The sequence below is a fragment of the Eschrichtius robustus genome, chromosome 9 (genome assembly GCF_028021215.1).
Source record: "Eschrichtius robustus isolate mEscRob2 chromosome 9, mEscRob2.pri, whole genome shotgun sequence".
Classification (NCBI taxonomy): Eukaryota; Metazoa; Chordata; class Mammalia; order Artiodactyla; family Eschrichtiidae; genus Eschrichtius; species Eschrichtius robustus.
The window spans coordinates 76,698,653-76,842,831 of record NC_090832.1 but is presented as its reverse complement, the minus strand read 5'-3'; positions in this window follow the sequence as shown (position 1 = coordinate 76,842,831).

The following is a 144,179-nucleotide window of genomic DNA, read 5'->3' as shown; positions in this document are numbered from 1 at the left end:
CAGGAGGTTAAAGGTGCTGATTCTCCAAGGAGGGAGATTGCTAGGAAAGCGGCTGGAATGGCGAACCCGAGCACAAGGAGATGAGAAATGAGGTGCGTTTTAGAAACCTTTCCCGATCACACGGTGTACCATCTTCTGGGTTTCTCATGCATGTTTCCGATGTAGGAAGGTGCCCTTGAACCTGGAGATTTGGGACCCATGGGATGGGTACGACGCAGTATTACTTTAAAGGGTCTGCGTTTGCTCACCCAGCCTCACCAAACCTCTCAGCCCCAGGAGTGTCCACCCTTATGTCTGAATCAGCTGTGGGTCTAGATATGGTCAATCCAGGTGGCATCACAGCCCCTGAACGAATTTTGTAAGAATTTCTCTCTCTTTCACTGTCTTTGCTTCACGGGTGTTTAAAAGTAATTGATTTTTATAATGGGGTTTAGGTGCTTTTCACTGCTGTGTGTATGCCGCTTTACACCCACTTGAGTCACTTACAGAGAGATATCAACACATAGGTTTTAAGATTCTTACTAGTCAGATATATTCTTGGGCGGTGAATAGGGGGTGCTGAGTCCCGTTCACTGAGCAAGGAGTAGGTCTTGTCTATTACATATTGAGTTTATGGAACGGTATCTGAACTAATTTGAAACCCTTGTTTTATGCATCACCCCACCTCACCTTTCCCGTTAAGCAGCCATAGCGTGTTTTCTAAACGTGTGACTCTCTTCTGTTTTGTAATTCAGTTCAAGTGTAGCGTTTTTTACATTCCCTCTATAAGTGATATCTTATGATAAGTGTCTTTTTCTGTGTGACTTATTTCACGTAGAATCGTCGTACCTAAATCCACTCATCATGCTGCTACGAGCCTTATGACGTAGATTTCATGGCTGAGTGATATTCCATTGTACATAAGGACCACAACTTTTTTATCCATTTTTCTCTTTCCTGGGATATTTAAGGTGTAACGAAGTAGAGGTTCTTGTCAACAGAGCAGCCCTAAACTTTGGGGTGCCTGTGTCTTGCTGATTTTTAGTTTTCCCAATTTATACGCCCACGAGTGGAAGTGCCCTATGCTCTCTAAGCTGAGTATTTTAGATGTTTCAAGACACACCGTACACCTCTCCAGATTTGCTGTTGCCAATTTACATCCCGCCCATCAGCGTAGCAAGGTTCCCGTTTCTCCATAGCCTGTCCTGCATTTCTGGTTTTGACACTTTATTCAGCATGGCCCTTTTGACCGATGGGAAGCGAGACATCTTTGTAGCGCTGATTTGCCTTTGCAGGTTGCTTGGTTGGCCAAAAAGGGCGTATGCGTTTTTTCCTGAATATATTCAGGAAAAAACGCATACGCCCTTTTTGGCCAAGGGCATCATTGTCGAGGTTTTGCCGCTTTTCCTGTGCTTTAAAGGCGATTCGTATCTCCCTCCTGAAACCTGTTTCCTGCAATTCTGCCTTGCTTCCAAATCCTCTTCGTTGCCTTCCCTCAATATATTTGTGGACGAGAGTTATCATTTATAACTCTGCAGGTTTGTGAATTGCAGTGCCCCTGAGCTCCATTTTTCAACTCGCTTTCTTGGGAGCTGGCCGCAAAAGCGCAGGATTGCTTCAGGCCCTATTCTCCTTCCGGGCGGCAGGCTGAGCCTGTGGTTAATTCTTCTTCCTGATGGGAAAATAGAGTGAGCTGTGCCTGTCCCAAGACCTAGAGCTAGTCTCTCATTGGTTCCCCCTCTTCCCGTTCCTCCTCAGGACAAATTGCAACCTGTACGGAACAGGAGGTTAAAGGTGCTGATTCTCCAAGGAGGGAGATTGCTAGGAAAGCGGCTGGAATGGCGAACCCGAGCACAAGGAGATGAGAAATGAGGTGCGTTTTAGAAACTTTTCCCGATCACACGGTGTACCATCTTCTGGGTTTCTCATGCATGTTTTTGATGTAGGATGATGCCTTTGAACCTGGAGATTTGGGACCCATGGGATGGGTACCACGCAGTATTACTTTAAAGGGTCTGCGTTTGCTCACCCAACCTCACCAAACCTCTAAGCCCCCAAAGGGGTCCACCCTTATGTCTCAATCAGCTGTGGGTATAGATATGGTCAATCCAGGTGGCATCACAGCCCCTGAACGAATTTTGTAAGAATTTCTCTCTCTTTCACTGTCTTTGCTTCACGGGTTTTTAAAAGTAATTGATTTTTATAATGGGGTTTAGCTGCTTTTCACTGCTGTGTTTATGCCGCTTTACACCCACTTGAGTCACTTACAGAGAGATATCAACACATAGGTTTTAAGATTCTTACTAGTCAGATATATTCTTGGGCGGTGAATAGGGGGTGCTGAGTCCCGTTCACTGAGCAAGGAGTAGGTCTTGTCTATTACATATTGGGTTTATGGAACGGTATCTGAGCTAATTTGAAACCCTTGTTTTATGCATCACCCCACCTCACTTTTCCGTTAAGCAGCCATAGTGTGTTTTCTAAACGTGTGACTCTCTTCTGTTTTGTAATTCAGTTCAAGTGTAGCGGTTTTTACATTCCCTCTATAAGTGATATCTTATGATAAGTGTCTTTTTCTGTGTGACTGATTTCACGTAGAATCGTCGTACCTAAATCCACTCATCATGCTGCTACGAGCCTTATGACGTAGATTTCATGGCTGAGTGATATTCCATTGTACATAAGGACCACAACCTCTTTATCCATTTTTCTTTTTCCTGGGATATTTAAGGTGAAACGAAGTGGAGGTTCTTGTCAACAGAGCAGCCCTAAACTTTGGGGTGCCTGTGTCTTGCTGATTCTTAGTTTTCCCAATTTGTACGCCCATGAGTGGAAGTGCCTTATGCTCTCTAAGCTGAGTTTTTTAGATGTTTCAAGACACACCGTACACCTCTCCAGAGTGGCTGTGGGCAATTTACATCCCGCCCATCAGCGTAGCAAGGCTCCCGTTTCTCCATGGCCTGTCCTGCATTTCTGGTTTTGACACTTTATTCAGCATGGCCCTTTTGACCGATGGGAAGCGAGACTTCTTTGTAGCGCTGATTTGCCTTTGCAGGTTGCTTGGTTGGCCAAAAAGGGCGTATGCGTTTTTTCCTGAATATATTCAGGAAAAAACGCATACGCCCTTTTTGGCCAAGGGCATCATTGTCGAGGTTTTGCCGCTTTTCCTGTGCTTTAAAGGCGATTCGAATCTCCCTCCTGAAATCTGTTTCCTGCAATTCTGCCTTGCTTTCAAATCCTCTTCGTTGCCTTCCCTCAATATATTTGTGGACGAGAGTTATCATTTATAACTCTGCAGGTTTGTGAATTGCAGTGCCCCTGAGCTCCATTTTTCAACTCGCTTTCTTGGGAGCTGGCCGCAAAAGCGCAGGATTGCTTCAGGCCCTATTCGGCTTCCGGCTGGCAGGCTGAGCCTGTGGTTAATTCTTCTTCCTGATGGGAAAATAGACTGAGCTGTGCCTGTCCCAAGACCTAGAGCTAGTCTCTCATTGGTTCCCCCTCTTCCCGTTCCTCCTCAGGACAAATAGCAACCTGTACGGAACAGGAGGTTAAAGGTGCTGATTCTCCAAGGAGGGAGATTGCTAGGAAAGCGGCTGGAATGGCGAACCCGAGCACAAGGAGATGAGAAATGAGGTGCGTTTTAGAAAACTTTCCCGATCACACGGTGTACCATCTTCTGGGTTTCTCATGCATGTTTTCGATGTAGGAAGGTGCCCTTGAACCTGGAGATTTGGGACCCATGGGATGGGTACCACGCAGTATTACTTTAAAGGGTCTGCGTTTGCTCACCCAACCCCACCAAACATCTCAGCCCCAGGAGTGTCCACCCTTATGTCTCAATCAGCTGTGGGTCTAGATATGGTCAACCCAGGTGGCATCACAGCCCCTGAACGAATTTTGTAAGAATTTCTCTCTCTTTCACTGTCTTTGTTTCACGGGTTTTTAAAAGTAAGTGATTTTTATAATGGGGTTTAGCTGCTTTTCAGAGCTGTGTTTATGCCGCTTTACACCCACTTGCCTCACTTACAGAGAGATATCAACACATAGGTTTCAAGATTCTTACTAGTCAGATATATTCTTGGGCGGTGAATAGGGGGTGCTGAGTCCCGTTCACTGAGCAAGGAGTAGGTCTTGTCTATTACATATTGGGTTTATGGAACGGTATCTGAGCTAATTTGAAACCCTGGTTTTATGCATCACCCCAACTCACCTTTCCCGTTAAGCAGCCATAGTGTGTTTTCTAAACGTGTGACTCTCTTCTGTTTTGTAATTCAGTTCAAGTGTAGCGGTTTTTACATTCCCTCTATAAGTGATATCTTATGATAAGTGTCTTTTTCTGTGTGACTGATTTCACGTAGAATCGTCGTACCTAAATCCACTCATCATGCTGCTACGAGCCATATGACGTAGATTTCATGGCTGAGTGATATTCCATTGTACATAAGGACCACAACTTCTTTATCCATTTTTCTCTTTCCTGCGATATTTAAGGTGTAACGAAGTGGAGGTTCTTGTCAACAGAGCAGCCCTAAACTTTGGGGTGCCTGTGTCTTGCTGATTTTTAGTTTTCCCAATTTATACGCCCACGAGTGGAAGTGCCCTATGCTCTCTAAGCTGAGTTTTTTAGATGTTTCAAGACACACCGTACACCTCTCCAGAGTGGCTGTTGGCAATTTACATCCCGCCCATCAGCGTAGCAAGGCTCCCGTTTCTCCATGGCCTGTCCTGCATTTCTGGTTTTGACACTTTATTCAGCATGGCCCTTTTGACTAATGGGAAGCGAGACATCTTTGTAGCGCTGATTTGCCTTTGCAGGTTGCTTGGTTGGCCAAAAATGGGGTATGCGTTTTTTCCTGAATATATTCAGGAAAAACGCATACGCCCTTTTTGGCCAAGGACATCATTGTCGAGGTTTTGCCGCTTTTCCTGTGCTTTAAAGGCGATTCGAATCTCCCTCCTGAAACCTGTTTCCTGCAATTCTGCCTTGCTTTCAAATCCTCTTCGTTGCCTTCCCACAGTATATTTGTGGACGAGAGTTATCATTTATAACTCTGCAGGTTTGTGAATTGCAGTGCCCCTGAGCTCCATTTTTCAACTCGCTTTCTTGGGAGCTGGCCGCAAAAGCGCAGGATTGCTTCAGGCCCTATTCTCCTTCCGGGCGGCAGGCTGAGCCTGTGGTTAATTCTTCTTCCTGATGGGAAAATAGAGTGAGCTGTGCCTGTCCCAAGACCTAGAGCTAGTCTCTCATTGGTTCCCCCTCTTCCCTTTCCTCCTCAGGACAAATTGCAACCTGTACGGAACAGGAGGTTAAAGGTGCTGATTCTCCAAGGAGGGAGATTGCTAGGAAAGCGGCTGGAATGGCGAACCCGAGCACAAGGAGATGAGAAATGAGGTGCGTTTTAGAAACCTTTGCCGATCACACGGTGTACCATCTTCTGGGTTTCTCATGCATGTTTTCGATGTAGGAAGGTGCCCTTGAACCTGGAGATTTGGGACCCATGGGATGGGTACCACGCAGTATTACTTTAAAGGGTCTGCGTTTGCTCACCCAACCCCACCAAACATCTCAGCCCCAGGAGTGTCCACCCTTATGTCTCAATCAGCTGTGGGTCTAGATATGGTCAACCCAGGTGGCATCACAGCCCCTGAACGAATTTTGTAAGAATTTCTCTCTCTTTCACTGTCTTTGTTTCACGGGTTTTTAAAAGTAAGTGATTTTTATAATGGGGTTTAGCTGCTTTTCAGAGCTGTGTTTATGCCGCTTTACACCCACTTGCCTCACTTACAGAGAGATATCAACACATAGGTTTCAAGATTCTTACTAGTCAGATATATTCTTGCGCGGTGAATAGGGGGTGCTGAGTCCCGTTCACTGAGCAAGGAGTAGGTCTTGTCTATTACATATTGGGTTTATGGAACGGTATCTGAGCTAATTTGAAACCCTGGTTTTATGCATCACCCCAACTCACCTTTCCCGTTAAGCAGCCATAGTGTGTTTTCTAAACGTGTGACTCTCTTCTGTTTTGTAATTCAGTTCAAGTGTAGCGGTTTTTACATTCCCTCTATAAGTGATATCTTATGATAAGTGTCTTTTTCTGTGTGACTTATTTCACGTAGAATCGTCGTACCTAAATCCACTCATCATGCTGCTACGAGCCATATGACGTAGATTTCATGGCTGAGTGATATTCCATTGTACATAAGGACCACAACTTCTTTATCCATTTTTCTCTTTCCTGCGATATTTAAGGTGTAACGAAGTGGAGGTTCTTGTCAACAGAGCAGCCCTAAACTTTGGGGTGCCTGTGTCTTGCTGATTTTTAGTTTTCCCAATTTATACGCCCACGAGTGGAAGTGCCCTATGCTCTCTAAGCTGAGTTTTTTAGATGTTTCAAGACACACCGTACACCTCTCCAGAGTGGCTGTTGGCAATTTACATCCCGCCCATCAGCGTAGCAAGGCTCCCGTTTCTCCATGGCCTGTCCTGCATTTCTGGTTTTGACACTTTATTCAGCATGGCCCTTTTGACTAATGGGAAGCGAGACATCTTTGTAGCGCTGATTTGCCTTTGCAGGTTGCTTGGTTGGCCAAAAATGGGGTATGCGTTTTTTCCTGAATATATTCAGGAAAAACGCATACGCCCTTTTTGGCCAAGGACATCATTGTCGAGGTTTTGCCGCTTTTCCTGTGCTTTAAAGGCGATTCGAATCTCCCTCCTGAAACCTGTTTCCTGCAATTCTGCCTTGCTTTCAAATCCTCTTCGTTGCCTTCCCACAGTATATTTGTGGACGAGAGTTATCATTTATAACTCTGCAGGTTTGTGAATTGCAGTGGCCCTGAGCTCCATTTTTCAACTCGCTTTCTTGGGAGCTGGCCGCAAAAGCGCAGGATTGCTTCAGGCCCTATTCTCCTTCCGGGCGGCAGGCTGAGCCTGTGGTTAATTCTTCTTCCTGATGGGAAAATAGAGTGAGCTGTGCCTGTCCCAAGACCTAGAGCTAGTCTCTCATTGGTTCCCCCTCTTCCCTTTCCTCCTCAGGACAAATTGCAACCTGTACGGAACAGGAGGTTAAAGGTGCTGATTCTCCAAGGAGGGAGATTGCTAGGAAAGCGGCTGGAATGGCGAACCCGAGCACAAGGAGATGAGAAATGAGGTGCGTTTTAGAAACCTTTGCCGATCACACGGTGTACCATCTTCTGGGTTTCTCATGCATGTTTTCGATGTAGGAAGGTGCCCTTGAACCTGGAGATTTGGGACCCATGGGATGGGTACCACGCAGTATTACTTTAAAGGGTCTGTGTTTGCTCACCCAACCTCACGAAACCTCTCAGCCCCAAAAGTGTCCACCCTTATGTCTCAATCAGCTGTGGGTCTAGATATGGTCAATCCAGGTGGCATCACAGCCCCTGAACGAATTTTATAAGTATTTCTCTCTCTTTCACTGTCTTTGTTTCACGGGTTTTTAAAAGTAATTGATTTTTATAATGGGGTTTAGCTGCTTTTCAGAGCCGTGTGTATGCCGCTTTACACCCACTTGCCTCACTTACAGAGAGATATCAACACATACGTTTCAAGATTCTTACTAGACAGATATATTCTTGGGCGGTGAATAGGTGGTGTTGAGTCCCGTTCACTGAGCAAGGAGTAGGTCTTGTCTATTACATATTGGGTTTATGGAACGGTATCTGAGCTAATTTGAAACCTTTGTTTTATGCATCACCCCACCTCACCTTTCCCGTTAAGCAGCCATAGTGTGTTTTCTAAACGTGTGACTCTCTTCTGTTTTGTAATTCAGTTCAAGTGTAGCGGTTTTTACATTCCCTCTATAAGTGATATCTTATGATAAGTGTCTTTTTCTGTGTGACTTATTTCACGTAGAATCGTCGTACCTAAATCCACTCATCATGCTGCTACGAGCCTTATGACGTAGATTTCATGGCTGAGTGATATTCCATTGTACATAAGGACCACAACTTCTTTATCCATTTTTCTCTTTCCTGGGATATTTAAGGTGTAACGAAGTGGAGGTTCTTGTCAACAGAGCAGCCCTAAACATTGGGGTGCCTGTGTCTTGCTGATTTTCAGTTTTCCCAATTTATACGCCCACGAGTGGAAGTGCCCTATGCTCTCTAAGCTGAGTTTTTTAGATGTTTCAAGACACACCGTACACCTCTCCAGAGTGGCTGTTGGCAATTTACATCCCGCCCATCAGCGTAGCAAGGTTCCCGTATCTCCATGGCCTGTCCTGCATTTCTGGTTTTGACCCTTTATTCAGCATGGCCCTTTTGACCGATGGGAAGCGAGACTTCTTTGTAGCACTGATTTGCCTTTGCAGGTTGATTGGTTGGCCAAAAAGAGTGTATGCGTTTTTTCCTGAATATATTCAGGAAAAAACGCATACGCCCTTTTTGGCCAAGGGCATCATTGTCGAGGTTTTGCCGCTTTCCCTGTGCTTTAAAGGCGATTCGAATCTGCCTCCTGAAATCTGTTTCCTGCAATTCTGCCTTGCTTTCAAATCCTCTTCGTTGCCTTCCCTCAATATATTTGTGGACGAGAGTTATTATTTATAACTCTGCAGGTTTGTGAATTGCAGTGCCCCTTAGCTCCATTTTTCAACTCGCTTTCTTGGGAGCTGGCCGCAAAAGCGCAGGATTGCTTCAGGCCCTATTTTGGTTCCGGGCGGCAGGCTGAGCCTGTGGTTAATTCTTCTTCCTGATGGGAAAATAGTGTGAGATGTGCCTGTCCCAAGACCTAGAGCTAGTCTCTCATTGATTCCCCCTCTTCCCGTTCCTCCTCAGGACAAATTGCAACCTGTACGGAACAGGAGGTTAAAGGTGCTGATTCTCCAAGGAGGGAGATTGCTAGGAAAGCGGCTGGAATGGCGAACCCGAGCACAAGGAGATGAGAAATGAGGTGCGTTTTAGAAACCTTTCCCGATCACACGGTGTACCATCTTCTGGGTTTCTCATGCATGTTTTCGATGTAGGAAGGTGCCCTTGAACCTGGAGATTTGGGACCCATGGGATGGGTACGACGCAGTATTACTTTAAAGGGTCTGCGTTTGCTCACCCAACCTCACCAAACCTCTCAGCCCCAGGAGTGTCCACCCTTATGTCTGAATCAGCTGTGGGTCTAGATATGGTCAATCCAGGTGGCATCACAGCCCCTGAACGAATTTTGTAAGAATTTCTCTCTCTTTCACTGTCTTTGCTTCACGGGGTTTTAAAAGTAATTGATTTTTATAATGGGGTTTAGTTGCTTTTCACTGCTGTGTGTATGCCGCTTTACACCCACTTGAGTCACTTACAGAGAGATATCAACACATAGGTTTTAAGATTCTTACTAGTCAGATATATTCTTGGGCGGTGAATAGGGGGTGCTGAGTCCCGTTCACTGAGCAAGGAGTAGGTCTTGTCTATTACATATTGAGTTTATGGAACGGTATCTGAACTAATTTGAAACCCTTGTTTTATGCATCACCCCACCTCACCTTTCCCGTTAAGCAGCCATAGCGTGTTTTCTAAACGTGTGACTCTCTTCTGTTTTGTAATTCAGTTCAAGTGTAGCGGTTTTTACATTCCCTCTATAAGTGATATCTTATGATAAGTGTCTTTTTCTGTGTGACTTATTTCACGTAGAATCGTCGTACCTAAATCCACTCACCATGCTGCTACGAGCCTTATGACGTAGATTTCATGGCTGAGTGATATTCCATTGTACATAAGGACCACAACCTCTTTATCCATTTTTCTTTTTCCTGGGATATTTAAGGTGAAACGAAGTGGAGGTTCTTGTCAACAGAGCAGCCCTAAACTTTGGGGTGCCTGTGTCTTGCTGATTCTTAGTTTTCCCAATTTGTACGCCCATGAGTGGAAGTGCCTTATGCTCTCTAAGCTGAGTTTTTTAGATGTTTCAAGACACACCGTACACCTCTCCAGAGTGGCTGTGGGCAATTTACATCCCGCCCATCAGCGTAGCAAGGCTCCCGTTTCTCCATGGCCTGTCCTGCATTTCTGGTTTTGACACTTTATTCAGCATGGCCCTTTTGACCGATGGGAAGCGAGACTTCTTTGTAGCGCTGATTTGCCTTTGCAGGTTGCTTGGTTGGCCAAAAAGGGCGTATGCGTTTTTTCCTGAATATATTCAGGAAAAAACGCATACGCCCTTTTTGGCCAAGGGCATCATTGTCGAGGTTTTGCCGCTTTTCCTGTGCTTTAAAGGCGATTCGAATCTCCCTCCTGAAATCTGTTTCCTGCAATTCTGCCTTGCTTTCAAATCCTCTTCGTTGCCTTCCCTCAATATATTTGTGGACGAGAGTTATCATTTATAACTCTGCAGGTTTGTGAATTCCAGTGCCCCTGAGCTCCATTTTTCAACTCGCTTTCTTGGGAGCTGGGCGCAAAAGCGCAGGATTGCTTCAGGCCCTATTCGGCTTCCGGCTGGCAGGCTGAGCCTGTGGTTAATTCTTCTTCCTGATGGGAAAATAGACTGAGCTGTGCCTGTCCCAAGACCTAGAGCTAGTCTCTCATTGGTTCCCCCTCTTCCCGTTCCTCCTCAGGACAAATAGCAACCTGTACGGAACAGGAGGTTAAAGGTGCTGATTCTCCAAGGAGGGAGATTGCTAGGAAAGTGGCTGGAATGGCGAACCCGAGCACAAGGAGATGAGAAATGAGGTGCGTTTTAGAAACCTTTGCCGATCACACGGTGTACCATCTTCTGGGTTTCTCATGCATGTTTTCGATGTAGGAAGGTGCCCTTGAACCTGGAGATTTGGGACCCATGGGATGGGTACCACGCAGTATTACTTTAAAGGGTCTGCGTTTGCTCACCCAACCCCACCAAACATTTCAGCCCCAGGAGTGTCCACCCTTATGTCTGAATCAGCTGTGGGTCTAGATATGGTCAATCCAGGTGGCATCACAGCCCCTGAACGAATTTTGTAAGAATTTCTCTCTCTTTCACTGTCTTTGCTTCACGGGGTTTTAAAAGTAATTGATTTTTATAATGGGGTTTAGTTGCTTTTCACTGCTGTGTGTATGCCGCTTTACACCCACTTGAGTCACTTACAGAGAGATATCAACACATAGGTTTTAAGATTCTTACTAGTCAGATATATTCTTGGGCGGTGAATAGGGGGTGCTGAGTCCCGTTCACTGAGCAAGGAGTAGGTCTTGTCTATTACATATTGAGTTTATGGAACGGTATCTGAACTAATTTGAAACCCTTGTTTTATGCATCACCCCACCTCACCTTTCCCGTTAAGCAGCCATAGCGTGTTTTCTAAACGTGTGACTCTCTTCTGTTTTGTAATTCAGTTCAAGTGTAGCGGTTTTTACATTCCCTCTATAAGTGATATCTTATGATAAGTGTCTTTTTCTGTGTGACTTATTTCACGTAGAATCGTCGTACCTAAATCCACTCACCATGCTGCTACGAGCCTTATGACGTAGATTTCATGGCTGAGTGATATTCCATTGTACATAAGGACCACAACCTCTTTATCCATTTTTCTTTTTCCTGCGATATTTAAGGTGAAACGAAGTGGAGGTTCTTGTCAACAGAGCAGCCCTAAACTTTGGGGTGCCTGTGTCTTGCTGATTCTTAGTTTTCCCAATTTGTACGCCCATGAGTGGAAGTGCCTTATGCTCTCTAAGCTGAGTTTTTTAGATGTTTCAAGACACACCGTACACCTCTCCAGAGTGGCTGTGGGCAATTTACATCCCGCCCATCAGCGTAGCAAGGCTCCCGTTTCTCCATGGCCTGTCCTGCATTTCTGGTTTTGACACTTTATTCAGCATGGCCCTTTTGACCGATGGGAAGCGAGACTTCTTTGTAGCGCTGATTTGCCTTTGCAGGTTGCTTGGTTGGCCAAAAAGGGCGTATGCGTTTTTTCCTGAATATATTCAGGAAAAAACGCATACGCCCTTTTTGGCCAAGGGCATCATTGTCGAGGTTTTGCCGCTTTTCCTGTGCTTTAAAGGCGATTCGAATCTCCCTCCTGAAATCTGTTTCCTGCAATTCTGCCTTGCTTTCAAATCCTCTTCGTTGCCTTCCCTCAATATATTTGTGGACGAGAGTTATCATTTATAACTCTGCAGGTTTGTGAATTCCAGTGCCCCTGAGCTCCATTTTTCAACTCGCTTTCTTGGGAGCTGGGCGCAAAAGCGCAGGATTGCTTCAGGCCCTATTCGGCTTCCGGCTGGCAGGCTGAGCCTGTGGTTAATTCTTCTTCCTGATGGGAAAATAGACTGAGCTGTGCCTGTCCCAAGACCTAGAGCTAGTCTCTCATTGGTTCCCCCTCTTCCCGTTCCTCCTCAGGACAAATAGCAACCTGTACGGAACAGGAGGTTAAAGGTGCTGATTCTCCAAGGAGGGAGATTGCTAGGAAAGTGGCTGGAATGGCGAACCCGAGCACAAGGAGATGAGAAATGAGGTGCGTTTTAGAAACCTTTCCCGATCACACGGTGTACCATCTTCTGGGTTTCTCATGCATGTTTTCGATGTAGGAAGGTGCCCTTGAACCTGGAGATTTGGGACCCATGGGATGGGTACCACGCAGTATTACTTTAAAGGGTCTGCGTTTGCTCACCCAACCCCACCAAACATTTCAGCCCCAGGAGTGTCCACCCTTATGTCTCAATCAGCTGTGGGTCTAGATATGGTCAACCCAGGTGGCATCACAGCCCCTGAACGAATTTTGTAAGAATTTCTCTCTCTTTCACTGTCTTTGTTTCACGGGTTTTTAAAAGTAAGTGATTTTTATAATGGGGTTTAGCTGCTTTTCAGAGCTGTGTGTATGCCGCTTTACACCCACTTGCCTCACTTACAGAGAGATATCAACACATAGGTTTCAAGATTCTTACTAGTCAGATATATTCTTGCGCGGTGAATAGGGGGTGCTGAGTCCCGTTCACTGAGCAAGGAGTAGGTCTTGTCTATTACATATTGGGTTTATGGAACGGTATCTGAGCTAATTTGAAACCCTGGTTTTATGCATCACCCCAACTCACCTTTCCCGTTAAGCAGCCATAGTGTGTTTTCTAAACGTGTGACTCTCTTCTGTTTTGTAATTCAGTTCAAGTGTAGCGGTTTTTACATTCCCTCTATAAGTGATATCTTATGATAAGTGTCTTTTTCTGTGTGACTTATTTCACGTAGAATCGTCGTACCTAAATCCACTCATCATGCTGCTACGAGCCTTATGACGTAGATTTCATGGCTGAGTGATATTCCATTGTACATAAGGACCACAACTTCTTTATCCATTTTTCTCTTTCCTGGGATATTTAAGGTGTAACGAAGTAGAGGTTCTTGTCAACAGAGCAGCCCTAAACTTTGGGGTGCCTGTGTCTTGCTGATTTTTAGTTTTCCCAATTTATACGCCCACGAGTGGAAGTGCCCTATGCTCTCTAAGCTGAGTTTTTTAGATGTTTCAAGACACACCGTACACCTCTCCAGAGTGGCTGTTGGCAATTTACATCCCGCCCATCAGCGTAGCAAGGCTCCCGTTTCTCCATGGCCTGTCCTGCATTTCTGGTTTTGACACTTTATTCAGCATGGCCCTTTTGACTAATGGGAAGCGAGACATCTTTGTAGCGCTGATTTGCCTTTGCAGGTTGCTTGGTTGGCCAAAAATGGGGTATGCGTTTTTTCCTGAATATATTCAGGAAAAACGCATACGCCCTTTTTGGCCAAGGACATCATTGTCGAGGTTTTGCCGCTTTTCCTGTGCTTTAAAGGCGATTCGAATCTCCCTCCTGAAACCTGTTTCCTGCAATTCTGCCTTGCTTTCAAATCCTCTTCGTTGCCTTCCCACAGTATATTTGTGGACGAGAGTTATCATTTATAACTCTGCAGGTTTGTGAATTGCAGTGCCCCTGAGCTCCATTTTTCAACTCGCTTTCTTGGGAGCTGGCCGCAAAAGCGCAGGATTGCTTCAGGCCCTATTCTCCTTCCGGGCGGCAGGCTGAGCCTGTGGTTAATTCTTCTTCCTGATGGGAAAATAGAGTGAGCTGTGCCTGTCCCAAGACCTAGAGCTAGTCTCTCATTGGTTCCCCCTCTTCCCTTTCCTCCTCAGGACAAATTGCAACCTGTACGGAACAGGAGGTTAAAGGTGCTGATTCTCCAAGGAGGGAGATTGCTAGGAAAGCGGCTGGAATGGCGAACCCGAGCACAAGGAGATGAGAAATGAGGTGCGTTTTAGAAACCTTTGCCGATCACACGGTGTACCATCTTCTGGGTTTCTCATGCATGTTTTCGATGTAGGAAGGTGCCCTTGAACCTGGAGATTTGGGACCCATGGGATGGGTACCACGCAGTATTACTTTAAAGGGTCTGCGTTTGCTCACCCAACCTCACGAAACCTCTCAGCCCCAAAAGTGTCCACCCTTATGTCTCAATCAGCTGTGGGTCTAGATATGGTCAATCCAGGTGGCATCACAGCCCCTGAACGAATTTTATAAGTATTTCTCTCTCTTTCACTGTCTTTGTTTCACGGGTTTTTAAAAGTAATTGATTTTTATAATGGGGTTTAGCTGCTTTTCAGAGCCGTGTGTATGCCGCTTTACACCCACTTGCCTCACTTACAGAGAGATATCAACACATACGTTTCAAGATTCTTACTAGACAGATATATTCTTGGGCGGTGAATAGGTGGTGTTGAGTCCCGTTCACTGAGCAAGGAGTAGGTCTTGTCTATTACATATTGGGTTTATGGAACGGTATCTGAGCTAATTTGAAACCTTTGTTTTATGCATCACCCCACCTCACCTTTCCCGTTAAGCAGCCATAGTGTGTTTTCTAAACGTGTGACTCTCTTCTGTTTTGTAATTCAGTTCAAGTGTAGCGGTTTTTACATTCCCTCTATAAGTGATATCTTATGATAAGTGTCTTTTTCTGTGTGACTTATTTCACGTAGAATCGTCATACCTAAATCCACTCATCATGCTGCTACGAGCCTTATGACGTAGATTTCATGGCTGAGTGATATTCCATTGTACATAAGGACCACAACTTCTTTATCCATTTTTCTCTTTCCTGGGATATTTAAGGTGTAACGAAGTGGAGGTTCTTGTCAACAGAGCAGCCCTAAACATTGGGGTGCCTGTGTCTTGCTGATTTTCAGTTTTCCCAATTTATACGCCCACGAGTGGAAGTGCCCTATGCTCTCTAAGCTGAGTTTTTTAGATGTTTCAAGACACACCGTACACCTCTCCAGAGTGGCTGTTGGCAATTTACATCCCGCCCATCAGCGTAGCAAGGTTCCCGTATCTCCATGGCCTGTCCTGCATTTCTGGTTTTGACCCTTTATTCAGCATGGCCCTTTTGACCGATGGGAAGCGAGACTTCTTTGTAGCACTGATTTGCCTTTGCAGGTTGATTGGTTGGCCAAAAAGAGTGTATGCGTTTTTTCCTGAATATATTCAGGAAAAAACGCATACGCCCTTTTTGGCCAAGGGCATCATTGTCGAGGTTTTGCCGCTTTCCCTGTGCTTTAAAGGCGATTCGAATCTGCCTCCTGAAATCTGTTTCCTGCAATTCTGCCTTGCTTTCAAATCCTCTTCGTTGCCTTCCCTCAATATATTTGTGGACGAGAGTTATTATTTATAACTCTGCAGGTTTGTGAATTGCAGTGCCCCTTAGCTCCATTTTTCAACTCGCTTTCTTGGGAGCTGGCCGCAAAAGCGCAGGATTGCTTCAGGCCCTATTTTGGTTCCGGGCGGCAGGCTGAGCCTGTGGTTAATTCTTCTTCCTGATGGGAAAATAGTGTGAGATGTGCCTGTCCCAAGACCTAGAGCTAGTCTCTCATTGGTTCCCCCTCTTCCCGTTCCTCCTCAGGACAAATTGCAACCTGTACGGAACAGGAGGTTAAAGGTGCTGATTCTCCAAGGAGGGAGATTGCTAGGAAAGCGGCTGGAATGGCGAACCCGAGCACAAGGAGATGAGAAATGAGGTGCGTTTTAGAAACCTTTCCCGATCACACGGTGTACCATCTTCTGGGTTTCTCATGCATGTTTTCGATGTAGGAAGGTGCCCTTGAACCTGGAGATTTGGGACCCATGGGATGGGTACGACGCAGTATTACTTTAAAGGGTCTGCGTTTGCTCACCCAACCTCACCAAACCTCTCAGCCCCAGGAGTGTCCACCCTTATGTCTGAATCAGCTGTGGGTCTAGATATGGTCAATCCAGGTGGCATCACAGCCCCTGAACGAATTTTGTAAGAATTTCTCTCTCTTTCACTGTCTTTGCTTCACGGGTTTTTAAAAGTAATTGATTTTTATAATGGGGTTTAGTTGCTTTTCACTGCTGTGTGTATGCCGCTTTACACCCACTTGAGTCACTTACAGAGAGATATCAACACATAGGTTTTAAGATTCTTACTAGTCAGATATATTCTTGGGCGGTGAATAGGGGGTGCTGAGTCCCGTTCACTGAGCAAGGAGTAGGTCTTGTCTATTACATATTGAGTTTATGGAACGGTATCTGAACTAATTTGAAACCCTTGTTTTATGCATCACCCCACCTCACCTTTCCCGTTAAGCAGCCATAACGTGTTTTCTAAACGTGTGACTCTCTTCTGTTTTGTAATTCAGTTCAAGTGTAGCGGTTTTTACATTCCCTCTATAAGTGATATCTTATGATAAGTGTCTTTTTCTGTGTGACTTATTTCACGTAGAATTGTCGTACCTAAATCCACTCACCATGCTGCTACGAGCCTTATGACGTAGATTTCATGGCTGAGTGATATTCCATTGTACATAAGGACCACAACTTCTTTATCCATTTTTCTCTTTCCTGGGATATTTAAGGTGTAACGAAGTAGAGGTTCTTGTCAACAGAGCAGCCCTAAACTTTGGGGTGCCTGTGTCTTGCTGATTTTTAGTTTTCCCAATTTATACACCCACGAGTGGAAGTGCCCTATGCTCTCTAAGCTGAGTATTTTAGATGTTTCAACACACACCGTACACCTCTCCAGATTTGCTGTTGCCAATTTACATCCCGCCCATCAGCGTAGCAAGGTTCCCGTTTCTCCATAGCCTGTCCTGCATTTCTGGTTTTGACACTTTATTCAGCATGGCCCTTTTGACCGATGGGAAGCGAGACATCTTTGTAGCGCTGATTTGCCTTTGCAGGTTGCTTGGTTGGCCAAAAAGGGCGTATGCGTTTTTTCCTGAATATATTCAGGAAAAAACGCATACGCCCTTTTTGGCCAAGGGCATCATTGTTGAGGTTTTGCTGCTTTTCCTGTGCTTTAAAGGCGATTCGAATCTCCCTCCTGAAACCTGTTTCCTGCAATTCTGCCTTGCTTCCAAATCCTCTTCGTTGCCTTCCCTCAATATATTTGTGGACGAGAGTTATCATTTATAACTCTGCAAGTTTGTGAATTGCAGTGCCCCTGAGCTCCATTTTTCAACTCGCTTTCTTTGGAGCTGGCCGCAAAAGCGCAGGATTGCTTCAGGCCCTATTCTCCTTCCGGGCGGCAGGCTGAGCCTGTGGTTAATTCTTCTTCCTGATGGGAAAATAGAGTGAGCTGTGCCTGTCCCAAGACCTAGAGCTAGTCTCTCATTGGTTCCCCCTCTTCCCGTTCCTCCTCAGGACAAATTGCAACCTGTACGGAACAGGAGGTTAAAGGTGCTGATTCTCCAAGGAGGGAGATTGCTAGGGAAGCGGCTGGAATGGCGAACCCGAGCACAAGGAGATGAGAAATGAGGTGCGTTTTAGAAAGCTTTCCCGATCACACGGTGTACCATCTTCTGGGTTTCTCATGCATGTTTTCGATGTAGGAAGGTGCCCTTGAACCTGGAGATTTGGGACCCATGGGATGGGTACCACGCAGTATTACTTTAAAGGGTCTGCGTTTGCTCACCCAACCTCACGAAACCTCTCAGCCCCAAAAGTGTCCACCCTTATGTCTCAATCAGCTGTGGGTCTAGATATGGTCAATCCAGGTGGCATCACAGCCCCTGAACGAATTTTATAAGTATTTCTCTCTCTTTCACTGTCTTTGTTTCACGGGTTTTTAAAAGTAATTGCTTTTTATAATGGGGTTTAGCTGCTTTTCAGAGCCGTGTGTATGCCGCTTTACACCCACTTGCCTCACTTACAGAGAGATATCAACACATACGTTTCAAGATTCTTACTAGACAGATATATTCTTGGGCGGTGAATAGGTGGTGTTGAGTCCCGTTCACTGAGCAAGGAGTAGGTCTTGTCTATTACATATTGGGTTTATGGAACGGTGTCTGAGCTAATTTGAAACCTTTGTTTTATGCATCACCCCACCTCACCTTTCCCGTTAAGCAGCCATAGTGTGTTTTCTAAACGTGTGACTCTCTTCTGTTTTGTAATTCAGTTCAAGTGTAGCGGTTTTTACATTCCCTCTATAAGTGATATCTTATGATAAGTGTCTTTTTCTGTGTGACTTATTTCACGTAGAATCTTCATACCTAAATCCACTCATCATGCTGCTACGAGCCTTATGACGTAGATTTCATGGCTGAGTGATATTCCATTGTACATAAGGACCACAACTTCTTTATCCATTTTTCTCTTTCCTGGGATATTTAAGGTGTAACGAAGTGGAGGTTCTTGTCAACAGAGCAGCCCTAAACATTGGGGTGCCTGTGTCTTGCTGATTTTCAGTTTTCCCAATTTATACGCCCACGAGTGGAAGTGCCCTATGCTCTCTAAGCTGAGTTTTTTAGATGTTTCAAGACACACCGTACACCTCTCCAGAGTGGCTGTTGGCAATTTACATCCCGCCCATCAGCGTAGCAAGGTTCCCGTATCTCCATGGCCTGTCCTGCATTTCTGGTTTTGACCCTTTATTCAGCATGGCCCTTTTGACCGATGGGAAGCGAGACTTCTTTGTAGCACTGATTTGCCTTTGCAGGTTGATTGGTTGGCCAAAAAGAGTGTATGCGTTTTTTCCTGAATATATTCAGGAAAAAACGCATACGCCCTTTTTGGCCAAGGGCATCATTGTCGAGGTTTTGCCGCTTTCCCTGTGCTTTAAAGGCGATTCGAATCTGCCTCCTGAAATCTGTTTCCTGCAATTCTGCCTTGCTTTCAAATCCTCTTCGTTGCCTTCCCTCAATATATTTGTGGACGAGAGTTATTATTTATAACTCTGCAGGTTTGTGAATTGCAGTGCCCCTTAGCTCCATTTTTCAACTCGCTTTCTTGGGAGCTGGCCGCAAAAGCGCAGGATTGCTTCAGGCCCTATTTTGGTTCCGGGCGGCAGGCTGAGCCTGTGGTTAATTCTTCTTCCTGATGGGAAAATAGTGTGAGATGTGCCTGTCCCAAGACCTAGAGCTAGTCTCTCATTGGTTCCCCCTCTTCCCGTTCCTCCTCAGGACAAATTGCAACCTGTACGGAACAGGAGGTTAAAGGTGCTGATTCTCCAAGGAGGGAGATTGCTAGGAAAGCGGCTGGAATGGCGAACCCGAGCACAAGGAGATGAGAAATGAGGTGCGTTTTAGAAACCTTTCCCGATCACACGGTGTACCATCTTCTGGGTTTCTCATGCATGTTTTCGATGTAGGAAGGTGCCCTTGAACCTGGAGATTTGGGACCCATGGGATGGGTACGACGCAGTATTACTTTAAAGGGTCTGCGTTTGCTCACCCAACCTCACCAAACCTCTCAGCCCCAGGAGTGTCCACCCTTATGTCTGAATCAGCTGTGGGTCTAGATATGGTCAATCCAGGTGGCATCACAGCCCCTGAACGAATTTTGTAAGAATTTCTCTCTCTTTCACTGTCTTTGCTTCACGGGTTTTTAAAAGTAATTGATTTTTATAATGGGGTTTAGTTGCTTTTCACTGCTGTGTGTATGCCGCTTTACACCCACTTGAGTCACTTACAGAGAGATATCAACACATAGGTTTTAAGATTCTTACTAGTCAGATATATTCTTGGGCGGTGAATAGGGGGTGCTGAGTCCCGTTCACTGAGCAAGGAGTAGGTCTTGTCTATTACATATTGAGTTTATGGAACGGTATCTGAACTAATTTGAAACCCTTGTTTTATGCATCACCCCACCTCACCTTTCCCGTTAAGCAGCCATAACGTGTTTTCTAAACGTGTGACTCTCTTCTGTTTTGTAATTCAGTTCAAGTGTAGCGGTTTTTACATTCCCTCTATAAGTGATATCTTATGATAAGTGTCTTTTTCTGTGTGACTTATTTCACGTAGAATTGTCGTACCTAAATCCACTCACCATGCTGCTACGAGCCTTATGACGTAGATTTCATGGCTGAGTGATATTCCATTGTACATAAGGACCACAACTTCTTTATCCATTTTTCTCTTTCCTGGGATATTTAAGGTGTAACGAAGTAGAGGTTCTTGTCAACAGAGCAGCCCTAAACTTTGGGGTGCCTGTGTCTTGCTGATTTTTAGTTTTCCCAATTTATACACCCACGAGTGGAAGTGCCCTATGCTCTCTAAGCTGAGTATTTTAGATGTTTCAACACACACCGTACACCTCTCCAGATTTGCTGTTGCCAATTTACATCCCGCCCATCAGCGTAGCAAGGTTCCCGTTTCTCCATAGCCTGTCCTGCATTTCTGGTTTTGACACTTTATTCAGCATGGCCCTTTTGACCGATGGGAAGCGAGACATCTTTGTAGCGCTGATTTGCCTTTGCAGGTTGCTTGGTTGGCCAAAAAGGGCGTATGCGTTTTTTCCTGAATATATTCAGGAAAAAACGCATACGCCCTTTTTGGCCAAGGGCATCATTGTTGAGGTTTTGCTGCTTTTCCTGTGCTTTAAAGGCGATTCGAATCTCCCTCCTGAAACCTGTTTCCTGCAATTCTGCCTTGCTTCCAAATCCTCTTCGTTGCCTTCCCTCAATATATTTGTGGACGAGAGTTATCATTTATAACTCTGCAGGTTTGTGAATTGCAGTGCCCCTGAGCTCCATTTTTCAACTCGCTTTCTTGGGAGCTGGCCGCAAAAGCGCAGGATTGCTTCAGGCCCTATTCTCCTTCCGGGCGGCAGGCTGAGCCTGTGGTTAATTCTTCTTCCTGATGGGAAAATAGAGTGAGCTGTGCCTGTCCCAAGACCTAGAGCTAGTCTCTCATTGGTTCCCCCTCTTCCCGTTCCTCCTCAGGACAAATTGCAACCTGTACGGAACAGGAGGTTAAAGGTGCTGATTCTCCAAGGAGGGAGATTGCTAGGGAAGCGGCTGGAATGGCGAACCCGAGCACAAGGAGATGAGAAATGAGGTGCGTTTTAGAAACCTTTCCCGATCACACGGTGTACCATCTTCTGGGTTTCTCATGCATGTTTTTGATGTAGGATGATGCCTTTGAACCTGGAGATTTGGGACCCATGGGATGGGTACCACGCAGTATTACTTTAAAGGGTCTGCGTTTTCTCACCCAACCTCACCAAAACTCTAAGCCCCCAAAGGGGTCCACCCTTATGTCTCAATCAGCTGTGGGTATAGATATGGTCAATCCAGTTGGCATCACAGCCCCTGAACGAATTTTGTAAGAATTTCTCTCTCTTTCACTGTCTTTGCTTCACGGGTTTTTAAAAGTAATTGATTTTTATAATGGGGTTTAGCTGCTTTTCACTGCTGTGTTTATGCCGCTTTACACCGACTTGAGTCACTTACAGAGAGATATCAACACATAGGTTTTAAGATTCTTTCTAGTCAGATATATTCTTGGGCGGTGAATAGGGGGTGCTGAGTCCCGTTCACTGAGCAAGGAGTAGGTCTTGTCTATTACATATTGGGTTTATGGAACGGTATCTGAGCTAATTTGAAATCCTTTTTTTATGCATCACCCCACCTCACTTTTCCGTTAAGCAGCCATAGTGTGTTTTCTAAACGTGTGACTCTCTTCTGTTTTGTAATTCAGTTCAAGTGTAGCGGTTTTTACATTCCCTCTATAAGTGATATCTTATGATAAGTGTCTTTTTCTGTGTGACTTATTTCACGTAGAATCGTCATACCTAAATCCACTCATCATGCTGCTACGAGCCTTATGACGTAGATTTCATGGCTGAGTGATATTCCATTGTACATAAGGACCACAACTTCTTTATCCATTTTTCCCTTTCCTGGGATATTTAAGGTGTAACGAAGTGGAGGTTCTTGTCAACAGAGCAGCCCTAAATATTGGGGTGCCTGTGTCTTGCTGATTTTCAGTTTTCCCAATTTATACGCCCACGAGTGGAAGTGCCCTATGCTCTCTAAGCTGAGTTTTTTAGATGTTTCAAGACACACCGTACACCTCTCCAGAGTGGCTGTTGGCAATTTACATCCCGCCCATCAGCGTAGCAAGGTTCCCGTATCTCCATGGCCTGTCCTGCATTTCTGGTTTTGACACTTTATTCAGCATGGCCCTTTTGACCGATGGGAAGCGAGACTTCTTTGTAGCGCTGATTTGCCTTTCCAGGTTGCTTGGTTGGCCAAAAAGGGCGTATGCGTTTTTTCCTGAATATATTCAGGAAAAAACTCATACGCCCTTTTTGGCCAAGGGCATCATTGTCGAGGTTTTGCCGCTTTCCCTGTGCTTGAAAGGCGATTCAAATCTGCCTCCTGAAATCTGTTTCCGGCAATTCTGCCTTGCTTTCAAATCCTCTTCGTTGCCTTCCCTCAATATATTTGTGGACGAGAGTTATTATTTATAACTCTGCAGGTTTGTGAATTGCAGTGCCCCTTAGCTCCATTTTTCAACTCGCTTTCTTGGGAGCTGGCCGCAAAAGCGCAGAATTGCTTCAGGCCCTATTTTGGTTCCGGGCGCCAGGCTGAGCCTGTGGTTAATTCTTCTTCCTGATGGGAAAATAGTGTGAGCTGTGCCTGTCCCAAGACTTAGAGCTAGTCTCTCATTGGTTCCCCCTCTTCCCGTTCCTCCTCAGGACAAATTGCAACCTGTACGGAACAGGAGGTTAAAGGTGCTGATTCTCCAAGGAGGGAGATTGCTAGGAAAGCGGCTGGAATGGCGAACCCGAGCACTAGGAGATGAGAAATGAGGTGCGTTTTAGAAACCTTTCCCGATCACACGGTGTACCATCTTCTGGGTTTCTCATGCATGTTTTCGATGTAGGAAGGTGCCCTTGAACCTGGAGATTTGGGACCCATGGGATGGGTACGACGCAGTATTACTTTAAAGGGTCTGCGTTTGCTCACCCAACCTCACCAAACCTCTCAGCCCCAGGAGTGTCCACCCTTATGTCTGAATCAGCTGTGGGTCTAGATATGGTCAATCCAGGTGGCATCACAGCCCCTGAACGAATTTTGTAAGAATTTCTCTCTCTTTCACTGTCTTTGCTTCACGGGTGTTTAAAAGTAATTGATTTTTATAATGGGGTTTAGGTGCTTTTCACTGCTGTGTGTATGCCGCTTTACACCCACTTGAGTCACTTACAGAGAGATATCAACACATAGGTTTTAAGATTCTTACTAGTCAGATATATTCTTGGGCGGTGAATAGGGGGTGCTGAGTCCCGTTCACTGAGCAAGGAGTAGGTCTTGTCTATTACATATTGAGTTTATGGAACGGTATCTGAACTAATTTGAAACCCTTGTTTTATGCATCACCCCACCTCACCTTTCTCGTTAAGCAGCCATAGCGTGTTTTCTAAACGTTTGACTCTCTTCTGTTTTGTAATTCAGTTCAAGTGTAGCGGTTTTTACATTCCCTCTATAAGTGATATCTTATGATAAGTGTCTTTTTCTGTGTGACTTATTTCACGTAGAATCGTCGTACCTAAATCCACTCATCATGCTGCTACGAGCCTTATGACGTAGATTTCATGGCTGAGTGATATTCCATTGTACATACGGACCACAACTTCTTTATCCATTTTTCTCTTTCCTGGGATATTTAAGGTGTAACGAAGTAGAGGTTCTTGTCAACAGAGCAGCCCTAAACTTTGGGGTGCCTGTGTCTTGCTGATTTTTAGTTTTCCCAATTTATACGCCCACGAGTGGAAGTGCCCTATGCTCTCTAAGCTGAGTATTTTAGATGTTTCAACACACACCGTACACCTCTCCAGATTTGCTGTTGCCAATTTACATCCCGCCCATCAGCGTAGCAAGGTTCCCGTTTCTCCATAGCCTGTCCTGCATTTCTGGTTTTGACACTTTATTCAGCATGGCCCTTTTGACCGATGGGAAGCGAGACATCTTTGTAGCGCTGATTTGCCTTTGCAGGTTGCTTGGTTGGCCAAAAAGGGCGTATGCGTTTTTTCCTGAATATATTCAGGAAAAAACGCATACGCCCTTTTTGGCCAAGGGCATCATTGTCGAGGTTTTGCCGCTTTTCCTGTGCTTTAAAGGCGATTCGTATCTCCCTCCTGAAACCTGTTTCCTGCAATTCTGCCTTGCTTCCAAATCCTCTTCGTTGCCTTCCCTCAATATATTTGTGGACGAGAGTTATCATTTATAACTCTGCAGGTTTGTGAATTGCAGTGCCCCTGAGCTCCATTTTTCAACTCGCTTTCTTGGGAGCTGGCCGCAAAAGCGCAGGATTGCTTCAGGCCCTATTCTCCTTCCGGGCGGCAGGCTGAGCCTGTGGTTAATTCTTCTTCCTGATGGGAAAATAGAGTGAGCTGTGCCTGTCCCAAGACCTAGAGCTAGTCTCTCATTGGTTCCCCCTCTTCCCGTTCCTCCTCAGGACAAATTGCAACCTGTACGGAACAGGAGGTTAAAGGTGCTGATTCTCCAAGGAGGGAGATTGCTAGGAAAGCGGCTGGAATGGCGAACCCGAGCACAAGGAGATGAGAAATGAGGTGCGTTTTAGAAACCTTTCCCGATCACACGGTGTACCATCTTCTGGGTTTCTCATGCATGTTTTTGATGTAGGATGATGCCTTTGAACCTGGAGATTTGGGACCCATGGGATGGGTACCACGCAGTATTACTTTAAAGGGTCTGCGTTTGCTCACCCAACCTCACCAAAACTCTAAGCCCCCAAAGGGGTCCACCCTTATGTCTCAATCAGCTGTGGGTATAGATATGGTCAATCCAGGTGGCATCACAGCCCCTGAACGAATTTTGTAAGAATTTCTCTCTCTTTCACTGTCTTTGCTTCACGGGTTTTTAAAAGTAATTGATTTTTATAATGGGGTTTAGCTGCTCTTCAGAGCTGTGTGTATGCCGCTTTACACCCACTTGCCTCACTTACAGAGAGATATCAACACATAGGTTTTAAGTTTCTTACTAGTCAGATATATTCTTGGGCGGTGAATAGGTGGTGCTGAGTCCCGTTCACTGAGCAAGGAGTAGGTCTTGTCTATTACATATTGGGTTTATGGAACGGTATCTGAGCTAATTTGAAACCCTGGTTTTATGCATCACCCCACCTCACTTTTCCCGTTAAGCAGCCATAGTGCGTTTTCTAAACGTGTGACTCTCTTCTGTTTTGTATTTCAGTTCAAGTGTAGCGGTTTTTACATTCCCTCTATAAGTGATATCTTATGATAAGTGTCTTTTTCTGTGTGACTTATTTCACGTAGAATCGTCGTACCTAAATCCACTCATCATGCTGCTACGAGCCTTATGACGTAGATTTCATGGCTGAGTGATATTCCATTGTACATAAGGACCACAACCTCTTTATCCATTTTTCTTTTTCCTGGGATATTTAAGGTGAAACGAAGTGGAGGTTCTTGTCAACAGAGCAGCCCTAAACTTTGGGGTGCCTGTGTCTTGCTGATTCTTAGTTTTCCCAATTTGTACGCCCATGAGTGGAAGTGCCTTATGCTCTCTAAGCTGAGTTTTTTAGATGTTTCAAGACACACCGTACACCTCTCCAGAGTGGCTGTGGGCAATTTACATCCCGCCCATCAGCGTAGCAAGGCTCCCGTTTCTCCATGGCCTGTCCTGCCTTTCTGGTTTTGACACTTTATTCAGCATGGCCCTTTTGACCGATGGGAAGCGAGACTTCTTTGTAGCGCTGATTTGCCTTTGCAGGTTGCTTGGTTGGCCAAAAAGGGCGTATGCGTTTTTTCCTGAATATATTCAGGAAAAAACGCATACGCCCTTTTTGGCCAAGGGCATCATTGTCGAGGTTTTGCCGCTTTTCCTGTGCTTTAAAGGCGATTCGAATCTCCCTCCTGAAATCTGTTTCCTGCAATTCTGCCTTGCTTTCAAATCCTCTTCGTTGCCTTCCCTCAATATATTTGTGGACGAGAGTTATCATTTATAACTCTGCAGGTTTGTGAATTGCAGTGCCCCTGAGCTCCATTTTTCAACTCGCTTTCTTGGGAGCTGGCCGCAAAAGCGCAGGATTGCTTCAGGCCCTATTCTGCTTCCGGGCGGCAGGCTGAGCCTGTGGTTAATTCTTCTTCCTGATGGGAAAATAGAGTGAGCTGTGCCTGTCCCAAGACCTAGAGCTAGTCTCTCATTGGTTCCCCCTCTTCCCGTTCCTCCTCAGGACAAATTGCAACCTGTACGGAACAGGAGGTTAAAGGTGCTGATTCTCCAAGGAGGGAGATTGCTAGGAAAGCGGCTGGAATGGCGAACCTGAGCACAAGGAGATGAGAAATGAGGTGCGTTTTAGAAACCTTTCCCGATCACACGGTGTACCATCTTCTGGGTTTCTCATGCATGTTTTCGATGTAGGAAGGTGCCCTTGAACCTGGAGATTTGGGACCCATGGGATGGGTACCACGCAGTATTACTTTAAAGGGTCTGCGTTTGCTCACCCAACCCCACCAAACCTCTCAGCCCCAGGAGTGTCCACCCTTATGTCTCAATCAGCTGTGGGTCTAGATATGGTCAACCCAGGTGGCATCACAGCCCCTGAACGAATTTTGTAAGAATTTCTCTCTCTTTCACTGTCTTTGTTTCACGGGTTTTTAAAAGTAATTGATTTTTATAATGGGGTTTAGCTGCTTTTCAGAGCTGTGTGTATGCCGCTTTACACCCACTTGCCTCACTTACAGAGAGATATCAACACATAGGTTTTAAGTTTCTTACTAGTCAGATATATTCTTGGGCGGTGAATAGGTGGTGCTGAGTCCCGTTCACTGAGCAAGGAGTAGGTCTTGTCTATTACATATTGGGTTTATGGAACGGTATCTGAGCTAATTTGAAACCCTGGTTTTATGCATCACCCCAACTCACCTTTCCCGTTAAGCAGCCATACTGTGTTTTCTAAACGTCTGACTCTCTTCTGTTTTGTAATTCAGTTCAAGTGTAGCGGTTTTTACATTCCCTCTATAAGTGATATCTTATGATAAGTGTCTTTTTCTGTGTGACTGATTTCACGTAGAATCGTCGTACCTAAATCCACTCATCATGCTGCTACAAGCCTTATGACGTAGATTTCATGGCTGAGTGATATTCCATTGTACATAAGGAACACAACTTCTTTATCCATTTTTCTCTTTCCTGGGATATTTAAGGTGTAACGAAGTGGAGGTTGTTGTCAACAGAACAGCCCTAAAATTTGGGGTGCCTGTGTCTTGCTGATTTTTAGTTTTCCCCATTTATACGCCCACGAGTGGAAGTGCCCTATGCTCTCTAAGCTGAGTTTTTTAGATGTTTCAAGACACACCGTACACCTCTCCAGAGTGGCTGTTGGCAATTTACATCCCGCCCATCAGCGTAGCAAGGCTCCCGTTTCTCCATGGCCTGTCCTGCATTTCTGCTTTTGAAACTTTATTCAGCATGGCCCTTTTGACCGATGGGAAGCGAGACTTCTTTGTAGCGCTGATTTGCCTTTGCAGGTTGCTTGGTTGGCCAAAAAGGGCGTATGCGTTTTTTCCTGAATATATTCAGGAAAAAACGCATACGCCCTTTTTGGCCAAGGGCATCATTGTCGAGGTTTGCCCGCTTTTCCTGTGCTTTAAAGGCGATTCGAATCTCCCTCCTGAAACCTGTTTCCTGCAATTCTGCCTTGCTTTCAAATCCTCTTCGTTGCCATCCCACAGTATATTTGTGGACGAGAGTTATCATTTATAACTCTGCAGGTTTGTGAATTGCAGTGCCCCTGAGCTCCATTTTTCAACTCGCTTTCTTGGGAGCTGGCCTCAAAAGCGCAGGATTGCTTCAGGTCCTATTCGGCTTCCGCCTGGCAGGCTGAGCCTGTGGTTAATTCTTCTTCCTGATGGGAAAATAGACTGAGCTGTGCCTGTCCCAAAACTTAGAGCTAGTCTCTCATTGGTTCCCCCTCTTCCCGTTCCTCCTCAGGACAAATAGCAACCTGTACGGAACAGAAGGTTAAAGGTGCTGATTCTCCAAGGAGGGAGATTGCTAGGAAAGCGGCTGGAATGGCGAACCCGAGCACAAGGAGATGAGAAATGAGGTGCGTTTTAGAAACCTTTCCCGATCACACGGTGTACCATCTTCTGGGTTTCTCATGCATGTTTTCGATGTAGGAAGGTGCCCTTGAACCTGGAGATTTGGGACCCATGGGATGGGTACCACGCAGTATTACTTTAAAGGGTCTGCGTTTGCTCACCCAACCTCACCAAACCTCTCAGCCCCAGGAGTGTCCACCCTTATGTCTCAATCAGCTGTGGGTCTAGATATGGTCAACCCAGGTGGCATCACAGCCCCTGAACGAATTTTGTAAGAATTTCTCTCTCTTTCACTGTCTTTGCTTCACGGGTTTTTAAAAGTAATTGATTTTTATAATGGGGTTTAGCTGCTTTTCAGAGCTGTGTGTATGCCGCTTTACACCCACTTGCCTCACTTACAGAGAGATATCAACACATAGGTTTTAAGTTTCTTACTAGTCAGATATATTCTTGGGCGGTGAATAGGGGGTGCTGAGTCCCGTTCACTGAGCAAGGGGTAGGTCTTGTCTATTACATATTGGGTTTATGGAACGGTATCTGAGCTAATTTGAAACCCTGGTTTTATGCATCACCCCAACTTACCTTTCCCGTTAAGCAGCCATAGTGTGTTTTCTAAACGTGTGACTCTCTTCTGTTTTGTAATTCATTTCAAGTGTAACGGTTTTTACATTCCCTCTATAAGTGATATCTTATGATAAGTGTCTTTTTCTGTGTGACTGATTTCACGTAGAATCGTCGTACCTAAATCCACTCATCATGCTGCTAAGAGCCTTATGACGTAGATTTCATGGCAGAGTGATATTCCATTGTACATAAGGACCACAACTTCTTTATCCATTTTTCTCTTTCCTGGGATATTTAAGGTGTAACGAAGTGGAGGTTGTTGTCAACAGAGCAGCCCTAAACTTTGGGGTGCCTGTGTCTTGCTGATTTTTAGTTTTCCCAATTTATACGCCCACGAGTGGAAGTGCCCTATGCTCTCTAAGCTGAGTTTTTTAGATGTTTCAAGACACACCGTACACCTCTCCAGAGTGGCTGTTGGCAATTTACATCCCGCCCATCAGCGTAGCAAGGCTCCCGTTTCTCCATGGCCTGTCCTGCATTTCTGGTTTTGACACTTTATTCAGCATGGCCCTTTTGACCGATGGGAAGCGAGACTTCTTTGTAGCGCTGATTTGCCTTTGCAGGTTGCTTGGTTGGCCAAAAAGGGCGTATGCATTTTTTCCTGAATATATTCAGGAAAAACGCATACGCCCTTTTTGGCCAAGGGCATCATTGTCGAGGTTTTGCCGCTTTTCCTGTGCTTTAAAGGCGATTCGAATCTCCCTCCTGAAACCTGTTTCCTGCAATTCTGCCTTGCTTTCAAATCCTCTTCGTTGCCTTCCCACAGTATATTTGTGGACGAGAGTTATCATTTATAACTCTGCAGGTTTGTGAATTGCAGTGCCACTGAGGTCCATTTTTCAACTCGCTTTCTTGGGAGCTGGCCGCAAAAGCTCAGAATTGCTTCAGGCCCTATTCGGCTTCCGGCTGGCAGGCTGAGCCTGTGGTTAATTCTTCTTCCTAATGGGAAAATAGAGTGAGCTGTGCCTGTCCCAAGACCTAGAGCTAGTCTCTCATTGGTTCCCCCTCTTCCCGTTCCTCCTCAGGACAAATTGCAACCTGTACGGAACAGGAGGTTAAAGGTGCTGATTCTCCAAGGAGGGAGATTGCTAGGAAAGTGGCTGGAATGGCGAACCCGAGCACAAGGAGATGAGAAATGAGGTGCGTTTTAGAAACCTTTCCCGATCACACGGTGTACCATCTTCTGGGTTTCTCATGCATGTTTTCGATGTAGGAAGGTGCCCTTGAACCTGGAGATTTGGGACCCATGGGATGGGTACCACGCAGTATTACTTTAAAGGGTCTGCGTTTGCTCACCCAACCTCACCAAACCTCTCAGCCCCAGGAGTGTCCACCCTTATGTCTCAATCAGCTCTGGGTCTAGATATGGTCAACCCAGGTGGCATCACAGCCCCTGAACGAATTTTGTAAGAATTTCTCTCTCTTTCACTGTCTTTGCTTCACGGGTTTTTAAAAGTAATTGATTTTTATAATGGGGTTTAGCTGCTTTTCAGAGCTGTGTTTATGCCGCTTTACACGCACTTGCCTCACTTACAGAGAGATATCAACACATAAGTTTTAAGATTCTTACTAGTCAGATATATTCTTGGGCGGTGAATAGGTGGTGTTGAGTCCCGTTCCCTGAGCAAGGAGTAGGTCTTGTCTATTACATATTTGGTTTATGGAACGGTATCTGAGCTAATTTGAAACCCTGGTTTTATGCATCACCCCAACTCACCTTTCCCGTTAAGCAGCCATAGTGTGTTTTCTAAACGTGTGACTCTCTTCTGTTTTGTAATTCAGTTCAAGTGTAGCGGTTTTTACATTCCCTCTATAAGTGATATCTTATGATAAGTGTCTTTTTCTGTGTGACTGATTTCACGTAGAATCGTCGTACCTAAATCCACTCATCATGCTGCTACGAGCCTTATGACGTAGATTTCATGGCTGAGTGATATTCCATTGTACATAAGGACCACAACTTCTTTATCCATTTTTCTCTTTCCTGGGATATTTAAGGTGTAACGAAGTGGAGGTTGTTGTCAACAGAGCAGCCCTAAACTTTGGGGTGCCTGCGTCTTGCTGATTTTTAGTTTTCCCAATTTGTACGACCATGAGTGGAAGTGCCTTATGCTCTCTAAGCTGAGTTTTTTAGATGTTTCAAGACACACCGTATACCTCTCCAGAGTGGCTGTGGGCAATTTACATCCCGCCCAGCAGCGTAGCAAGGCTCCCGTTTCTCCATGGCCTGTCCTGCATTTCTGGTTTTGACACTTTATTCAGCATGGCCCTTTTGACCGATGGGAAGCGAGACTTCTTTGTAGCGCTGATTTGCCTTTGCAGGTTGCTTGGTTGGCCAAAAAGGGCGTATGCGTTTTTTCCTGAATATATGCAGGAAAAAACGCATACGCCCTTTTTGGCCAAGGGCATCATTGTCGAGGTTTTGCCGCTTTTCCTGTGCTTTAAAGGCGATTCGAATCTCCCTCCTGAAATCTGTTTCCTGCAATTCTGCCTTGCTTTCAAATCCTCTTCGTTGCCTTCCCTCAATATATTTGTGGACGAGTGTTATCATTTATAACTCTGCAGGTTTGTGAATTGCAGTGCCCCTGAGCTCCATTTTTCAACTCGCTTTCTTGGGAGCTGGCCGCAAAAGCGCAGGATTGCTTCAGGCCCTATTTTGGTTCCGGGCGGCAGGCTGAGCCTGTGGTTAATTCTTCTTCCTGATGGGAAAATAGAGTGAGCTGTGCCTGTCCCAAGACCTAGAGCTAGTCTCTCATTGGTTCCCCCTCTTCCCGTTCCTCCTCAGGACAAATTGCAACCTGTACGGAACAGGAGGTTAAAGGTGCTGATTCTCCAAGGAGGGAGATTGCTAGGAAAGCGGCTGGAATGGCGAACCCGAGCACAAGGAGATGAGAAATGAGTTGCGTTTTAGAAACCTTTCCCGATCACACGGTGTACCATCTTCTGGGTTTCTCATGCATGTTTTCGATGTAGGAAGGTGCCCTTGAACCTGGAGATTTGGGACCCATGGGATGGGTACCACGCAGTATTACTTTAAAGGGTCTGCGTTTGCTCACCCAACCTCACCAAACCTCTCAGCCCCAGGAGTGTCCACCCTTATGTCTCAATCAGCTGTGGGTCTAGATATGGTCAACCCAGGTGGCATCACAGCCCCTGAACGAATTTTGTAAGAATTTCTCTCTCTTTCACTGTCTTTGCTTCACGGGTTTTTAAAAGTAATTGATTTTTATAATGGGGTTTAGCTGCTTTTCAGAGCTGTGTGTATGCCGCTTTACACCCACTTGCCTCACTTACAGAGAGATATCAACACATAGGTTTTAAGATTCTTACTAGTCAGATATATTCTTGGGCGGTGAATAGGTGGTGTTGAGTCCCGTTCACTGAGCAAGGAGTAGGTCTTGTCTATTACATATTGGGTTTATGGAACGGTATCTGAGCTAATTTGAAACCCTGGTTTTATGCATCACCCCAACTCACCTTTCCCGTTAAGCAGCCATAGTGTGTTTTCTAAACGTGTGACTCTCTTCTGTTTTGTAATTCAGTTCAAGTGTAGCGGTTTTTACATTCCCTCTATAAGTGATATCTTATGATAAGTGTCTTTTTCTGTGTGACTGATTTCACGTAGAATCGTCGTACCTAAATCCACTCATCATGCTGCTACGAGCCTTATGACGTAGATTTCATGGCTGAGTGATATTCCATTGTACATAAGGACCACAACTTCTTTATCCATTTTTCTCTTTCCTGGGATATTTAAGGTGTAACGAAGTGGAGGTTGTTGTCAACAGAGCAGCCCTAAACTTTGGGGTGCCTGTGTCTTGCTGATTTTTAGTTTTCCCAATTTATACGCCCACGAGTGGAAGTGCCCTATGCTCTCTAAGCTGAGTTTTTTAGATGTTTCAAGACACACCGTACACCTCTCCAGAGTGGCTGTTGGCAATTTACATCCCGCCCATCAGCGTAGCAAGGCTCCCGTTTCTCCATGGCCTGTCCTGCATTTCTTCTTTTGACACTTTATTCAGCATGGCCCTTTTGACCGATGGGAAGCGAGACTTCTTTGTAGCGCTGATTTGCCTTTGCAGGTTGCTTGGTTGGCCAAAAAGGACGTATGCGTTTTTTCCTGAATATATTCAGGAAAAAACGCATACGCCCTTTTTGGCCAAGGGCATCATTGTCGAGGTTTGCCCGCTTTTCCTGTGCTTTAAAGGCGATTCGAATCTCCCTCCTGAAACCTGTTTCCTGCAATTCTGCCTTGCTTTCAAATCCTCTTCGTTGCCATCCCACAGTATATTTGTGGACGAGAGTTATCATTTATAACTCTGCACGTTTGTGAATTGCAGTGCCCCTGAGCTCCATTTTTCAACTCGCTTTCTTGGGAGCTGGCCTCAAAAGCGCAGGATTGCTTCAGGCCCTATTCGGCTTCCGGCTGGCAGGCTGAGCCTGTGGTTAATTCTTCTTCCTGATGGGAAAATAGACTGAGCTGTGCCTGTCCCAAGACCTAGAGCTAGTCTCTCATTGGTTCCCCCTCTTCCCGTTCCTCCTCAGGACAAATAGCAACGTGTACGGAACAGGAGGTTAAAGGTGCTGATTCTCCAAGGAGGGAGATTGCTAGGAAAGCGGCTGGAATGGCGAACCCGAGCACAAGGAGATGAGAAATGAGGTGCGTTTTAGAAACCTTTCCCGATCACACGGTGTACCATCTTCTGGGTTTCTCATGCATGTTTTCGATGTAGGAAGGTGCCCTTGAACCTGGAGATTTGGGACCCATGGGATGGGTACCACGCAGTATTACTTTAAAGGGTCTGCGTTTGCTCACCCAACCTCACCAAACCTCTCAGCCCCAGGAGTGTCCACCCTTATGTCTCAATCAGCTGTGGGTCTAGATATGGTCAACCCAGGTGTCATCACAGCCCCTGAACGAATTTTGTAAGAATTTCTCTCTCTTTCACTGTCTTTGCTTCACGGGTTTTTAAAAGTAATTGATTTTTATAATGGGGTTCAGCTGCTCTTCAGAGCTGTGTGTATGCCGCTTTACACCCACTTGCCTCACTTACAGAGAGATATCAACACATAGGTTTTAAGTTTCTTACTAGTCAGATATATTCTTGGGCGGTGAATAGGTGGTGCTGAGTCCCGTTCACTGAGCAAGGAGTAGGTCTTGTCTATTACATATTGGGTTTATGGAACGGTATCTGAGCTAATTTGAAACCCTGGTTTTATGCATCACCCCAACTCACCTTTCCCGTTAAGCAGCCATACTGTGTTTTCTAAACGTGTGACTCTCTTCTGTTTTGTAATTCAGTTCAAGTGTAGCGGTTTTTACATTCCCTCTATAAGTGATATCTTATGATAAGTGTCTTTTTCTGTGTGACTGATTTCACGTAGAATTGTCGTACCTAAATCCACTCATCATGCTGCTAAGAGCCTTATGACGTAGATTTCATGGCTGAGTGATATTCCATTGTACATAAGGACCACAACTTCTTTATCCATTTTTCTCTTTCCTGGGATATTTAAGGTGTAACGAAGTGGAGGTTGTTGTCAACAGAGCAGCCCAAACTTTGGGGTGCCTGTGTCTTGCTGATTTTTAGTTTTCCCAATTTATAGGCCCACGAGTGGAAGTGCCCTATGCTCTCTAAGCTGAGTTTTTTAGATGTTTCAAGACACACCGTACACCTCTCCAGAGTGGCTGTTGGCAATTTACATCCCGCCCATCAGCGTAGCAAGGCTCCCGTTTCTCCATGGCCTGTCCTGCATTTCTGCTTTTGACACTTTATTCAGCATGGCCCTTTTGACCGATGGGAAGCGAGACTTCTTTGTAGCGCTGATTTGCCTTTGCAGGTTGCTTGGTTGGCCAAAAAGGGCGTATGCGTTTTTTCCTGAATATATTCAGGAAAAACGAATACGCCCTTTTTGGCCAAGGGCATCATTGTCGAGGTTTTGCCGCTTTTCCTGTGCATTAAAGGCGATTCGAATCTCCCTCCTGAAACCTGTTTCCTGCAATTCTGCTTTGCTTTCAAATCCTCTTCGTTGCCTTCCCACAGTATATTTGTGGACGAGAGTTATCATTTATAACTCTGCAGGTTTGTGAATTGCAGTGCCCCTGAGCTCCATTTTTCAACTCGCTTTCTTGGGAGCTGGCCGCAAAAGCGCAGGATTGCTTCAGGTCCTATTCTCCTTCCGGGCGGCAGGCTGAGCCTGTGGTTAATTCTTCTTCCTGATGGGAAAATAGAGTGACCTGTGCCTGTCCCAAGACCTAGAGCTAGTCTCTCATTGGTTCCCCCTCTTCCCGTTCCTCCTCAGGACAAATTGCAACCTGTACGGAACAGGAGGTTAACGGTGCTGATTCTCCAAGGAGGGAGATTGCTAGGAAAGCGGCTGGAATGGCGAACCCGAGCACAAGGAGATGAGAAATGAGCTGCGTTTTAGAAACCTTTCCCGATCACACGGTGTACCATCTTCTGGGTTTCTCATGCATGTTTTCGATGTAGGAAGGTGCCCTTGAACCTGGAGATTTGGGACCCATGGGATGGGTACCACGCAGTATTACTTTAAAGGGTCTGCGTTTGCTCACCCAACCTCACCAAACCTCTCAGCCCCAGGAGTGTCCACCCTTATGTCTCAATCAGCTGTGGGTCTAGATATGGTCAACCCAGGTGGCATCAAAGCCCCTGAACTAATTTTGTAAGAATTTCTCTCTCTTTCACTGTCTTTGCTTCACGGGTTTTTAAAAGTAATTGATTTTTATAATGGGGTTTAGCTGCTTTTCAGAGCTGTGTGTATGCCGCTTTACACCCACTTGCCTCACTTACAGAGAGATATCAACACATAGGTTTTAAGATTCTTACTAGTCAGATATATTCTTGGGCGGTGAATAGGTGGTGTTGAGTCCCGTTCACTGAGCAAGGAGTAGGTCTTGTCTATTACATATTGGGTTTATGGAACGGTATCTGAGCTAATTTGAAACCCTGGTTTTATGCATCACCCCAACTCACCTTTCCCGTTAAGCAGCCATAGTGTGTTTTCTAAACGTGTGACTCTCTTCTGTTTTGTAATTCAGTTCAAGTGTAGCGGTTTTTACATTCCCTCTATAAGTGATATCTTATGATAAGTGTCTTTTTCTGTGTGACTGATTTCACGTAGAATCGTCGTACCTAAATCCACTCATCATGCTGCTACGAGCCTTATGACGTAGATTTCATGGCTGAGTGATATTCCATTGTACATAAGGACCACAACTTCTTTATCCATTTTTCTCTTTCCTGGGATATTTAAGGTGTAACGAAGTGGAGGTTGTTGTCAACAGAGCAGCCCTAAACTTTGGGGTGCCTGTGTCTTGCTGATTTTTAGTTTTCCCAATTTATACGCCCACGAGTGGAAGTGCCCTATGCTCTCTAAGCTGAGTTTTTTAGATGTTTCAAGACACACCGTACACCTCTCCAGAGTGGCTGTTGGCAATTTACATCCCGCCCATCAGCGTAGCAAGGCTCCCGTTTCTCCATGGCCTGTCCTGCATTTCTGCTTTTGACACTTTATTCAGCATGGCCCTTTTGACCGATGGGAAGCGAGACTTCTTTGTAGCGCTGATTTGCCTTTGCAGGTTGCTTGGTTGGCCAAAAAGGGCGTATGCGTTTTTTCCTGAATATATTCAGGAAAAAACGCATACGCCCTTTTTGGCCAAGGGCATCATTGTCGAGGTTTGCCCGCTTTTCCTGTGCTTTAAAGGCGATTCGAATCTCCCTCCTGAAACCTGTTTCCTGCAATTCTGCCTTGCTTTCAAATCCTCTTCGTTGCCATCCCACAGTATATTTGTGGACGAGAGTTATCATTTATAACTCTGCAGGTTTGTGAATTGCAGTGCCCCTGAGCTCCATTTTTCAACTCGCTTTCTTGGGAGCTGGCCTCAAAAGCGCAGGATTGCTTCAGGCCCTATTCGGCTTCCGGCTGGCAGGCTGAGCCTGTGGTTAATTCTTCTTCCTGATGGGAAAATAGACTGAGCTGTGCCTGTCCCAAGACCTAGAGCTAGTCTCTCATTGGTTCCCCCTCTTCCCGTTCCTCCTCAGGACAAATTGCAACCTGTACGGAACAGGAGGTTAAAGGTGCTGATTCTCCAAGGAGGGAGATTGCTAGGAAAGCGGCTGGAATGGCGAACCCGAGCACAAGGAGATGAGAAATGAGGTGCGTTTTAGAAACCTTTCCCGATCACACGGTGTACCATCTTCTGGGTTTCTCATGCATGTTTTCGATGTAGGAAGGTGCCCTTGAACCTGGAGATTTGGGACCCATGGGATGGGTACCACGCAGTATTACTTTAAAGGGTCTGCGTTTGCTCACCCAACCTCACCAAACCTCTCAGCCCCAGGAGTGTCCACCCTTATGTCTCAATCAGCTGTGGGTCTAGATATGGTCAACCCAGGTGGCATCACAGCCCCTGAACGAATTTTGTAGGAATTTCTCTCTCTTTCACTGTCTTTGCTTCACGGGTTTTTAAAAGTAATTGATTTTTATAATGGGGTTTAGCTGCTCTTCACAGCTGTGTGTATGCCGCTTTACACCCACTTGCCTCACTTACAGAGAGATATCAACACATAGGTTTTAAGTTTCTTACTAGTCAGATATATTCTTGGGCGGTGAATAGGTGGTGCTGAGTCCCGTTCACTGAGCAAGGAGTAGGTCTTGTCTATTACATATTGGGTTTATGGAACGGTATCTGAGCTAATTTGAAACCCTGGTTTTATGCATCACCCCAACTCACCTTTCCCGTTAAGCAGCCATACTGTGTTTTCTAAACGTGTGACTCTCTTCTGTTTTGTAATTCAGTTCAAGTGTAGCGGTTTTTACATTCCCTCTATAAGTGATATCTTATGATAAGTGTCTTTTTCTGTGTGACTGATTTCACGTAGAATCGTCGTACCTAAATCCACTCATCATGCTGCTACGAGCCTTATGACGTAGATTTCATGGCTGAGTGATATTCCATTGTACATAAGGACCACAACTTCTTTATCCATTTTTCTCTTTCCTGGGATATTTAAGGTGTAACGAAGTGGAGGTTGTTGTCAACAGAGCAGCCCTAAACTTTGGGGTGCCTGTGTCTTGCTGATTTTTAGTTTTCCCAATTTATACGCCCACGAGTGGAAGTGCCCTATGCTCTCTAAGCTGAGTTTTTTAGATGTTTCAAGACACACCGTACACCTCTCCAGAGTGGCTGTTGGCAATTTACATCCCGCCCATCAGCGTAGCAAGGCTCCCGTTTCTCCATGGCCTGTCCTGCATTTCTGCTTTTGACACTTTATTCAGCATGGCCCTTTTGACCGATGGGAAGCGAGACTTCTTTGTAGCGCTGATTTGCCTTTGCAGGTTGCTTGGTTGGCCAAAAAGGGCGTATGCGTTTTTTCCTGAATATATTCAGGAAAAAACGCATACGCCCTTTTTGGCCAAGGGCATCATTGTCGAGGTTTGCCCGCTTTTCCTGTGCTTTAAAGGCGATTCGAATCTCCCTCCTGAAACCTGTTTCCTGCAATTCTGCCTTGCTTTCAAATCCTCTTCGTTGCCATCCCACAGTATATTTGTGGACGAGAGTTATCATTTATAACTCTGCAGGTTTGTGAATTGCAGTGCCCCTGAGCTCCATTTTTCAACTCGCTTTCTTGGGAGCTGGCCTCAAAAGCGCAGGATTGCTTCAGGCCCTATTCGGCTTCCGGCAGGCAGGCTGAGCCTGTGGTTAATTCTTCTTCCTGATGGGAAAATAGACTGAGCTGTGCCTGTCCCAAGACCTAGAGCTAGTCTCTCATTGGTTCCCCCTCTTCCCGTTCCTCCTCAGGACAAATAGCAACCTGTACGGAACAGGAGGTTAAAGGTGCTGATTCTCCAAGGAGGGAGATTGCTAGGAAAGCGGCTGGAATGGCGAACCCGAGCACAAGGAGATGAGAAATGAGGTGCGTTTTAGAAACCTTTCCCGATCACACGGTGTACCATCTTCTGGGTTTCTCATGCATGTTTTCGATGTAGGAAGGTGCCCTTGAACCTGGAGATTTGGGACCCATGGGATGGGTACCACGCAGTATTACTTTAAAGGGTCTGCGTTTGCTCACCCAACCTCACCAAACCTCTCAGCCCCAGGAGTGTCCACCCTTATGTCTCAATCAGCTGTGGGTCTAGATATGGTTAAACCAGGTGTCATCACAGCCCCTGAACGAATTTTGTAAGAATTTCTCTCTCTTTCACTGTCTTTGCTTCACGGGTTTTTAAAAGTAATTGATTTTTATAATGGGGTTCAGCTGCTCTTCAGAGCTGTGTGTATGCCGCTTTACACCCACTTGCCTCACTTACAGAGAGATATCAAAACATAGGTTTTAAGATTCTTACTAGTCAGATATATTCTTGGGCGGTGAATAGGGGGTGCTGAGTCCCGTTCACTGAGCAAGGAGTAGGTCTTGTCTATTACATATTGGGTTTATGGAACGGTATCTGAGCTAATTTGAAACCCTGGTTTTATGCATCACCCCAACTCACCTTTCCCTTTAAGCAGCCATACTGTGTTTTCTAAACGTGTGACTCTCTTCTGTTTTGTAATTCAGTTCAAGTGTAGCGGTTTTTACATTCCCTCTATAAGTGATATCTTATGATAAGTGTCTTTTTCTGTGTGACTTATTTCACGTAGAATCGTCATACCTAAATCCACTCATCATGCTGCTACGAGCCTTATGACGTAGATTTCATGGCTGAGTGATATTCCATTGTACATAAGGACCACAACTTCTTTATCCATTTTTCTTTTTCCTGGGATATTTAAGGTGTAACGAAGTGGAGGTTGTTGTCAACAGAGCAGCCCTAAACTTTGGGGTGCCTGTGTCTTGCTGATTTTTAGTTTTCCCAATTTGTACGTCCATGAGTGGAAGTGCCTTATGCTCTCTAAGCTGAGTTTTTTAGATGTTTCAAGACACACCGTACACCTCTCGAGAGTGGCTGTGGGCAATTTACATCCCGCCCATCAGCGTAGCAAGGCTCCCGTTTCTCCATGGCCTGTCCTGCATTTCTGGTTTTGACACTTTATTCAGCATGGCCCTTTTGACCAATGGGAAGCGAGACTTCTTTGTAGCGCTGATTTGCCTTTGCAGGTTGCTTGGTTGGCCAAAAAGGGCGTATGCGTTTTTTCCTGAATATATGCAGGAAAAAACGCATACGCCCTTTTTGGCCAAGGGCATCATTGTCGAGGTTTTGCCGCTTTTCCTGTGCTTTAAAGGCGATTCGAATCTCCCTCCTGAAATCTGTTTCCTGCAATTCTGCCTTGCTTTCAAATCCTCTTCGTTGCCTTCCCTCAATATATTTGTGGACGAGTGTTATCATTTATAACTCTGCAGGTTTGTGAATTGCAGTGCCCCTGAGCTCCATTTTTCAACTCGCTTTCTTGGGAGCTGGCCGCAAAAGCGCAGGATTGCTTCAGGCCCTATTTTGGTTCCGGGCGGCAGGCTGAGCCTGTGGTTAATTCTTCTTCCTGATGGGAAAATAGAGTGAGCTGTGCCTGTCCCAAGACCTACAGCTAGTCTCTCATTGGTTCCCCCTCTTCCCGTTCCTCCTCAGGACAAATTGCAACCTGTACGGAACAGGAGGTTAAAGGTGCTGATTCTCCAAGGAGGGAGATTGCTAGGAAAGCGGCTGGAATGGCGAACCCGAGCACAAGGAGATGAGAAATGAGGTGCGTTTTAGAAACCTTTCCCGATCACACGGTGTACCATCTTCTGGGTTTCTCATGCATGTTTTCGATGTAGGAAGGTGCCCTTGAACCTGGAGATTTGGGACCCATGGGATGGGTACCACGCAGTATTACTTTAAAGGGTCTGCGTTTGCTCACCCAACCTCACCAAACCTCTCAGCCCCAGGAGTGTCCACCCTTATGTCTCAATCAGCTGTGGGTCTAGATATGGTCAACCCAGGTGGCATCACAGCCCCTGAACGAATTTTGTAAGAATTTCTCTCTCTTTCACTGTCTTTGCTTCACGGGTTTTTAAAAGTAATTGATTTTTATAATGGGGTTTAGCTGCTTTTCAGAGCTGTGTGTATGCCGCTTTACACCCACTTGCCTCACTTACAGAGAGATATCAACACATAGGTTTTAAGATTCTTACTAGTCAGATATATTCTTGGGCGGTGAATAGGTGGTGTTGAGTCCCGTTCACTGAGCAAGGAGTAGGTCTTGTCTATTACATATTGGGTTTATGGAACGGTATCTGAGCTAATTTGAAACCCTGGTTTTATGCATCACCCCAACTCACCTTTCCCGTTAAGCAGCCATAGTGTGTTTTCTAAACGTGTGACTCTCTTCTGTTTTGTAATTCAGTTCAAGTGTAGCGGTTTTTACATTCCCTCTATAAGTGATATCTTATGATATGTGTCTTTTTCTGTGTGACTGATTTCACGTAGAATCGTCGTACCTAAATCCACTCATCATGCTGCTACGAGCCTTATGACGTAGATTTCATGGCTGAGTGATATTCCATTGTACATAAGGACCACAACTTCTTTATCCATTTTTCTCTTTCCTGGGATATTTAAGGTGTAACGAAGTGGAGGTTGTTGTCAACAGAGCAGCCCTAAACTTTGGGGTGCCTGTGTCTTGCTGATTTTTAGTTTTCCCAATTTATACGCCCACGAGTGGAAGTGCCCTATGCTCTCTAAGCTGAGTTTTTTAGATGTTTCAAGACACACCGTACACCTCTCCAGAGTGGCTGTTGGCAATTTACATCCCGCCCATCAGCGTAGCAAGGCTCCCGTTTCTCCATGGCCTGTCCTGCATTTCTGCTTTTGACACTTTATTCAGCATGGCCCTTTTGACCGATGGGAAGCGAGACTTCTTTGTAGCGCTGATTTGCCTTTGCAGGTTGCTTGGTTGGCCAAAAAGGACGTATGCGTTTTTTCCTGAATATATTCAGGAAAAAACGCATACGCCCTTTTTGGCCAAGGGCATCATTGTCGAGGTTTGCCCGCTTTTCCTGTGCTTTAAAGGCGATTCGAATCTCCCTCCTGAAACCTGTTTCCTGCAATTCTGCCTTGCTTTCAAATCCTCTTCGTTGCCATCCCACAGTATATTTGTGGACGAGAGTTATCATTTATAACTCTGCACGTTTGTGAATTGCAGTGCCCCTGAGCTCCATTTTTCAACTCGCTTTCTTGGGAGCTGGCCTCAAAAGCGCAGGATTGCTTCAGGCCCTATTCGGCTTCCGGCTGGCAGGCTGAGCCTGTGGTTAATTCTTCTTCCTGATGGGAAAATAGACTGAGCTGTGCCTGTCCCAAGACCTAGAGCTAGTCTCTCATTGGTTCCCCCTCTTCCCGTTCCTCCTCAGGACAAATAGCAACCTGTACGGAACAGGAGGTTAAAGGTGCTGATTCTCCAAGGAGGGAGATTGCTAGGAAAGCGGCTGGAATGGCGAACCCGAGCACAAGGAGATGAGAAATGAGGTGCGTTTTAGAAACCTTTCCCGATCACACGGTGTACCATCTTCTGGGTTTCTCATGCATGTTTTCGATGTAGGAAGGTGCCCTTGAACCTGGAGATTTGGGACCCATGGGATGGGTACCACGCAGTATTACTTTAAAGGGTCTGCGTTTGCTCACCCAACCTCACCAAACCTCTCAGCCCCAGGAGTGTCCACCCTTATGTCTCAATCAGCTGTGGGTCTAGATATGGTCAACCCAGGTGTCATCACAGCCCCTGAACGAATTTTGTAAGAATTTCTCTCTCTTTCACTGTCTTTGCTTCACGGGTTTTTAAAAGTAATTGATTTTTATAATGGGGTTCAGCTGCTCTTCAGAGCTGTGTGTATGCCGCTTTACACCCACTTGCCTCACTTACAGAGAGATATCAACACATAGGTTTTAAGTTTCTTACTAGTCAGATATATTCTTGGGCGGTGAATAGGTGGTGCTGAGTCCCGTTCACTGAGCAAGGAGTAGGTCTTGTCTATTACATATTGGGTTTATGGAACGGTATCTGAGCTAATTTGAAACCCTGGTTTTATGCATCACCCCAACTCACCTTTCCCGTTAAGCAGCCATACTGTGTTTTCTAAACGTGTGACTCTCTTCTGTTTTGTAATTCAGTTCAAGTGTAGCGGTTTTTACATTCCCTCTATAAGTGATATCTTATGATAAGTGTCTTTTTCTGTGTGACTGATTTCACGTAGAATTGTCGTACCTAAATCCACTCATCATGCTGCTAAGAGCCTTATGACGTAGATTTCATGGCTGAGTGATATTCCATTGTACATAAGGACCACAACTTCTTTATCCATTTTTCTCTTTCCTGGGATATTTAAGGTGTAACGAAGTGGAGGTTGTTGTCAACAGAGCAGCCCAAACTTTGGGGTGCCTGTGTCTTGCTGATTTTTAGTTTTCCCAATTTATAGGCCCACGAGTGGAAGTGCCCTATGCTCTCTAAGCTGAGTTTTTTAGATGTTTCAAGACACACCGTACACCTCTCCAGAGTGGCTGTTGGCAATTTACATCCCGCCCATCAGCGTAGCAAGGCTCCCGTTTCTCCATGGCCTGTCCTGCATTTCTGCTTTTGACACTTTATTCAGCATGGCCCTTTTGACCGATGGGAAGCGAGACTTCTTTGTAGCGCTGATTTGCCTTTGCAGGTTGCTTGGTTGGCCAAAAAGGGCGTATGCGTTTTTTCCTGAATATATTCAGGAAAAAACGCATACGCCCTTTTTGGCCAAGGGCATCATTGTCGAGGTTTTGCCGCTTTTCCTGTGCATTAAAGGCGATTCGAATCTCCCTCCTGAAACCTGTTTCCTGCAATTCTGCTTTGCTTTCAAATCCTCTTCGTTGCCTTCCCACAGTATATTTGTGGACGAGAGTTATCATTTATAACTCTGCAGGTTTGTGAATTGCAGTGCCCCTGAGCTCCATTTTTCAACTCGCTTTCTTGGGAGCTGGCCGCAAAAGCGCAGGATTGCTTCAGGTCCTATTCTCCTTCCGGCGGCAGGCTGAGCCTGTGGTTAATTCTTCTTCCTGATGGGAAAATAGAGTGACCTGTGCCTGTCCCAAGACCTAGAGCTAGTCTCTCATTGGTTCCCCCTCTTCCCGTTCCTCCTCAGGACAAATTGCAACCTGTACGGAACAGGAGGTTAAAGGTGCTGATTCTCCAAGGAGGGAGATTGCTAGGAAAGCGGCTGGAATGGCGAACCCGAGCACAAGGAGATGAGAAATGAGGTGCGTTTTAGAAACCTTTCCCGATCACACGGTGTACCATCTTCTGGGTTTCTCATGCATGTTTTCGATGTAGGAAGGTGCCCTTGAACCTGGAGATTTGGGACCCATGGGATGGGTACCACGCAGTATTACTTTAAAGGGTCTGCGTTTGCTCACCCAACCTCACCAAACCTCTCAGCCCCAGGAGTGTCCACCCTTATGTCTCAATCAGCTGTGGGTCTAGATATGGTCAACCCAGGTGGCATCACAGCCCCTGAACGAATTTTGTAAGAATTTCTCTCTCTTTCACTGTCTTTGCTTCACGGGTTTTTAAAAGTAATTGATTTTTATAATGGGGTTTAGCTGCTTTTCAGAGCTGTGTGTATGCCGCTTTACACCCACTTGCCTCACTTACAGAGAGATATCAACACATAGGTTTTAAGATTCTTACTAGTCAGATATATTCTTGGGCGGTGAATAGGTGGTGTTGAGTCCCGTTCACTGAGCAAGGAGTAGGTCTTGTCTATTACATATTGGGTTTATGGAACGGTATCTGAGCTAATTTGAAACCCTGGTTTTATGCATCACCCCAACTCACCTTTCCCGTTAAGCAGCCATAGTGTGTTTTCTAAACGTGTGACTCTCTTCTGTTTTGTAATTCAGTTCAAGTGTAGCGGTTTTTACATTCCCTCTATAAGTGATATCTTATGATAAGTGTCTTTTTCTGTGTGACTGATTTCACGTAGAATCGTCGTACCTAAATCCACTCATCATGCTGCTACGAGCCTTATGACGTAGATTTCATGGCTGAGTGATATTCCATTGTACATAAGGACCACAACTTCTTTATCCATTTTTCTCTTTCCTGGGATATTTAAGGTGTAACGAAGTGGAGGTTCTTGTCAACAGAGCAGCCCTAAACTTTGGGGTGCCTGTGTCTTGCTGATTTTTAGTTTTCCCAATTTGTACGACCATGAGTGGAAGTGCCTTATGCTCTCTAAGCTGAGTTTTTTAGATGTTTCAAGACACACCGTACACCTCTCCAGAGTGGCTGTGGGCAATTTACATCCCGCCCATCAGCGTAGCAAGGCTCCCGTTTCTCCATGGCCTGTCCTGCATTTCTGGTTTTGACACTTTATTCAGCATGGCCCTTTTGACCGATGGGAAGCGAGACTTCTTTGTAGCGCTGATTTGCCTTTGCAGGTTGCTTGGTTGGCCAAAAAGGGCGTATGCGTTTTTTCCTGAATATATGCAGGAAAAAACGCATACGCCCTTTTTGGCCAAGGGCATCATTGTCGAGGTTTTGCCGCTTTTCCTGTGCTTTAAAGGCGATTCGAATCTCCCTCCTGAAATCTGTTTCCTGCAATTCTGCCTTGCTTTCAAATCCTCTTCGTTGCCATCCCTCAATATATTTGTGGACGAGTGTTATCATTTATAACTCTGCAGGTTTGTGAATTGCAGTGCCCCTGAGCTCCATTTTTCAACTCGCTTTATTGGGAGCTGGCCGCAAAAGCGCAGGATTGCTTCAGGCCCTATTTTGGTTCCGGGCGGCAGGCTGAGCCTGTGGTTAATTCTTCTTCCTGATGGGAAAATAGAGTGAGCTGTGCCTGTCCCAGGACCTAGAGCTAGTCTCTCATTGGTTCCCCCTCTTCCCGTTCCTCCTCAGGACAAATTGCAACCTGTACGGAACAGGAGGTTAAAGGTGCTGATTCTCCAAGGAGGGAGATTGCTAGGAAAGCGGCTGGAATGGCGAACCCGAGCACAAGGAGATGAGAAATGAGCTGCGTTTTAGAAACCTTTCCCGATCACACGGTGTACCATCTTCTGGGTTTCTCATGCATGTTTTCGATGTAGGAAGGTGCCCTTGAACCTGGAGATTTGGGACCCATGGGATGGGTACCACGCAGTATTACTTTAAAGGGTCTGCGTTTGCTCACCCAACCTCACCAAACCTCTCAGCCCCAGGAGTGTCCACCCTTATGTCTCAATCAGCTGTGGGTCTAGATATGGTCAACCCAGGTGGCATCACAGCCCCTGAACGAATTTTGTAAGAATTTCTCTCTCTTTCACTGTCTTTGCTTCACGGGTTTTTAAAAGTAATTGATTTTTATAATGGGGTTTAGCTGCTTTTCAGAGCTGTGTGTATGCCGCTTTACACCCACTTGCCTCACTTACAGAGAGATATCAACACATAGGTTTTAAGATTCTTACTAGTCAGATATATTCTTGGGCGGTGAATAGGTGGTGTTGAGTCCCGTTCACTGAGCAAGGAGTAGGTCTTGTCTATTACATATTGGGTTTATGGAACGGTATCTGAGCTAATTTGAAACCCTGGTTTTATGCATCACCCCAACTCACCTTTCCCGTTAAGCAGCCATAGTGTGTTTTCTAAACGTGTGACTCTCTTCTGTTTTGTAATTCAGTTCAAGTGTAGCGGTTTTTACATTCCCTCTATAAGTGATATCTTATGATAAGTGTCTTTTTCTGTGTGACTGATTTCACGTAGAATCGTCGTACCTAAATCCACTCATCATGCTGCTACGAGCCTTATGACGTAGATTTCATGGCTGAGTGATATTCCATTGTACATAAGGACCACAACTTCTTTATCCATTTTTCTCTTTCCTGGGATATTTAAGGTGTAGCGAAGTGGAGGTTGTTGTCAACAGAGCAGCCCTAAACTTTGGGGTGCCTGTGTCTTGCTGATTTTTAGTTTTCCCAATTTATACGCCCACGAGTGGAAGTGCCCTATGCTCTCTAAGCTGAGTTTTTTAGATGTTTCAAGACACACCGTACACCTCTCCAGAGTGGCTGTTGGCAATTTACATCCCGCCCATCAGCGTAGCAAGGCTCCCGTTTCTCCATGGCCTGTCCTGCATTTCTGCTTTTGACACTTTATTCAGCATGGCCCTTTTGACCGATGGGAAGCGAGACTTCTTTGTAGCGCTGATTTGCCTTTGCAGGTTGCTTGGTTGGCCAAAAAGGGCGTATGCGTTTTTTCCTGAATATATTCAGGAAAAAACGCATACGCCCTTTTTGGCCAAGGGCATCATTGTCGAGGTTTGCCCGCTTTTCCTGTGCTTTAAAGGCGATTCGAATCTCCCTCCTGAAACCTGTTTCCTGCAATTCTGCCTTGCTTTCAAATCCTCTTCGTTGCCATCCCACAGTATATTTGTGGACGAGAGTTATCATTTATAACTCTGCAGGTTTGTGAATTGCAGTGCCCCTGAGCTCCATTTTTCAACTCGCTTTCTTGGGAGCTGGCCTCAAAAGCGCAGGATTGCTTCAGGCCCTATTCGGCTTCCGGCTGGCAGGCTGAGCCTGTGGTTAATTCTTCTTCCTGATGGGAAAATAGACTGAGCTGTGCCTGTCCCAAGACCTAGAGCTAGTCTCTCATTGGTTCCCCCTCTTCCCGTTCCTCCTCAGGACAAATAGCAACCTGTACGGAACAGGAGGTTAAAGGTGCTGATTCTCCAAGGAGGGAGATTGCTGGGAAAGCGGCTGGAATGGCGAACCCCAGCACAAGGAGATGAGAAATGAGGTGCGTTTTAGAAACCTTTCCCGATCACACGGTGTACCATCTTCTGGGTTTCTCATGCATGTTTTCGATGTAGGAAGGTGCCCTTGAACCTGGAGATTTGGGATCCATGGGATGGGTACCACGCAGTATTACTTTAAAGGGTCTGCGTTTGCTCACCCAACCTCACCAAACCTCTCAGCCCCAGGAGTGTCCACCCTTATGTCTCAATCAGCTGTGGGTCTAGATATGGTCAACCCAGGTGGCATCACAGCCCCTGAATGAATTTTGTAGGAATTTCTCTCTCTTTCACTGTCTTTGCTTCACGGGTTTTTAAAAGTAATTGATTTTTATAATGGGGTTTAGCTGCTCTTCACAGCTGTGTGTATGCCGCTTTACACCCACTTGCCTCACTTACAGAGAGATATCAACACATAGGTTTTAAGTTTCTTACTAGTCAGATATATTCTTGGGCGGTGAATAGGTGGTGTTGAGTCCCGTTCACTGAGCAAGGAGTAGGTCTTGTCTATTACATATTGGGTTTATGGAACGGTATCTGAGCTAATTTGAAACCCTGGTTTTATGCATCACCCCAACTACCTTTCCCGTTAAGCAGCCATACTGTGTTTTCTAAACGTGTGACTCTCTTCTGTTTTGTAATTCAGTTCAAGTGTAGCGGTTTTTACATTCCCTCTATAAGTGATATCTTATGATAAGTGTCTTTTTCTGTGTGACTGATTTCACGTAGAATCGTCGTACCTAAATCCACTCATCATGCTGCTACGAGCCTTATGACGTAGATTTCATGGCTGAGTGATATTCCATTGTACATAAGGACCACAACTTCTTTATCCATTTTTCTCTTTCCTGGGATATTTAAGGTGTAACGAAGTGGAGGTTGTTGTCAACATAGCAGCCCTAAACTATGGGGTGCCTGTGTCTTGCTGATTTTTAGTTTTCCCAATTTATACGCCCACGAGTGGAAGTGCCCTATGCTCTCTAAGCTGAGTTTTTTAGATGTTTCAAGACACACCGTACACCTCTCCAGAGTGGCTGTTGGCAATTTACATCCCGCCCATCAGCGTAGCAAGGCTCCCGTTTCTCCATGGCCTGTCCTGCATTTCTGCTTTTGACACTTTATTCAGCATGGCCCTTTTGACCGATGGGAAGCGAGACTTCTTTGTAGCGCTGATTTGCCTTTGCAGGTTGCTTGGTTGGCCAAAAAGGGCGTATGCGTTTTTTCCTGAATATATTCAGGAAAAAACGCATACGCCCTTTTTGGCCAAGGGCATCATTGTCGAGGTTTGCCCGCTTTTCCTGTGCTTTAAAGGCGATTCGAATCTCCCTCCTGAAACCTGTTTCCTGCAATTCTGCCTTGCTTTCAAATCCTCTTCGTTGCCATCCCACAGTATATTTGTGGACGAGAGTTATCATTTATAACTCTGCACGTTTGTGAATTGCAGTGCCCCTGAGCTCCATTTTTCAACTCGCTTTCTTGGGAGCTGGCCTCAAAAGCGCAGGATTGCTTCAGGCCCTATTCGGCTTCCGGCTGGCAGGCTGAGCCTGTGGTTAATTCTTCTTCCTGATGGGAAAATAAACTGAGCTGTGCCTGTCCCAAGACCTAGAGCTAGTCTCTCATTGGTTCCCCCTCTTCCCGTTCCTCCTCACGACAAATAGCAACCTGTACGGAACAGGAGGTTAAAGGTGCTGATTCTCCAAGGAGGGAGATTGCTAGGAAAGCGGCTGGAATGGCGAACCCGAGCACAAGGAGATGAGAAATGAGGTGCGTTTTAGAAACCTTTCCCGATCACACGGTGTACCATCTTCTGGGTTTCTCATGCATGTTTTCGATGTAGGAAGGTGCCCTTGAACCTGGAGATTTGGGACCCATGGGATGGGTACCACGCAGTATTACTTTAAAGGGTCTGCGTTTGCTCACCCAACCTCACCAAACCTCTCAGCCCCAGGAGTGTCCACCCTTATGTCTCAATCAGCTGTGGGTCTAGATATGGTCAACCCAGGTGGCATCACAGCCCCTGAACGAATTTTGTAAGAATTTCTCTCTCTTTCACTGACTTTGCTTCACGGGTTTTTAAAAGTAATTGATTTTTATAATGGGGTTTAGCTGCTCTTCAGAGCTGTGTGTATGCCGCTTTACACGCACTTGCCTCACTTACAGAGAGATATCAACACATAGGTTTTAAGATTCTTACTAGTCAGATATATTCTTGGGCGGTGAATAGGTGGTGTTGAGTCCCGTTCACTGAGCAAGGAGTAGGTCTTGTCTATTACATATTGGGTTTATGGAACCGTATCTGAGCTAATTTGAAACCCTGGTTTTATGCATCACCCCAACTTACCTTTCCCGTTAAGCAGCCATAGTGTGTTTTCTAAACGTGTGACTCTCTTCTGTTTTGTAATTCAGTTCAAGTGTAGCGGTTTTTACATTCCCTCTATAAGTGATATCGTATGATAAGTGTCTTTTTCTGTGTGACTTATTTCACGTAGAATCGTCGTACCTAAATCCACTCATCATGCTGCTACGGGCCTTATGACGTAGATTTCATGGCTGAGTGATATTCCATTGTACATAAGGACCACAACTTCTTTATCCATTTTTCTCTTTCCTGGGATATTTAAGGTGTAACGAAGTGGAGGTTGTTGTCAAAAGAGCAGCCCTAAACTTTGGGGTGCCTGTGTCTTGCTGATTTTTAGTTTTCCCAATTTATACGCCCACGAGTTGAAGTGCCCTATGCTCTCTAAGCTGAGTTTTTTAGATGTTTCAAGACACACCGTACACCTCTCCAGAGTGGCTGTTGGCAATTTACATCCCGCCCATCAGCGTAGCAAGGCTCCCGTTTCTCCATGGCCTGTCCTGCATTTCTGGTTTTGACACTTTATTCAGCATGGCCCTTTTGACCGATGGGAAGCGAGACTTCTTTGTAGCGCTGATTTGCCTTTGCAGGTTGCTTGGTTGGCCAAAAAGGGCGTATGCGTTTTTTCCTGAATATATTCAGGAAAAAACGCATACGCCCTTTTTGGCCAAGGGCATCATTGTCGAGGTTTGCCCGCTTTTCCTGTGCTTTAAAGGCGATTCGAATCTCCCTCCTGAAACCTGTTTCCTGCAATTCTGCCTTGCTTTCAAATCCTCTTCGTTGCCATCCCACAGTATATTTGTGGACGAGAGTTATCATTTATAACTCTGCAGGTTTGTGAATTGCAGTGCCCCTGAGCTCCATTTTTCACCTCGCTTTCTTGGGAGCTGGCCTCAAAAGCGCAGGATTGCTTCAGGCCCTATTCGGCTTCTGGCTGGCAGGCTGAGCCTGTGGTGAATTCTTCTTCCTGATGGGAAAATAGACTGAGCTCTGCCTGTCCCAAGACCTAGAGCTAGTCTCTCATTGGTTCCCCCTCTTCCCGTTCCTCCTCAGGACAAATTGCAACCTGTACGGAACAGGAGGTTAAAGGTGATGATTCTCCAAGGAGGGAGATTGCTAGGAAAGCGGCTGGAATGGCGAACCCGAGCACAAGGAGATGAGAAATGAGGTGCGTTTTAGAAACCTTTCCCGATCACACGGTGTACCATCTTCTGGGTTTCTCATGCATGTTTTCGATGTAGGAAGGTGCCCTTGAACCTGGAGATTTGGGACCCATGGGATGGGTACCACGCAGTATTACTTTAAAGGGTCTGCGTTTGCTCACCCAACCTCACCAAACCTCTCAGCCCCAGGAGTGTCCACCCTTATGTCTCAATCAGCTGTGGTTCTAGATATGGTCAACCCAGGTGGCATCACAGCCCCTGAACGAATTTTGTAAGAATTTCTCTCTCTTTCACTGTCTTTGCTTCACGGGTTTTTAAAAGTAGTTGATTTTTATAATGGGGTTTAGCTGCTTTTCAGAGCTGTGTGTATGCCGCTTTACACCCACTTGCCTCACTTACAGAGAGATATCAACACATAGGTTTTAAGATTCTTACTAGTCAGATATATTCTTGGGCGGTGAATAGGTGGTGTTGAGTCCCGTTCACTGAGCAAGGAGTAGGTCTTGTCTATTACATATTGGGTTTATGGAACGGTATCTGAGCTAATTTGAAACCCTGGTTTTATGCATCACCACAACTCACCTTTCCCGTTTAAGCAGCCATAGTGTGTTTTCTAAACGTGTGACTCTCTTCTGTTTTGTAATTCAGTTCAAGTGTAGCGGTTTTTACATTCACTCTATAAGTGATATCTTATGATAAGTGTCTTTTTCTGTGTGACTTATTTCACGTAGAATCGTCGTACCTAAATCCACTCATCATGCTGCTACGAGCCTTATGACGTAGATTTCATGGCTGAGTGATATTCCATTGTACATAAGGACCACAACTTCTTTATCCATTCTTCTCTTTCCTGGGATATTTAAGGTGTAACGAAGTGGAGGTTCTTGTCAACAGAGCAGCCCTAAACTTTGGGGTGCCTGTGTCTTGCTGATTTTTAGTTTTCCCAGTTTATAGGCCCACGAGTGGAAGTGCCTTATGCTCTCTAAGCTGAGTTTTTTAGATGTTTCAAGACACACCGTACACCTCTCCAGAGTGGCTGTTGGCAATTTACATCCCGCCCATCTGCGTAGCAAGGCTCCCGTTTCTCCATGGCCTGTCCTGCATTTCTGCTTTTGACACTTTATTCAGCATGGCCCTTTTGACCGATGGGAAGCGAGACTTCTTTGTAGCGCTGATTTGCCTTTGCAGGTTGCTTGGTTGGCCAAAAAGGGCGTATGCGTTTTTTCCTGAATATATTCAGGAAAAAACGCATACGCCCTTTTTGGCCAAGGGCATCATTGTCGAGGTTTGCCCGCTTTTCCTGTGCTTTAAAGGCGATTCGAATCTCCCTCCTGAAACCTGTTTCCTGCAATTCTGCCTTGCTTTCAAATCCTCTTCGTTGCCATCCCACAGTATATTTGTGGACGAGAGTTATCATTTATAACTCTGCAGGTTTGTGAATTGCAGTGCCCCTGAGCTCCATTTTTCAACTCGCTTTCTTGGGAGCTGGCCTCAAAAGCGCAGGACTGCTTCAGGCCCTATTCGGCTTCCGGCTGGCAGGCTGAGCCTGTGGTTAATTCTTCTTCCTGATGGGAAAATAGACTGAGCTGTGCCTGTCCCAAGACCTAGAGCTAGTCTCTCATTGGTTCCCCCTCTTCCCGTTCCTCCTCAGGACAAATAGCAACCTGTACGGAACAGGAGGTTAAAGGTGCTGATTCTCCAAGGAGGGAGATTGCTAGGAAAGCGGCTGGAATGGCGAACCCGAGCACAAGGAGATGAGAAATGAGGTGCGTTTTAGAAACCTTTCCCGATCACACGGTGTACCATCTTCTGGGTTTCTCATGCATGTTTTCGATGTAGGAAGGTGCCCTTGAACCTGGAGATTTGGGACCCATGGGATGGGTACCACGCAGTATTACTTTAAAGGGTCTGCGTTTGCTCACCCAACCTCACCAAACCTCTCAGCCCCAGGAGTGTCCACCCTTATGTCTCAATCAGCTGTGGGTCTAGATATGGTCAACCCAGGTGGCATCACAGCCCCTGAACGAATTTTGTAAGAATTTCTCTCTCTTTCACTCTCTTTGCTTCACGGGTTTTTAAAAGTAATTGATTTTTATAATGGGGTTTAGCTGCTCTTCAGAGCTGTGTGTATGCCGCTTTACACCCACTTGCCTCACTTACAGAGAGATATCAACACATAGGTTTTAAGTTTCTTACTAGTCAGATATATTCTTGGGCGGTGAATAGGTGGTGCTGAGTCCCGTTCACTGAGCAAGGAGTAGGTCTTGTCTATTACATATTGGGTTTATGGAACGGTATCTGAGCTAATTTGAAACCCTGGTTTTATGCATCACCCCAACTTACCTTTCCCGTTAAGCAGCCATAGTGTGTTTTCTAAACATGTGACTCTCTTCTGTTTTGTAATTCAGTTCAAGTGTAGCGGTTTTTACATTCCCTCTATAAGTGATATCTTATGATAAGTGTCTTTTTCTGTGTGAATGATTTCACGTAGAATCGTCGTACCTAAATCCACTCATCATGCTGCTAAGAGCCTTATGACGTAGATTTCATGTCAGAGTGATATTCCATTGTACATAAGGACCACAACTTCTTTATCCATTTTTCTCTTTCCTGGGATATTTAAGGTGTAACGAAGTGGAGGTTCTTGTCAACAGAGCAGCCCTAAACTTTGGGGTGCCTGTGTCTTGCTGATTTTTAGTTTTCCCAATTTATACGCCCACGAGTGGAAGTGCCCTATGCTCTCTAAGCTGAGTTTTTTAGATGTTTCAAGACACACCGTACACCTCTCCAGAGTGGCTGTTGGCAATTTACATCCCGCCCATCAGCGTAGCAAGGTTCCCGTTTCTCCATGGCCTGTCCTGCATTTCTGCTTTTGACACTTTATTCAGCATGGCCCTTTTGACCGATGGGAAGCGAGACTTCTTTGTAGCGCTGATTTGCCTTTGCAGGTTGCTTGGTTGGCCAAAAAGGGCGTATGCGTTTTTTCCTGAATATATTCAGGAAAAAACGCATACGCCCTTTTTGGCCAAGGGCATCATTGTCGAGGTTTGCCCGCTTTTCCTGTGCTTTAAAGGCGATTCGAATCTCCCTCCTGAAACCTGTTTCCTGCAATTCTGCCTTGCTTTCAAATCCTCTTCGTTGCCATCCCACAGTATATTTGTGGACGAGAGTTATCATTTATAACTCTGCAGGTTTGTGAATTGCAGTGCCCCTGAGCTCCATTTTTCAACTCGCTTTCTTGGGAGCTGGCCTCAAAAGCGCAGGATTGCTTCAGGCCCTATTCGGCTTCCGGCTGGCAGGCTGAGCCTGTGGTTAATTCTTCTTCCTGATGGGAAAATAGACTGAGCTGTGCCTGTCCCAAGACCTAGAGCTAGTCTCTCATTGGTTCCCCCTCTTCCCGTTCCTCCTCAGGACAAATAGCAACCTGTACGGAACAGGAGGTTAAAGGTGCTGATTCTCCAAGGAGGGAGATTGCTAGGAAAGCGGCTGGAATGGCGAACCCGAGCACAAGGAGATGAGAAATGAGGTGCGTTTTAGAAACCTTTCCCGATCACACGGTGTACCATCTTCTGGGTTTCTCATGCATGTTTTCGATGTAGGAAGGTGCCCTTGAACCTGGAGATTTGGGACCCATGGGATGGGTACCACGCAGTATTACTTTAAAGGGTCTGCGTTTGCTCACCCAACCTCACCAAACCTCTCAGCCCCAGGAGTGTCCACCCTTATGTCTCAATCAGCTGTGGGTCTAGATATGGTCAACCCAGGTGGCATCACAGCCCCTGAACGAATTTTGTAAGAATTTCTCTCTCTTTCACTGTCTTTGCTTCACGGGTTTTTAAAAGTAATTGATTTTTATAATGGGGTTTAGCTGCTCTTCAGAGCTGTGTGTATGCCGCTTTACACCCACTTGCCTCACTTACAGAGAGATATCAACACATAGGTTTTAAGTTTCTTACTAGTCAGATATATTCTTGGGCGGTGAATAGGTGGTGCTGAGTCCCGTTCACTGAGCAAGGAGTAGGTCTTGTCTATTACATATTGGGTTTATGGAACGGTATCTGAGCTAATTTGAAACCCTGGTTTTATGCATCACCCCAACTCACCTTTCCCGTTAAGCAGCCATACTGTGTTTTCTAAACGTGTGACTCTCTTCTGTTTTGTAATTCAGTTCAAGTGTAGCGGTTTTTACATTCCCGCTATAAGTGATATCTTATGATAAGTGTCTTTTTCTGTGTGACTGATTTCACGTAGAATCGTCGTACCTAAATCCACTCATCATGCTGCTAAGAGCCTTATGACGTAGATTTCATGGCTGAGTGATATTCCATTGTACATAAGGACCACAACTTCTTTATCCATTTTTCTCTTTCCTGGGATATTTAAGGTGTAACGAAGTGGAGGTTGTTGTCAACAGAGCAGCCCTAAACTTTGGGGTGCCTGTGTCTTGCTGATTTTTAGTTTTCCCAATTTATAGGCCCACGAGTGGAAGTGCCCTATGCTCTCTAAGCTGAGTTTTTTAGATGTTTCAAGACACACCGTACACCTCTCCAGAGTGGCTGTTGGCAATTTACATCCCGCCCATCAGCGTAGCAAGGCTCCCGTTTCTCCATGGCCTGTCCTGCATTTCTGGTTTTGACACTTCATTCAGCATGGCCCTTTTGACCGATGGGAAGCGAGACTTCTTTGTAGCGCTGATTTGCCTTTGCATGTTGCTTGGTTGGCCAAAAAGGGCGTATGCGTTTTTTCCTGAATATATTCAGGAAAAACGAATACGCCCTTTTTGGCCAAGGGCATCATTGTCGAGGTTTTGCCACTTTTCCTGTGCATTAAAGGCGATTCGAATCTCCCTCCTGAAACCTGTTTCCTGCAATTCTGCCTTGCTTTCAAATCCTCTTCGTTGCCTTCCCACAGTATATTTGTGGACGAGAGTTATCATTTATAACTCTGCAGGTTTGTGAATTGCAGTGACCCTGAGCTCCATTTTTCAACTCGCTTTCTTGGGAGCTGGCCGCAAAAGCGCAGGATTGCTTCAGGCCCTATTCTCCTTCCGGGCGGCAGGCTGAGCCTGTGGTTAATTCTTCTTCCTGATGGGAAAATAGAGTGAGCTGTGCCTGTCCCAAGACCTAGAGCTAGTCTCTCATTGGTTCCCCCTCTTCCCGTTCCTCCTCAGGACAATTTGCAACCTGTACGGAACAGGAGGTTAAAGGTGCTGATTCTCCAAGGAGGGAGATTGCTATGAAAGCGGCTGGAATGGCGAACCCGAGCACAAGGAGATGAGAAATGAGGTGCGTTTTAGAAACCTTTCCCGATCACACGGTGTACCATCTTCTGGGTTTCTCATGCATGTTTTCGATGTAAGAAGGTGCCCTTGAACCTGGAGATTTGGGACCCATGGGATGGGTACCACGCAGTATTACTTTAAAGGGTCTGCGTTTGCTCACCCAACCTCACCAAACCTCTCAGCCCCAGGAGTGTCCACCCTTATGTCTCAATCAGCTGTGGGTCTAGATATGGTCAACCCAGGTGGCATCACAGCCCCTGAACGAATTTTGTAAGAATTTCTCTCTCTTTCACTGTCTTTGCTTCACGGGTTTTTAAAAGTAATTGATTTTTATAATGGGATTTAGCTGCTTTTCAGAGCTGTGTGTATGCCGCTTTACACCCACTTGCCTCACTTACAGAGAGATATCAACAGATAGGTTTTAAGATTCTTACTAGTCAGATATATTCTTGGGCGGTGAATAGGTGGTGTTGAGTCCCGTTCACTGAGCAAGGAGTAGGTCTTGTCTATTACATATTGGGTTTATGGAACGGTATCTGAGCTAATTTGAAACCCTGGTTTTATGCATCACCCCAACTCACCTTTCCCGTTAAGCAGCCATAGTGTGTTTTCTAAACGTGTGACTCTCTTCTGTTTTGTAATTCATTTCAAGTGTAACGGTTTTTACATTCCCTCTATAAGTGATATCTTATGATAAGTGTCTTTTTCTGTGTGACTGATTTCACGTAGATTCGTCGTACCTAAATCCACTCATCATGCTGCTAAGAGCCTTATGACGTAGATTTCATGGCTGCGTGATATTACATTGTACATAAGGACCACAACTTCTTTATCCATTTTTCTCTTTCCTGGGATATTTAAGGTGTAACGAAGTGGGGGTTGTTGTCAACAGAGCAGCCCTAAACTTTGGGGTGCCTGTGTCTTGCTGATTTTTAGTTTTCCCAATTTATACGCCCACGAGTGGAAGTGCCCTATGCTCTCTAAGCTGAGTTTTTTAGATGTTTCAAGACACACCGTACACCTCTCCAGAGTGGCTGTTGGCAATTTACATCCCGCCCATCAGCGTAGCAAGGCTCCCGTTTCTCCATGGCCTGTCCTGCATTTCTGGTTTTGACACTTCATTCAGCATGGCCCTTTTGACCGATGGGAAGCGAGACTTCTTTGTAGGGCTGATTTGCCTTTGCAGGTTGCTTGGTTGGCCAAAAAGGGCGTATGCATTTTTTCCTGAATATATTCAGGAAAAACGCATACGCCCTTTTTGGCCAAGGGCATCATTGTCGAGGTTTTGCCACTTTTCCTGTGCATTAAAGGCGATTCGAATCTCCCTCCTGAAACCTGTTTCCTGCAATTCTGCCTTGCTTTCAAATCCTCTTCGTTGCCTTCCCACAGTATATTTGTGGACGAGAGTTATCATTTATAACTCTGCAGGTTTGTGAATTGCAGTGCCCCTGAGCTCCATTTTTCAACTCGCTTTCTTGGGAGCTGGCCGCAAAAGCGTAGGATTGCTTCAGGCCATATTCTCCTTCCGGGCGGCAGGCTGAGCCTGTGGTTAATTCTTCTTCCTGATGGGAAAATAGAGTGAGCTGTGCCTGTCCCAAGACCTAGAGCTAGTCTCTCATTGGTTCCCTCTCTTCCCGTTCCTCCTCAGGACAAATAGCAACCTGTACGGAACAGGAGGTTAAAGGTGCTGATTCTCCAAGGAGGAAGATTGCTAGGAAAGCGGCTGGAATGGCGAACCCGAGCACAAGGAGATGAGAAATGAGGTGCGTTTTAGAAACCTTTCCCGATCACACGGTGTACCATCTTCTGGGTTTCTCATGCATGTTTTCGATGTAGGAAGGTGCCCTTGAACCTGGAGATTTGGGACCCATGGGATGGGTACCACGCAGTATTACTTTAAAGGGTCTGCGTTTGCTCACCCAACCTCACCAAACCTCTCAGCCCCAGGAGTGTCCACCCTTATGTCTCAATCAGCTGTGGGTCTAGATATGGTCAACCCAGGTGGCATCACATCCCCTGAACGAATTTTGTAAGAATTTCTCTCTCTTTCACTGTCTTTGCTTCACGGGTTTTTAAAAGTAATTAATTTTTATAATGGGGTTTAGCTGCTTTTCAGAGCTGTGTGTATGCCGCTTTACACCCACTTGCCTCACTTACAGAGAGATATCAACACATAGGTTTTAAGATTCTTACTAGTCAGATATATTCTTGGGCGGTGAATAGGTGGTGTTGAGTCCCGTTCACTGAGCAAGGAGTAGGTCTTGTCTATTACATATTGGGTTTATGGAACGGTATCTGAGCTAATTTGAAACCCTGGTTTTATTCATCACCACAACTCACCTTTCCCGTTTAAGCAGCCATAGTGTGTTTTCTAAACGTGTGACTCTCTTCTCTTTTGTAATTCAGTTCAAGTGTAGCGGTTTTTACATTCACTCTATAAGTGATATCTTATGATAAGTGTCTTTTTCTGTGTGACTTATTTCACGTAGAATCGTCGTACCTAAATCCACTCATCATGCTGCTACGAGCCTTATGACGTAGATTTCTAGGCTGAGTGATATTCCATTGTACATAAGGACCACAACTTCTTTATCCATTTTTCTCTTTCCTGCGATATTTAAGGTGTAACGAAGTGGAGGTTCTTGTCAACAGAGCAGCCCTAAACTTTGGGGTGCCTGTGTCTTGCTGATTTTTAGTTTTCCCAATTTATAGGCCCACGAGTGGAAGTGCCTTATGCTGTCTAAGCTGAGTTTTTTAGATGTTTCAAGACACACCGTACACCTCTCCAGAGTGGCTGTTGGCAATTTACATCCCGCCCATCAGCGTAGCAAGGCTCCCGTTTCTCCATGGCCTGTCCTGCATTTCTGGTTTTGACACTTTATTCAGCATGGCCCTTTTGACCGATGGGAAGCGAGACTTCTTTGTAGCGCTGATTTGCCTTTGCAGGTTGCTTGGTTGGCCAAAAAGGGCGTATGCGTTTTTTCCTGAATATATTCAGGAAAAAACGCATACGCCCTTTTTGGCCAAGGGCATCATTGTCGAGGTTTGCCCGCTTTTCCTGTGCTTTAAAGGCGATTCGAATCTCCCTCCTGAAACCTGTTTCCTGCAATTCTGCCTTGCTTTCAAATCCTCTTCGTTGCCATCCCACAGTATATTTGTGGACGAGAGTTATCATTTATAACTCTGCAGGTTTGTGAATTGCAGTGCCCCTGAGCTCCATTTTTCATCTCGCTTTCTTGGGAGCTGGCCTCAAAAGCGCAGGATTGCTTCAGGCCCTATTCGGCTTCCGGCTGGCAGGCTGAGCCTGTGGTTAATTCTTCTTCCTGATGGGAAAATAGACTGAGCTGTGCCTGTCCCAAGACCTAGAGCTAGTCTCTCATTGGTTCCCCCTCTTCCCGTTCCTCCTCACGACAAATAGCAACCTGTACGGAACAGGAGGTTAAAGGTGCTGATTCTCCAAGGAGGGAGATTGCTAGGAAAGCGGCTGGAATGGCGAACCCGAGCACAAGGAGATGAGAAATGAGGTGCGTTTTAGAAACCTTTCCCGATCACACGGTGTACCATCTTCTGGGTTTCTCATGCATGTTTTCGATGTAGGAAGGTGCCCTTGAACCTGGAGATTTGGGACCCATGGGATGGGTACCACGCAGTATTACTTTAAAGGGTCTGCGTTTGCTCACCCAACCTCACCAAACCTCTCAGCCCCAGGAGTGTCCACCCTTATGTCTCAATCAGCTGTGGGTCTAGATATGGTCAACCCAGGTGGCATCACAGCCCCTGAACGAATTTTGTAAGAATTTCTCTCTCTTTCACTGTCTTTGCTTCACGGGTTTTTAAAAGTAATTGATTTTTATAATGGGGTTTAGCTGCTTTTCAGAGCTGTGTGTATGCCGCTTTACACCCACTTGCCTCACTTACAGAGAGATATCAACATATAGGTTTTAAGATTCTTACTAGTCAGATATATTCTTGGGCGGTGAATAGGTGGTGTTGAGTCCCGTTCACTGAGCAAGGAGTAGGTCTTGTCTATTACATATTGGGTTTATGGAACGGTATCTGAGCTAATTTGAAACCCTGGTTTTATGCATCACCCCAACTCACCTTTCCCGTTAAGCAGCCATAGTGTGTTTTCTAAACGTGTGACTCTCTTCTGTTTTGTAATTCATTTCAAGTGTAACGGTTTTTACATTCCCTCTATAAGTGATATCTTATGATAAGTGTCTTTTTCTGTGTGACTGATTTCACGTAGATTCGTCGTACCTAAATCCACTCATCATGCTGCTAAGAGCCTTATGACGTAGATTTCATGGCTGCGTGATATTACATTGTACATAAGGACCACAACTTCTTTATCCATTTTTCTCTTTCCTGGGATATTTAAGATGTAACGAAGTGGGGGTTGTTGTCAACAGAGCAGCCCTAAACTTTGGGGTGCCTGTGTCTTGCTGATTTTTAGTTTTCCCAATTTATACGCCCACGAGTGGAAGTGCCCTATGCTCTCTAAGCTGAGTTTTTTAGATGTTTCAAGACACACCGTACACCTCTCCAGAGTGGCTGTTGGCAATTTACATCCCGCCCATCAGCGTAGCAAGGCTCCCGTTTCTCCATGGCCTGTCCTGCATTTCTGGTTTTGACACTTCATTCAGCATGGCCCTTTTGACCGATGGGAAGCGAGACTTCTTTGTAGCGCTGATTTGCCTTTGCAGGTTGCTTGGTTGGCCAAAAAGGGCGTATGCATTTTTTCCTGAATATATTCAGGAAAAACGCATACGCCCTTTTTGGCCAAGGGCATCATTGTCGAGGTTTTGCCACTTTTCCTGTGCATTAAAGGCGATTCGAATCTCCCTCCTGAAACCTGTTTCCTGCAATTCTGCCTTGCTTTCAAATCCTCTTCGTTGCCTTCCCACAGTATATTTGTGGACGAGAGTTATCATTTATAACTCTGCAGGTTTGTGAATTGCAGTGCCCCTGAGCTCCATTTTTCAACTCGCTTTCTTGGGAGCTGGCCGCAAAAGCGTAGGATTGCTTCAGGCCATATTCTCCTTCCGGGCGGCAGGCTGAGCCTGTGGTTAATTCTTCTTACTGATGGGAAAATAGAGTGAGCTGTGCCTGTCCCAAGACCTAGAGCTAGTCTCTCATTGGTTCCCTCTCTTCCCGTTCCTCCTCAGGACAAATAGCAACCTGTACGGAACAGGAGGTTAAAGGTGCTGATTCTCCAAGGAGGAAGATTGCTAGGAAAGCGGCTGGAATGGCGAACCCGAGCACAAGGAGATGAGAAATGAGGTGCGTTTTAGAAACCTTTCCCGATCACACGGTGTACCATCTTCTGGGTTTCTCATGCATGTTTTCGATGTAGGAAGGTGCCCTTGAACCTGGAGATTTGGGACCCATGGGATGGGTACCACGCAGTATTACTTTAAAGGGTCTGCGTTTGCTCACCCAACCTCACCAAACCTCTCAGCCCCAGGAGTGTCCACCCTTATGTCTCAATCAGCTGTGGGTCTAGATATGGTCAACCCAGGTGGCATCACATCCCCTGAACGAATTTTGTAAGAATTTCTCTCTCTTTCACTGTCTTTGCTTCACGGGTTTTTAAAAGTAATTGATTTTTATAATGGGGTTTAGCTGCTTTTCAGAGCTGTGTGTATGCCGCTTTACACCCACTTGCCTCACTTACAGAGAGATATCAACACATAGGTTTTAAGATTCTTACTAGTCAGATATATTCTTGGGCGGTGAATAGGTGGTGTTGAGTCCCGTTCACTGAGCAAGGAGTAGGTCTTGTCTATTACATATTGGGTTTATGGAACGGTATCTGAGCTAATTTGAAACCCTGGTTTTATTCATCACCACAACTCACCTTTCCCGTTTAAGCAGCCATAGTGTGTTTTCTAAACGTGTGACTCTCTTCTCTTTTGTAATTCAGTTCAAGTGTAGCGGTTTTTACATTCACTCTATAAGTGATATCTTATGATAAGTGTCTTTTTCTGTGTGACTTATTTCACGTAGAATCGTCGTACCTAAATCCACTCATCATGCTGCTACGAGCCTTATGACGTAGATTTCTAGGCTGAGTGATATTCCATTGTACATAAGGACCACAACTTCTTTATCCATTTTTCTCTTTCCTGCGATATTTAAGGTGTAACGAAGTGGAGGTTCTTGTCAACAGAGCAGCCCTAAACTTTGGGGTGCCTGTGTCTTGCTGATTTTTAGTTTTCCCAATTTATAGGCCCACGAGTGGAAGTGCCTTATGCTGTCTAAGCTGAGTTTTTTAGATGTTTCAAGACACACCGTACACCTCTCCAGAGTGGCTGTTGGCAATTTACATCCCGCCCATCAGCGTAGCAAGGCTCCCGTTTCTCCATGGCCTGTCCTGCATTTCTGCTTTTGACACTTTATTCAGCATGGCCCTTTTGACCGATGGGAAGCGAGACTTCTTTGTAGCGCTGATTTGCCTTTGCAGGTTGCTTGGTTGGCCAAAAAGGGCGTATGCGTTTTTTCCTGAATATATTCAGGAAAAAACGCATACGCCCTTTTTGGCCAAGGGCATCATTGTCGAGGTTTGCCCGCTTTTCCTGTGCTTTAAAGGCGATTCGAATCTCCCTCCTGAAACCTGTTTCCTGCAATTCTGCCTTGCTTTCAAATCCTCTTCGTTGCCATCCCACAGTATATTTGTGGACGAGAGTTATCATTTATAACTCTGCAGGTTTGTGAATTGCAGTGCCCCTGAGCTCCATTTTTCAACTCGCTTTCTTGGGAGCTGGCCTCAAAAGCGCAGGATTGCTTCAGGCCCTATTCGGCTTCCGGCTGGCAGGCTGAGCCTGTGGTTAATTCTTCTTCCTGATGGGAAAATAGACTGAGCTGTGCCTGTCCCAAGACCTAGAGCTAGTCTCTCATTGGTTCCCCCTCTTCCCGTTCCTCCTCACGACAAATAGCAACCTGTACGGAACAGGAGGTTAAAGGTGCTGATTCTCCAAGGAGGGAGATTGCTAGGAAAGCGGCTGGAATGGCGAACCCGAGCACAAGGAGATGAGAAATGAGGTGCGTTTTAGAAACCTTTCCCGATCACACGGTGTACCATCTTCTGGGTTTCTCATGCATGTTTTCGATGTAGGAAGGTGCCCTTGAACCTGGAGATTTGGGACCCATGGGATGGGTACCACGCAGTATTACTTTAAAGGGTCTGCGTTTGCTCACCCAACCTCACCAAACCTCTCAGCCCCAGGAGTGTCCACCCTTATGTCTCAATCAGCTGTGGGTCTAGATATGGTCAACCCAGGTGGCATCACAGCCCCTGAACGAATTTTGTAAGAATTTCTCTCTCTTTCACTGTCTTTGCTTCACGGGTTTTTAAAAGTAATTGATTTTTATAATGGGGTTTAGCTGCTTTTCAGAGCTGTGTGTATGCCGCTTTACACCCACTTGCCTCACTTACAGAGAGATATCAACATATAGGTTTTAAGATTCTTACTAGTCAGATATATTCTTGGGCGGTGAATAGGTGGTGTTGAGTCCCGTTCACTGAGCAAGGAGTAGGTCTTGTCTATTACATATTGGGTTTATGGAACGGTATCTGAGCTAATTTGAAACCCTGGTTTTATGCATCACCCCAACTCACCTTTCCCGTTAAGCAGCCATAGTGTGTTTTCTAAACGTGTGACTCTCTTCTGTTTTGTAATTCATTTCAAGTGTAACGGTTTTTACATTCCCTCTATAAGTGATATCTTATGATAAGTGTCTTTTTCTGTGTGACTGATTTCACGTAGATTCGTCGTACCTAAATCCACTCATCATGCTGCTAAGAGCCTTATGACGTAGATTTCATGGCTGCGTGATATTACATTGTACATAAGGACCACAACTTCTTTATCCATTTTTCTCTTTCCTGGGATATTTAAGGTGTAACGAAGTGGGGGTTGTTGTCAACAGAGCAGCCCTAAACTTTGGGGTGCCTGTGTCTTGCTGATTTTTAGTTTTCCCAATTTATACGCCCACGAGTGGCAGTGCCCTATGCTCTCTAAGCTGAGTTTTTTAGATGTTTCAAGACACACCGTACACCTCTCCAGAGTGGCTGTTGGCAATTTACATCCCGCCCATCAGCGTAGCAAGGCTCCCGTTTCTCCATGGCCTGTCCTGCATTTCTGGTTTTGACACTTCATTCAGCATGGCCCTTTTGACCGATGGGAAGCGAGACTTCTTTGTAGCACTGATTTGCCTTTGCAGGTTGCTTGGTTGGCCAAAAAGGGCGTATGCATTTTTTCCTGAATATATTCAGGAAAAACGCATACGCCCTTTTTGGCCAAGGGCATCATTGTCGAGGTTTTGCCACTTTTCCTGTGCATTAAAGGCGATTCGAATCTCCCTCCTGAAACCTGTTTCCTGCAATTCTGCCTTGCTTTCAAATCCTCTTCGTTGCCTTCCCACAGTATATTTGTGGACGAGAGTTATCATTTATAACTCTGCAGGTTTGTGAATTGCAGTGCCCCTGAGCTCCATTTTTCAACTCGCTTTCTTGGGAGCTGGCCGCAAAAGCGTAGGATTGCTTCAGGCCATATTCTCCTTCCGGGCGGCAGGCTGAGCCTGTGGTTAATTCTTCTTACTGATGGGAAAATAGAGTGAGCTGTGCCTGTCCCAAGACCTAGAGCTAGTCTCTCATTGGTTCCCTCTCTTCCCGTTCCTCCTCAGGACAAATAGCAACCTGTACGGAACAGGAGGTTAAAGGTGCTGATTCTCCAAGGAGGAAGATTGCTAGGAAAGCGGCTGGAATGGCGAACCCGAGCACAAGGAGATGAGAAATGAGGTGCGTTTTAGAAACCTTTCCCGATCACACGGTGTACCATCTTCTGGGTTTCTCATGCATGTTTTCGATGTAGGAAGGTGCCCTTGAACCTGGAGATTTGGGACCCATGGGATGGGTACCACGCAGTATTACTTTAAAGGGTCTGCGTTTGCTCACCCAACCTCACCAAACCTCTCAGCCCCAGGAGTGTCCACCCTTATGTCTCAATCAGCTGTGGGTCTAGATATGGTCAACCCAGGTGGCATCACATCCCCTGAACGAATTTTGTAAGAATTTCTCTCTCTTTCACTGTCTTTGCTTCACGGGTTTTTAAAAGTAATTGATTTTTATAATGGGGTTTAGCTGCTTTTCAGAGCTGTGTGTATGCCGCTTTACACCCACTTGCCTCACTTACAGAGAGATATCAACACATAGGTTTTAAGATTCTTACTAGTCAGATATATTCTTGGGCGGTGAATAGGTGGTGTTGAGTCCCGTTCACTGAGCAAGGAGTAGGTCTTGTCTATTACATATTGGATTTATGGAACGGTATCTGAGCTAATTTGAAACCCTGGTTTTATTCATCACCACAACTCACCTTTCCCGTTTAAGCAGCCATAGTGTGTTTTCTAAACGTGTGACTCTCTTCTCTTTTGTAATTCAGTTCAAGTGTAGCGGTTTTTACATTCACTCTATAAGTGATATCTTATGATACGTGTCTTTTTCTGTGTGACTTATTTCACGTAGAATCGTCGTACCTAAATCCACTCATCATGCTGCTACGAGCCTTATGACGTAGATTTCTAGGCTGAGTGATATTCCATTGTACATAAGGACCACAACTTCTTTATCCATTTTTCTCTTTCCTGCGATATTTAAGGTGTAACGAAGTGGAGGTTCTTGTCAACAGAGCAGCCCTAAACTTTGGGGTGCCTGTGTCTTGCTGATTTTTAGTTTTCCCAATTTATAGGCCCACGAGTGGAAGTGCCTTATGCTGTCTAAGCTGAGTTTTTTAGATGTTTCAAGACACACCGTACACCTCTCCAGAGTGGCTGTTGGCAATTTACATCCCGCCCATCAGCGTAGCAAGGCTCCCGTTTCTCCATGGCCTGTCCTGCATTTCTGGTTTTGACACTTTATTCAGCATGGCCCTTTTGACCGATGGGAAGCGAGACTTCTTTGTAGCGCTGATTTGCCTTTGCAGGTTGCTTGGTTGGCCAAAAAGGGCGTATGCGTTTTTTCCTGAATATATTCAGGAAAAAACGCATACGCCCTTTTTGGCCAAGGGCATCATTGTCGAGGTTTGCCCGCTTTTCCTGTGCTTTAAAGGCGATTCGAATCTCCCTCCTGAAACCTGTTTCCTGCAATTCTGCCTTGCTTTCAAATCCTCTTCGTTGCCATCCCACAGTATATTTGTGGACGAGAGTTATCATTTATAACTCTGCAGGTTTGTGAATTGCAGTGCCCCTGAGCTCCATTTTTCAACTCGCTTTCTTGGGAGCTGGCCTCAAAAGCGCAGGATTGCTTCAGGCCCTATTCGGCTTCCGGCTGGCAGGCTGAGCCTGTGGTTAATTCTTCCTCCTGATGGGAAAATAGACTGAGCTGTGCCTGTCCCAAGACCTAGAGCTAGTCTCTCATTGGTTCCCTCTCTTCCCGTTCCTCCTCAGGACAAATAGCAACCTGTACGGAACAGGAGGTTAAAGGTGCTGATTCTCCAAGGAGGAAGATTGCTAGGAAAGCGGCTGGAATGGCGAACCCGAGCACAAGGAGATGAGAAATGAGGTGCGTTTTAGAAACCTTTCCCGATCACACGGTGTACCATCTTCTGGGTTTCTCATGCATGTTTTCGATGTAGGAAGGTGCCCTTGAACCTGGAGATTTGGGACCCATGGGATGGGTACCACGCAGTATTACTTTAAAGGGTCTGCGTTTGCTCACCCAACCTCACCAAACCTCTCAGCCCCAGGAGTGTCCACCCTTATGTCTCAATCAGCTGTGGGTCTAGATATGGTCAACCCAGGTGGCATCACATCCCCTGAACGAATTTTGTAAGAATTTCTCTCTCTTTCACTGTCTTTGCTTCACGGGTTTTTAAAAGTAATTGATTTTTATAATGGGGTTTAGCTGCTTTTCAGAGCTGTGTGTATGCCGCTTTACACCCACTTGCCTCACTTACAGAGAGATATCAACACATAGGTTTTAAGATTCTTACTAGTCAGATATATTCTTGGGCGGTGAATAGGTGGTGTTGAGTCCCGTTCACTGAGCAAGGAGTAGGTCTTGTCTATTACATATTGGGTTTATGGAACGGTATCTGAGCTAATTTGAAACCCTGGTTTTATTCATCACCACAACTCACCTTTCCCGTTTAAGCAGCCATAGTGTGTTTTCTAAACGTGTGACTCTCTTCTCTTTTGTAATTCAGTTCAAGTGTAGCGGTTTTTACATTCACTCTATAAGTGATATCTTATGATAAGTGTCTTTTTCTGTGTGACTTATTTCACGTAGAATCGTCGTACCTAAATCCACTCATCATGCTGCTATGAGCCTTATGACGTAGATTTCTAGGCTGAGTGATATTCCATTGTACATAAGGACCACAACTTCTTTATCCATTTTTCTCTTTCCTGCGATATTTAAGGTGTAACGAAGTGGAGGTTCTTGTCAACAGAGCAGCCCTAAACTTTGGGGTGCCTGTGTCTTGCTGATTTTTAGTTTTCCCAATTTATAGGCCCACGAGTGGAAGTGCCTTATGCTGTCTAAGCTGAGTTTTTTAGATGTTTCAAGACACACCGTACACCTCTCCAGAGTGGCTGTTGGCAATTTACATCCCGCCCATCAGCGTAGCAAGGCTCCCGTTTCTCCATGGCCTGTCCTGCATTTCTGGTTTTGACACTTTATTCAGCATGGCCCTTTTGACCGATGGGAAGCGAGACTTCTTTGTAGCGCTGATTTGCCTTTGCAGGTTGCTTGGTTGGCCAAAAAGGGCGTATGCGTTTTTTCCTGAATATATTCAGGAAAAAACGCATACGCCCTTTTTGGCCAAGGGCATCATTGTCGAGGTTTGCCCGCTTTTCCTGTGCTTTAAAGGCGATTCGAATCTCCCTCCTGAAACCTGTTTCCTGCAATTCTGCCTTGCTTTCAAATCCTCTTCGTTGCCATCCCACAGTATATTTGTGGACGAGAGTTATCATTTATAACTCTGCAGGTTTGTGAATTGCAGTGCCCCTGAGCTCCATTTTTCAACTCGCTTTCTTGGGAGCTGGCCTCAAAAGCGCAGGATTGCTTCAGGCCCTATTCGGCTTCCGGCTGGCAGGCTGAGCCTGTGGTTAATTCTTCTTCCTGATGGGAAAATAGACTGAGCTGTGCCTGTCCCAAGACCTAGAGCTAGTCTCTCATTGGTTCCCCCTCTTCCCGTTCCTCCTCACGACAAATAGCAACCTGTACGGAACAGGAGGTTAAAGGTGCTGATTCTCCAAGGAGGGAGATTGCTAGGAAAGCGGCTGGAATGGCGAACCCGAGCACAAGGAGATGAGAAATGAGGTGCGTTTTAGAAACCTTTCCCGATCACACGGTGTACCATCTTCTGGGTTTCTCATGCATGTTTTCGATGTAGGAAGGTGCCCTTGAACCTGGAGATTTGGGACCCATGGGATGGGTACCACGCAGTATTACTTTAAAGGGTCTGCGTTTGCTCACCCAACCTCACCAAACCTCTCAGCCCCAGGAGTGTCCACCCTTATGTCTCAATCAGCTGTGGGTCTAGATATGGTCAACCCAGGTGGCATCACAGCCCCTGAACGAATTTTGTAAGAATTTCTCTCTCTTTCACTGTCTTTGCTTCACGGGTTTTTAAAAGTAATTGATTTTTATAATGGGGTTTAGCTGCTTTTCAGAGCTGTGTGTATGCCGCTTTACACCCACTTGCCTCACTTACAGAGAGATATCAACATATAGGTTTTAAGATTCTTACTAGTCAGATATATTCTTGGGCGGTGAATAGGTGGTGTTGAGTCCCGTTCACTGAGCAAGGAGTAGGTCTTGTCTATTACATATTGGGTTTATGGAACGGTATCTGAGCTAATTTGAAACCCTGGTTTTATGCATCACCCCAACTCACCTTTCCCGTTAAGCAGCCATAGTGTGTTTTCTAAACGTGTGACTCTCTTCTGTTTTGTAATTCATTTCAAGTGTAACGGTTTTTACATTCACTCTATAAGTGATATCTTATGATAAGTGTCTTTTTCTGTGTGACTGATTTCACGTAGATTCGTCGTACCTAAATCCACTCATCATGCTGCTAAGAGCCTTATGACGTAGATTTCATGGCTGCGTGATATTACATTGTACATAAGGACCACAACTTCTTTATCCATTTTTCTCTTTCCTGGGATATTTAAGGTGTAACGAAGTGGGGGTTGTTGTCAACAGAGCAGCCCTAAACTTTGGGGTGCCTGTGTCTTGCTGATTTTTAGTTTTCCCAATTTATACGCCCACGAGTGGAAGTGCCCTATGCTCTCTAAGCTGAGTTTTTTAGATGTTTCAAGACACACCGTACACCTCTCCAGAGTGGCTGTTGGCAATTTACATCCCGCCCATCAGCGTAGCAAGGCTCCCGTTTCTCCATGGCCTGTCCTGCATTTCTGGTTTTGACACTTCATTCAGCATGGCCCTTTTGACCGATGGGAAGCGAGACTTCTTTGTAGCGCTGATTTGCCTTTGCAGGTTGCTTGGTTGGCCAAAAAGGGCGTATGCATTTTTTCCTGAATATATTCAGGAAAAACGCATACGCCCTTTTTGGCCAAGGGCATCATTGTCGAGGTTTTGCCACTTTTCCTGTGCATTAAAGGCGATTCGAATCTCCCTCCTGAAACCTGTTTCCTGCAATTCTGCCTTGCTTTCAAATCCTCTTCGTTGCCTTCCCACAGTATATTTGTGGACGAGAGTTATCATTTATAACTCTGCAGGTTTGTGAATTGCAGTGCCCCTGAGCTCCATTTTTCAACTCGCTTTCTTGGGAGCTGGCCGCAAAAGCGTAGGATTGCTTCAGGCCATATTCTCCTTCCGGGCGGCAGGCTGAGCCTGTGGTTAATTCTTCTTCCTGATGGGAAAATAGAGTGAGCTGTGCCTGTCCCAAGACCTAGAGCTAGTCTCTCATTGGTTCCCTCTCTTCCCGTTCCTCCTCAGGACAAATAGCAACCTGTACGGAACAGGAGGTTAAAGGTGCTGATTCTCCAAGGAGGAAGATTGCTAGGAAAGCGGCTGGAATGGCGAACCCGAGCACAAGGAGATGAGAAATGAGGTGCGTTTTAGAAACCTTTCCCGATCACACGGTGTACCATCTTCTGGGTTTCTCATGCATGTTTTCGATGTAGGAAGGTGCCCTTGAACCTGGAGATTTGGGACCCATGGGATGGGTACCACGCAGTATTACTTTAAAGGGTCTGCGTTTGCTCACCCAACCTCACCAAACCTCTCAGCCCCAGGAGTGTCCACCCTTATGTCTCAATCAGCTGTGGGTCTAGATATGGTCAACCCAGGTGGCATCACATCCCCTGAACGAATTTTGTAAGAATTTCTCTCTCTTTCACTGTCTTTGCTTCACGGGTTTTTAAAAGTAATTGATTTTTATAATGGGGTTTAGCTGCTTTTCAGAGCTGTGTGTATGCCGCTTTACACCCACTTGCCTCACTTACAGAGAGATATCAACACATAGGTTTTAAGATTCTTACTAGTCAGATATATTCTTGGGCGGTGAATAGGTGGTGTTGAGTCCCGTTCACTGAGCAAGGAGTAGGTCTTGTCTATTACATATTGGGTTTATGGAACGGTATCTGAGCTAATTTGAAACCCTGGTTTTATGCATCACCACAACTCACCTTTCCCGTTTAAGCAGCCATAGTGTGTTTTCTAAACGTGTGACTCTCTTCTCTTTTGTAATTCAGTTCAAGTGTAGCGGTTTTTACATTCACTCTATAAGTGATATCTTATGATAAGTGTCTTTTTCTGTGTGACTTATTTCACGTAGAATCGTCGTACCTAAATCCACTCATCATGCTGCTACGAGCCTTATGACGTAGATTTCATGGCTGAGTGATATTCCATTGTACATAAGGACCACAACTTCTTTATCCATTTTTCTCTTTCCTGCGATATTTAAGGTGTAACGAAGTGGAGGTTCTTGTCAACAGAGCAGCCCTAAACTTTGGGGTGCCTGTGTCTTGCTGATTTTTAGTTTTCCCAATTTATAGGCCCACGAGTGGAAGTGCCTTATGCTCTCTAAGCTGAGTTTTTTAGATGTTTCAAGACACACCGTACACCTCTCCAGAGTGGCTGTTGGCAATTTACATCCCGCCCATCAGCGTAGCAAGGCTCCCGTTTCTCCATGGCCTGTCCTGCATTTCTGGTTTTGACACTTTATTCAGCATGGCCCTTTTGACCGATGGGAAGCGAGACTTCTTTGTAGCGCTGATTTGCCTTTGCAGGTTGCTTGGTTGGCCAAAAAGGGCGTATGCGTTTTTTCCTGAATATATTCAGGAAAAAACGCATACGCCCTTTTTGGCCAAGGGCATCATTGTCGAGGTTTGCCCGCTTTTCCTGTGCTTTAAAGGCGATTCGAATCTCCCTCCTGAAACCTGTTTCCTGCAATTCTGCCTTGCTTTCAAATCCTCTTCGTTGCCATCCCACAGTATATTTGTGGACGAGAGTTATCATTTATAACTCTGCAGGTTTGTGAATTGCAGTGCCCCTGAGCTCCATTTTTCAACTCGCTTTCTTGGGAGCTGGCCGCAAAAGCGTAGGATTGCTTCAGGCCATATTCTCCTTCCGGGCGGCAGGCTGAGCCTGTGGTTAATTCTTCTTACTGATGGGAAAATAGACTGAGCTGTGCCTGTCCCAAGACCTAGAGCTAGTCTCTCATTGGTTCCCTCTCTTCCCGTTCCTCCTCAGGACAAATAGCAACCTGTACGGAACAGGAGGTTAAAGGTGCTGATTCTCCAAGGAGGAAGATTGCTAGGAAAGCGGCTGGAATGGCGAACCCGAGCACAAGGAGATGAGAAATGAGGTGCGTTTTAGAAACCTTTCCCGATCACACGGTGTACCATCTTCTGGGTTTCTCATGCATGTTTTCGATGTAGGAAGGTGCCCTTGAACCTGGAGATTTGGGACCCATGGGATGGGTACCACGCAGTATTACTTTAAAGGGTCTGCGTTTGCTCACCCAACCTCACCAAACCTCTCAGCCCCAGGAGTGTCCACCCTTATGTCTCAATCAGCTGTGGGTCTAGATATGGCCAACCCAGGTGGCATCACATCCCCTGAACGAATTTTGTAAGAATTTCTCTCTCTTTCACTGTCTTTGCTTCACGGGTTTTTAAAAGTAATTGATTTTTATAATGGGGTTTAGCTGCTTTTCAGAGCTGTGTGTATGCCGCTTTACACCCACTTGCCTCACTTACAGAGAGATATCAACACATAGGTTTTAAGATTCTTACTAGTCAGATATATTCTTGGGCGGTGAATAGGTGGTGTTGAGTCCCGTTCACTGAGCAAGGAGTAGGTCTTGTCTATTACATATTGGGTTTATGGAACGGTATCTGAGCTAATTTGAAACCCTGGTTTTATGCATCACCCCAACTCACCTTTCCCGTTAAGCAGCCATAGTGTGTTTTCTAAACGTGTGACTCTCTTCTGTTTTGTAATTCAGTTCAAGTGTAGCGGTTTTTACATTCCCTCTATAAGTGATATCTTATGATAAGTGTCTTTTTCTGTGTGACTGATTTCACGTAGAATCGTCGTACCTAAATCCACTCATCATGCTGCTACGAGCCTTATGACGTAGATTTCATGGCTGAGTGATATTCCATTGTACATAAGGACCACAACTTCTTTATCCATTTTTCTCTTTCCTGGGATATTTAAGGTGTAGCGAAGTGGAGGTTGTTGTCAACAGAGCAGCCCTAAACTTTGGGGTGCCTGTGTCTTGCTGATTTTTAGTTTTCCCAATTTATACGCCCACGAGTGGAAGTGCCCTATGCTCTCTAAGCTGAGTTTTTTAGATGTTTCAAGACACACCGTACACCTCTCCAGAGTGGCTGTTGGCAATTTACATCCCGCCCATCAGCGTAGCAAGGCTCCCGTTTCTCCATGGCCTGTCCTGCATTTCTGCTTTTGACACTTTATTCAGCATGGCCCTTTTGACCGATGGGAAGCGAGACTTCTTTGTAGCGCTGATTTGCCTTTGCAGGTTGCTTGGTTGGCCAAAAAGGGCGTATGCGTTTTTTCCTGAATATATTCAGGAAAAAACGCATACGCCCTTTTTGGCCAAGGGCATCATTGTCGAGGTTTGCCCGCTTTTCCTGTGCTTTAAAGGCGATTCGAATCTCCCTCCTGAAACCTGTTTCCTGCAATTCTGCCTTGCTTTCAAATCCTCTTCGTTGCCATCCCACAGTATATTTGTGGACGAGAGTTATCATTTATAACTCTGCAGGTTTGTGAATTGCAGTGCCCCTGAGCTCCATTTTTCAACTCGCTTTCTTGGGAGCTGGCCTCAAAAGCGCAGGATTGCTTCAGGCCCTATTCGGCTTCCGGCTGGCAGGCTGAGCCTGTGGTTAATTCTTCTTCCTGATGGGAAAATAGACTGAGCTGTGCCTGTCCCAAGACCTAGAGCTAGTCTCTCATTGGTTCCCCCTCTTCCCGTTCCTCCTCACGACAAATAGCAACCTGTACGGAACAGGAGGTTAAAGGTGCTGATTCTCCAAGGAGGGAGATTGCTAGGAAAGCGGCTGGAATGGCGAACCCGAGCACAAGGAGATGAGAAATGAGGTGCGTTTTAGAAACCTTTCCCGATCACACGGTGTACCATCTTCTGGGTTTCTCATGCATGTTTTCGATGTAGGAAGGTGCCCTTGAACCTGGAGATTTGGGACCCATGGGATGGGTACCACGCAGTATTACTTTAAAGGGTCTGCGTTTGCTCACCCAACCTCACCAAACCTCTCAGCCCCAGGAGTGTCCACCCTTATGTCTCAATCAGCTGTGGGTCTAGATATGGTCAACCCAGGTGGCATCACAGCCCCTGAACGAATTTTGTAAGAATTTCTCTCTCTTTCACTGTCTTTGCTTCACGGGTTTTTAAAAGTAATTGATTTTTATAATGGGGTTTAGCTGCTTTTCAGAGCTGTGTGTATGCCGCTTTACACCCACTTGCCTCACTTACAGAGAGATATCAACACATAGGTTTTAAGTTTCTTACTAGTCAGATATATTCTTGGGCGGTGAATAGGTGGTGCTGAGTCCCGTTCACTGAGCAAGGAGTAGGTCTTGTCTATTACATATTGGGTTTATGGAACGGTATCTGAGCTAATTTGAAACCCTGGTTTTATGCATCACCCCAACTTACCTTTCCCGTTAAGCAGCCATAGTGTGTTTTCTAAACGTGTGACTCTCTTCTGTTTTGTAATTCAGTTCAAGTGTAGCGGTTTTTACATTCCCTCTATAAGTGATATCTTATGATAAGTGTCTTTTTCTGTGTGACTGATTTCACGTAGAATCGTCGTACCTAAATCCACTCATCATGCTGCTACGAGCCTTATGACGTAGATTTCATGGCTGAGTGATATTCCATTGTACATAAGGACCACAACTTCTTTATCCATTTTTCTCTTTCCTGGGATATTTAAGGTGTAACGAAGTGGAGGTTCTTGTCAACAGAGCAGCCCTAAACTTTGGGGTGCCTGTGTCTTGCTGATTTTTAGTTTTCCCAATTTATACGCCCACGAGTGGAAGTGCCCTATGCTCTCTAAGCTGAGTTTTTTAGATGTTTCAAGACACACCGTACACCTCTCCAGAGTGGCTGTTGGCAATTTACATCCCGCCCATCAGCGTAGCAAGGCTCCCGTTTCTCCATGGCCTGTCCTGCATTTCTGCTTTTGACACTTTATTCAGCATGGCCCTTTTGACCGATGGGAAGCGAGACTTCTTTGTAGCGCTGATTTGCCTTTGCAGGTTGCTTGGTTGGCCAAAAAGGGCGTATGCGTTTTTTCCTGAATATATTCAGGAAAAAACGCATACGCCCTTTTTGGCCAAGGGCATCATTGTCGAGGTTTGCCCGCTTTTCCTGTGCTTTAAAGGCGATTCGAATCTCCCTCCTGAAACCTGTTTCCTGCAATTCTGCCTTGCTTTCAATTCCTCTTCGTTGCCATCCCACAGTATATTTGTGGACGAGAGTTATCATTTATAACTCTGCAGGTTTGTGAATTGCAGTGCCCCTGAGCTCCATTTTTCAACTCGCTTTCTTGGGAGCTGGCCTCAAAAGCGCAGGATTGCTTCAGGCCCCATTCGGCTTCCGGCTGGCAGGCTGAGCCTGTGGTTAATTCTTCTTCCTGATGGGAAAATAGACTGAGCTGTGCCTGTCCCAAGACCTAGAGCTAGTCTCTCATTGGTTCCCCCTCTTCCCGTTCCTCCTCACGACAAATAGCAACCTGTACGGAACAGGAGGTTAAAGGTGCTGATTCTCCAAGGAGGGAGATTGCTAGGAAAGCGGCTGGAATGGCGAACCCGAGCACAAGGAGATGAGAAATGAGGTGCGTTTTAGAAACCTTTCCCGATCACACGGTGTACCATCTTCTGGGTTTCTCATGCATGTTTTCGATGTAGGAAGGTGCCCTTGAACCTGGAGATTTGGGACCCATGGGATGGGTACCACGCAGTATTACTTTAAAGGGTCTGCGTTTGCTCACCCAACCTCACCAAACCTCTCAGCCCCAGGAGTGTCCACCCTTATGTCTCAATCAGCTGTGGGTCTAGATATGGTCAACCCAGGTGGCATCACAGCCCCTGAACGAATTTTGTAAGAATTTCTCTCTCTTTCACTGTCTTTGCTTCACGGGTTTTTAAAAGTAATTGATTTTTATAATGGGGTTTAGCTGCTTTTCAGAGCTGTGTGTATGCCGCTTTACACGCACTTGCCTCACTTACAGAGAGATATCAACACGTAGGTTTTAAGATTCTTACTAGTCAGATATATTCTTGGGCGGTGAATAGGTGGTGTTGAGTCCCGTTCACTGAGCAAGGAGTAGGTCTTGTCTATTACATATTGGGTTTATGGAACGGTATCTGAGCTAATTTGAAACCCTGGTTTTATGCATCACCCCAACTCACCTTTCCCGTTAAGCAGCCATAGTGTGTTTTCTAAACGTGTGACTCTCTTCTGTTTTGTAATTCAGTTCAAGTGTAGCGGTTTTTACATTCCCTCTATAAGTGATATCTTATGATAAGTGTCTTTTTCTGTGTGACTGATTTCACGTAGAATCGTCGTACCTAAATCCACTCATCATGCTGCTACGAGCCTTATGACGTAGATTTCATGGCTGAGTGATATTCCATTGTACATAAGGACCACAACTTCTTTATCCATTTTTCTCTTTCCTGGGATATTTAAGGTGTAACGAAGTGGAGGTTCTTGTCAACAGAGCAGCCCTAAACTTTGGGGTGCCTGTGTCTTGCTGATTTTTAGTTTTCCCAATTTATACGCCCACGAGTGGAAGTGCCCTATGCTCTCTAAGCTGAGTTTTTTAGATGTTTCAAGACACACCGTACACCTCTCCAGAGTGGCTGTTGGCAATTTACATCCCGCCCATCAGCGTAGCAAGGCTCCCGTTTCTCCATGGCCTGTCCTGCATTTCTGCTTTTGACACTTTATTCAGCATGGCCCTTTTGACCGATGGGAAGCGAGACTTCTTTGTAGCGCTGATTTGCCTTTGCAGGTTGCTTGGTTGGCCAAAAAGGGCGTATGCGTTTTTTCCTGAATATATTCAGGAAAAAACGCATACGCCCTTTTTGGCCAAGGGCATCATTGTCGAGGTTTGCCCGCTTTTCCTGTGCTTTAAAGGCGATTCGAATCTCCCTCCTGAAACCTGTTTCCTGCAATTCTGCCTTGCTTTCAAATCCTCTTCGTTGCCATCCCACAGTATATCTGTGGACGAGAGTTATCATTTATAACTCTGCAGGTTTGTGAATTGCAGTGCCCCTGAGCTCCATTTTTCAACTCGCTTTCTTGGGAGCTGGCCTCAAAAGCGCAGGATTGCTTCAGGCCCTATTCGGCTTCCGGCTGGCAGGCTGAGCCTGTGGTTAATTCTTCTTCCTGATGGGAAAATAGACTGTGCTGTGCCTGTCCCAAGACCTAGAGCTAGTCTCTCATTGGTTCCCCCTCTTCCCGTTCCTCCTCAGGACAAATAGCAACCTGTACGGAACAGGAGGTTAAAGGTGCTGATTCTCCAAGGAGGGAGATTGCTAGGAAAGCGGCTGGAATGGCGAACCCGAGCAGAAGGAGATGAGAAATGAGGTGCGTTTTAGAAAGCTTTCCCGATCCCACGGTGTACCATCTTCTGGGTTTCTCATGCATGTTTTCGATGTAGGAAGGTGCCCTTGAACCTGGAGATTTGGGACCCATGGGATGGGTACCACGCAGTATTACTTTAAAGGGTCTGCGTTTGCTCGCCCAACCTCACCAAACCTCTCAGCCCCAGGAGTGTCCACCCTTATGTCTCAATCAGCTGTGGGTCTAGATATGGTCAATCCAGGTGGCATCACAGCCCCTGAACGAATTTTGTAAAAATTTCTCTCTCTTTCACTGTCTTTGCTTCACGGGTTTTTAAAAGTAATTGATTTTTATAATGGGGATTAGCTGCTTTTCACTGCTGTGTGTATGCCGCTTTACACCCACTTGTGTCACTTACAGAGAGATATCAACACATAGGTTGTAAGATTCTTACTAGTCAGATATATTCTTGGGCGGTGAATAGGGGGTGCTGAGTCCCGTTCACTGAGCAAGGAGTAGGTCTTGTCTATTACATATTGGGTTTATGGAACGGTATCTGAGCTAATTTGAAACCCTTGTTTTATGCATCACCCCACCTCAACTTTCCCGTTAAGCAGCCATAGTGTGTTTTCTAAACGCGTGACTCTCTTCTGTTTTGTAATTCAGTTCAAGTGTAGCGGTTTTTTACATTCCCTCTATAAGTGATATCTTATGATAAGTGTCTTTTTCTGTGTGACTTATTTCACGTAGAATCGTCGTACCTAAATCCACTCATCATGCTGCTACGAGCCTTATGACGTAGATTTCATGGCTGAGTGATATTCCATTGTACATAAGGACCACAACTTCTTTATCCATTTTTCTCTTTCCTGGGATATTTAAGGTGTAACGAAGTGGAGGTTCTTGTCAACAGAGCAGCCCTAAACTTTGGGGTGCCTGTGTCTTGCTGATTATTAGTTTTCCCAATTTATACGCCCACGAGTGGAAGTGCCCTATGCTCTCTAAGCTGAGTATTTTAGATGTTTCACCACACACCGTACACCTCTCCAGAGTTGCTGTTGCCAATTTACATCCCGCCCATCAGCGTAGCAAGGTTCCCGTTTCTCCATGGCCTGTCCTGCATTTCTGGTTTTGACACTTTATTCAGCATGGCCCTTTTGACCGATGGGAAGCGAGACTTCTTTGTAGCGCTGATTTGCCTTTGCAGGTTGCTTGGTTGGCCAAAAAGGGCGTTTGCGTTTTTTCCTGAATATATTCAGGAAAAAACGCATTCGCCCTTTTTGGCCAAGGGCATCATTGTCGAGGTTTTGCCGCTTTTCCTGTGTTTTAAAGGCGATTCGAATCTCCCTCCTGAAACCTGTTACCTGCAATTCTGCCTTGCTTCCAAATCCTCTTCGTTGCCTTCCCTCAATATATTTGTGGACGAGAGTTATCATTTATAACTCTGCAGGTTTGTGAATTGCAGTGCCCCTGAGCTCCATTTTTCAACTCGCTTTCTTGGGAGCTGGCCGCAAAAGCGCAGGATTGCTTCAGGCCCTATTCTCCTTCCGGGCGGCAGGCTGAGCCTGTGGTTAATTCTTCTTCCTGATGGGAAAATAGAGTGAGCTGTGCCTGTCCCAAGACCTACAGCTAGTCTCTCATTGGTTCCCCCTCTTCCCGTTCCTCCTCAGGACAAATTGCAACCTGTACGGAACAGGAGGTTAAAGGTGCTGATTCTCCAAGGAGGGAGGTTGCTAGGAAAGCGGCTGGAATGGCGAACCCGAGCACAAGGAGATGAGAAATGAGGTGCGTTTTAGAAACCTTTCCCGATCACACGGTGTACCATCTTCTGGGTTTCTCATGCATGTTTTCGATGTAGGAAGGTGCCCTTGAACCTGGAGATTTGGGACCCATGGGATGGGTACCACGCAGTATTACTTTAAAGGGTATGCGTTTGCTCACCCAACCTCACCAAACCTCTCAGCCCCAGGAGTGTCCACCCTTATGTCTCAATCAGCTGTGGGTCTAGATATGGTCAACCCAGGTGGCATCACAGCCCCTGAACGAATTTTGTAAGAATTTCTCTCTCTTTCACTGTCTTTGCTTCACGGGTTTTTAAAAGTAATTGATTTTTATAATGGGGTTTAGCTGCTTTTCAGTGCTGTGTGTATGCCGCTTTACACCCACTTGCCTCACTTACAGAGAGATATCAACACATAGGTTTTAAGATTCTTACTAGTCAGATATATTCTTGGGCGGTGAATAGGTGGTGTTGAGTCCCGTTCACTGAGCAAGGAGTAGGTCTTGTCTATTACATATTGGGTTTATGGAACGGTATCTGAGCTAATTTGAAACCCTGGTTTTATGCATCACCACAACTCACCTTTCCCGTTTAAGCAGCCATAGTGTGTTTTCTAAACATGTGACTCTCTTCTGTTTTGTAATTCAGTTCAAGTGTAGCGGTTTTTACATTCACTCTATAAGTGATATCTTATGATAAGTGTCTTTTTCTGTGTGACTTATTTCACGTAGAATCGTCGTACCTAAATCCACTCATCATGCTGCTACGAGCCTTATGACGTAGATTTCATGGCTGAGTGATATTCCATTGTACATAAGGACCACAACTTCTTTATCCATTTTTCTCTTTCCTGGGATATTTAAGGTGTAACGAAGTGGAGGTTCTTGTCAACAGAGCAGCCCTAAACTTTGGGGTGCCTCTGTCTTGCTGATTTTTAGTTTTCCCAATTTATAGGCCCACGAGTGGAAGTGCCTTATGCTCTCTAAGCTGCGTTTTTTAGATGTTTCAAGACACACCGTACACCTCTCCAGAGTGGCTGTTGGCAATTTACATCGCGCCCATCAGCGTAGCAAGGCTCCCGTTTCTCCATGGCTTGTCCTGCATTTCTGCTTTTGACACTTTATTCAGCATGGCCCTTTTGACCGATGGGAAGCGAGACTTCTTTGTAGCGCTGATTTGCCTTTGCAGGTTGCTTGGTTGGCCAAAAAGGGCGTATGCGTTTTTTCCTGAATATATTCAGGAAAAAACGCATACGCCCTTTTTGGCCAAGGGCATCATTGTCGAGGTTTGCCCGCTTTTCCTGTGCTTTAAAGGCGATTCGAATCTCCCTCCTGAAACCTGTTTCCTGCAATTCTGCCTTGCTTTCAAATCATCTTCGTTGCCAGCCCACAGTATATTTGTGGACGAGAGTTATCATTTATAACTCTGCAGGTTTGTGAATTGCAGTGCCCCTGAGCTCCATTTTTCAACTGGCTTTCTTGGGAGCTGGCCTCAAAAGCGCAGGATTGCTTCAGGCCCTATTCGGCTTCCGGCTGGCAGGCTGAGCCTGTGGTTAATTCTTCTTCCTGATGGGAAAATAGACTGAGCTGTGCCTGTCCCAAGACCTAGAGCTAGTCTCTCATTGGTTCCCCCTCTTCCCGTTCCTCCTCAGGACAAATAGCAACCTGTACGGAACAGGAGGTTAAAGGTGCTGATTCTCCAAGGAGGGAGATTGCTAGGAAAGCGGCTGGAATGGCGAACCCGAGCACAAGGAGATGAGAAATGAGGTGCGTTTTAGAAACCTTTCCCGATCACACGGTGTACCATCTTCTGGGTTTCTCATGCATGTTTTCGATGTAGGAAGGTGCCCTTGAACCTGGAGATTTGGGACCCATGGGATGGGTACCACGCAGTATTACTTTAAAGGGTCTGCGTTTGCTCACCCAACCTCACCAAACCTCTCAGCCCCAGGAGTGTCCACGCTTATGTCTCAATCAGCTGTGGGTCTAGATATGGTCAACCCAGGTGGCATCACAGCCCCTGAACGAATTTTGTAAGAATTTCTCTCTCTTTCACTGTCTTTGCTTCACGGGTTTTTAAAAGTAATTGATTTTTATAATGGGGTTTAGCTGCTCTTCAGAGCTGTGTGTATGCCGCTTTACACCCACTTGCCTCACTTACAGAGAGATATCAACACGTAGGTTTTAAGTTTCTTACTAGTCAGATATATTCTTCGGCGGTGAATAGGTGGTGTTGAGTCCCGTTCACTGAGCAAGGAGTAGGTCTTGTCTATTACATATTGGGTTTATGGAACGGTATCTGAGCTAATTTGAAACCCTGGTTTTATGCATCACCCCAACTCACCTTTCCCGTTAAGCAGCCATACTGTGTTTTCTAAACGTGTGACTCTCTTCTGTTTTGTAATTCAGTTCAAGTGTAGCGGTTTTTACATTCCCGCTATAAGTGATATCTTATGATAAGTGTCTTTTTCTGTGTGACTGATTTCACGTAGAATCGTCGTACCTAAATCCACTCATCATGCTGCTAAGAGCCTTATGACGTAGATTTCATGGCTGAGTGATATTCCATTGTACATAAGGACTACAACTTCTTTATCCATTTTTCTCTTTCCTGGGATATTTAAGGTGTAACGAAGTGGAGGTTCTTGTCAACAGAGCAGCCCTAAACTTTGGGGTGCCTGTGTCTTGCTGATTTTTAGTTTTCCCAATTTATAGGCCCACGAGTGGAAGTGCATTATGCTCTCTAAGCTGAGTTTTTTAGATGTTTCAAGACACACCGTACACCTCTCCAGAGTGGCTGTTGGCAATTTACATCCCGCCCATCAGCGTAGCAAGGCTCCCGTTTCTCCATGGCCTGTCCTGCATTTCTGGTTTTGACACTTTATTCAGCATGGCCCTTTTGACCGATGGGAAGCGAGACTTCTTTGTAGCGCTGATTTGCCTTTGCAGGTTGCTTGGTTGGCCAAAAAGGGCGTATGCGTTTTTTCCTGAATATATTCAGGAAAAAACGCATACGCCCTTTTTGGCCAAGGGCATCATTGTCGAGGTTTGCCCGCTTTTCCTGTGCTTTAAAGGCGATTCGAATCTCCCTCCTGAAACCTGTTTCCTGCAATTCTGCCTTGCTTTCAAATCCTCTTCGTTGCCATCCCACAGTATATTTGTAGACGAGAGTTATCATTTATAACTCTGCAGGTTTGTGAATTACAGTGCCCCTGAGCTCCATTTTTCAACTCGCTTTCTTGGGAGCTGGCCGCAAAAGTGCAGGATTACTTCAGGACCTATTCGGCTTCCGGCTGGCAGGCTTAGCCTGTGGTTAATTCTTCTTCCTGATGGGAAAATAGTCTGAGCTGTGCCTGTCCCAAGACCTAGAGCTAGTCTCACATTGGTTCCCCCTCTTCCCGTTCCTCCTCAGGACAAATTGCAACCTATACGGAACAGGAGGTTAAAGGTGCTGATTCTCCAAGGAGGGAGATTGCTAGGAAAGCGGCTGGAATGGCGAACCCGAGCACAAGGAGATGAGAAATGAGGTGCGTTTTAGAAACCTTTCCCGATCACACGGTGTACCATCTTCTGGGTTTCTCATGCATGTTTTCGATGTAGGAAGATGCCCTTGAACCTGGAGATTTGGGACCCATGGGATGGGTACCACGCAGTATTAATTTAAAGCGTCTGCGTTTGCTCACCCAACCTCACCAAACCTCTCAGCCCCAGGAGTGTCCACCCTTATGTCTCAATCAGCTGTGGGTCTAGATATGGTCAACCCAGGTGGCATCACAGCCCCTGAACGAATTTTGTAAGAATTTCTCTCTCTTTCACTGTCTTTGCTTCACGGGTTTTTAAAAGTAATTGATTTTTATAATGGGGTTTAGCTGCTCTTCAGAGCTGTGTTTATGCCGCTTTACACCCCCTTGCCTCACTTACAGAGAGATATCAACACATAGGTTTTAAGTTTCTTACTAGTCAGATATATTCTTGGGCGGTGAATAGGTGGTGCTGAGTCCCGTTCACTGAGCAAGGAGTAGGTCTTGTCTATTACATATTGGGTTTATGGAACGGTATCTGAGCTAATTTGAAACCCTGGTTTTATGCATCACCCCAACTTACCTTTCCCGTTAAGCAGCCATAGTGTGTTTTCTAAACGTGTGACTCTCTTCTGTTTTGTAATTCAGTTCAAGTGTAGCGGTTTTTACATTCCCTCTATAAGTGATATCTTATGATAAGTGTCTTTTTCTGTGTGACTGATTTCACGTAGAATCGTCGTACCTAAATCCACTCATCATGCTGCTACGAGCCTTATGACGTAGATTTCATGGCTGAGTGATATTCCATTGTACATAAGGACCACAACTTCTTTATCCATTTTTCTCTTTCCTGGGATATTTAAGGTGTAACGAAGTGGAGGTTCTTGTCAACAGAGCAGCCCTAAACTTTGGGGTGCCTGTGTCTTGCTGATTTTTAGTTTTCCCAATTTATACGCCCACGAGTGGAAGTGCCCTATGCTCTCTAAGCTGAGTTTTTTAGATGTTTCAAGACACACCGTACACCTCTCCAGAGTGGCTGTTGGCAATTTACATCCCGCCCATCAGCGTAGCAAGGCTCCCGTTTCTCCATGGCCTGTCCTGCATTTCTGCTTTTGACACTTTATTCAGCATGGCCCTTTTGACCGATGGGAAGCGAGACTTCTTTGTAGCGCTGATTTGCCTTTGCAGGTTGCTTGGTTGGCCAAAAAGGGCGTATGCGTTTTTTCCTGAATATATTCAGGAAAAAACGCATACGCCCTTTTTGGCCAAGGGCATCATTGTCGAGGTTTGCCCGCTTTTCCTGTGCTTTAAAGGCGATTCGAATCTCCCTCCTGAAACCTGTTTCCTGCAATTCTGCCTTGCTTTCAAATCCTCTTCGTTGCCATCCCACAGTATATTTGTGGACGAGAGTTATCATTTATAACTCTGCAGGTTTGTGAATTGCAGTGCCCCTGAGCTCCATTTTTCAACTCGCTTTCTTGGGAGCTGGCCTCAAAAGCCCAGGATTGCTTCAGGCCCTATTCGGCTTCCGGCAGGCAGGCTGAGCCTGTGGTTAATTCTTCTTCCTGATGGGAAAATAGACTGAGCTGTGCCTGTCCCAAGACCTAGAGCTAGTCTCTCATTGGTTCCCCCTCTTCCCGTTCCTCCTCACGACAAATAGCAACCTGTACGGAACAGGAGGTTAAAGGTGCTGATTCTCCAAGGAGGGAGATTGCTAGGAAAGCGGCTGGAATGGCGAACCCGAGCACAAGGAGATGAGAAATGAGGTGCGTTTTAGAAACCTTTCCCGATCACACGGTGTACCATCTTCTGGGTTTCTCATGCATGTTTTCGATGTAGGAAGGTGCCCTTGAACCTGGAGATTTGGGACCCATGGGATGGGTACCACGCAGTATTACTTTAAAGGGTCTGCGTTTGCTCACCCAACCTCACCAAACCTCTCAGCCCCAGGAGTGTCCACCCTTATGTCTCAATCAGCTGTGGGTCTAGATATGGTCAACCCAGGTGGCATCACAGCCCCTGAACGAATTTTGTAAGAATTTCTCTCTCTTTCACTGTCTTTGCTTCACGGGTTTTTAAAAGTAATTGATTTTTATAATGGGGTTTAGCTGCTCTTCAGAGCTGTGTGTATGCCGCTTTACACCCACTTGCCTCACTTACAGAGAGATATCAACACATAGGTTTTAAGTTTCTTACTAGTCAGATATATTCTTGGGCGGTGAATAGGTGGTGCTGAGTCCCGTTCACTGAGCAAGGAGTAGGTCTTGTCTATTACATATTGGGTTTATGGAACGGTATCTGAGCTAATTTGAAACCCTGGTTTTATGCATCACCCCAACTTACCTTTCCCGTTAAGCAGCCATAGTGTGTTTTCTAAACGTGTGACTCTCTTCTGTTTTGTAATTCAGTTCAAGTGTAGCGGTTTTTACATTCCCTCTATAAGTGATATCTTATGATAAGTGTCTTTTTCTGTGTGACTGATTTCACGTAGAATCGTCGTACCTAAATCCACTCATCATGCTGCTACGAGCCTTATGACGTAGATTTCATGGCTGAGTGATATTCCATTGTACATAAGGACCACAACTTCTTTATCCATTTTTCTCTTTCCTGGGATATTTAAGGTGTAACGAAGTGGAGGTTCTTGTCAACAGAGCAGCCCTAAACTTTGGGGTGCCTGTGTCTTGCTGATTTTTAGTTTTCCCAATTTATACGCCCACGAGTGGAAGTGCCCTATGCTCTCTAAGCTGAGTTTTTTAGATGTTTCAAGACACACCGTACACCTCTCCAGAGTGGCTGTTGGCAATTTACATCCCGCCCATCAGCGTAGCAAGGCTCCCGTTTCTCCATGGCCTGTCCTGCATTTCTGCTTTTGACACTTTATTCAGCATGGCCCTTTTGACCGATGGGAAGCGAGACTTCTTTGTAGCGCTGATTTGCCTTTGCAGGTTGCTTGGTTGGCCAAAAAGGGCGTATGCGTTTTTTCCTGAATATATTCAGGAAAAAACGCATACGCCCTTTTTGGCCAAGGGCATCATTGTCGAGGTTTGCCCGCTTTTCCTGTGCTTTAAAGGCGATTCGAATCTCCCTCCTGAAACCTGTTTCCTGCAATTCTGCCTTGCTTTCAATTCCTCTTCGTTGCCATCCCACAGTATATTTGTGGACGAGAGTTATCATTTATAACTCTGCAGGTTTGTGAATTGCAGTGCCCCTGAGCTCCATTTTTCAACTCGCTTTCTTGGGAGCTGGCCTCAAAAGCGCAGGATTGCTTCAGGCCCCATTCGGCTTCCGGCTGGCAGGCTGAGCCTGTGGTTAATTCTTCTTCCTGATGGGAAAATAGACTGAGCTGTGCCTGTCCCAAGACCTAGAGCTAGTCTCTCATTGGTTCCCCCTCTTCCCGTTCCTCCTCACGACAAATAGCAACCTGTACGGAACAGGAGGTTAAAGGTGCTGATTCTCCAAGGAGGGAGATTGCTAGGAAAGTGGCTGGAATGGCGAACCCGAGCACAAGGAGATGAGAAATGAGGTGCGTTTTAGAAACCTTTCCCGATCACACGGTGTACCATCTTCTGGGTTTCTCATGCATGTTTTCGATGTAGGAAGGTGCCCTTGAACCTGGAGATTTGGGACCCATGGGATGGGTACCACGCAGTATTACTTTAAAGGGTCTGCGTTTGCTCACCCAACCTCACCAAACCTCTCAGCCCCAGGAGTGTCCACCCTTATGTCTCAATCAGCTGTGGGTCTAGATATGGTCAACCCAGGTGGCATCACAGCCCCTGAACGAATTTTGTAAGAATTTCTCTCTCTTTCACTGTCTTTGCTTCACGGGTTTTTAAAAGTAATTGATTTTTATAATGGGGTTTAGCTGCTTTTCAGAGCTGTGTGTATGCCGCTTTACACGCACTTGCCTCACTTACAGAGAGATATCAACACGTAGGTTTTAAGATTCTTACTAGTCAGATATATTCTTGGGCGGTGAATAGGTGGTGTTGAGTCCCGTTCACTGAGCAAGGAGTAGGTCTTGTCTATTACATATTGGGTTTATGGAACGGTATCTGAGCTAATTTGAAACCCTGGTTTTATGCATCACCCCAACTCACCTTTCCCGTTAAGCAGCCATACTGTGTTTTCTAAACGTGTGACTCTCTTCTGTTTTGTAATTCAGTTCAAGTGTAGCGGTTTTTACATTCCCTCTATAAGTGATATCTTATGATAAGTGTCTTTTTCTGTGTGACTGATTTCACGTAGAATCGTCGTACCTAAATCCACTCATCATGCTGCTACGAGCCTTATGACGTAGATTTCATGGCTGAGTGATATTCCATTGTACATAAGGACCACAACTTCTTTATCCATTTTTCTCTTTCCTGGGATATTTAAGGTGTAACGAAGTGGAGGTTCTTGTCAACAGAGCAGCCCTAAACTTTGGGGTGCCTGTGTCTTGCTGATTTTTAGTTTTCCCAATTTATACGCCCACGAGTGGAAGTGCCCTATGCTCTCTAAGCTGAGTTTTTTAGATGTTTCAAGACACACCGTACACCTCTCCAGAGTGGCTGTTGGCAATTTACATCCCGCCCATCAGCGTAGCAAGGCTCCCGTTTCTCCATGGCCTGTCCTGCATTTCTGCTTTTGACACTTTATTCAGCATGGCCCTTTTGACCGATGGGAAGCGAGACTTCTTTGTAGCGCTGATTTGCCTTTGCAGGTTGCTTGGTTGGCCAAAAAGGGCGTATGCGTTTTTTCCTGAATATATTCAGGAAAAAACGCATACGCCCTTTTTGGCCAAGGGCATCATTGTCGAGGTTTGCCCGCTTTTCCTGTGCTTTAAAGGCGATTCGAATCTCCCTCCTGAAACCTGTTTCCTGCAATTCTGCCTTGCTTTCAAATCCTCTTCGTTGCCATCCCACAGTATATCTGTGGACGAGAGTTATCATTTATAACTCTGCAGGTTTGTGAATTGCAGTGCCCCTGAGCTCCATTTTTCAACTCGCTTTCTTGGGAGCTGGCCTCAAAAGCGCAGGATTGCTTCAGGCCCTATTCGGCTTCCGGCTGGCAGGCTGAGCCTGTGGTTAATTCTTCTTCCTGATGGGAAAATAGACTGTGCTGTGCCTGTCCCAAGACCTAGAGCTAGTCTCTCATTGGTTCCCCCTCTTCCCGTTCCTCCTCAGGACAAATAGCAACCTGTACGGAACAGGAGGTTAAAGGTGCTGATTCTCCAAGGAGGGAGATTGCTAGGAAAGCGGCTGGAATGGCGAACCCGAGCAGAAGGAGATGAGAAATGAGGTGCGTTTTAGAAAGCTTTCCCGATCCCACGGTGTACCATCTTCTGGGTTTCTCATGCATGTTTTCGATGTAGGAAGGTGCCCTTGAACCTGGAGATTTGGGACCCATGGGATGGGTACCACGCAGTATTACTTTAAAGGGTCTGCGTTTGCTCGCCCAACCTCACCAAACCTCTCAGCCCCAGGAGTGTCCACCCTTATGTCTCAATCAGCTGTGGGTCTAGATATGGTCAATCCAGGTGGCATCACAGCCCCTGAACGAATTTTGTAAAAATTTCTCTCTCTTTCACTGTCTTTGCTTCACGGGTTTTTAAAAGTAATTGATTTTTATAATGGGGTTTAGCTGCTTTTCACTGCTGTGTGTATGCCGCTTTACACCCACTTGTGTCACTTACAGAGAGATATCAACACATAGGTTGTAAGATTCTTACTAGTCAGATATATTCTTGGGCGGTGAATAGGGGGTGCTGAGTCCCGTTCACTGAGCAAGGAGTAGGTCTTGTCTATTACATATTGGGTTTATGGAACGGTATCTGAGCTAATTTGAAACCCTTGTTTTATGCATCACCCCACCTCAACTTTCCCGTTAAGCAGCCATAGTGTGTTTTCTAAACGCGTGACTCTCTTCTGTTTTGTAATTCAGTTCAAGTGTAGCGGTTTTTTACATTCCCTCTATAAGTGATATCTTATGATAAGTGTCTTTTTCTGTGTGACTTATTTCACGTAGAATCGTCGTACCTAAATCCACTCATCATGCTGCTACGAGCCTTATGACGTAGATTTCATGGCTGAGTGATATTCCATTGTACATAAGGACCACAACTTCTTTATCCATTTTTCTCTTTCCTGGGATATTTAAGGTGTAACGAAGTGGAGGTTCTTGTCAACAGAGCAGCCCTAAACTTTGGGGTGCCTGTGTCTTGCTGATTATTAGTTTTCCCAATTTATACGCCCACGAGTGGAAGTGCCCTATGCTCTCTAAGCTGAGTATTTTAGATGTTTCACCACACACCGTACACCTCTCCAGAGTTGCTGTTGCCAATTTCCATCCCGCCCATCAGCGTAGCAAGGTTCCCGTTTCTCCATGGCCTGTCCTGCATTTCTGGTTTTGACACTTTATTCAGCATGGCCCTTTTGACCGATGGGAAGCGAGACTTCTTTGTAGCGCTGATTTGCCTTTGCAGGTTGCTTGGTTGGCCAAAAAGGGCGTTTGCGTTTTTTCCTGAATATATTCAGGAAAAAACGCATTCGCCCTTTTTGGCCAAGGGCATCATTGTCGAGGTTTTGCCGCTTTTCCTGTGTTTTAAAGGCGATTTGAATCTCCCTCCTGAAACCTGTTACCTGCAATTCTGCCTTGCTTCCAAATCCTCTTCGTTGCCTTCCCTCAATATATTTGTGGACGAGAGTTATCATTTATAACTCTGCAGGTTTGTGAATTGCAGTGCCCCTGAGCTCCATTTTTCAACTCGCTTTCTTGGGAGCTGGCCGCAAAAGCGCAGGATTGCTTCAGGCCCTATTCTCCTTCCGGGCGGCAGGCTGAGCCTGTGGTTAATTCTTCTTCCTGATGGGAAAATAGAGTGAGCTGTGCCTGTCCCAAGACCTACAGCTAGTCTCTCATTGGTTCCCCCTCTTCCCGTTCCTCCTCAGGACAAATTGCAACCTGTACGGAACAGGAGGTTAAAGGTGCTGATTCTCCAAGGAGGGAGATTGCTAGGAAAGCGGCTGGAATGGCGAACCCGAGCACAAGGAGATGAGAAATGAGGTGCGTTTTATAAACCTTTCCCGATCACACGGTGTACCATCTTCTGGGTTTCTCATGCATGTTTTCGATGTAGGAAGGTGCCCTTGAACCTGGAGATTTGGGACCCATGGGATGGGTACCACGCAGTATTACTTTAAAGGGTATGCGTTTGCTCACCCAACCTCACCAAACCTCTCAGCCCCAGGAGTGTCCACCCTTATGTCTCAATCAGCTGTGGGTCTAGATATGGTCAACCCAGGTGGCATCACAGCCCCTGAACGAATTTTGTAAGAATTTCTCTCTCTTTCACTGTCTTTGCTTCACGGGTTTTTAAAAGTAATTGATTTTTATAATGGGGTTTAGCTGCTTTTCAGTGCTGTGTGTATGCCGCTTTACACCCACTTGCCTCACTTACAGAGAGATATCAACAGATAGGTTTTAAGATTCTTACTAGTCAGATATATTCTTGGGCGGTGAATAGGTGGTGTTGAGTCCCGTTCACTGAGCAAGGAGTAGGTCTTGTCTATTACATATTGGGTTTATGGAACGGTATCTGAGCTAATTTGAAACCCTGGTTTTATGCATCACCACAACTCACCTTTCCCGTTTAAGCAGCCATAGTGTGTTTTCTAAACATGTGACTCTCTTCTGTTTTGTAATTCAGTTCAAGTGTAGCGGTTTTTACATTCACTCTATAAGTGATATCTTATGATAAGTGTCTTTTTCTGTGTGACTTATTTCACGTAGAATCGTCGTACCTAAATCCACTCATCATGCTGCTACGAGCCTTATGACGTAGATTTCATGGCTGAGTGATATTCCATTGTACATAAGGACCACAACTTCTTTATCCATTTTTCTCTTTCCTGGGATATTTAAGGTGTAACGAAGTGGAGGTTCTTGTCAACAGAGCAGCCCTAAACTTTGGGGTGCCTGTGTCTTGCTGATTTTTAGTTTTCCCAATTTATAGGCCCACGAGTGGAAGTGCCTTATGCTCTCTAAGCTGCGTTTTTTAGATGTTTCAAGACACACCGTACACCTCTCCAGAGTGGCTGTTGGCAATTTACATCGCGCCCATCAGCGTAGCAAGGCTCCCGTTTCTCCATGGCCTGTCCTGCATTTCTGCTTTTGACACTTTATTCAGCATGGCCCTTTTGACCGATGGGAAGCGAGACTTCTTTGTAGCGCTGATTTGCCTTTGCAGGTTGCTTGGTTGGCCAAAAAGGGCGTATGCGTTTTTTCCTGAATATATTCAGGAAAAAACGCATACGCCCTTTTTGGCCAAGGGCATCATTGTCGAGGTTTGCCCGCTTTTCCTGTGCTTTAAAGGCGATTCGAATCTCCCTCCTGAAACCTGTTTCCTGCAATTCTGCCTTGCTTTCAAATCATCTTCGTTGCCAGCCCACAGTATATTTGTGGACGAGAGTTATCATTTATAACTCTGCAGGTTTGTGAATTGCAGTGCCCCTGAGCTCCATTTTTCAACTGGCTTTCTTGGGAGCTGGCCTCAAAAGCGCAGGATTGCTTCAGGCCCTATTCGGCTTCCGGCTGGCAGGCTGAGCCTGTGGTTAATTCTTCTTCCTGATGGGAAAATAGACTGAGCTGTGCCTGTCCAAAGACCTAGAGCTAGTCTCTCATTGGTTCCCCCTCTTCCCGTTCCTCCTCAGGACAAATAGCAACCTGTACGGAACAGGAGGTTAAAGGTGCTGATTCTCCAAGGAGGGAGATTGCTAGGAAAGCGGCTGGAATGGCGAACCCGAGCACAAGGAGATGAGAAATGAGGTGCGTTTTAGAAACCTTTCCCGATCACACGGTGTACCATCTTCTGGGTTTCTCATGCATGTTTTCGATGTAGGAAGGTGCCCTTGAACCTGGAGATTTGGGACCCATGGGATGGGTACCACGCAGTATTACTTTAAAGGGTCTGCGTTTGCTCACCCAACCTCACCAAACCTCTCAGCCCCAGGAGTGTCCACGCTTATGTCTCAATCAGCTGTGGGTCTAGATATGGTCAACCCAGGTGGCATCACAGCCCCTGAACGAATTTTGTAAGAATTTCTCTCTCTTTCACTGTCTTTGCTTCACGGGTTTTTAAAAGTAATTGATTTTTATAATGGGGTTTAGCTGCTCTTCAGAGCTGTGTGTATGCCGCTTTACACCCACTTGCCTCACTTACAGAGAGATATCAACACGTAGGTTTTAAGTTTCTTACTAGTCAGATATATTCTTCGGCGGTGAATAGGTGGTGTTGAGTCCCGTTCACTGAGCAAGGAGTAGGTCTTGTCTATTACATATTGGGTTTATGGAACGGTATCTGAGCTAATTTGAAACCCTGGTTTTATGCATCACCCCAACTCACCTTTCCCGTTAAGGAGCCATACTGTGTTTTCTAAACGTGTGACTCTCTTCTGTTTTGTAATTCAGTTCAAGTGTAGCGGTTTTTACATTCCCGCTATAAGTGATATCTTATGATAAGTGTCTTTTTCTGTGTGACTGATTTCACGTAGAATCGTCGTACCTAAATCCACTCATCATGCTGCTAAGAGCCTTATGACGTAGATTTCATGGCTGAGTGATATTCCATTGTACATAAGGACTACAACTTCTTTATCCATTTTTCTCTTTCCTGGGATATTTAAGGTGTAACGAAGTGGAGGTTCTTGTCAACAGAGCAGCCCTAAACTTTGGGGTGCCTGTGTCTTGCTGATTTTTAGTTTTCCCAATTTATAGGCCCACGAGTGGAAGTGCACTATGCTCTCTAAGCTGAGTTTTTTAGATGTTTCAAGACACACCGTACACCTGTCCAGAGTGGCTGTTGGCAATTTACATCCCGCCCATCAGCGTAGCAAGGCTCCCGTTTCTCCATGGCCTGTCCTGCATTTCTGGTTTTGACACTTTATTCAGCATGGCCCTTTTGACCGATGGGAAGCGAGACTTCTTTGTAGCGCTGATTTGCCTTTGCAGGTTGCTTGGTTGGCCAAAAAGGGCGTATGCGTTTTTTCCTGAATATATTCAGGAAAAAACGCATACGCCCTTTTTGGCCAAGGGCATCATTGTCGAGGTTTGCCCGCTTTTCCTGTGCTTTAAAGGCGATTCGAATCTCCCTCCTGAAACCTGTTTCCTGCAATTCTGCCTTGCTTTCAAATCCTCTTCGTTGCCATCCCACAGTATATTTGTAGACGAGAGTTATCATTTATAACTCTGCAGGTTTGTGAATTACAGTGCCCCTGAGCTCCATTTTTCAACTCGCTTTCTTGGGAGCTGGCCGCAAAAGCGCAGGATTACTTCAGGACCTATTCGGCTTCCGGCTGGCAGGCTTAGCCTGTGGTTAATTCTTCTTCCTGATGGGAAAATAGTCTGAGCTGTGCCTGTCCCAAGACCTAGAGCTAGTCTCACATTGGTTCCCCCTCTTCCCGTACATCCTCAGGACAAATTGCAACCTATACGGAACAGGAGGTTAAAGGTGCTGATTCTCCAAGGAGGGAGATTGCTAGGAAAGCGGCTGGAATGGCGAACCCGAGCACAAGGAGATGAGAAATGAGGTGCGTTTTAGAAACCTTTCCCGATCACACGGTGTACCATCTTCTGGGTTTCTCATGCATGTTTTCGATGTAGGAAGGTGCCCTTGAACCTGGATATTTGGGACCCATGGGATGGGTACCACGCAGTATTACTTTAAAGGGTCTGCGTTTGCTCACCCAACCTCACCAAACCTCTCAGCCCCTGGAGTGTCCACGCTTATGTCTCAATCAGCTGTGGGTCTAGATATGGTCAACCCAGGTGGCATCACAGCCCCTGAACGAATTTTGTAAGAATTTCTCTCTCTTTCACTGTCTTTGCTTCACGGGTTTTTAAAAGTAATTGATTTTTATAATGGGGTTTAGCTGCTCTTCAGAGCTGTGTGTATGCCGCTTTACACCCACTTGCTTCACTTACAGAGAGATATCAACACGTAGGTTTTAAGTTTCTTACTAGTCAGATATATTCTTCGGCGGTGAATAGGTGGTGTTGAGTCCCGTTCACTGAGCAAGGAGTAGGTCTTGTCTATTACATATTGGGTTTATGGAACGGTATCTGAGCTAATTTGAAACCCTGGTTTTATGCATCACCCCAACTCACCTTTCCCGTTAAGCAGCCATACTGTGTTTTCTAAACGTGTGACTCTCTTCTGTTTTGTAATTCAGTTCAAGTGTAGCGGTTTTTACATTCCCGCTATAAGTGATATCTTATGATAAGTGTCTTTTTCTGTGTGACTGATTTCACGTAGAATCGTCGTACCTAAATCCACTCATCATGCTGCTAAGAGCCTTATGACGTAGATTTCATGGCTGAGTGATATTCCATTGTACATAAGGACTACAACTTCTTTATCCATTTTTCTCTTTCCTGGGATATTTAAGGTGTAACGAAGTGGAGGTTCTTGTCAACAGAGCAGCCCTAAACTTTGGGGTGCCTGTGTCTTGCTGATTTTTAGTTTTCCCAATTTATAGGCCCACGAGTGGAAGTGCACTATGCTCTCTAAGCTGAGTTTTTTAGATGTTTCAAGACACACCGTACACCTCTCCAGAGTGGCTGTTGGCAATTTACATCCCGCCCATCAGCGTAGCAAGGCTCCCGTTTCTCCATGGCCTGTCCTGCATTTCTGGTTTTGACACTTTATTCAGCATGGCCCTTTTGACCGATGGGAAGCGAGACTTCTTTGTAGCGCTGATTTGCCTTTGCAGGTTGCTTGGTTGGCCAAAAAGGGCGTATGCGTTTTTTCCTGAATATATTCAGGAAAAAACGCATACGCCCTTTTTGGCCAAGGGCATCATTGTCGAGGTTTGCCCGCTTTTCCTGTGCTTTAAAGGCGATTCGAATCTCCCTCCTGAAACCTGTTTCCTGCAATTCTGCCTTGCTTTCAAATCCTCTTCGTTGCCATCCCACAGTATATTTGTAGACGAGAGTTATCATTTATAACTCTGCAGGTTTGTGAATTACAGTGCCCCTGAGCTCCATTTTTCAACTCGCTTTCTTGGGAGCTGGCCGCAAAAGTGCAGGATTACTTCAGGACCTATTCGGCTTCCGGCTGGCAGGCTTAGCCTGTGGTTAATTCTTCTTCCTGATGGGAAAATAGTCTGAGCTGTGCCTGTCCCAAGACCTAGAGCTAGTCTCACATTGGTTCCCCCTCTTCCCGTTCCTCCTCAGGACAAATTGCAACCTATACGGAACAGGAGGTTAAAGGTGCTGATTCTCCAAGGAGGGAGATTGCTAGGAAAGCGGCTGGAATGGCGAACCCGAGCACAAGGAGATGAGAAATGAGGTGCGTTTTAGAAACCTTTCCCGATCACACGGTGTACCATCTTCTGGGTTTCTCATGCATGTTTTCGATGTAGGAAGATGCCCTTGAACCTGGAGATTTGGGACCCATGGGATGGGTACCACGCAGTATTAATTTAAATGGTCTGCGTTTGCTCACTCAACCTCACCAAACCTCTAAGCCCCCAAAGGGGTCCACCCTTATGTCTCAATCAGCTGTGGGTCTAGATATGGTCAATCCAGGTGGCATCACAGCCCCTGAACGAATTTTGTAAGAATTTCTATCTCTTTCACTGTCTTTGCTTCACGGGTTTTTAAAAGTAATTGATTTTTATAATGGGGTTTAGCTGCTTTTCACTGCTGTGTTTATGCTGCTTTACACCCACTTGAGTCACTTACAGAGAGATATCAACACATAGGTTTTAAGATTCTTACTAGTCAGATATATTCTTGGGCGGTGAATAGGTGGTGTTGAGTCCCGTTCACTGAGCAAGGAGTAGGTCTTGTCTATTACATATTGGGTTTATGGAACGGTATCTGAGCTAATTTGAAACCCTGGTTTTATGCATCACCTCAACTCACCTTTCCCGTTAAGCAGCCATAGTGTGTTTTCTAAACGTGTGACTCTCTTCTGTTTTGTAATTCAGTTCAAGTGTAGCGGTTTTTACATTCCCTCTATAAGTGATATCTTATGATAAGTGTCTTTTTCTGTGTGACTTATTTCACGTAGAATCGTCGTACCTAAATCCACTCATCATGCTGCTACGAGCCTTATGACGTAGATTTCATGGCTGAGTGATATTCCATTGTACATAAGGACCACAACTTCTTTATCCATTTTTCTCTTTCCTGCGATATTTAAGGTGTAACGAAGTGGAGGTTCTTGTCAACAGAGCAGCCCTAAACTTTGGGGTGCCTGTGTCTTGCTGATTTTTAGTTTTCCCAATTTATACGCCCACGAGTGGAAGTGCCCTATGCTCTCTAAGCTGAGTGTTTTAGATGTTTCAAGACACACCGTACACCTCTCCAGAGTGGCTGTTGGCAATTTACATCCCGCCCATCAGCGTAGCAATGCTCCCGTTTCTCCATGGCCTGTCCTGCATTTCTGGTTTTGACACTTTATTCAGCATGGCCCTTTTGACCGATGGGAAGCGAGACATCTTTGTAGCGCTGATTTGCCTTTGCAGGTTGCTTGGTTGGCCAAAAAGGGCGTATGCGTTTTTTCCTGAATATATTCAGGAAAAACGAATACGCCCTTTTTGGCCAAGGGCATCATTGTCGAGGTTTTGCCGCTTTTCCTGTGCATTAAAGGCGATTCGAATCTCCCTCCTGAAACCTGTTTCCTGCAGTTCTGCCTTGCTTTCAAATCCTCTTCGTTGCCTTCCCACAGTATATTTGTGGACGAGAGTTATCATTTATAACTCTGCAGGTTTGTGAATTGCAGTGCCCCTGAGCTCCATTTTTCAACTCGCTTTCTTGGGAGCTGGCCGCAAAAGCGCAGGATTGCTTCAGGCCCTATTCTCCTTCCGGGCGGCAGGCTGAGCCTGTGGTTAATTCTTCTTCCTGATGGGAAAAAAGAGTGAGCTGTGCCTGTCCCAAGACCTAGAGCTAGTCTCTCATTGGTTCCCCCTCTTCCCTTTCCTCCTCAGGACAAATTGCAACCTGTACGGAACAGGAGGTTAAAGGTGCTGATTCTCCAAGGAGGGAGATTGCTAGGAAAGCAGCTGGAATGGCGAACCCGAGCACAAGGAGATGAGAAATGAGGTGCGTTTTAGAAACCTTTCCCGATCACACGGTGTACCATCTTCTGGGTTTCTCATGCATGTTTTCGATGTAGGAAGGTGCCCTTGAACCTGGAGATTTGGGACCCATGGGATGGGTACCACGCAGTATTACTTTAAAGGGTCTGCGTTTGCTCGCCCAACCTCACCAAACCTCTCAGCCCCAGGAGTGTCCACCCTTATGTCTCAATCAGCTGTGGGTCTAGATATGGTCAATCCAGGTGGCATCACAGCCCCTGAACGAATTTTGTAAGAATTTCTCTCTCTTTCACTGTCTTTGCTTCACGGGTTTTTAAAAGTAATTGATTTTTATAATGGGGTTTAGGTGCTTTTTACTGCTGTGTGTATGCCGCTTTACACCCACTTGTGTCACTTACAGAGAGATATCAACACATAGGTTGTAAGATTCTTACTAGTCAGATATATTCTTGGGCGGTGAATACGGGGTGCTGAGTCCCGTTCACTGAGCAAGGAGTAGGTCTTGTCTATTACATATTGGGTTTATGGAACGGTATCTGAGCTAATTTGAAACCCTTGTTTTATGCATCACCCCACCTCACCTTTCCCGTTAAGCAGCCATAGCGTGTTTTCTAAACGCGTGACTCTCTTCTGTTTTGTAATTCAGTTCAAGTGTAGCGGTTTTTTACATTCCCTCTATAAGTGATATCTTATGATAAGTGTCTTTTTCTGTGTGACTTATTTCATGTAGAATCGTCGTACCTAAATCCACTCATCATGCTGCTACGAGCCTTATGACGTAGATTTCATGGCTGAGTGATATTCCATTGTACATAAGGACCACAACTTCTTTATCCATTTTTCTCTTTCCTGGGATATTTAAGGTGTAATGAAGTGGAGGTTCTTGTCAACAGAGCAGCCCTAAACTTTGGGTTGCCTATGTCTTGCTGATTTTAATTTTCCCAATTTATACGCCCACGAGTGGAAGTGCCCTATGCTCTCTAAGCTGAGTATTTAAGATGTTTCAAGACACACCGTACACCTCTCCAGAGTTGCTGTTGCCAATTTACATCCCGCCCATCAGCGTAGCAAGGTTCCCGTTTCTCCATGGCCTGTCCTGCATTTCTGGTTTTGACACTTTATTCAGCATGGCCCTTTTGACCGATGGGAAGCGAGACTTCTTTGTAGCGCTGATTTGCCTTTGCAGGTTGCTTGGTTGGCCAAAAAGGGCGTATGCGTTTTTTCCTGAATATATACAGGAAAAAACGCATTCGCCCTTTTTGGCCAAGGGCATCATTGTCGAGGTTTTGCCGCTTTTCCTGTGCTTTAAAGGCGATTCGAATCTCCCTCCTGAAACCTGTTTCCTGCAATTCTGCCTTGCTTTCAAATCCTCTTCGTTGCCATCCCACAGTATATTTGTGGACGAGAGTTATTATTTATAACTCTGCAGGTTTGTGAATTGCAGTGCCCCTGAGCTCCATTTTTCAACTCGCTTTCTTGGGAGCTGGCCTCAAAAGCGCAGGATTGCTTCAGGCCCTATTCGGCTTCCGGCTGGCAGGCTGAGCCTGTGGTTAATTCTTCTTCCTGATGGGAAAATAGACTGAGCTGTGCCTGTCCCAAGACCTAGAGCTAGTCTCTCATTGGTTCCCCCTCATCCCGTTCCTCCTCAGGACAAATAGCAACCTGTACGGAACAGGAGGTTAAAGGTGCTGATTCTCCAAGGAGGGAGATTGCTAGGAAAGCGGCTGGAATGGCGAACCCGAGCACAAGGAGATGAGAAATGAGGTGCGTTTTAGAAACCTTTCCCGATCACACGGTGTACCATCTTCTGGGTTTCTCATGCATGTTTTCGATGTAGGAAGGTGCCCTTGAACCTGGAGATTTGGGACCCATGGGATGGGTACCACGCAGTATTACTTTAAAGGGTCTGCGTTTGCTCACCCAACCTCACCAAACCTCTCAGCCCCAGGAGTGTCCACCCTTATGTCTCAATCAGCTGTGGGTCTAGATATGGTCAACCCAGGTGGCATCACAGCCCCTGAACGAATTTTGTAAGAATTTCTCTCTCTTTCACTGTCTTTGCTTCACGGGTTTTTAAAAGTAATTGATTTTTATAATGGGGTTTAGCTGCTCTTCAGAGCTGTGTGTATGCCGCTTTACACCCACTTGCCTCACTTACAGAGAGATATCAACACATAGGTTTTAAGTTTCTTACTAGTCAGATATATTCTTGGGCGGTGAATAGGTGGTGCTGAGTCCCGTTCACTGAGCAAGGAGTAGGTCTTGTCTATTACATATTGGGTTTATGGAACGGTATCTGAGCTAATTTGAAACCCTGGTTTTATGCATCACCCCAACTTACCTTTCCCATTAAGCAGCCATAGTGTGTTTTCTAAACGTGTGACTCTCTTCTGTTTTGTAATTCAGTTCAAGTGTAGCGGTTTTTACATTCCCTCTATAAGTGATATCTTATGATAAGTGTCTTTTTCTGTGTGACTGATTTCACGTAGAATCGTCGTACCTAAATCCACTCATCATGCTGCTACGAGCCTTATGACGTAGATTTCATGGCTGAGTGATATTCCATTGTACATAAGGACCACAACTTCTTTATCCATTTTTCTCTTTCCTGGGATATTTAAGGTGTAACGAAGTGGAGGTTCTTGTCAACAGAGCAGCCGTAAACTTTGGGGTGCCTGTGTCTTGCTGATTTTTAGTTTTCCCAATTTATACGCCCACGAGTGGAAGTGCCCTATGCTCTCTAAGCTGAGTTTTTTAGATGTTTCAAGACACACCGTACACCTCTCCAGAGTGGCTGTTGGCAATTTACATCCCGCCCATCAGCATAGCAAGGCTCCCGTTTCTCCATGGCCTGTCCTGCATTTCTGCTTTTGACACTTTATTCAGCATGGCCCTTTTGACCGATGGGAAGCGAGACTTCTTTGTAGCGCTGATTTGCCTTTGCAGGTTGCTTGGTTGGCCAAAAAGGGCGTATGCGTTTTTTCCTGAATATATTCAGGAAAAAACGCATACGCCCTTTTTGGCCAAGGGCATCATTGTCGAGGTTTGCCCGCTTTTCCTGTGCTTTAAAGGCGATTCGAATCTCCCTCCTGAAACCTGTTTCCTGCAATTCTGCCTTGCTTTCAAATCCTCTTCGTTGCCATCCCACAGTATATTTGTGGACGAGAGTTATCATTTATAACTCTGCAGGTTTGTGAATTGCAGTGCCCCTGAGCTCCATTTTTCAACTCGCTTTCTTGGGAGCTGGCCTCAAAAGCGCAGGATTGCTTCAGGCCCTATTCGGCTTCCGGCTGGCAGGCTGAGGCTGTGGTTAATTCTTCTTCCTGATGGGAAAATAGACTGAGCTGTGCCTGTCCCAAGACCTAGAGCTAGTCTCTCATTGGTTCCCCCTCTTCCCGTTCCTCCTCAGGACAAATAGCAACCTGTACGGGACAGGAGGTTAAAGGTGCTGATGCTCCAAGGAGGGAGATTGCTAGGAAAGCGGCTGGAATGGCGAACCCGAGCACAAGGAGATGAGAAATGAGGTGCGTTTTAGAAACCTTTCCCGATCACACGGTGTACCATCTTCTGGGTTTCTCATGCATGTTTTCGATGTAGGAAGGTGCCCTTGAACCTGGAGATTTGGGACCCATGGGATGGGTACCACGCAGTATTACTTTAAAGGGTCTGCGTTTGCTCACCCAACCTCACCAAACCTCTCAGCCCCAGGAGTGTCCACCCTTATGTCTCAATCAGCTGTGGGTCTAGATATGGTCAACCCAGGTGGCATCACAGCCCCTGAACGAATTTTGTAAGAATTTCTCTCTCTTTCACTGTCTTTGCTTCACGGGTTTTTAAAAGTAATTGATTTTTATAATGGGGTTTAGCTGCTCTTCAGAGCTGTGTGTATGCCGCTTTACACCCACTTGCCTCACTTACAGAGAGATATCAACACATAGGTTTTAAGTTTCTTACTAGTCAGATATATTCTTGGGCGGTGAATAGGTGGTGCTGAGTCCCCTTCACTGAGCAAGGAGTAGGTCTTGTCTATTACATATTGGGTTTATGGAACGGTATCTGAGCTAATTTGAAACCCTGGTTTTATGCATCACCCCAACTCACCTTTCCCGTTAAGCAGCCATACTGTGTTTTCTAAACGTGTGACTCTCTTCTGTTTTGTAATTCAGTTCAAGTGTAGCGGTTTTTACATTCCCTCTATAAGTGATATCTTATGATAAGTGTCTTTTTCTGTGTGACTGATTTCACGTAGAATCGTCGTACCTAAATCCACTCATCATGCTGCTAAGAGCCTTATGACGTAGATTTCATGGCTGAGTGATATTCCATTGTACATAAGGACCACAACTTCTTTATCCATTTTTCTCTTTCCTGGGATATTTAAGGTGTAACGAAGTGGAGGTTGTTGTCAACAGAGCAGCCCTAAACTTTGGGGTGCCTCTGTCTTGCTGATTTTTAGTTTTCCCAATTTATACGCCCACGAGTGGAAGTGCCCTATGCTCTCTAAGCTGAGTTTTTTAGATGTTTCAAGACACACCGTACACCTCTCCAGAGTGGCTGTTGGCAATTTACATCCCGCCCATCAGCGTAGAAAGGCTCCCGTTTCTCCATGGCCTGTCCTGCATTTTTGGTTTTGACACTTTATTCAGCATGGCCCTTTTGACCGATGGGAAGCGAGACTTCTTTGTAGCGCTGATTTGCCTTTGCAGGTTGCTTGGTTGGCCAAAAAGGGCGTATGCATTTTTTCCTGAATATATTCAGGAAAAACGCATACGCCCTTTTTGGCCAAGAGCATCATTGTCGAGGTTTTGCCGCTTTTCCTGTGCTTTAAAGGCGATTCGAATCTCCCTCCTGAAACCTGTTTCCTGCAATTCTGCCTTGCTTTCAAATCCTCTTCGTTGCCTTCCCACAGTATATTTGTGGACGAGAGTTATCATTTATAACTCTGCAGGTTTGTGAATTGCAGTGCCCCTGAGCTCCATTTTTCAACTCGCTTTCTTGGGAGCTGGCCGCAAAAGCGCAGGATTGCTTCAGGCCCTATTCTCCTTCCGGGCGGCAGGCTGAGCCTGTGGTTAATTCTTCTTCCTGATGGGAAAATAGAGTGAGCTGTGCCTGTCCCAAGACCTAGAGCTAGTCTCTCATTGGTTCCCCCTCTTCCCGTTCCTCCTCAGGACAAATAGCAACCTGTACGGGACAGGAGGTTAAAGGTGCTGATTCTCCAAGGAGGAAGATTGCTAGGAAAGCGGCTGGAATGGCGAACCCGAGCACAAGGAGATGAGAAATGAGGTGCGATTTAGAAACCTTTCCCGATCACACGGTGTACCATCTTCTGGGTTTCTCATGCATGTTTTCGATGTAGGAAGGTGCCCTTGAACCTGGAGATTTGGGACCCATGGGATGGGTACCACGCAGTATTACTTTAAAGGGTCTGCGTTTGCTCACCCAACCTCACCAAACCTCTCAGCCCCAGGAGTGTCCACCCTTATGTCTCAATCAGCTGTGGGTCTAGATATGGTCAACCCAGGTGGCATCACAGCCCCTGAACGAATTTTGTAAGAATTTCTCTCTCTTTCACTGTCTTTGCTTCACGGGTTTTTAAAAGTAATTGATTTTTATAATGGGGTTTAGCTGCTTTTCACTGCTGTGTTTATGCTGCTTTACACCCACTTGAGTCACTTACAGAGAGATATCAACACATAGGTTTTAAGATTCTTACTAGTCAGATATATTCTTGGGCGGTGAATAGGTGGTGTTGAGTCCCGTTCACTGAGCAAGGAGTAGGTCTTGTCTATTACATATTGGGTTTATGGAACGGTATCTGAGCTAATTTGAAACCCTGGTTTTATGCATCATCCCAACTCACCTTTCCCGTTAAGCAGCCATAGTGTGTTTTCTAAACGTGTGACTCTCTTCTGTTTTGTAATTCAGTTCAAGTGTAGCGGTTTTTACATTCCCTCTATAAGTGATATCTTATGATAAGTGTCTTTTTCTGTGTGACTGATTTCACGTAGAATCGTCGTACCTAAATCCACTCATCATGCTGCTAAGAGCCTTATGACGTAGATTTCATGGCTGAGTGATATTCCATTGTACATAAGGACCACAACTTCTTTATCCATTTTTCTCTTTCCTGGGATATTTAAGGTGTAACGAAGTGGAGGTTGTTGTCAACAGAGCAGCCCTAAACTTTGGGGTGCCTGTGTCTTGCTGATTTTTAGTTTTCCCAATTTACACGCCCACGAGTGGAAGTGCCCTATGCTCTCTAAGCTGAGTTTTTTAGATGTTTCAAGACACACCGTACACCTCTCCAGAGTGGCTGTTGGCAATTTACATCCCGCCCATCAGCGTAGAAAGGCTCCCGTTTCTCCATGGCCTGTCCTGCAGTTTTGGTTTTGACACTTTATTCAGCATGGCCCTTTTGACCGATGGGAAGCGAGACTTCTTTGTAGCGCTGATTTGCCTTTGCAGGTTGCTTGGTTGGCCAAAAAGGGCGTATGCATTTTTTCCTGAATATATTCAGGAAAAACGCATACGCCCTTTTTGGCCAAGGGCATCATTGTCGAGGTTTTGCCGCTTTTCCTGTGCTTTAAAGGCGATTCGAATCTCCCTCCTGAAACCTGTTTCCTGCAATTCTGCCTTGCTTTCAAATCCTCTTCGTTGCCTTCCCACAGTATATTTGTGGACGAGAGTTATCATTTATAACTCTGCAGGTTTGTGAATTGCAGTGCCCCTGAGCTCCATTTTTCAACTCGCTTTCTTGGGAGCTGGCCGCAAAAGCGCAGGATTGCTTCAGGCCCTATTCTCCTTCCGGGCGGCAGGCTGAGCCTGTGGTTAATTCTTCTTCCTGATGGGAAAATAGAGTGAGCTGTGCCTGTCCCAAGACCTAGAGCTAGTCTCTCATTGGTTCCCCCTCTTCCCGTTCCTCCTCAGGACAAATAGCAACCTGTACGGAACAGGAGGTTAAAGGTGCTGATTCTCCAAGGAGGAAGATTGCTAGGAAAGCGGCTGGAATGGCGAACCCGAGCACAAGGAGATGAGAAATGAGGTGCGTTTTAGAAACCTTTCCCGATCACACGGTGTACCATCTTCTGGGTTTCTCATGCATGTTTTCGATGTAGGAAGGTGCCCTTGAACCTGGAGATTTGGGACCCATGGGATGGGTACCACGCAGTATTACTTTAAAGGGTCTGCGTTTGCTCACCCAACCTCACCAAACCTCTCAGCCCCAGGAGTGTCCACCCTTATGTCTCAATCAGCTGTGGGTCTAGATATGGTCAACCCAGGTGGCATCACAGCCCCTGAACGAATTTTGTAAGAATTTCTCTCTCTTTCACTGTCTTTGCTTCACGGGTTTTTAAAAGTAATTGATTTTTATAATGGGGTTTAGCTGCTTTTCACTGCTGTGTTTATGCTGCTTTACACCCACTTGAGTCACTTACAGAGAGATATCAACACATAGGTTTTAAGATTCTTACTAGTCAGATATATTCTTGGGCGGTGAATAGGTGGTGTTGAGTCCCGTTCACTGAGCAAGGAGTAGGTCTTGTCTATTACATATTGGGTTTATGGAACGGTATCTGAGCTAATTTGAAACCCTGGTTTTATGCATCACCCCAACTCACCTTTCCCGTTAAGCAGCCATAGTGTGCTTTCTAAACGTGTGACTCTCTTCTGTTTTGTAATTCAGTTCAAGTGTAGCGGTTTTTACATTCCCTCTATAAGTGATATCTTATGATAAGTGTCTTTTTCTGTGTGACTTATTTCACGTAGAATCGTCGTACCTAAATCCACTCATCATGCTGCTACGTGCCTTATGACGTAGATTTCATGGCTGAGTGATATTCCATTGTACATAAGGACCACAACTTCTTTATCCATTTTTCTCTTTCCTGGGATATTTAAGGTGTAACGAAGTGCAGGTTCTTGTCAACAGAGCAGCCCTAAACTTTGGGTTGCCTGTGTCTTGCTGATTTTTAGTTTTCCCAATTTTTACGCCCATGAGTGGAAGTGCCCTATGCTCTCTAAGCTGAGTTTTTTAGATGTTTCAAGACACACCGTACACTTCTCCAGAGTGGCTGTTGGCAATTTACATCCCGCCCATCAGCGTAGCAAGGCTCCCGTTTCTCCATGGCCTGTCCTGCATTTCTGGTTTTGACACTTTATTCAGCATGGCCCTTTTGACCGATGGGAAGCGAGACTTCTTTGTAGCGCTGATTTGCCTTTGCAGGTTGCTTGGTTGGCCAAAAAGGGCGTATGCATTTTTTCCTGAATATATTCAGGAAAAAACGTATACGCCCTTTTTGGCCAAGGGCATCATTGTCGAGGTTTGCCCGCTTTTCCTGTGCTTTAAAGGCGATTCGAATCTCCCTCCTGAAACCTGTTTCCTGCAATTCTGCCTTGCTTTCAAATCCTCTTCGTTGCCATCCCACAGTATATTTGTGGACGAGAGTTATCATTTATAACTCTGCAGGTTTGTGAATTGCAGTGCCCCTGAGCTCCATTTTTCAACTCGCTTTCCTGGGAGCTGGCCTCAAAAGCGCCGGATTGCTTCAGGCCCATTTCGGCTTCCGGCTGGCAGGCTGAGCCTGTGGTTAATTCTTCTTCCTGATGGGAAAATAGTCTGAGCTGTGCCTGTCCCAAGACCTAGAGCTAGTCTCTCATTGGTTCCCCCTCTTCCCGTTCCTCCTCAGGACAAATTGCAACCTATAAGGAACAGGAGGTTAAAGGTGCTGATTCTCCAAGGAGGGAGATTGCTAGGAAAGCGGCTGGAATGGCGAACCCGAGCACAAGGAGATGAGAAATGAGGTGCGTTTTAGAAACCTTTCCCGATCACATGGTGTACCATCTTCTGGGTTTCTCATGCATGTTTTCGATGTACGAAGATGCCCTTGAACCTGGAGATTTGGGACCCATGGGATGGGTACCACGCAGTATTACTTTAAAGGGTCTGCGTTTGCTCACCCAACCTCACCAAACCTCTAAGCCCCCAAAGGGGTCCACCCTTATGTCTCAATCAGCTGTGGGTCTAGATATGGTCAATCCAAGTGGCATCACAGCCACTGAACGAATTTTGTAAGAATTTCTCTCTTTCACTGTCTTTGCTTCACGGGTTTTTAAAAGTAATTGATTTTTATAATGGGGTTTAGCTGCTTTTCACTGCTGTGTTTATGCCGCTTTACACCCACTTGAGTCCCTTACAGAGAGATATCAACACATAGGTTTTAAGATTCTTACTAGTCAGATATATTCTTGCGCGGTGAATAGGGGGTGTTGGGTCCCGTTCACTGAGCAAGGAGTAGGTCTTGTCTATTACATATTGGGTTTATGGAACGGTATCTGAGCTAATTTGAAACCCTTGTTTTATGCATCACCCCACCTCACCTTTCCCGTTAAGCAGCCATAGTGTGTTTTCTACACGTGTGACTCTCTTCTGTTCTGTAATTCAGTTCAAGTGTAGCGGTTTTTACATTCCCTCTATAAGTGATATCTTATGATAAGTGTCTTTTTCTGTGTGACTTATTTCACGTAGAATCGTCGTACCTAAATCCACTCATTATGCTGCTACTAGCCTTATGACGTAGATTTCATGGCTGAGTGATATTCCATTGTACATAAGGACCACAACTTCTTTATCCATTTTTCTCTTTCCTGGGATATTTAAGTTGTAACGAAGTGGAGGTTCTTGTCAACAGAGCAGCCCTAAACTTTGGGGTGCCTGTGTCTTGCTGATTTTTAGTTTTCCCAATTTATACGCCCATGAGTGGAAGTGCCCTATGCTCTCTAAGCTGAGTTTTTTAGATGTTTCAAGACACACCGTACACTTCACCAGAGTGGCTGTGGACAATTTACATCCCGCCCATCAGCGTAGCAAGGCTCCCGTTTCTCCATGGCCTGTCCTGCATTTCTGGTTTTGACACTTTATTCAGCATGGCCCTTTTGACCGATGGGAAGCGAGACTTCTTTGTAGCGCTGATTTGCCTTTGCAGGTTGCTTGGTTGGCCAAAAAGAGTGTATGCGTTTTCTCCTGAATTTATTCAGGAGAAAACGCATACGCCCTTTTTGGCCAAGGGCATCATTGTCGAGGTTTTGCCGCTTTTCCTGTGCTTTAAAGGCGATTCGAATCTGCCTCCTGAAATCTGTTTCCTGCAATTCTGCCTTGCTTTCAAATCCTCTTCGTTGCCTTCTCTCAATATATTTGTGGTCGAGAGTTATTATTTATAACTCTGCAGGTTTGTGAATTGCAGTGCCCCTGAGCTCCATTTTTCAACTCGCTTTCTTGGGAGCTGGCCGCAAAAGCGCAGGATTGCTTCAGGCCCTATTCTCCTTCCGGGCGGCAGGATGAGCCTGTGGTTAATTCTTCTTCCTGATGGGAAAATAGAGTGAGCTGTGCCTGTCCCAAGACCTAGAGCTAGTCTCTCATTGGTTCCCCCTCTTCCCGTTCCTCCTCAGGACAAATTGCAACCTGTACGGAACAGGAGGTTAAAGGTGCTGATTCTCCAAGGAGGGAGATTGCTAGGAAAGCGGCTGGAATGGCGAACCCGAGCACAAGGAGATGAGAAATGAGGTGCGTTTTAGAAACCTTTCCCGATCACACGGTGTACCATCTTCTGGGTTTCTCATGCATGTTTTCGATGTAGGAAGGTGCCCTTGAACCTGGAGATTTGGGACCCATGGGATGGGTACCACGCAGTATTACTTTAAAGGGTCTGCGTTTGCTCACCCAACCTCACCAAACCTCTCAGCCCCAAAAGTGTCCACCCTTATGTCTCAATCAGCTGTGGGTCTAGATATGGTCAATCCAGCTGGCATCACAGCCCCTGAACGAATTTTGTAAGAATTTCTCTCTCTTTCACTGTCTTTGTTTCACGGGTTTTTAAAAGTAATTGATTTTTATAATGGGGTTTAGCTGCTTTTCAGAGCTGTGTGTATGCCGCTTTACACGCACTTGCCTCACTTACAGAGAGATATCAACACATAGGTTTCAAGATTCTTACTAGTCAGATATATTCTTGGGCGGTGAATAGGTGGTGTTGAGTCCCGTTCACTGAGCAAGGAGTAGGTCTTGTCTATTACATATTGGGTTTATGGAACGGTATCTGAGCTAATTTGAAACCCTTGTTTTATGCATCACCCCACCTCACCTTTCCCGTTAAGCAGCCATAGTGTGTTTTGTAAACGTGTGACTCTCTTCTGTTTTGTAATTCAGTTCAAGTGTAGCGGTTTTTACATTCACTCTATAAGTGATATCTTATGATAACTGTCTTTTTCTGTGTGACTTATTTCAAGTAGAATCGTCGTACCTAAATCCACTCATCATGCTGCTACGAGCCTTATGACGTACATTTCATGGCTGAGTGATATTCCATTGTACATAAGGACCACAACTTCTGTATCCATTTTTCTCTTTCCTGGGATATTTAAGGTGTAACCAAGTGGAGGTTCTTGTCAACAGAGCAGCCCTAAACTTTGGGTTGCCTGTGTCTTGCTGATTTTTAGTTTTCCCAATTTATATGCCCACGAGTGGAAGTGCCCTATGCTCTCTAAGCTGAGTTTTTTAGATATTTCAAGACACACCGTACACCTCTCCAGAGTGGCTGTTGGCAATTTACATCCCGCCCATCAGCGTAGCAAGGCTCCCGTTTCTCCATGGCCTGTCCTGCATTTCTGGTTTTGACACTTTATTCAGCATGGCCCTTTTGACCGATGGGAAGCGAGACTTCTTTGTAGCGCTGATTTGCCTTTGCAGGTTGCTTGGTTGGCCAAAAAGGGCGTATGCGTTTTTTCCTGAATATATTCAGGAAAAAACGCATACGCCCTTTTTGGCCAAGGGCATCATTGTCGATGTTTTGCCGCTTTTCCTGTGCTTTAAAGGCAATTCGAATCTCCCTCCTGAAACCTGTTTCCTGCAATTCGGCCTTGCTTTCAAATATTCTTCGTTGCCTTCCCTCAGTATATCTGTGGACGAGAGTTATCATTTATAACTCTGCAGGTTTGTGAATTGCAGTGCCCCTGAGCTCCATTTTTCAACTCGCTTTCTTGGGAGCTGGCCGCAAAAACGCAGGATTGCTTCAGGCCCTATTCTCCTTCCGGGCGGCAGGCTGAGCCTGTCGTTAATTCTTCTTCCTGATGGGAAAATAGAGTGACTTGTGCCTGTCCCAAGACCTAGAGCTAGTCTCTCATTGGTTCCCCCTCTTCCCGTTCCTCCTCAGGACAAATTGCAACCTGTACGGAACAGGAGGTTAAAGGTGCTGATTCTCCAAGGAGGGAGATTGCTAGGAAAGCGGCTGGAATGGCGAACCCGAGCACAAGGAGATGAGAAATGAGGTGCGTTTTAGAAACCTTTGCCGATCACACGGTGTACCATCTTCTGGGTTTCTCATGCATGTTTTCGATGTAGGAAGGTGCCCTTGAACCTGGAGATTTGGGACCCATGGGATGGGTACCACGCAGTATTACTTTAAAGGGTCTGCGTTTGCTCACCCAACCTCACCAAACCTCTCAGCCCCAGGAGTGTCCACCCTTATGTCTCAATCAGCTGTGGGTCTAGATATGGTCAATCCAGCTGGCATCACAGCCCCTGAACGAATTTTGTAAGAATTTCTCTCTCTTTCACTGTCTTTGTTTCACGGGTTTTTAAAAGTAATTGATTTTTATAATGGGGTTTAGCTGCTTTTCAGAGCTGTGTGTATGCCGCTTTACACCCACTTGCCTCACTTACAGAGAGATATCAACACATAGGTTTCAAGATTCTTACTAGTCAGATATATTCTTGGGCGGTGAATAGGTGGTGTTGAGTCCCGTTCACTGAGCAAGGAGTAGGTCTTGTCTATTACATATTGGGTTTATGGAACGGTATCTGAGCTAATTTGAAACCCTTGTTTTATGCATCACCTCACCTCACCTTTCCCGTTAAGCAGCCATAGTGTGTTTTGTAAACGTGTGACTCTCTTCTGTTTTGTAATTCAGTTCAAGTGTAGCGGTTTTTACATTCACTCTATAAGTGATATCTTATGATAACTGTCTTTTTCTGTGTGACTTATTTCAAGTAGAATCGTCGTACGTAAATCCACTCATCATGCTGCTACGAGCCTTATGACGTACATTTCATGGCTGAGTGATATTCCATTGTACATAAGGACCACAATTCTTTATCCATTTTTCTCTTTCCTGGGATATTTAAGGTGTAACGAAGTGGAGGTTCTTGTCAACAGAGCAGCCCTAAACTTTGGGTTGCCTGTGTCTTGCTGAATTTTAGTTTTCCCAATTTATATGCCCACGAGTGGAAGTGCCCTATGCTCTCTAAGCTGAGTTTTTTAGATATTTCAAGACACACCGTACACCTCTCCAGAGTGGCTGTTGGCAATTTACATCCCGCCCATCAGCGTAGCAAGGCTCCCGTTTCTCCATGGCCTGTCCTGCATTTCTGGTTTTGACACTTTATTCAGCATGGCCCTTTTGACCGATGGGAAGCGAGACTTCTTTGTAGCGCTGATTTGCCTTTGCAGGTTGCTTGGTTGGCCAAAAAGGGCGTATGCGTTTTTTCCTGAATATATTCAGGAAAAAACGCATACGCCCTTTTTGGCCAAGGGCATCATTGTCGATGTTTTGCCGCTTTTCCTGTGCTTTAAAGGCAATTCGAATCTCCCTCCTGAAACCTGTTTCCTGCAATTCTGCCTTGCTTTCAAATATTCTTCGTTGCCTTCCGTCAGTATATCTGTGGACGAGAGTTATCATTTATAACTCTGCAGGTTTGTGAATTGCAGTGCCCCTGAGCTCCATTTTTCAACTCGCTTTCTTGGGAGCTGGCCGCAAAAGCGCAGGATTGCTTCAGGCCCTTTTCTCCTTCCGGGCGGCAGGCTGAGCCTGTGGTTGATTCTTCTTCCTGATGGGAAAATAGAGTGACCTGTGTCTGTCCCAAGACCTAGAGCTAGTCTCTCATTGGTTCCCCCTCTTCCCGTTCCTCCTCAGGACAAATTGCAACCTGTACGGAACAGGAGGTTAAAGGTGCTGATTCTCCAAGGAGGGAGATTGCTAGGAAAGCGGCTGGAATGGCGAACCCGAGCACAAGGAGATGAGAAATGAGGTGCATTTTAGAAACCTTTCCCGATCACACGGTGTACCATCTTCTGGGTTTCTCATGCATGTTTTCGATGTAGGAAGGTGCCCTTGAACCTGGAGATTTGGGACCCATGGGATGGGTACCACGCAGTATTACTTTAAAGGGTCTGCGTTTGCTCACCCAACCTCACCAAACCTCTCAGCCCCAGGAGTGTCCACCCTTATGTCTCAATCAGCTGTGGGTCTAGATATGGGCAACCCAGGTGGCATCACAGCCCCTGAACGAATTTTGTAAGAATTTCTCTCTCTTTCACTGTCTTTGCTTCACGGGTTTTTAAAAGTAATTGATTTTTATAATGTGGTTTAGCTGCTTTTCAGAGCTGTGTGTATGCCGCTTTACACCCACTTGCCTCACTTACAAAGAGATATCAACACATAGGTTTTAAGATTCTTACTAGTCAGATATATTCTTGGGCGGTGAATAGGTGGTGTTGAGTCCCGTTCACTGAGCAAGGAGTAGGTCTTGTCTATTACATATTGGGTTTATGGAACGGAATCTGAGCTAATTTGAAACCCTGGTTTTATGCATCACCCCACCTCACCTTTCCCGTTAAGCAGCCATAGTGTGTTTTCTAAACGTGTGACTCTCTTCTGTTTTGTAATTCATTTCAAGTGTAACGGTTTTTACATTCCCTCTATAAGTGATATCTTATGATAAGTGTCTTTTTCTGTGTGACTGATTTCACGTAGAATCGTCGTACCTAAATCCACTCATCATGCTGCTAAGAGCCTTATGACGTAGATTTCATGGCTGAGTGATATTACATTGTACATAAGGACCACAACTTCTTTATCCATTTTTCTCTTTCCTGGGATATTTAAGGTGTAACGAAGTGGGGGTTGTTGTCAACAGAGCAGCCCTAAACTTTGGGGTGCCTGTGTCTTGCTGATTTTTAGTTTTCCCAATTTATACGCCCACGAGTGGAAGTGCCCTATGCTCTCTAAGCTGAGTTTTTTAGATGTTTCAAGACACACCGTACACCTCTCCAGAGTGGCTGTTGGCAATTTACATCCCGCCCATCAGCGTAGCAAGGCTCCCGTTTCTCCATGGCCTGTCCTGCATTTCTGGTTTTGACACTTTATTCAGCATGGCCCTTTTGACCGATGGGAAGCGAGACTTCTTTGTAGCGCTGATTTGCCTTTGCAGGTTGCTTGGTTGGCCAAAAAGGGCGTATGCATTTTTTCCTGAATATATTCAGGAAAAACGCATACGCCCTTTTTGGCCAAGGGCATCATTGTCGAGGTTTTGCCGCTTTTCCTGTGCATTAAAGGCGATTCGAATCTCCCTCCTGAAACCTGTTTCCTGCAATTCTGCCTTGCTTTCAAATCCTCTTCGTTGCCTTCCCACAGTATATTTGTGGACGAGAGTTATCATTTATAACTCTGCAGGTTTGTGAATTGCAGTGCCCCTGAGCTCCATTTTTCAACTCGCTTTCTTGGGAGCTGGCCTCAAAAGCGCAGGATTGCTTCAGGCCCCATTCGGCTTCCGGCTGGCAGGCTGAGCCTGTGGTTAATTCTTCTTCCTGATGGGAAAATAGACTGAGCTGTGCCTGTCCCAAGACCTAGAGCTAGTCTCTCATTGGTTCCCCCTCTTCCCGTTCCTCCTCACGACAAATAGCAACCTGTATGGAACAGGAGGTTAAAGGTGCTGATTCTCCAAGGAGGGAGATTGCTAGGAAAGCGGCTGGAATGGCGAACCCGAGCACAAGGAGATGAGAAATGAGGTGCGTTTTAGAAACCTTTCCCGATCACACGGTGTACCATCTTCTGGGTTTCTCATGCATGTTTTCGATGTAGGAAGGTGCCCTTGAACCTGGAGATTTGGGACCCATGGGATGGGTACCACGCAGTATTACTTTAAAGGGTCTGCGTTTGCTCACCCAACCTCACCAAACCTCTCAGCCCCAGGAGTGTCCACCCTTATGTCTCAATCAGCTGTGGGTCTAGATATGGTCAACCCAGGTGGCATCACAGCCCCTGAACGAATTTTGTAAGAATTTCTCTCTCTTTCACTGTCTTTGCTTCACGGGTTTTTAAAAGTAATTGATTTTTATAATGGGGTTTAGCTGCTTTTCAGAGCTGTGTGTATGCCGCTTTACACGCACTTGCCTCACTTACAGAGAGATATCAACACGTAGGTTTTAAGATTCTTACTAGTCAGATATATTCTTGGGCGGTGAATAGGTGGTGTTGAGTCCCGTTCACTGAGCAAGGAGTAGGTCTTGTCTATTACATATTGGGTTTATGGAACGGTATCTGAGCTAATTTGAAACCCTGGTTTTATGCATCACCCCAACTCACCTTTCCGTTAAGCAGCCATAGTATGTTTTCTAAACGTGTGACTCTCTTCTGTTTTGTAATTCAGTTCAAGTGTAGCGGTTTTTACATTCCCTCTATAAGTGATATCTTATGATAAGTGTCTTTTTCTGTGTGACTGATTTCACGTAGAATCGTCGTACCTAAATCCACTCATCATGCTGCTACGAGCCTTATGACGTAGATTTCATGGCTGAGTGATATTCCATTGTACATAAGGACCACAACTTCTTTATCCATTTTTCTCTTTCCTGGGATATTTAAGGTGTAACGAAGTGGAGGTTCTTGTCAACAGAGCAGCCCTAAACTTTGGGGTGCCTGTGTCTTGCTGATTTTTAGTTTTCCCAATTTATACGCCCACGAGTGGAAGTGCCCTATGCTCTCTAAGCTGAGTTTTTTAGATGTTTCAAGACACACCGTACACCTCTCCAGAGTGGCTGTTGGCAATTTACATCCCGCCCATCAGCGTAGCAAGGCTCCCGTTTCTCCATGGCCTGTCCTGCATTTCTGCTTTTGACACTTTATTCAGCATGGCCCTTTTGACCGATGGGAAGCGAGACTTCTTTGTAGCGCTGATTTGCCTTTGCAGGTTGCTTGGTTGGCCAAAAAGGGCGTATGCGTTTTTTCCTGAATATATTCAGGAAAAAACGCATACGCCCTTTTTGGCCAAGGGCATCATTGTCGAGGTTTGCCCGCTTTTCCTGTGCTTTAAAGGCGATTCGAATCTCCCTCCTGAAACCTGTTTCCTGCAATTCTGCCTTGCTTTCAAATCCTCTTCGTTGCCATCCCACATTATATTTGTGGACGAGAGTTATCATTTATAACTCTGCAGGTTTGTGAATTGCAGTGCCCCTGAGCTCCATTTTTCAACTCGCTTTCTTGGGAGCTGGCCGCAAAAGCGCAGGATTGCTTCAGGCCCTATTCGGCTTCCGGCTGGCAGGCTGAGCCTGTGGTTAATTCTTCTTCCTGATGGGAAAATAGACTGAGCTGTGCCTGTCCCAAGACCTAGAGCTAGTCTCTCATTGGTTCCCCCTCTTCCCGTTCCTCCTCACGACAAATAGCAACCTGTACGGAACAGGAGGTTAAAGGTGCTGATTCTCCAAGGAGGGAGATTGCTAGGAAAGCGGCTGGAATGGCGAACCCGAGCACAAGGAGATGAGAAATGAGGTGCGTTTTAGAAACCTTTCCCGATCACACGGTGTACCATCTTCTGGGTTTCTCATGCATGTTTTCGATGTAGGAAGGTGCCCTTGAACCTGGAGATTTGGGACCCATGGGATGGGTACCACGCAGTATTACTTTAAAGGGTATGCGTTTGCTCACCCAACCTCACCAAACCTCTCAGCCCCAGGAGTGTCCACCCTTATGTCTCAATCAGCTGTGGGTCTAGATATGGTCAACCCAGGTGGCATCACAGCCCCTGAACGAATTTTGTAAGAATTTCTCTCTCTTTCACTGTCTTTGCTTCACGGGTTTTTAAAACTAATTGATTTTTATAATGGGGTTTAGCTGCTTTTCAGAGCTGTGTGTATGCCGCTTTACACCCACTTGCCTCACTTACAGAGAGATATCAACACATAGGTTTTAAGATTCTTACTAGTCAGATATATTCTTGGGCGGTGAATAGGTGGTGTTGAGTCCCGTTCACTGAGCAAGGAGTAGGTCTTGTCTATTACATATTGGGTTTATGGAACGGTATCTGAGCTAATTTGAAACCCTGGTTTTATGCATCACCACAACTCACCTTTCCCGTTTAAGCAGCCATAGTGTGTTTTCTAAACGTGTGACTCTCTTCTGTTTTGTAATTCAGTTCAAGTGTAGCGGTTTTTACATTCACTCTATAAGTGATATCTTATGATAAGTGTCTTTTTCTGTGTGACTTATTTCACGTAGAATCGTCGTACCTAAATCCACTCATCATGCTGCTACGAGCCTTATGACGTAGATTTCATGGCTGAGTGATATTCCATTGTACATAAGGACCACAACTTCTTTATCCATTTTTCTCTTTCCTGGGATATTTAAGGTGTAACGAAGTGGAGGTTCTTGTCAACAGAGCAGCCCTAAACTTTGGGGTGCCTGTGTCTTGCTGATTTTTAGTTTTCCCAATTTATAGGCCCACGAGTGGAAGTGCCCTATGCTCTCTAAGCTGAGTTTTTTAGATGTTTCAAGACACACCGTACACCTCTCCAGAGTGGCTGTTGGCAATTTACATCCCGCCCATCAGCGTAGCAAGGCTCCCGTTTCTCCATGGCCTGTCCTGCATTTCTGGTTTTGACACTTTATTCAGCATGGCCCTTTTGACCGATGGGAAGCGAGACTTCTTTGTAGCGCTGATTTGCCTTTGCAGGTTGCTTGGTTGGCCAAAAAGGGCGTATGCGTTTTTTCCTGAATATATTCAGGAAAAAACGCATACGCCCTTTTTGGCGAAGGGCATCATTGTCGAGGTTTGCCCGCTTTTCTGTGCTTTAAAGGCGATTCGAATCTCCCTCCTGAAACCTGTTTCCTGCAATTCTGCCTTGCTTTCAAATCCTCTTCGTTGCCATCCCACAGTATATTTGTGGACGAGAGTTATCATTTATAACTCTGCAGGTTTGTGAATTGCAGTGCCCCTGAGCTCCATTTTTCAACTCGCTTTCTTGGGAGCTGGCCTCAAAAGCGCAGGATTGCTTCAGGCCCTATTCGGCTTCCGGCTGGCAGGCTGAGCCTGTGGTTAATTCTTCTTCCTGATGGGAAAATAGACTGAGCTGTGCCTGTCCCAAGACCTAGTGCTAGTCTCTCATTGGTTCCCCCTCTTCCCGTTCCTCCTCAGGACAAATAGCAACCTGTACGGAACAGGAGGTTAAAGGTGCTGATTCTCCAAGGAGGGAGATTGCTAGGAAAGCGGCTGGAATGGCGAACCCGAGCACAAGGAGATGAGAAATGAGGTGCGTTTTAGAAACCTTTCCCGATCACACGGTGTACCATCTTCTGGGTTTCTCATGCATGTTTTCGATGTAGGAAGGTGCCCTTGAACCTGGAGATTTGGGACCCATGGGATGGGTACCACGCAGTATTACTTTAAAGGGTCTGCGTTTGCTCACCCAACCTCACCAAACCTCTCAGCCCCAGGAGTGTCCACCCTTATGTCTCAATCAGCTGTGGGTCTAGATATGGGCAACCCAGGTGGCATCACAGCCCCTGAACGAATTTTGTAAGAATTTCTCTCTCTTTCACTGTCTTTGCTTCACGGGTTTTTAAAAGTAATTGATTTTTATAATGGGGTTTAGCTGCTCTTCAGAGCTGTGTGTATGCCGCTTTACACCCACTTGCCTCACTTACAGAGAGATATCAACACATAGGTTTTAAGTTTCTTACTAGTCAGATATATTCTTGGGCGGTGAATAGGTGGTGTTGAGTCCCGTTCACTGAGCAAGGAGTAGGTCTTGTCTATTACATATTGGGTTTATGGAACGGAATCTGAGCTAATTTGAAACCCTGGTTTTATGCATCACCCCACCTCACCTTTCCCGTTAAGCAGCCATAGTGTGTTTTCTAAACGTGTGACTCTCTTCTGTTTTGTAATTCATTTCAAGTGTAACGGTTTTTACATTCCCTCTATAAGTGATATCTTATGATAAGTGTCTTTTTCTGTGTGACTGATTTCACGTAGAATCGTCGTACCTAAATCCACTCATCATGCTGCTAAGAGCCTTATGACGTAGATTTCATGGCTGAGTGATATTACATTGTACATAAGGACCACAACTTCTTTATCCATTTTTCTCTTTCCTGGGATATTTAAGGTGTAACGAAGTGGGGGTTGTTGTCAACAGAGCAGCCCTAAACTTTGGGGTGCCTGTGTCTTGCTGATTTTTAGTTTTCCCAATTTATACGCCCACGAGTGGAAGTGCCCTATGCTCTCTAAGCTGAGTTTTTTAGATGTTTCAAGACACACCGTACACCTCTCCAGAGTGGCTGTTGGCAATTTACATCCCGCCCATCAGCGTAGCAAGGCTCCCGTTTCTCCATGGCCTGTCCTGCATTTCTGGTTTTGACACTTTATTCAGCATGGCCCTTTTGACCGATGGGAAGCGAGACTTCTTTGTAGCGCTGATTTGCCTTTGCAGGTTGCTTGGTTGGCCAAAAAGGGCGTATGCATTTTTTCCTGAATATATTCAGGAAAAACGCATACGCCCTTTTTGGCCAAGGGCATCATTGTCGAGGTTTTGCCGCTTTTCCTGTGCATTAAAGGCGATTCGAATCTCCCTCCTGAAACCTGTTTCCTGCAATTCTGCCTTGCTTTCAAATCCTCTTCGTTGCCTTCCCACAGTATATTTGTGGACGAGAGTTATCATTTATAACTCTGCAGGTTTGTGAATTGCAGTGCCCCTGAGCTCCATTTTTCAACTCGCTTTCTTGGGAGCTGGCCTCAAAAGCGCAGGATTGCTTCAGGCCCCATTCGGCTTCCGGCTGGCAGGCTGAGCCTGTGGTTAATTCTTCTTCCTGATGGGAAAATAGACTGAGCTGTGCCTGTCCCAAGACCTAGAGCTAGTCTCTCATTGGTTCCCCCTCTTCCCGTTCCTCCTCACGACAAATAGCAACCTGTACGGAACAGGAGGTTAAAGGTGCTGATTCTCCAAGGAGGGAGATTGCTAGGAAAGCGGCTGGAATGGCGAACCCGAGCACAAGGAGATGAGAAATGAGGTGCGTTTTAGAAACCTTTCCCGATCACACGGTGTACCATCTTCTGGGTTTCTCATGCATGTTTTCGATGTAGGAAGGTGCCCTTGAACCTGGAGATTTGGGACCCATGGGATGGGTACCACGCAGTATTACTTTAAAGGGTCTGCGTTTGCTCACCCAACCTCACCAAACCTCTCAGCCCCAGGAGTGTCCACCCTTATGTCTCAATCAGCTGTGGGTCTAGATATGGTCAACCCAGGTGGCATCACAGCCCCTGAACGAATTTTGTAAGAATTTCTCTCTCTTTCACTGTCTTTGCTTCACGGGTTTTTAAAAGTAATTGATTTTTATAATGGGGTTTAGCTGCTTTTCAGAGCTGTGTGTATGCCGCTTTACACGCACTTGCCTCACTTACAGAGAGATATCAACACGTAGGTTTTAAGATTCTTACTAGTCAGATATATTCTTGGGCGGTGAATAGGTGGTGTTGAGTCCCGTTCACTGAGCAAGGAGTAGGTCTTGTCTATTACATATTGGGTTTATGGAACGGTATCTGAGCTAATTTGAAACCCTGGTTTTATGCATCACCCCAACTCACCTTTCCCGTTAAGCAGCCATAGTATGTTTTCTAAACGTGTGACTCTCTTCTGTTTTGTAATTCAGTTCAAGTGTAGCGGTTTTTACATTCCCTCTATAAGTGATATCTTATGATAAGTGTCTTTTTCTGTGTGACTGATTTCACGTAGAATCGTCGTACCTAAATCCACTCATCATGCTGCTACGAGCCTTATGACGTAGATTTCATGGCTGAGTGATATTCCATTGTACATAAGGACCACAACTTCTTTATCCATTTTTCTCTTTCCTGGGATATTTAAGGTGTAACGAAGTGGAGGTTCTTGTCAACAGAGCAGCCCTAAACTTTGGGGTGCCTGTGTCTTGCTGATTTTTAGTTTTCCCAATTTATACGCCCACGAGTGGAAGTGCCCTATGCTCTCTAAGCTGAGTTTTTTAGATGTTTCAAGACACACCGTACACCTCTCCAGAGTGGCTGTTGGCAATTTACATCCCGCCCATCAGCGTAGCAAGGCTCCCGTTTCTCCATGGCCTGTCCTGCATTTCTGCTTTTGACACTTTATTCAGCATGGCCCTTTTGACCGATGGGAAGCGAGACTTCTTTGTAGCGCTGATTTGCCTTTGCAGGTTGCTTGGTTGGCCAAAAAGGGCGTATGCGTTTTTTCCTGAATATATTCAGGAAAAAACGCATACGCCCTTTTTGGCCAAGGGCATCATTGTCGAGGTTTGCCCGCTTTTCCTGTGCTTTAAAGGCGATTCGAATCTCCCTCCTGAAACCTGTTTCCTGCAATTCTGCCTTGCTTTCAAATCCTCTTTGTTGCCATCCCACATTATATTTGTGGACGAGAGTTATCTTTTATAACTCTGCAGGTTTGTGAATTGCAGTGCCCCTGAGCTCCATTTTTCAACTCGCTTTCTTGGGAGCTGGCCGCAAAAGCGCAGGATTGCTTCAGGCCCTATTCGTCTTCCGGCTGGCAGGCTGAGCCTGTGGTTAATTCTTCTTCCTGATGGGAAAATAGACTGAGCTGTGCCTGTCCCAAGACCTAGAGCTAGTCTCTCATTGGTTCCCCCTCTTCCCGTTCCTCCTCAGGACAAATAGCAACCTGTACGGAACAGGAGGTTAAAGGTGCTGATTCTCCAAGGAGGGAGATTGCTAGGAAAGCGGCTGGAATGGCGAACCCGAGCACAAGGAGATGAGAAATGAGGTGCGTTTTAGAAACCTTTCCCGATCACACGGTGTACCATCTTCTGGGTTTCTCATGCATGTTTTCGATGTAGGAAGGTGCCCTTGAACCTGGAGATTTGGGACCCATGGGATGGGTACCACGCAGTATTACTTTAAAGGGTATGCGTTTGCTCACCCAACCTCACCAAACCTCTCAGCCCCAGGAGTGTCCACCCTTATGTCTCAATCAGCTGTGGGTCTAGATATGGTCAACCCAGGTGGCATCACAGCCCCTGAACGAATTTTGTAAGAATTTCTCTCTCTTTCACTGTCTTTGCTTCACGGGTTTTTAAAACTAATTGATTTTTATAATGGGGTTTAGCTGCTTTTCAGAGCTGTGTGTATGCCGCTTTACACCCACTTGCCTCACTTACAGAGAGATATCAACACATAGGTTTTAAGATTCTTACTAGTCAGATATATTCTTGGGCGGTGAATAGGTGGTGTTGAGTCCCGTTCACTGAGCAAGGAGTAGGTCTTGTCTATTACATATTGGGTTTATGGAACGGTATCTGAGCTAATTTGAAACCCTGGTTTTATGCATCACCACAACTCACCTTTCCCGTTTAAGCAGCCATAGTGTGTTTTCTAAACGTGTGACTCTCTTCTGTTTTGTAATTCAGTTCAAGTGTAGCGGTTTTTACATTCACTCTATAAGTGATATCTTATGATAAGTGTCTTTTTCTGTGTGACTGATTTCACGTAGAATCGTCGTACCTAAATCCACTCATCATGCTGCTAAGAGCCTTATGACGTAGATTTCATGGCTGAGTGATATTACATTGTACATAAGGACCACAACTTCTTTATCCATTTTTCTCTTTCCTGGGATATTTAAGGTGTAACGAAGTGGGGGTTGTTGTCAACAGAGCAGCCCTAAACTTTGGGGTGCCTGTGTCTTGCTGATTTTTAGTTTTCCCAATTTATACGCCCACGAGTGGAAGTGCCCTATGCTCTCTAAGCTGAGTTTTTTAGATGTTTCAAGACACACCGTACACCTCTCCAGAGTGGCTGTTGGCAATTTACATCCCGCCCATCAGCGTAGCAAGGCTCCCGTTTCTCCATGGCCTGTCCTGCATTTCTGGTTTTGACACTTTATTCAGCATGGCCCTTTTGACCGATGGGAAGCGAGACTTCTTTGTAGCGCTGATTTGCCTTTGCAGGTTGCTTGGTTGGCCAAAAAGGGCGTATGCATTTTTTCCTGAATATATTCAGGAAAAACGCATACGCCCTTTTTGGCCAAGGGCATCATTGTCGAGGTTTTGCCGCTTTTCCTGTGCATTAAAGGCGATTCGAATCTCCCTCCTGAAACCTGTTTCCTGCAATTCTGCCTTGCTTTCAAATCCTCTTCGTTGCCTTCCCACAGTATATTTGTGGACGAGAGTTATCATTTATAACTCTGCAGGTTTGTGAATTGCAGTGCCCCTGAGCTCCATTTTTCAACTCGCTTTCTTGGGAGCTGGCCTCAAAAGCGCAGGATTGCTTCAGGCCCCATTCGGCTTCCGGCTGGCAGGCTGAGCCTGTGGTTAATTCTTCTTCCTGATGGGAAAATAGACTGAGCTGTGCCTGTCCCAAGACCTAGAGCTAGTCTCTCATTGGTTCCCCCTCTTCCCGTTCCTCCTCACGACAAATAGCAACCTGTACGGAACAGGAGGTTAAAGGTGCTGATTCTCCAAGGAGGGAGATTGCTAGGAAAGCGGCTGGAATGGCGAACCCGAGCACAAGGAGATGAGAAATGAGGTGCGTTTTAGAAACCTTTCCCGATCACACGGTGTACCATCTTCTGGGTTTCTCATGCATGTTTTCGATGTAGGAAGGTGCCCTTGAACCTGGAGATTTGGGACCCATGGGATGGGTACCACGCAGTATTACTTTAAAGGGTATGCGTTTGCTCACCCAACCTCACCAAACCTCTCAGCCCCAGGAGTGTCCACCCTTATGTCTCAATCAGCTGTGGGTCTAGATATGGTCAACCCAGGTGGCATCACAGCCCCTGAACGAATTTTGTAAGAATTTCTCTCTCTTTCACTGTCTTTGCTTCACGGGTTTTTAAAAGTAATTGATTTTTATAATGGGGTTTAGCTGCTTTTCAGAGCTGTGTGTATGCCGCTTTACACGCACTTGCCTCACTTACAGAGAGATATCAACACGTAGGTTTTAAGATTCTTACTAGTCAGATATATTCTTGGGCGGTGAATAGGTGGTGTTGAGTCCCGTTCACTGAGCAAGGAGTAGGTCTTGTCTATTACATATTGGGTTTATGGAACGGTATCTGAGCTAATTTGAAACCCTGGTTTTATGCATCACCCCAACTCACCTTTCCCGTTAAGCAGCCATAGTATGTTTTCTAAACGTGTGACTCTCTTCTGTTTTGTAATTCAGTTCAAGTGTAGCGGTTTTTACATTCCCTCTATAAGTGATATCTTATGATAAGTGTCTTTTTCTGTGTGACTGATTTCACGTAGAATCGTCGTAACCTAAATCCACTCATCATGCTGCTACGAGCCTTATGACGTAGATTTCATGGCTGAGTGATATTCCATTGTACATAAGGACCACAACTTCTTTATCCATTTTTCTCTTTCCTGGGATATTTAAGGTGTAACGAAGTGGAGGTTCTTGTCAACAGAGCAGCCCTAAACTTTGGGGTGCCTGTGTCTTGCTGATTTTTAGTTTTCCCAATTTATACGCCCACGAGTGGAAGTGCCCTATGCTCTCTAAGCTGAGTTTTTTAGATGTTTCAAGACACACCGTACACCTCTCCAGAGTGGCTGTTGGCAATTTACATCCCGCCCATCAGCGTAGCAAGGCTCCCGTTTCTCCATGGCCTGTCCTGCATTTCTGCTTTTGACACTTTATTCAGCATGGCCCTTTTGACCGATGGGAAGCGAGACTTCTTTGTAGCGCTGATTTGCCTTTGCAGGTTGCTTGGTTGGCCAAAAAGGGCGTATGCGTTTTTTCCTGAATATATTCAGGAAAAAACGCATACGCCCTTTTTGGCCAAGGGCATCATTGTCGAGGTTTGCCCGCTTTTCCTGTGCTTTAAAGGCGATTCGAATCTCCCTCCTGAAACCTGTTTCCTGCAATTCTGCCTTGCTTTCAAATCCTCTTTGTTGCCATCCCACATTATATTTGTGGACGAGAGTTATCATTTATAACTCTGCAGGTTTGTGAATTGCAGTGCCCCTGAGCTCCATTTTTCAACTCGCTTTCTTGGGAGCTGGCCGCAAAAGCGCAGGATTGCTTCAGGCCCTATTCGTCTTCCGGCTGGCAGGCTGAGCCTGTGGTTAATTCTTCTTCCTGATGGGAAAATAGACTGAGCTGTGCCTGTCCCAAGACCTAGAGCTAGTCTCTCATTGGTTCCCCCTCTTCCCGTTCCTCCTCAGGACAAATAGCAACCTGTACGGAACAGGAGGTTAAAGGTGCTGATTCTCCAAGGAGGGAGATTGCTAGGAAAGCGGCTGGAATGGCGAACCCGAGCACAAGGAGATGAGAAATGAGGTGCGTTTTAGAAACCTTTCCCGATCACACGGTGTACCATCTTCTGGGTTTCTCATGCATGTTTTCGATGTAGGAAGGTGCCCTTGAACCTGGAGATTTGGGACCCATGGGATGGGTACCACGCAGTATTACTTTAAAGGGTATGCGTTTGCTCACCCAACCTCACCAAACCTCTCAGCCCCAGGAGTGTCCACCCTTATGTCTCAATCAGCTGTGGGTCTAGATATGGTCAACCCAGGTGGCATCACAGCCCCTGAACGAATTTTGTAAGAATTTCTCTCTCTTTCACTGTCTTTGCTTCACGGGTTTTTAAAACTAATTGATTTTTATAATGGGGTTTAGCTGCTTTTCAGAGCTGTGTGTATGCCGCTTTACACCCACTTGCCTCACTTACAGAGAGATATCAACACATAGGTTTTAAGATTCTTACTAGTCAGATATATTCTTGGGCGGTGAATAGGTGGTGTTGAGTCCCGTTCACTGAGCAAGGAGTAGGTCTTGTCTATTACATATTGGGTTTATGGAACGGTATCTGAGCTAATTTGAAACCCTGGTTTTATGCATCACCACAACTCACCTTTCCCGTTTAAGCAGCCATAGTGTGTTTTCTAAACGTGTGACTCTCTTCTGTTTTGTAATTCAGTTCAAGTGTAGCGGTTTTTACATTCACTCTATAAGTGATATCTTATGATAAGTGTCTTTTTCTGTGTGACTTATTTCACGTAGAATCGTCGTACCTAAATCCACTCATCATGCTGCTACGAGCCTTATGACGTAGATTTCATGGCTGAGTGATATTCCATTGTACATAAGGACCACAACTTCTTTATCCATTTTTCTCTTTCCTGGGATATTTAAGGTGTAACGAAGTGGAGGTTCTTGTCAACAGAGCAGCCCTAAACTTTGGGGTGCCTGTGTCTTGCTGATTTTTAGTTTTCCCAATTTATAGGCCCACGAGTGGAAGTGCCCTATGCTCTCTAAGCTGAGTTTTTTAGATGTTTCAAGACACACCGTACACCTCTCCAGAGTGGCTGTTGGCAATTTACATCCCGCCCATCAGCGTAGCAAGGCTCCCGTTTCTCCATGGCCTGTCCTGCATTTCTGGTTTTGACACTTTATTCAGCATGGCCCTTTTGACCGATGGGAAGCGAGACTTCTTTGTAGCGCTGATTTGCCTTTGCAGGTTGCTTGGTTGGCCAAAAAGGGCGTATGCATTTTTTCCTGAATATATTCAGGAAAAAACGTATACGCCCTTTTTGGCCAAGGGCATCATTGTCGAGGTTTGCCCGCTTTTCCTGTGCTTTAAAGGCGATTCGAATCTCCCTCCTGAAACCTGGTTCCTGCAATTCTGCCTTGCTTTCAAATCCTCTTCGTTGCCATCCCACAGTATATTTGTGGACGAGAGTTATCATTTATAACTCTGCAGGTTTGTGAATTGCAGTGCCCCTGAGCTCCATTTTTCAACTCGCTTTCTTGGGAGCTGGCCTCAAAAGCGCAGGATTGCTTCAGGCCCATTTCGGCTTCCGGCTGGCAGGATGAGCCTGTGGTTAATTCTTCTTCCTGATGGGAAAATAGAGTGAGCTGTGCCTGTCCCAAGACCTAGAGCTAGTCTCTCATTGGTTCCCCCTCTTCCCGTTCCTCCTCAGGACAAATTGCAACCTGTACGGAACAGGAGGTTAAAGGTGCTGATTCTCCAAGGAGGGAGATTGCTAGGAAAGCGGCTGGAATGGCGAACCCGAGCACAAGGAGATGAGAAATGAGGTGCGTTTTAGAAACCTTTCCCGATCACACGGTGTACCATCTTCTGGGTTTCTCATGCATGTTTTCGATGTAGGAAGGTGCCCTTGAACCTGGAGATTTGGGACCCATGGGATGGGTACCACGCAGTATTACTTTAAAGGGTCTGCGTTTGCTCACCCAACCTCACCAAACCTCTCAGCCCCAGGAGTGTCCACCCTTATGTCTCAATCAGCTGTGGGTCTAGATATGGGCAACCCAGGTGGCATCACAGCCCCTGAACGAATTTTGTAAGAATTTCTCTCTCTTTCACTGTCTTTGCTTCACGGGTTTTTAAAAGTAATTGATTTTTATAATGGGGTTTAGCTGCTCTTCAGAGCTGTGTGTATGCCGCTTTACACCCACTTGCCTCACTTACAGAGAGATATCAACACATAGGTTTTAAGTTTCTTACTAGTCAGATATATTCTTGGGCGGTGAATAGGTGGTGTTGAGTCCCGTTCACTGAGCAAGGAGTAGGTCTTGTCTATTACATATTGGGTTTATGGAACGGAATCTGAGCTAATTTGAAACCCTGGTTTTATGCATCACCCCACCTCACCTTTCCCGTTAAGCAGCCATAGTGTGTTTTCTAAACGTGTGACTCTCTTCTGTTTTGTAATTCATTTCAAGTGTAACGGTTTTTACATTCCCTCTATAAGTGATATCTTATGATAAGTGTCTTTTTCTGTGTGACTGATTTCACGTAGAATCGTCGTACCTAAATCCACTCATCATGCTGCTAAGAGCCTTATGACGTAGATTTCATGGCTGAGTGATATTACATTGTACATAAGGACCACAACTTCTTTATCCATTTTTCTCTTTCCTGGGATATTTAAGGTGTAACGAAGTGGGGGTTGTTGTCAACAGAGCAGCCCTAAACTTTGGGGTGCCTGTGTCTTGCTGATTTTTAGTTTTCCCAATTTATACGCCCACGAGTGGAAGTGCCCTATGCTCTCTAAGCTGAGTTTTTTAGATGTTTCAAGACACACCGTACACCTCTCCAGAGTGGCTGTTGGCAATTTACATCCCGCCCATCAGCGTAGCAAGGCTCCCGTTTCTCCATGGCCTGTCCTGCATTTCTGGTTTTGACACTTTATTCAGCATGGCCCTTTTGACCGATGGGAAGCGAGACTTCTTTGTAGCGCTGATTTGCCTTTGCAGGTTGCTTGGTTGGCCAAAAAGGGCGTATGCATTTTTTCCTGAATATATTCAGGAAAAACGCATACGCCCTTTTTGGCCAAGGGCATCATTGTCGAGGTTTTGCCGCTTTTCCTGTGCATTAAAGGCGATTCGAATCTCCCTCCTGAAACCTGTTTCCTGCAATTCTGCCTTGCTTTCAAATCCTCTTCGTTGCCTTCCCACAGTATATTTGTGGACGAGAGTTATCATTTATAACTCTGCAGGTTTGTGAATTGCAGTGCCCCTGAGCTCCATTTTTCAACTCGCTTTCTTGGGAGCTGGCCTCAAAAGCGCAGGATTGCTTCAGGCCCCATTCGGCTTCCGGCTGGCAGGCTGAGCCTGTGGTTAATTCTTCTTCCTGATGGGAAAATAGACTGAGCTGTGCCTGTCCCAAGACCTAGAGCTAGTCTCTCATTGGTTCCCCCTCTTCCCGTTCCTCCTCATGACAAATAGCAACCTGTACGGAACAGGAGGTTAAAGGTGCTGATTCTCCAAGGAGGGAGATTGCTAGGAAAGCGGCTGGAATGGCGAACCCGAGCACAAGGAGATGAGAAATGAGGTGCGTTTTAGAAACCTTTCCCGATCACACGGTGTACCATCTTCTGGGTTTCTCATGCATGTTTTCGATGTAGGAAGGTGCCCTTGAACCTGGAGATTTGGGACCCATGGGATGGGTACCACGCAGTATTACTTTAAAGGGTCTGCGTTTGCTCACCCAACCTCACCAAACCTCTCAGCCCCAGGAGTGTCCACCCTTATGTCTCAATCAGCTGTGGGTCTAGATATGGTCAACCCAGGTGGCATCACAGCCCCTGAACGAATTTTGTAAGAATTTCTCTCTCTTTCACTGTCTTTGCTTCACGGGTTTTTAAAAGTAATTGATTTTTATAATGGGGTTTAGCTGCTTTTCAGAGCTGTGTGTATGCCGCTTTACACGCACTTGCCTCACTTACAGAGAGATATCAACACGTAGGTTTTAAGATTCTTACTAGTCAGATATATTCTTGGGCGGTGAATAGGTGGTGTTGAGTCCCGTTCACTGAGCAAGGAGTAGGTCTTGTCTATTACATATTGGGTTTATGGAACGGTATCTGAGCTAATTTGAAACCCTGGTTTTATGCATCACCCCAACTCACCTTTCCCGTTAAGCAGCCATAGTATGTTTTCTAAACGTGTGACTCTCTTCTGTTTTGTAATTCAGTTCAAGTGTAGCGGTTTTTACATTCCCTCTATAAGTGATATCTTATGATAAGTGTCTTTTTCTGTGTGACTGATTTCACGTAGAATCGTCGTACCTAAATCCACTCATCATGCTGCTACGAGCCTTATGACGTAGATTTCATGGCTGAGTGATATTCCATTGTACATAAGGACCACAACTTCTTTATCCATTTTTCTCTTTCCTGGGATATTTAAGGTGTAACGAAGTGGAGGTTCTTGTCAACAGAGCAGCCCTAAACTTTGGGGTGCCTGTGTCTTGCTGATTTTTAGTTTTCCCAATTTATACGCCCACGAGTGGAAGTGCCCTATGCTCTCTAAGCTGAGTTTTTTAGATGTTTCAAGACACACCGTACACCTCTCCAGAGTGGCTGTTGGCAATTTACATCCCGCCCATCAGCGTAGCAAGGCTCCCGTTTCTCCATGGCCTGTCCTGCATTTCTGCTTTTGACACTTTATTCAGCATGGCCCTTTTGACCGATGGGAAGCGAGACTTCTTTGTAGCGCTGATTTGCCTTTGCAGGTTGCTTGGTTGGCCAAAAAGGGCGTATGCGTTTTTTCCTGAATATATTCAGGAAAAAACGCATACGCCCTTTTTGGCCAAGGGCATCATTGTCGAGGTTTGCCCGCTTTTCCTGTGCTTTAAAGGCGATTCGAATCTCCCTCCTGAAACCTGTTTCCTGCAATTCTGCCTTGCTTTCAAATCCTCTTTGTTGCCATCCCACATTATATTTGTGGACGAGAGTTATCATTTATAACTCTGCAGGTTTGTGAATTGCAGTGCCCCTGAGCTCCATTTTTCAACTCGCTTTCTTGGGAGCTGGCCGCAAAAGCGCAGGATTGCTTCAGGCCCTATTCGTCTTCCGGCTGGCAGGCTGAGCCTGTGGTTAATTCTTCTTCCTGATGGGAAAATAGACTGAGCTGTGCCTGTCCCAAGACCTAGAGCTAGTCTCTCATTGGTTCCCCCTCTTCCCGTTCCTCCTCAGGACAAATAGCAACCTGTACGGAACAGGAGGTTAAAGGTGCTGATTCTCCAAGGAGGGAGATTGCTAGGAAAGCGGCTGGAATGGCGAACCCGAGCACAAGGAGATGAGAAATGAGGTGCGTTTTAGAAACCTTTCCCGATCACACGGTGTACCATCTTCTGGGTTTCTCATGCATGTTTTCGATGTAGGAAGGTGCCCTTGAACCTGGAGATTTGGGACCCATGGGATGGGTACCACGCAGTATTACTTTAAAGGGTATGCGTTTGCTCACCCAACCTCACCAAACCTCTCAGCCCCAGGAGTGTCCACCCTTATGTCTCAATCAGCTGTGGGTCTAGATATGGTCAACCCAGGTGGCATCACAGCCCCTGAACGAATTTTGTAAGAATTTCTCTCTCTTTCACTGTCTTTGCTTCACGGGTTTTTAAAACTAATTGATTTTTATAATGGGGTTTAGCTGCTTTTCAGAGCTGTGTGTATGCCGCTTTACACCCACTTGCCTCACTTACAGAGAGATATCAACACATAGGTTTTAAGATTCTTACTAGTCAGATATATTCTTGGGCGGTGAATAGGTGGTGTTGAGTCCCGTTCACTGAGCAAGGAGTAGGTCTTGTCTATTACATATTGGGTTTATGGAACGGTATCTGAGCTAATTTGAAACCCTGGTTTTATGCATCACCACAACTCACCTTTCCCGTTTAAGCAGCCATAGTGTGTTTTCTAAACGTGTGACTCTCTTCTGTTTTGTAATTCAGTTCAAGTGTAGCGGTTTTTACATTCACTCTATAAGTGATATCTTATGATAAGTGTCTTTTTCTGTGTGACTTATTTCACGTAGAATCGTCGTACCTAAATCCACTCATCATGCTGCTACGAGCCTTATGACGTAGATTTCATGGCTGAGTGATATTCCATTGTACATAAGGACCACAACTTCTTTATCCATTTTTCTCTTTCCTGGGATATTTAAGGTGTAACGAAGTGGAGGTTCTTGTCAACAGAGCAGCCCTAAACTTTGGGGTGCCTGTGTCTTGCTGATTTTTAGTTTTCCCAATTTATAGGCCCACGAGTGGAAGTGCCCTATGCTCTCTAAGCTGAGTTTTTTAGATGTTTGAAGACACACCGTACACCTCTCCAGAGTGGCTGTTGGCAATTTACATCCCGCCCATCAGCGTAGCAAGGCTCCCGTTTCTCCATGGCCTGTCCTGCATTTCTGGTTTTGACACTTTATTCAGCATGGCCCTTTTGACCGATGGGAAGCGAGACTTCTTTGTAGCGCTGATTTGCCTTTGCAGGTTGCTTGGTTGGCCAAAAAGGGCGTATGCGTTTTTTCCTGAATATATTCAGGAAAAAACGTATACGCCCTTTTTGGCCAAGGGCATCATTGTCGAGGTTTGCCCGCTTTTCCTGTGCTTTAAAGGCGATTCGAATCTCCCTCCTGAAACCTGGTTCCTGCAATTCTGCCTTGCTTTCAAATCCTCTTCGTTGCCATCCCACAGTATATTTGTGGACGAGAGTTATCATTTATAACTCTGCAGGTTTGTGAATTGCAGTGCCCCTGAGCTCCATTTTTCAACTCGCTTTCCTGGGAGCTGGCCTCAAAAGCGCAGGATTGCTTCAGGCCCATTTCGGCTTCCGGCTGGCAGGATGAGCCTGTGGTTAATTCTTCTTCCTGATGGGAAAATAGAGTGAGCTGTGCCTGTCCCAAGACCTAGAGCTAGTCTCTCATTGGTTCCCCCTCTTCCCGTTCCTCCTCAGGACAAATTGCAACCTGTACGGAACAGGAGGTTAAAGGTGCTGATTCTCCAAGGAGGGAGATTGCTAGGAAAGCGGCTGGAATGGCGAACCCGAGCACAAGGAGATGAGAAATGAGGTGCGTTTTAGAAACCTTTGCCGATCACACGGTGTACCATCTTCTGGGTTTCTCATGCATGTTTTCGATGTAGGAAGGTGCCCTTGAACCTGGAGATTTGGGACCCATGGGATGGGTACCACGCAGTATTACTTTAAAGGGTCTGCGTTTGCTCACCCAACCTCACCAAACCTCTCAGCCCCAGGAGTGTCCACCCTTATGTCTCAATCAGCTGTGGGTCTAGATATGGTCAATCCAGCTGGCATCACAGCCCCTGAACGAATTTTGTAAGAATTTCTCTCTCTTTCACTGTCTTTGTTTCACGGGTTTTTAAAAGTAATTGATTTTTATAATGGGGTTTAGCTGCTTTTCAGAGCTGTGTGTATGCCGCTTTACACCCACTTGCCTCACTTACAGAGAGATATCAACACATAGGTTTCAAGATTCTTACTAGTCAGATATATTCTTGGGCGGTGAATAGGTGGTGTTGAGTCCCGTTCACTGAGCAAGGAGTAGGTCTTGTCTATTACATATTGGGTTTATGGAACGGTATCTGAGCTAATTTGAAACCCTTGTTTTATGCATCACCTCACCTCACCTTTCCCGTTAAGCAGCCATAGTGTGTTTTGTAAACGTGTGACTCTCTTCTGTTTTGTAATTCAGTTCAAGTGTAGCGGTTTTTACATTCACTCTATAAGTGATATCTTATGATAACTGTCTTTTTCTGTGTGACTTATTTCAAGTAGAATCGTCGTACCTAAATCCACTCATCATGCTGCTACGAGCCTTATGACGTACATTTCATGGCTGAGTGATATTCCATTGTACATAAGGACCACAATTCTTTATCCATTTTTCTCTTTCCTGGGATATTTAAGGTGTAACGAAGTGGAGGTTCTTGTCAACAGAGCAGCCCTAAACTTTGGGTTGCCTGTGTCTTGCTGATTTTTAGTTTTCCCAATTTATATGCCCACGAGTGGAAGTGCCCTATGCTCTCTAAGCTGAGTTTTTTAGATATTTCAAGACACACCGTACACCTCTCCAGAGTGGCTGTTGGCAATTTACATCCCGCCCATCAGCGTAGCAAGGCTCCCGTTTCTCCATGGCCTGTCCTGCATTTCTGGTTTTGACACTTTATTCAGCATGGCCCTTTTGACCGATGGGAAGCGAGACTTCTTTGTAGCGCTGATTTGCCTTTGCAGGTTGCTTGGTTGGCCAAAAAGGGCGTATGCGTTTTTTCCTGAATATATTCAGGAAAAAACGCATACGCCCTTTTTGGCCAAGGGCATCATTGTCGATGTTTTGCCGCTTTTCCTGTGCTTTAAAGGCAATTCGAATCTCCCTCCTGAAACCTGTTTCCTGCAATTCTGCCTTGCTTTCAAATATTCTTCGTTGCCTTCCGTCAGTATATCTGTGGACGAGAGTTATCATTTATAACTCTGCAGGTTTGTGAATTGCAGTGCCCCTGAGCTCCATTTTTCAACTCGCTTTCTTGGGAGCTGGACGCAAAAGCGCAGGATTGCTTCAGGCCCTTTTCTCCTTCCGGGCGGCAGGCTGAGCCTGTGGTTGATTCTTCTTCCTGATGGGAAAATAGAGTGACCTGTGTCTGTCCCAAGACCTAGAGCTAGTCTCTCATTGGTTCCCCCTCTTCCCGTTCCTCCTCAGGACAAATTGCAACCTGTACGGAACAGGAGGTTAAAGGTGCTGATTCTCCAAGGAGGGAGATTGCTAGGAAAGCGGCTGGAATGGCGAACCCGAGCACAAGGAGATGAGAAATGAGGTGCATTTTAGAAACCTTTCCCGATCACACGGTGTACCATCTTCTGGGTTTCTCATGCATGTTTTCGATGTAGGAAGGTGCCCTTGAACCTGGAGATTTGGGACCCATGGGATGGGTACCACGCAGTATTACTTTAAAGGGTCTGCGTTTGCTCACCCAACCTCACCAAACCTCTCAGCCCCAGGAGTGTCCACCCTTATGTCTCAATCAGCTGTGGGTCTAGATATGGTCAACCCAGGTGGCATCACAGCCCCTGAACGAATTTTGTAAGAATTTCTCTCTCTTTCACTGTCTTTGCTTCACGGGTTTTTAAAAGTAATTGATTTTTATAATGGGGTTTAGCTGCTTTTCAGAGCTGTGTGTATGCCGCTTTACACCCACTTGCCTCACTTACAAAGAGATATCAACACATAGGTTTTAAGATTCTTACTAGTCAGATATATTCTTGGGCGGTGAATAGGTGGTGTTGAGTCCCGTTCACTGAGCAAGGAGTAGGTCTTGTCTATTACATATTGGGTTTATGGAACGGAATCTGAGCTAATTTGAAACCCTGGTTTTATGCATCACCCCACCTCACCTTTCCCGTTAAGCAGCCATAGTGTGTTTTCTAAACGTGTGACTCTCTTCTGTTTTGTAATTCATTTCAAGTGTAACGGTTTTTACATTCCCTCTATAAGTGATATCTTATGATAAGTGTCTTTTTCTGTGTGACTGATTTCACGTAGAATCGTCGTACCTAAATCCACTCATCATGCTGCTAAGAGCCTTATGACGTAGATTTCATGGCTGAGTGATATTACATTGTACATAAGGACCACAACTTCTTTATCCATTTTTCTCTTTCCTGGGATATTTAAGGTGTAACGAAGTGGGGGTTGTTGTCAACAGAGCAGCCCTAAACTTTGGGGTGCCTGTGTCTTGCTGATTTTTAGTTTTCCCAATTTATACGCCCACGAGTGGAAGTGCCCTATGCTCTCTAAGCTGAGTTTTTTAGATGTTTCAAGACACACCGTACACCTCTCCAGAGTGGCTGTTGGCAATTTACATCCCGCCCATCAGCGTAGCAAGGCTCCCGTTTCTCCATGGCCTGTCCTGCATTTCTGGTTTTGACACTTTATTCAGCATGGCCCTTTTGACCGATGGGAAGCGAGACTTCTTTGTAGCGCTGATTTGCCTTTGCAGGTTGCTTGGTTGGCCAAAAAGGGCGTATGCATTTTTTCCTGAATATATTCAGGAAAAACGCATACGCCCTTTTTGGCCAAGGGCATCATTGTCGAGGTTTTGCCGCTTTTCCTGTGCATTAAAGGCGATTCGAATCTCCCTCCTGAAACCTGTTTCCTGCAATTCTGCCTTGCTTTCAAATCCTCTTCGTTGCCTTCCCACAGTATATTTGTGGACGAGAGTTATCATTTATAACTCTGCAGGTTTGTGAATTGCAGTGCCCCTGAGCTCCATTTTTCAACTCGCTTTCTTGGGAGCTGGCCTCAAAAGCGCAGGATTGCTTCAGGCCCCATTCGGATTCCGGCTGGCAGGCTGAGCCTGTGGTTAATTCTTCTTCCTGATGGGAAAATAGACTGAGCTGTGCCTGTCCCAAGACCTAGAGCTAGTCTCTCATTGGTTCCCCCTCTTCCCGTTCCTCCTCACGACAAATAGCAACCTGTACGGAACAGGAGGTTAAAGGTGCTGATTCTCCAAGGAGGGAGATTGCTAGGAAAGCGGCTGGAATGGCGAACCCGAGCACAAGGAGATGAGAAATGAGGTGCGTTTTAGAAACCTTTCCCGATCACACGGTGTACCATCTTCTGGGTTTCTCATGCATGTTTTCGATGTAGGAAGGTGCCCTTGAACCTGGAGATTTGGGACCCATGGGATGGGTACCACGCAGTATTACTTTAAAGGGTCTGCGTTTGCTCACCCAACCTCACCAAACCTCTCAGCCCCAGGAGTGTCCACCCTTATGTCTCAATCAGCTGTGGGTCTAGATATGGTCAACCCAGGTGGCATCACAGCCCCTGAACGAATTTTGTAAGAATGTCTCTCTCTTTCACTGTCTTTGCTTCACGGGTTTTTAAAAGTAATTGATTTTTATAATGGGGTTTACCTGCTTTTCAGAGCTGTGTGTATGCCGCTTTACACGCACTTGCCTCACTTACAGAGAGATATCAACACGTAGGTTTTAAGATTCTTACTAGTCAGATATATTCTTGGGCGGTGAATAGGTGGTGTTGAGTCCCGTTCACTGAGCAAGGAGTAGGTCTTGTCTATTACATATTGGGTTTATGGAACGGTATCTGAGCTAATTTGAAACCCTGGTTTTATGCATCACCCCAACTCACCTTTCCGTTAAGCAGCCATAGTATGTTTTCTAAACGTGTGACTCTCTTCTGTTTTGTAATTCAGTTCAAGTGTAGCGGTTTTTACATTCCCTCTATAAGTGATATCTTATGATAAGTGTCTTTTTCTGTGTGACTGATTTCACGTAGAATCGTCGTACCTAAATCCACTCATCATGCTGCTACGAGCCTTATGACGTAGATTTCATGGCTGAGTGATATTCCATTGTACATAAGGACCACAACTTCTTTATCCATTTTTCTCTTTCCTGGGATATTTAAGGTGTAACGAAGTGGAGGTTCTTGTCAACAGAGCAGCCCTAAACTTTGGGGTGCCTGTGTCTTGCTGATTTTTAGTTTTCCCAATTTATAGGCCCACGAGTGGAAGTGCCCTATGCTCTCTAAGCTGAGTTTTTTAGATGTTTCAAGACACACCGTACACCTCTCCAGAGTGGCTGTTGGCAATTTACATCCCGCCCATCAGCGTAGCAAGGCTCCCGTTTCTCCATGGCCTGTCCTGCATTTCTGGTTTTGACACTTTATTCAGCATGGCCCTTTTGACCGATGGGAAGCGAGACTTCTTTGTAGCGCTGATTTGCCTTTGCAGGTTGCTTGGTTGGCCAAAAAGGGCGTATGCGTTTTTTCCTGAATATATTCAGGAAAAAACGCATACGCCCTTTTTGGCGAAGGGCATCATTGTCGAGGTTTGCCCGCTTTTCTGTGCTTTAAAGGCGATTCGAATCTCCCTCCTGAAACCTGTTTCCTGCAATTCTGCCTTGCTTTCAAATCCTCTTCGTTGCCATCCCACAGTATATTTGTGGACGAGAGTTATCATTTATAACTCTGCAGGTTTGTGAATTGCAGTGCCCCTGAGCTCCATTTTTCAACTCGCTTTCTTGGGAGCTGGCCTCAAAAGCGCAGGATTGCTTCAGGCCCTATTCGGCTTCCGGCTGGCAGGCTGAGCCTGTGGTTAATTCTTCTTCCTGATGGGAAAATAGACTGAGCTGTGCCTGTCCCAAGACCTAGTGCTAGTCTCTCATTGGTTCCCCCTCTTCCCGTTCCTCCTCAGGACAAATAGCAACCTGTACGGAACAGGAGGTTAAAGGTGCTGATTCTCCAAGGAGGGAGATTGCTAGGAAAGCGGCTGGAATGGCGAACCCGAGCACAAGGAGATGAGAAATGAGGTGCGTTTTAGAAACCTTTCCCGATCACACGGTGTACCATCTTCTGGGTTTCTCATGCATGTTTTCGATGTAGGAAGGTGCCCTTGAACCTGGAGATTTGGGACCCATGGGATGGGTACCACGCAGTATTACTTTAAAGGGTCTGCGTTTGCTCACCCAACATCACCAAACCTCTCAGCCCCAGGAGTGTCCACCCTTATGTCTCAATCAGCTGTGGGTCTAGATATGGGCAACCCAGGTGGCATCACAGCCCCTGAACGAATTTTGTAAGAATTTCTCTCTCTTTCACTGTCTTTGCTTCACGGGTTTTTAAAAGTAATTGATTTTTATAATGGGGTTTAGCTGCTCTTCAGAGCTGTGTGTATGCCGCTTTACACCCACTTGCCTCACTTACAGAGAGATATCAACACATAGGTTTTAAGTTTCTTACTAGTCAGATATATTCTTGGGCGGTGAATAGGTGGTGTTGAGTCCCGTTCACTGAGCAAGGAGTAGGTCTTGTCTATTACATATTGGGTTTATGGAACGGTATCTGAGCTAATTTGAAACCCTGGTTTTATGCATCACCCCAACTCACCTTTCCCGTTAAGCAGCCATACTGTGTTTTCTAAACGTGTGACTCTCTTCTGTTTTGTAATTCAGTTCAAGTGTAGCGGTTTTTACATTCCCTCTATAAGTGATATCTTATGATAAGTGTCTTTTTCTGTGTGACTGATTTCACGTAGAATCGTCGTACCTAAATCCACTCATCATGCTGCTAAGAGCCTTATGACGTAGATTTCATGGCTGAGTGATATTCCATTGTACATAAGGACTACAACTTCTTTATCCATTTTTCTCTTTCCTGGGATATTTAAGGTGTAACGAAGTGGAGGTTCTTGTCAACAGAGCAGCCCTAAACTTTGGGGTGCCTGTGTCTTGCTGATTTTTAGTTTTCCCAATTTATAGGCCCACGAGTGGAAGTGCTCTATGCTCTCTAAGCTGAGTTTTTTAGATGTTTCAAGACACACCGTACACCTCTCCAGAGTGGCTGTTGGCAATTTACATCCCGCCCATCAGCGTAGCAAGGCTCCCGTTTCTCCATGGCCTGTCCTGCATTTCTGGTTTTGACACTTTATTCAGCATGGCCCTTTTGACCGATGGGAAGCGAGACTTCTTTGTAGCGCTGATTTGCCTTTGCAGGTTGCTTGGTTGGCCAAAAAGGGCGTATGCGTTTTTTCCTGAATATATTCAGGAAAAAACGCATACGCCCTTTTTGGCCAAGGGCATCATTGTCGAGGTTTGCCCGCTTTTCCTGTGCTTTAAAGGCGATTCGAATCTCCCTCCTGAAACCTGTTTCCTGCAATTCTGCCTTGCTTTCAAATCCTCTTCGTTGCCATCCCACAGTATATTTGTGGACGAGAGTTATCATTTATAACTCTGCAGTTTTGTGAATTACAGTGCCCCTGAGCTCCATTTTTCCACTCGCTTTCTTGGGAGCTGGCCGCAAAAGCGCAGGATTACTTCAGGACCTATTCGGCTTCCGGCTGGCAGGCTTAGCCTGTGGTGAATTCTTCTTCCTGATGGGAAAATAGTCTGAGCTGTGCCTGTCCCAAGACCTAGAGCTAGTCTCACATTGGTTCCCCCTCTTCCCGTTCCTCCTCAGGACAAATTGCAACCTATACGGAACAGGAGGTTAAAGGTGCTGATTCTCCAAGGAGGGAGATTGCTAGGAAAGCGGCTGGAATGGCGAACCCGAGCACAAGGAGATGAGAAATGAGGTGCGTTTTAGAAACCTTTCCCGATCACACGGTGTACCATCTTCTGGGTTTCTCATGCATGTTTTCGATGTAGGAAGGTGCCCTTGAACCTGGAGATTTGGGACCCATGGGATGGGTACCACGCAGTATTACTTTAAAGGTTCTGCGTTTGCTCACTCAACCTCACCAAACCTCTAAGCCCCCAAAGGGGTCCACCCTTATGTCTCAATCAGCTGTGGGTCTAGATATGGTCAATCCAGGTGGCATCACAGCCCCTGAACGAATTTTGTAAGAATTTCTCTCTCTTTCACTGTCTTTGCTTCACGGGTTTTTAAAAGTAATTGATTTTTATAATGGGGTTTAGCTGCTTTTCACTGCTGTGTTTATGCTGCTTTACACCCACTTGAGTCACTTACAGAGAGATATCAACACATAGGTTTTAAGATTCTTACTAGTCAGATATATTCTTGGGCGGTGAATAGGTGGTGTTGAGTCCCGTTCACTGAGCAAGGAGTAGGTCTTGTCTATTACATATTGGGTTTATGGAACGGTATCTGAGCTAATTTAAAACCCTTGTTTTATGCATCACCTCAACTCACCTTTCCCGTTAAGCAGCCATAGTGTGTTTTCTAAACGTGTGACTCTCTTCTGTTTTGTAATTCAGTTCAAGTGTAGCGGTTTTTACATTCCCTCTATAAGTGATATCTTATGATAAGTGTCTTTTTCTGTGTGACTTATTTCACGTAGAATCGTCGTACCTAAATCCACTCATCATGCTGCTACGAGCCTTATGACGTAGATTTCATGGCTGAGTGATATTCCATTGTACATAAGGACCACAACTTCTTTATCCATTTTTCTCTTTCCTGCGATATTTAAGGTGTAACGAAGTGGAGGTTCTTGTCAACAGAGCAGCCCTAAACTTTGGCGTGCCTGTGTCTTGCTGATTTTTAGTTTTCCCAATTTATACGCCCACGAGTGGAAGTGCCCTATGCTCTCTAAGCTGAGTTTTTTAGATGTTTCAAGACACACCGTACACCTATCCAGAGTGGCTGTTGGCAATTTACATCCCGCCCATTAGCGTAGCAAGGCTCCCGTTTCTCCATGGCCTGTCCTGCATTTCTGGTTTTGACACTTTATTCAGCATGGCCCTTTTGACCGATGGGAAGCGAGACATCTTTGTAGCGCTGATTTGCCTTTGCAGGTTGCTTGGTTGGCCAAAAAGGGCGTATGCGTTTTTTCCTGAATATATTCAGGAAAAACGAATACGCCCTTTTTGGCCAAGGGCATCATTGTCGAGGTTTTGCCGCTTTTCCTGTGCATTAAAGGCGATTCGAATCTCCCTCCTGAAACCTGTTTCCTGCAATTCTGCCTTGCTTTCAAATCCTCTTCGTTGCCTTCCCACAGTATATTTGTGGACGAGAGTTATCATTTATAACTCTGCAGGTTTGTGAATTGCAGTGCCCCTGAGCTCCATTTTTCCACTCGCTTTCTTGGGAGCTGGCCGCAAAAGCGCAGGATTGCTTCAGGCCCTATTCTCCTTCCGGGCGGCAGGCTGAGCCTGTGGTTAATTCTTCTTCCTGATGGGAAAATAGAGTGAGCTGTGCCTGTCCCAAGACCTAGAGCTAGTCTCTCATTGGTTCCCCCTCTTCCCTTTCCTCCTCAGGACAAATTGCAACCTGTACGGAACAGGAGGTTAAAGGTGCTGATTCTCCAAGGAGGGAGATTGCTAGGAAAGCGGCTGGAATGGCGAACCCGAGCACAAGGAGATGAGAAATGAGGTGCGTTTTAGAAACCTTTCCCGATCACACGGTGTACCATCTTCTGGGTTTCTCATGCATGTTTTCGATGTAGGAAGGTGCCCTTGAACCTGGAGATTTGGGACCCATGGGATGGGTACCACGCAGTATTACTTTAAAGGGTCTGCGTTTGCTCGCCCAACCTCACCAAACCTCTCAGCCCCAGGAGTGTCCACCCTTATGTCTCAATCAGCTGTGGGTCTAGATATGGTCAATCCAGGTGGCATCACAGCCCCTGAACGAATTTTGTAAGAATTTCTCTCTCTTTCACTGTCTTTGCTTCACGGGTTTTTAAAAGTAATTGATTTTTATAATGGGGTTTAGGTGCTTTTCACTGCTGTGTGTATGCCGCTTTACACCCACTTGTGTCACTTACAGAGAGATATCAACACGTAGGTTGTAAGATTCTTACTAGTCAGATATATTCTTGGGCGGTGAATAGGGGGTGCTGAGTCCCGTTCACTGAGCAAGGAGTAGGTCTTGTCTATTACATATTGGGTTTATGGAACGGTATCTGAGCTAATTTGAAACCCTTGTTTTATGCATCACCCCACCTCACCTTTCCCGTTAAGCAGCCATAGCGTGTTTTCTAAACGCGTGACTCTCTTCTGTTTTGTAATTCAGGTCAAGTGTAGCGGTTTTTTACATTCCCTCTATAAGTGATATCTTATGATAAGTGTCTTTTTCTGTGTGACTTATTTCACGTAGAATCGTCGTACCTAAATCCACTCATCATGCTGCTACGAGCCTTATGACGTAGATTTCATGGCTGAGTGATATTCCATTGTACATAAGGACCACAACTTCTTTATACATTTTTCTCTTTCCTGGGATATTTAAGGTGTAATGAAGTGGAGGTTCTTGTCAACAGAGCAGCCCTAAACTTTGGGGTGCCTGTGTCTTGCTGATTTTTAGTTTTCCCAATTTATACGCCCACGAGTGGAAGTGCCCTATGCTCTCTAAGCTGAGTATTTAAGATGTTTCAAGACACACCGTACACCTCTCCAGATTTGCTGTTGCCAATTTACATCCCGCCCATCAGCGTAGCAAGGTTCCCGTTTCTCCATGGCCTGTCCTGCATTTCTGGTTTTGACACTTTATTCAGCATGGCCCTTTTGACCGATGGGAAGCGAGACATCTTTGTAGCGCTGATTTGCCTTTGCAGGTTGCTTGGTTGGCCAAAAAGGGCGTATGCGTTTTTTCCTGAATATATTCAGGAAAAAACGCATTCGCCCTTTTTGGCCAAGGGCATCATTGTCGAGGTTTTGCCGCTTTTCCTGTGCTTTAAAGGCGATTCGAATCTCCCTCCTGAAACCTGTTTCCTGCAATTCTGCCTTTCTTTCAAATCCTCTTCGTTGCCATCCCACAGTATATTTGTGGACGAGAGTTATCATTTATAACTCTGCAGGTTTGTGAATTGCAGTGCCCCTGAGCTCCATTTTTCAACTCGCTTTCTTGGGAGCTGGCCTCAAAAGCGCAGGATTGCTTCAGGCCCTATTCGGCTTCCGGCTGGCAGGCTGAGCCTGTGGTTAATTCTTCTTCCTGATGGGAAAATAGACTGAGCTGTGCCTGTCCCAAGACCTAGAGCTAGTCTCTCATTGGTTCCCCCTCTTCCCGTTCCTCCTCAGGACAAATAGCAACCTGTACGGAACAGGAGGTTAAAGGTGCTGATTCTCCAAGGAGGGAGATTGCTAGGAAAGCGGCTGGAATGGCGAACCCGAGCACAAGGAGATGAGAAATGAGGTGCGTTTTAGAAACCTTTGCCGATCACACGGTGTACCATCTTCTGGGTTTCTCATGCATGTTTTCGATGTAGGAAGGTGCCCTTGAACCTGGAGATTTGGGACCCATGGGATGGGTACCACGCAGTATTACTTTAAAGGGTCTGCGTTTGCTCACCCAACCTCACCAAACCTCTCAGCCCCAGGAGTGTCCACCCTTATGTCTCAATCAGCTGTGGGTCTAGATATGGTCAACCCAGGTGGCATCACAGCCCCTGAACGAATTTTGTAAGAATTTCTCTCTCTTTCACTGTCTTTGCTTCACGGGTTTTTAAAAGTAATTGATTTTTATAATGGGGTTTAGCTGCTCTTCAGAGCTGTGTGTATGCCGCTTTACACCCACTTGCCTCACTTACAGAGAGATATCAACACATAGGTTTTAAGTTTCTTACTAGTCAGATATATTCTTGGGCGGTGAATAGGTGGTGCTGAGTCCCGTTCACTGAGCAAGGAGTAGGTCTTGTCTATTACATATTGGGTTTATGGAACGGTATCTGAGCTAATTTGAAACCCTGGTTTTATGCATCACCCCAACTTACCTTTCCCATTAAGCAGCCATAGTGTGTTTTCTAAACGTGTGACTCTCTTCTGTTTTGTAATTCAGTTCAAGTGTAGCGGTTTTTACATTCCCTCTATAAGTGATATCTTATGATAAGTGTCTTTTTCTGTGTGACTGATTTCACGTAGAATCGTCGTACCTAAATCCACTCATCATGCTGCTACGAGCCTTATGACGTAGATTTCATGGCTGAGTGATATTCCATTGTACATAAGGACCACAACTTCTTTATCCATTTATCTCTTTCCTGGGATATTTAAGGTGTAATGAAGTGGAGGTTCTTGTCAACAGAGCAGCCCTAAACTTTGGGGTGCCTGTGTCTTGCTGATTTTTAGTTTTCCCAATTTATACGCCCACGAGTGGAAGTGCCCTATGCTCTCTAAGCTGAGTATTTAAGATGTTTCAAGACACACCGTACACCTCTCCAGATTTGCTGTTGCCAATTTACATCCCGCCCATCAGCGTAGCAAGGTTCCCGTTTCTCCATGGCCTGTCCTGCATTTCTGGTTTTGACACTTTATTCAGCATGGCCCTTTTGACCGATGGGAAGCGAGACATCTTTGTAGCGCTGATTTGCCTTTGCAGGTTGCTTGGTTGGCCAAAAAGGGCGTATGCGTTTTTTCCTGAATATATTCAGGAAAAAACGCATTCGCCCTTTTTGGCCAAGGGCATCATTGTCGAGGTTTTGCCGCTTTTCCTGTGCTTTAAAGGCGATTCGAATCTCCCTCCTGAAACCTGTTTCCTGCAATTCTGCCTTTCTTTCAAATCCTCTTCGTTGCCATCCCACAGTATATTTGTGGACGAGAGTTATCATTTATAACTCTGCAGGTTTGTGAATTGCAGTGCCCCTGAGCTCCATTTTTCAACTCGCTTTCTTGGGAGCTGGCCTCAAAAGCGCAGGATTGCTTCAGGCCCTATTCGGCTTCCGGCTGGCAGGCTGAGCCTGTGGTTAATTCTTCTTCCTGATGGGAAAATAGACTGAGCTGTGCCTGTCCCAAGACCTAGAGCTAGTCTCTCATTGGTTCCCCCTCTTCCCGTTCCTCCTCAGGACAAATAGCAACCTGTACGGAACAGGAGGTTAAAGGTGCTGATTCTCCAAGGAGGGAGATTGCTAGGAAAGCGGCTGGAATGGCGAACCCGAGCACAAGGAGATGAGAAATGAGGTGCGTTTTAGAAACCTTTGCCGATCACACGGTGTACCATCTTCTGGGTTTCTCATGCATGTTTTCGATGTAGGAAGGTGCCCTTGAACCTGGAGATTTGGGACCCATGGGATGGGTACCACGCAGTATTACTTTAAAGGGTCTGCGTTTGCTCACCCAACCTCACCAAACCTCTCAGCCCCAGGAGTGTCCACCCTTATGTCTCAATCAGCTGTGGGTCTAGATATGGTCAACCCAGGTGGCATCACAGCCCCTGAACGAATTTTGTAAGAATTTCTCTCTCTTTCACTGTCTTTGCTTCACGGGTTTTTAAAAGTAATTGATTTTTATAATGGGGTTTAGCTGCTCTTCAGAGCTGTGTGTATGCCGCTTTACACCCACTTGCCTCACTTACAGAGAGATATCAACACATAGGTTTTAAGTTTCTTACTAGTCAGATATATTCTTGGGCGGTGAATAGGTGGTGCTGAGTCCCGTTCACTGAGCAAGGAGTAGGTCTTGTCTATTACATATTGGGTTTATGGAACGGTATCTGAGCTAATTTGAAACCCTGGTTTTATGCATCACCCCAACTTACCTTTCCCATTAAGCAGCCATAGTGTGTTTTCTAAACGTGTGACTCTCTTCTGTTTTGTAATTCAGTTCAAGTGTAGCGGTTTTTACATTCCCTCTATAAGTGATATCTTATGATAAGTGTCTTTTTCTGTGTGACTGATTTCACGTAGAATCGTCGTACCTAAATCCACTCATCATGCTGCTACGAGCCTTATGACGTAGATTTCATGGCTGAGTGATATTCCATTGTACATAAGGACCACAACTTCTTTATCCATTTATCTCTTTCCTGGGATATTTAAGGTGTAACGAAGTGGAGGTTCTTGTCAACAGAGCAGCCCTAAACTTTGGGGTGCCTGTGTCTTGCTGATTTTTAGTTTTCCCAATTTATACGCCCACGAGTGGAAGTGCCCTATGCTCTCTAAGCTGAGTTTTTTAGATGTTTCAAGACACACCGTACACCTCTCCAGAGTGGCTGTTGGCAATTTACATCCCGCCCATCAGCGTAGCAAGGCTCCCGTTTCTCCATGGCCTGTCCTGCATTTCTGGTTTTGACACTTTATTCAGCATGGCCCTTTTGACCGATGGGAAGCGAGACTTCTTTGTAGCGCTGATTTGCCTTTGCAGGTTGCTTGGTTGGCCAAAAAGGGCGTATGCGTTTTTTCCTGAATATATTCAGGAAAAAACGCATACGCCCTTTTTGGCCAAGGGCATCATTGTCGAGGTTTGCCCGCTTTTCCTGTGCTTTAAAGGCGATTCGAATCTCCCTCCTGAAACCTGTTTCCTGCAATTCTGCCTTGCTTTCAAATCCTCTTCGTTGCCATCCCACAGTATATTTGTGGACGAGAGTTATCATTTATAACTCTGCAGGTTTGTGAATTGCAGTGCCCCTGAGCTCCATTTTTCAACTCGCTTTCTTGGGAGCTGGCCTCAAAAGCGCAGGATTGCTTCAGGCCCTATTCGGCTTCCGGCTGGCAGGCTGA